Here is a 118,751-nt window from a genome sequence, read left to right as displayed (position 1 = left end):
AGGGAGGAGCGCCAGGTGGTCTCTCCTCTCGGGTCCTCTCCCCTCCGCAGGGAGGCGGTCCCGCCGGGCCTGCCACGCTCTCAGTTGCTGGACAGAGAGGAAGTGAAGGCATACAAGCCGCCAGGACAAAAGCCGATGTAAGGGAGCGTCACTGTTATTTTTAAATCTATTTTCATTGGTTTCAGGGAGGAAGGGAGAGGGAGAGAGAGAACATCAGTGATGAGAGAAATCATGGATCAGCTGCCTCCTGCACGCCCCCCACTGGGGATGGGGCTCACAACCCAGGCCTGTGCCCTGACCAGGAATCAAACCCTGACCTCCTGGTTCTTGGGTTGACGCTCAACCAGGGAGCCCTCGGGCCGGGCAGGACTATTATTATTATTGTTATTATTCAAAGGCAAGAGGACAGTGGGGTCCCTCAGGAGCTCACAGCCTCCTCCCGCCTGCCCCGCACGTGTACATGGGAGAGGCGTGTACACGGAGAGGCGTGTACACGGGAGAAGCGTGTACATGGAGAGGCGTGTACATGGGAGAGGCGTGTACACGGAGAGGCGTGTACACGAGAGGCCTCCTCAGGTAACCGGTGGCCTGAGGCTGCTCCCTAGCCCGGGTGACAGCGTCTCTCACACCTCAGCCAGGGGAGCCGGCACCCCCTCCCTCCTCCTCATAATCCTGTTTTCCGCCTGCAGCCTCTGTAGCTTACAAATCAGAGCTGCTTCCTGGGGAATTCGGGGGGTTGCTGGGAGCACCGGGGGCTGGGAGCACCGGGCGCGGGGAGCGGAGACACAAAGGGGGAGGAAGCAGCACCCACGTCACAGGCACCGGGAGAGGCTGGGCGGCGGCCGGTGCGCGGGGCTGCCTCTCCGCTCGGCGAGGGTTCCATGGCACCCGCGCCTCCTAACCCTCACCCCACCCTCTGCTCACCTCGTGTCACCCAGCTGGGGGGGGGCGACACAGGTGCACCTGTGTGTGTGTGTGTGTGTTGTGTGTGTGTGTGAGAGAGAGAGACACACACAGGGGGCAGAGCCAGGGTTTGCCTCCAGACTCAGTGCCGGCCCCTGCCTGGGCACTGATGGCATCCCTGGAGCCGGCTTCAGTCTGTGACTCAAGTCCCCACAGGGCGTGCAGGGACGGCGCCCCTCCCCTCCCTCCCCCTCCATCCCCTCCCCCTCCCCCCAGCCTCCCCCTCCATCCCCTCCCCCTCCCCCACACCATCCCTCCAGCCCTCCCCCCCCTCCTGCCCCTCTCCCCCTCCCCCAGCTCCTCCCCTTCCTCCCCCCTCCCCCCTCCCCCTCCATCCCTTCCCCCTCCCCCTCCATCCCCTCACCCCTCCCCTCCCCCTCCCCCACCCACCCCTCTCCCCCTCCCCCTCCCGCTCCTCTCCCCCTCCATCCCCTCCCCCCTCCCCCACACCATCCCTCCAGCCCTTCCCCCCCACCCCTCCTGCCCCTCTCCCCCTCCCCCCAGCTCCTCCCCTACCCACCCCTCCCACCCCTCTCCCCCTCCCCCAGGTCCTGCCATCCTCGAAGCCCAGCTCCCACTCCAAGGCGGCCTCAGGATGGCGGCCCTGCCACTGCCTGATGCCGACTCCTCAGCTGTTGCCATGGAGACCAGGCATCCCTCAGCTCGCACCTTCTGCTCAGAGGCGGGCAGCGCCAAGGTGTCCACCAGCCGTGCGCAGAGCCCTCCCCGGACGCCTGCTCTGGGCCGCCAGCCTGGGTGCGGAGGGCCCTCCCTCCACAGCAGCGGGGCTCGGGGAGTCAGTCACACACACACACACACACACACACACCCCGGGGAGTCACACACACCACACACCCGGGGAGTCACACACACACACACACACACCCCGGGGAGTCACACACACACACACCACCCGGGGAGTCAGACACACACACACACACACACACACACACACCCCGGGCCCGCGCCGCGGGACGAGGGCTGCAGGGCGGGCTCTCAGGCCGCCTCGGGCGCCGCCGCTGCCGGCCGGCCGGGCCTCCGTGTGCCGCCAGCCGCTGGGAGACAGGCCGCAGCCGCCAGGCACCCACTGTGGCCCGGCCCGGCCCGGCAGCTGCCCATAAACACTCGGCCTCCAACGGCCTCTCGCAGGCGGCGGTGACCCCGGGGGCCACCTCCTCCCCCGGGACGGCCCTCTGCCCCCGCCCTGACCCTCCGGGCCCTGACCCTCTGCCCACGCCCTGACCCTCCGGGCCCCTGACCCTCTGCCCCCGCCCTGACCCTCTGCCCGCGCCCTGACCCTCCGGCTGCGGGAGAGTTAGAGCGAGGAGGGGCGCTCGCTCTGACCAGCCCACCCGTCACCCCGGAGCCCAGGGCGCTGCCCAGGACAGAGGCGAGGAGGGGCGAGGCCGAGGAGCGAGCGTCTGTCCCACCGCCCCTCAGCCTGCCTCTGCTCTTCCCCCCAAAGGGGCAGCGGCCGGAGGGTCCGGGCTGCCTGGGACCGCGGGCTCTGCCCGAGCCTCCCTCCGAGGCGGCTAAGCTGGGGGGGGGGGGCACCCAGCACCCCTCCCCTCGCTCCCTCACTCTCAGCGAAGCCACTGAGCACCCTCCTCCTGCCGGCGCCAAGGAGGCAGGGAAGCAAGGCCGCCTGGCCGGCCTCACGGTCGGTGGGCGGGAGGCAGGCTCACAGGAACCCTCTGCGGAGCTCGGAGTCCAGTCTAGGGTGGGGTGGGGGTGAGGGGGTGGGCACCACGGAGCCTGAGAGGTGGAGACAGCACAGACGGCGGGAGGGGGCATTGGAGCTGGGTCTCCGGCACGGAGGGGTCCTCAGGCAGACAAAGGGAGCGTGGATGGAGCAGCGAGGACGTGGGCGGTGACGAGACACAGGCCAGGGCCAGGGTTCTAGGCAGCCCTGGAGGGTCAGCCACACAGAGGTGGGCACTGGGCACTGCCCCCAGACGCCCCTCCGTGCTGGCGGGGAGCTCAGGGCACCTTGTCCGTGCCCTCGCCCTCCCCGGCGGCCACAGCGGGGCCTGTGGGTGGAGGGTGCACGGGCCTGGCCGGCCCCACCCAGTGCAGGGCAGCTGGACGGTCCCCTCCCCCGGCCCTCCCCCCACGCCCGCTCCCTCCCTCCTTTCTCTCCTTTGTTCCATTTTGCTTGTTGAAGGCCGAGCAGCATTTCTCTGCAAAGGGTAAGAACGTGTGTGTAGGCAATTGACCTCTCCATCCCGGTGCCTTCCTGGGGTCGCCTGGACCCCTTTCTTTTTTAAGTGGAATTATTGGGTTGGCATCCCCCCCTTTTCATCCCGGGCCTCTGGGAACCTAACCTGCAAGACAGGCCCAGGGTGAGGGCGGCTGTGCTTCAGAAATACTCAGTCAACAAACCCCATCCGGGGACGAGCCCCCCGCCCCCCACCCCAGCCGCCGCACACCGGTTCCAGCTTCCCCGTCGGACTCCTCTGCTCCCCGCGCGCCTCCCAGCAGCCGGGGGAGCGGAAATTCAGGAGCAGCGCCCACACTCGCCCTCCACGCCCCCCTCTCCCCCGACCCCCACCCCGGACCCAGTCCAGGACGCGGCCCCAGGAGACGCTGGTCCCACCGCAGCCCTGGGCGCCACAGGGGGGAGCGGGGGGACGCCCGGACCTCCAGGGCGGCGGGGGCACGGGCAGGGGGTGCTCTGAGCACCTCCCAGCCGCCCCCGCAGCGGCCCAGCAGCCACAGATCTCCCTTAAGGGTCACCCCGAGCTCACCCTCGGGCTGCCCTCTGTGCTGCCAGCCATGGCCCCTGTGCCCGGGCCCCCAGGCAGCACCTGGCTCCGAGGCCGGTGATGGGGGCAGCCCGTGTGCTTATGACCAGGAGGCCGGTGACCAGGGATCTGCCAACTCAGATGCCGCAGCATGTGGTCCGCTTACCGGGACCCGCCCGCCGTGTCTGAGGCTCAGGGGGCGCCAGCGTGACAGCGGCCCACAGACGCCGGTCCCCAGGCCAGTCTGCAGGTGAGCATGTGTTCCCCTCCCCCTCCCCCACAGGCCTGGGGGGCCTGCGGCCCGGGTGTGGGTGCGGGAGGGGAAGGAGCCTGCGCTGGGGCCAGCTGAGAGCCAGCTGCAGAGGCCAGTCGGAGCAGTGACATCAGAGGTCAGGGTGGGCTTTGGGGTGCAGCTGGACAGCGGCCTGTGGGGGGGGGCAAGAACGAGCCGCTGGGGCAGCCCTGAGGCAGAGGGCTCCCGGGCGCGGAGTGGATCCTGTTGGGGTCTCAGCAGAGGCGGCTGAGGAGCGGGGAGCCCCTGAGCGGCTGGGGAGCCCCTGAGCGGCTGGGGAGCGCCAGCTGCAGGTGGGGGGGGGGGGCTGGGCAGCAGAGCACCTGAGGGCGGTGCGGGCGGACCTGCAGGTGAGGCCCTGCAGGTGCTGAGTGTCTGGACCAGCCGGCCAGGCCCGGGAGGAAGAGGGAGGAGGAGCAGGGAGGCCCCGGGGAGGAGCCCTGCAGCTGCCGCCATGGTGCCACACCGGGCTCCAGGGAGGCGGGCGCGTCTCCCCTGGAGCGGAACCACCGACCGGCTCAGCACAAAGACCCCTCTCCAGCCCCCCTCCCGAGACTCCAGGCGTGGGGTCTGTCCCGGTGACGCTCTGGGAACCAGTGGTGACCAGCAGGAGCTTCTGGGTCATGTCGGGGTTAAGTTTACCATCTGGCACTTCATACCGACCTGTCTATGAACTAACTGACCGGCGCCTCCTTTCCTCGGGTGCCGATGAGGAGTATAATCCGCCACAGCCACCCTGTGTCCCCGAAAATAGGACAGTGTCTTATATTAAGTTTTGCTCCCAAAGATGCCCTAGGTCTTATTTTCAGGGGATGTCTTATTTTCCCATGAAGAAGAATATGGCACACATTTATTGTTAAATGAAAATAAAGGAAATTTATTACCTGTGTACGGTACGGTAGTACGGTAGTTGTCAACACAAACCAGACAAACTGTGAATCCTACAGTATCAAGAATTTACTCATTTATTTAATGACAATCATGTCATCATCTTCTGGAACATCATCCTAACAATCCAATTCCTGAATTTCCTGGTGAATTTTTTTATGACTCCATTTCTTTCAGAATCAATGGACCAAATCTCTCATGTTTAGCCTGGGGGGGGCTTATTTTCGGGGGGATGCCTTATATTGATATTTCACTCAGAAGGAAACCTGTAAGTTGGTCTTGTTTTCGGGGGATGTCTTATTTTCGGGGAAACACGGTACCTCCTTCGATTGCTGTCATCCTATATGATAAAACCCTAACATACAGATGGACCCACCGGCCAACGAATGGTTGCTATGACGCGCACAGACCGCCAGGGAGCAGATTCTAGGGCTCAGCGGCAGAGGAGGGGATGGCGGCCCAGGTGGGCACCATCAGACCAGGCCTGGGGTCCCACACAACCAGAACATGGAACAGGGCCGGGCTCCAGAGCCTCTGGGGTGAGCTCCCTTCCTCAGCGGGCGGGTGGCTGGCGTGGCCCCACTGCCTCAGGGAGGAGCTCTGCAGCCCAGCCCCAGCCCAGCCCCAGCCCAGCCCCAGCCCCAGCCCAGCCCCAGCCCAGCCTCAGCCCCAGCCCAGCCCCAGCCCAGCCCCAGCCCCAGCACCAGCCCAGCCCCAGCCCCAGCCCCAGCCCAGCCCCAGCCCCAGCCCAGCCCCAGCCCAGCCCCAGCCCAGCCCCAGCCCCAGCCCAGCCCCAGCCCCAGCACCAGCCCAGCCCCAGCCCCAGCCCAGCCCCAGCCCAGCTCAGGAAGGGCCAGCTGAGCCTGGCTGTCCACAGGATGGGGTGAAGGAATTCCGTTCCCATCGCCCCCGGGGCCTCGGTGCTGCTGGCGCCGAAGAAAACCAAGTGACCAATGGAGGTTAGGCCACAAGGACACTGTGTTAGCACCTGGAGCTCTGACTGAGAGAAAGTGACCCCGGGGAAAGGACGGAGTGCTGCCTGGTGCCCTGACCCCGCCACCGCCGCCGCCGCCGCCGCCGCCACCGCGGCCTGCAGGGCCCTCCTGCGCTCACCCCCTCTCCACAGAGAGGGCGCCCACCCCCACGGAGGATGAATGATTGAGAGGTGCGGGCTCAGCCGCTCTTGTCCTATGCAAATGAGATGCAAAGTGGATGCAAATCGGCGCTGCTCTCCCTGAATCTCCAGTTGTCATCTGGTGGCGGAGCCGCCAGCCCTCCGGCTCTGAGGGCCGCCGTCTCCTTCAGCTCCGGTCCGCCAAGGGCAGGGGCTCTGCGACAGGGACAGGACGGACAGACGGGGAGCCGGCTTCTCAGAGGACAGGGCTGTCCTCGCACCGCAGCCTGACCGGCCCTCCGAGCGCCAGCTCACCTGGCTCGGCCCTAGCATGCCCTTCTCCACAGCCATCCTTCCCCCTCCAGAGCTGAGCCCACACACCTGCACCCCCAAGGCCCAGGGACCCCCGCCTGAAGGCACGGGGACTCCCCTCTCCCTTCCCTGCCCTGTGCACAGGCGGGAGAGTGTGGTGCAGTGGGAGGTGCGTCTCCACCAGGGTTTCTGAGACGGTTGCTGTCTGAGGCTGCTTCTGGCACCTGGAGAGCGGGGAGCCCCCTGCTGATCTGGGGCTACCCCTTAGAACTGCCCCTCAGAACTGCTCCCCAGAACTGCCCCCCAGTGTGGCCCAGGCCGCACGCTCAGTGCATTTGGCTCCTGGAAGCCGCGTTAAAAGCACTCCCGTCCGTCCGGGAGCGGCAGGCTCTGTGCCGGGGAAGCAGGCAGGGCCCAGGCCAGGTCCCGGGCAGAGGGAAAGGAGGCACCGGCTGCTCCCTGGGGGGCAGGATGGGAGGCGAGGCGCCGAGGCCAGGGCTCAGGAGCACAGGGCAGCAGCTGGGGGAGAAAACTTGAGAACTCCCCCGAGAGGGCGGAGATGGGTCAGCCCCGGAGACAGCTGCCTCCTAAATTCTTGGTATGGGCCTGCCCCGCCTCTGACCAGAACGGGCTCTGGGCAGTGTCCACAGCCTCTGACCAGAACGGGCCCTGGGCAGTGTCCACAGCCTCTGACCAGCATGGTCCCTGGGCAGTGTCCTCCGGTGCACAGGCAAAACGCAAATGAGGCGTTCTGGAATCAACAGCCGCTCAGATTGGAGCTCATTTTGCAAAGCAAATACCGCCCACGGGCTCGGCAGCCTCTCTCCCCGCAGGTGCCCATCGCCTCCATCGTGTCATTCCGGACAGCCGTGGTCGGCACACTCATTGGTCCACGGAGCCAAAGAGCAACAGCACAACGATTGGCATTCCTTTGGAGAGCCACACTTTTCAACCTTAAACCTCTTCCAACGCCACTTCTTCGAAATAGCCTCGCCCAGGCCGTGGTGTTTTGTGGAAGAGCCACACTCAAGCGGCCAAAGAGCCGCCTGTGGCTCACAAGCCGCAGTTTGCCGACCACGGCCTTGGGTGCTATGGCGGCAATGCTCGCTCTGCTCGGAATTATCAACCTGCCATCCCTGCCTGTCCTCAGCGGTCGCTGCAGAAGCAGGAGCAGCTCCGGAGACGCCTGAACTGGAGCCGCGGGGCCGGCGGGGGAGGCCGGCGGACATAAAAGGCAGAGACGCCGCGCTGAGGAGTAAGACAGCGTCCTAACCGAGCGAGGGGAGGCGCTAACGCACCCGGGTCCAAACACACGCTTTCTCTCGCGATGTTTCTTCCTTTTTGCAAATTGCGTTCCCGTGTGCTCGGTGTGACGGGGTGATGGATGCCGGCTCCGGGCGCAGGGGACGTCACCGGCTCCGTCTGTCACACGGTGCCGGTGGAGATACATCTCGGGGCTCCGGAGGAGGCGTCGGGGAGTCCCCGCGGCCCGGCAGGCGGCTGCGCTGTGCGGAGGGAGGGACGCGGAGTAGCTGCCCTTTGGCCTGATCGATCGAGGTGATTCTTCATTACCCCTGCGGGCCGCGGATCGGTAGGCAGGCCCCCGGAAACAGACCGATTTTTTCTTAGAAAAATCAATGACGTGGAATATTTTTTTTTTTACCGACTTGAGCTCGCATGGCCGTTGTCCTGGGTGTGCGGTTTCAAGTTTTTCACGTGGTTTCTCCACCGGGGATGCCTGTGTCAGAGTGACCCAGGGCCGGAGCCTCATCTAAAAGGTCGTATCTGGCCCGGCCAGTGTGGCTCAGTGGATAGAGCATTGGCCCTCGGACTGAAGGGTCCTGGGTTCTATTCTGGGCCAGGGCACCTACCTCGGTTACAGGCTCGATCCCCAGTCCTGGTCAGGGCCCGTGCAGGAGACAACCAATTGCTGTGTCTGTCTCTCCTCCTCCCTTCCACTCTCTCTAAATATATATTTTAAAAATCAATGGACATATATCCTCGGGTGAGGATTAACAACAACAACAACAAAAATTTAAAAGGTCGTATCTGGCTTGGCCGGTGTGGCTCAGTGGGTGAGCATCAACCTATGAACCAGGAGGTCGCAGTTCGATTCCTGGTCAGGGCACAGGCCTGGGTTGTGGGCTTGATGCCCAGTGTGGGGCGTGCAGGAGGCAGCTGATCCATGATGCTCATCACTGATGTTTCTCCCTCTCCCTTCCTCTCTCCCTCTCCTTCCCCCTTCCTCTCTGAAATCAGTAAAAATATATTTAAACACACACACACACACACACACACACCCAGAGGGAAAATCAGAAATGGCAGGCGGCACAGAGGCCAGACCCAGGAAGCTCTAGCTCCTTTGGGGACCTGGGCCCACAACTTGGGCCTGTGCCCTGATGGGATAATCAAACCTCAACCTCAGGTTTATTGGTCGATGTTCAACTACTGAGCCACACCAGCCGGGCTTCCCCTACACCTGACAGATTCTGAGTGGAAGAAGAATAGCTGGACCCTAGCAGGCTTGGCTGAGTGGATGGAGAATCAGCCTGCGGACTGAGGGGTCCCAGGTTTGATTCCCGGTCAGGGCACAGACCCCGGTTGTGGGTTCGATCCCCAGTAGGGGGGGGTGCAGGAGGCAGCCGATCCATGATTCTCTCTCATTGTCTCTCTCTTTCTCTCCTTCTCCCTTCCTCTCTAAAGTCAATAAAAAGAATTATATTTTAAAAAGAAGGAGGAGCCCTAACCGGTTTGGCTCAGTGGATAGAGCATCGGCCTGCAGACTGAAAGTTCCTGGGTTCGATTCCGGTCAAGGGCATGTACCTTGGTTGCGGGCACATCCCCAGTGGGGGGTGTGCAGGAGGCAGCTGGTCGATGTTTCTCTCTCATCGATGTTTCTAACTCTCTATCCCTCTCCCTTCCTCTCTGTAAAAAATCAATAATATATATATTAGAAGGAGGAGGAGGAGGACAGCTGGGGCGGAGTGCGAAGCCTGACCCTTCCTGCAGGACCAAGAGCACCTGGAGCCGAGGGCTGATGGCCCGGAGACAGACCAACGGCCTCCTGAGGATGGAGGTGCTGCCCCTTTGGGGCAGAGCCGGGAGGGGGCGGTAACCCAGGGTGTTGGAGCTCCACGCCTTGTTTGGCAGAAGAGGAGCATCAGGGGAGCACTGCAGAGACGGAGGGCCAATGGAGGTGTTCAGAGCCAGTGATTTGGGGGATTTCTCCTCTGAGACCGTGTTCGGGCCTGTTCGGTCCAGGCGCCTGGTCAGGTCTCGGCACATCGGCAAACAGGCCATCGAAGGACCCGCCGCGAGCCTTTCCCGTCGGGCGGCTCAGGACTCCCAGCCGGACCCGCCGTGGGCGGGATTCCTTCCACCTGGACCGAAGCGGACGGAGTCGGGTTCCCGGAATTCCCAGGCCTGAGGGAACACCGAAGGGAACGCAGCCTCTGGCCACCAGACAATGTGTGTGTGCCTCTTCCGTGGACGCCTGTGACTCCACATTCCGACTGCTCTCGCCCCGGCTGGTGTGCTCATTGGTTAGAGCACCAAAGGGTCACGGGTTCCATTCCCGGTCAAGGTTGGGTTGCAGGTTTGATCCTCGCCCCAGGCAGGGTGTGTGAGGGAGGCCACCGATGGATGGCCTCTCGGACATGAACGCCCTTCCTTTGCCCGCCCACCCGTGGCCCTGCCCTGCCCACCCTTGGTCAGTGCAGCCACCGGGGCCACAGCAGCTCAGCTCCGTTCAGGTCAATGGGACGACGAGAGAGAGAGAGAGAGAGAGGGAGAGAGAGAGAGAGAGGGAGAGAGAGAGAGAGAGAGGGAGTCATCGATCAGCTGCCTCCTGCATGCCCCCCACCGGGGATCAAGCCTGCAACCCGGGCAAGTGTGACCGGGAACCACACCGTGACCTCCCGGTTCATAGTTCAATGCTCAACTGCTGAGCCGCGCCGGCCGGGCAAGGCCATCGTCTGCTCTTCGCACGGAGGCCGTGGGGTCAGCCCAGAGCACGGTCTCCGCAGCCCGGGGCTGTGCCGGGGGGTCCCGGAGGGGCTTTCTCCCTTTGCTCACGATTCACTCCGCTGATACTCCCTGAACCCCCGCAGGGACCCGGCTCCGAGCCGGGGAGGGTGGAGCAGCAGCCAGCGTCCCCAGGGAGGCGGAGGGGAGGGGCACCAGCCGGGAGCCTGTCCACAGGGCGGGGCGTCGGACACCCCCGCTCCGGCCGCGTGGAGCCTGGCCCCCGGGAGGAGCACAGTCCTCTGCTCTCAGACAGGGCGCTCACGTGGACAAGGGGGGAGGCTTCAGGGTGAACTTCTGGCAAACTCGGAATCACCAGGAGCGGTTAGGACCGGCGCAGATTCCTGCTGGGACACAGCCGGCCCCACCCTCCGCCCGGGCCAGGCCGCTGGGCGCGTCGCGTGTGCTGGGCTCGGCGGGCGGCACGGAGGCTCAGCCGCCCGTGCCAGGACCTGTGCCTGTGCATACGCGGATCCCCAAGCCAGGTCCGCGGTTCCCACTGTCCTCCCTGTGCGCTTCCCAAGCCGTCCGCACCCACGCCCATAGGCGGGGGGTTGGGGGGGCGGCCGGCGCCCACGTCCACAGGCGGGGGGGGGCGCGTCCACAGGCGGGGGGGGGCGCGTCCACAGGCGGGGGGGGGTGCCCACATACACAGGCGGGGGGGGGCGGCCGGTGCCGTGCAGACGCGGGAGAGGGCGAGGGGAGGCCCCAGCACCGGTGGGTGCCCGGGAGCTGCCTGGGGGAGGGAGGGACGGGGGCTCAGGGAAAGGGGGGGGCAGGGGAGGGGATGGCTCACTCCTGGGGAGCAGGAATGACAAATGGCTCCCGCTGGGATTGCCTTCCAGATCATTCATCTCTGCGGTGATTTGCACAGTGACTGCGGAAACCGCCTCCCCTCCCCCTTCCCTCCCCCTCTCCCCCCCCCTCCCCATCAGGGACGTGCTGTGTGTGTGTGTGTGTGTGTGTGTGTGTGTGGCTCTGTGCGTGGGGCCTCTCTCTGGGGCCTGATTGGTTGGCGTGTGGAGGTGGTCGGGCTAGAGGTCTGGTCCTGCCCCCTCCAGGGTCAAGGACAGGTCACCGGGCCCTGCAGGACCCTGTTCCTCCTTAGGAGGCGTTCTCACGCAGACGCGTCCCTCATTCCCTCCTGACGGACGGACGGATGGACTGACAGGCCATCCAGAGCCTCCCGGGAGCCGCACTCTGGCGCCCGCGTGCAGGGCCCTCGGGGACCAGGAGCGGCAGTGGACACACGGGCAGTCCCTGCGCGTGGGGCCAGCGACCATCCGTGTGTGTTCAGCCTGCCCCGCCACAGAACGCGGGCTCCTGGGGGCGGCCTCCTGTCCGGTACCCCCCAGGCCTGCCTGGCACCCGCCGGACAGCCTGTGGGCCCGTCTCTGAGAGGTAGAAATTTTTTCCCATTGATTTTTATTTATTATTTTTTAAAAATATATTGTTATTGCTGTCAGAGAGGAAGGGAGAAGGAGAGAGAGAAACGTCAATGATGAGAATCACTGATGGGCCGCCTCCTGCATGCCCCCCACTGGGAATCGTGCCCTTGAGTGGAATCGAACCTGGGACCCTTCAGTCCGCAGGCCGATGCTCTATCCACTGAGCCAAACCAGCCAGGGCTTCCATTGAATTTTAGAGAATTGAAGGGTGGGAGGGAGATTGGTGGAGAGCCGAGCAAGGCAGGAGGAGGGAGGAGGGAGGCAGCCATTGCCCTGAAGGAAAGGGCAGAGGGGAGGCGGGAGGAAGCAGGCTCAGTAGGCGGTGAGCTGGGGAGGGGACTCCTGGCTGAGGGGCGTCCAGGCTGCCTTAGGTCCGGGGGAGGGGCGGACCCATGGCTGTGGACCTGGGGGCGGTATCCATTGCCCACAGGGGCTGTGCTGTTCGGCTGCCGCTCAGGAAACCTGGGGCGTCTCCTCACCGCCCCCCACGCCCAGCTTGGGGCCGGCCCCAGTGTCCGCTGAGCCTGGCCAGCGGGTGCAGAGGCCGGCGGACACCGGAACCCCCGGAGCACTCCGCCCAGGCCGAGCTTTGGATCGGAGTCACCTGGGGAGCGGCTCAGGGAAGGGGCTCCACCTGGGCAGAGGTGCGGCCACGGCCCTTCCCCCCCACTCCCTCCCTCCCCTCCCCGGAGGAGGCCAGGCCAGGGAGGGCCTCTCCTGGGAGCCGCGCCGCCATCCTCGGGCCTCCGGGAGGTAAGCGCTGCCGTCACACAGCGGCTGACCGCCTCCCGGTCCACTGTCCTCACACAGCGGCTGACCGCCTCCCGGTCCACTGTCCCTGGTCCACTGTCCTCACACAGCGGTCTGACCGCCTCCCGGTCCACTGTCCTCACACAGCGGGCTGACCGCCTCCCGGTCCACTGTCCCCGGTCCACTGTCCTCACACAGCGGGCTGACCGCCTCCCGGTCCGCTGTCCTCACACGGCGGGCTGACCGCCTCCCGGTCCGCTGTCCTCACACAGCGGCTGACCGCCTCCCGGTCCGCTGTCCTCACACGGCGGGCTGACCGCCTCCCGGTCCGCTGTCCTCACACAGCGGCTGACCGCCTCCCGGTCCACTGTCCTCACACAGCGGGCTGACCGCCTCCCGGTCCGCTGTCCTCACACAGCGGCTGACCGCCTCCCGGTCCACTGTCCTCACACGGCGGGCTGACCGCCTCCCGGTCCACTGTCCTCACACAGCGGCTGACCGCCTCCCGGTCCGCTGTCCTCACACAGCGGTCTGACCGCCTCCCGGTCCGCTGTCCTCACACAGCGGTCTGACCGCCTCCCGGTCCGCTGTCCTCACACAGCGGCTGACCGCCTCCCGGTCCACTGTCCCCGGTCCACTGTCCTCACACAGCGGGCTGACCGCCTCCCGGTCCACTGTCCTCACACAGCGGCTGACCGCCTCCCGGTCCACTGTCCTCACACAGCGGGCTGACCGCCTCCCGGTCCACTGTCCTCACACAGCGGGCTGACCGCCTCCCGGTCCACTGTCCTCACACAGCGGCTGACCGCCTCCCGGTCCACTGTCCTCACACAGCGGGCTGACCGCCTCCCGGTCCACTGTCCTCACACAGCGGGCTGACCGCCTCCCGGTCCGCTGTCCTCACACAGCGGCTGACCGCCTCCTGGTCCACTGTCCCCGGTCCACTGTCCTCACACAGCGGCTGACCGCCTCCCGGTCCGCTGTCCCCGGTCCACTGTCCTCACACAGCGGGCTGACCGCCTCCCGGTCCACTGTCCCCGGTCCACTGTCCTCACACAGCGGCTGACCGCCTCCCGGTCCACTGTCCTCACACGGCGGGCTGACCGCCTCCCGGTCCACTGTCCTCACACGGCGGGCTGACCGCCTCCCGGTCCACTGTCCTCACACAGCGGTCTGACCGCCTCCCGGTCCGCTGTCCTCACACAGCGGCTGACCGCCTCCCGGTCCACTGTCCCCGGTCCACTGTCCTCACACAGCGGGCTGACCGCCTCCCGGTCCACTGTCCTCACACAGCGGCTGACCGCCTCCCGGTCCACTGTCCTCACACAGCGGGCTGACTGCCTCCCGGTCCACTGTCCTCACACGGCGGGCTGACCGCCTCCCGGTCCACTGTCCCCGGTCCACTGTCCTCACACGGCGGGCTGACCGCCTCCCGGTCCGCTGTCCCCGGTCCACTGTCCTCACACAGCGGCTGACCGCCTCCCGGTCCACTGTCCTCACACAGCGGCTGACCGCCTCCCGGTCCACTGTCCTCACACGGCGGGCTGACCGCCTCCCGGTCCACTGTCCTCACACAGCGGCTGACCGCCTCCCGGTCCACTGTCCTCACACGGCGGGCTGACCGCCTCCCGGTCCACTGTCCTCACACGGCGGGCTGACCGCCTCCCGGTCCGCTGTCCTCACACAGCGGCTGACCGCCTCCCGGTCCACTGTCCTCACACAGCGGCTGACCGCCTCCCGGTCCACTGTCCTCACACAGCGGGCTGACCGCCTCCCGGTCCGCTGTCCCCGGTCCACTGTCCTCACACGGCGGCTGACCGCCTCCCGGTCCGCTGTCCTCACACAGCGGCTGACCGCCTCCCGGTCCGCTGTCCTCACACAGCGGCTGACCGCCTCCCGGTCCACCGCGGCCCCCGAGCCCCGAGCCCTCGGACAGGCCTCCCGCCGCCTCCCCGGCCTCTGCAGCTTTGGGGGCGGCGGGCTGGCCTCGGGGACCAGAGCCTCCCCGGATCTGTCCCCGTTTCTGAGACAGATTCAGGGAGGCGTCCTCCCCTCTGGCCAGAGGCAGAGACCAGGAGGGTGGACATTAGCCCTGGGGAGGCCCAGCCCCCCCAATCCCCACTTCCTGGTGCTGCCCCTCCCGCTGAACCCCTCTTGGGGGGCCTGGGCCTCTCGCTGGGAATGGGGCGCCTGTCACTCCCAGCACCCCAAAGCTGGCTCCCCCCGCCCCTCCGAGCCCAGCCCTCCCGGGCCCCGGTCTCCTCCTGGGCCTCGGGTTTGCCTCTTCACTGAAGTCATGGCCGCGTGCCGGGTGGTGGCCCGCCTCTCGGTGTGGAAGCCGGGGCGGGGAGCCGGTTCTGCTCTGGCGCGGTCCGCAGCTCCGGGCCGATCCCGGGCGGGGCCGGCCGGGCAGCCACCAGAGCCCTGCTGCTGCTGGCCTCTGGCTGGAGCTGGAAAACTCGCCACGGCGACGTGTGTGGGCACCATGGGGCCGCCTGGCGTCCCTGAGGAGCCCCGTGGCCAGAGCCAGGCCGGACCCCGAGCAGGCGCCGCAGACACCCCCCCGCCCCCGGGCAGCAGGGGGCCAGGGCCGGGCGCATGTTTGAGAACAGGAGGCTCCAGGCCCAGGCCGGGGCCAGTGCAGAGGCTACACACACACACACACACACTCACACACTCACACACTCACACTCACACATGCATTCACACACACTCACACACACACTTACACACTCACACACACACACACACTCACACACACTCACACACACACACTCACACATGCATTCACACTTACACACACACACTCACACACACACACATGCATTCACACACACTTACACACACACACACACTCACACACACACACACACATACACACACACACTCACACACACACACACTCACACACACACACACTCACACACACCCACCGCTGTTCTCGGGTCCTCCCTCTCCCTCCTTCCCAGCCTGCCCTGGACAGAGGGAGCCCCCAGAGGAGGCGGGGAGCCCCTGCTGGCCTGGCCTCCCCTTTGTCCAGTAAACAGCCTGAGGCCCCGAAGGTGGAAGAGCTTGGGCTGTGTCTGTGCTCTGGTCCCTGGGCTTGGCCGCCCCAGCCCCTGGGCCTCCGTGAAGGCCAAGGCCGGCCCTGCCTCCCCACCCAGCCGCTCCACCCCGGGCCCCTCTCCTTGCCCCGGGCCGCCTGCCGGCATGTGGGAGCACACACACACACACACTCACACACACACCCCTCCCACGCTCTCTGTGTCTCTCGTGGCACACACGGTGGCCTGCTGGGCCTGTGACGGCTGCGTTAGCCCGGGGCCTGAGGAAAGGTGGGGGTGGGAAGGGCAGGTTGGGGGCGGGGAGGGGAAGGCTCTTTATTAAGTGCAGATGTTTCTAAATCACTGTAATTAACGGGAATGGACACCAGGAGTCACAGGCAGAAAAGCTAAACGGGCTTCGCTGTGACGGTGCATTTCTGGAAAAGGGTCGGAGGACGCGGCTCACGGGGACGGGCCCGCGCTTCCTGCTCGCTTTTGCCTGGAAAGGCTTCCCTGAGCACATAGGTGTGCAGGCGTGTGCACACCCACACCCGGGCTCTCTCTTATGTGCACGTACACACACACACACACACCTCCCGTGCTCTCTCGTGTGCACGCGCACGCACACACACGCACACACACCTGCCATGCTCTGTGTCTCTCACGTGCACACACTGCCCTCCAGGCCGATCCCGGAAGGAAGCGTGGGCCCACAGCCCCGTGGTGGTTCGCACGCTCTGGTCTCGTGTATCTGTGTCCCATGGGTGCTCCCCGCACAGGAGGCGTGTGTTCCTGTGTTCTGCTCTCGCTTCTCGCAGCAGTGACTCCCCTAACAGCCCGCCGGGGGGCCCCCCGGCCTGGGAGAGCTGCACAGGAAACCTGCTTTGCATGTGGCTCCTCGCGCCCCCCACCGGGAGCCGCTCTCCACTGAACGGTGGGGTGGCTTCCAGCCGGGACCGGTAATTAGAGAGAAGAGGCCTCGGGGACTGCGGGGAAGGCTCCTCCGTTTGACCCTGCTGCCCACGGCCGTTTCCAGTAAGCCAGCACTCAGGCGGTCCCCCCGGAGATCCCGCGGAGGCTAATCCCTGGGCCTCCGCTCCGCGGTCCGGTCCCCGTGCCCTTTGCATCCACCCAGCCCCGCTTCTGCTCGGCCGGGAGGGAGGGTCCCTGACCCCTCTGCGCCCGAGGCAGCAGCGGGTCCTTCGCCTCCAGCGGGCCTCTCCCTCCGATCGCGGTGTCCAGGACCTCCCTGAACTCACCTTCCCATTGTCGGGAACCCACGTCACCACATTTGATGGTTTATTCATTGCTGATCTGTTTACTTAGGAGCGATATTTCTACTGCAAATACACTTTTACCAAACGCCGAAAGAGGCATAGATGCCAGCTCCCCTCCCAGCTCCCCTCCCAGCCCAGCTCTGACGGGCAGTGCACACTGGTGGCCAGGTTATTAGGACCCCCCTCCCCGGGGAGAAACCCATCTCCGGGCCGCGCCCGCCCTCCCAGGACCTCTTCCGGGAGCCATTGGCGGAGGCTCACGCGGCCTAATCGACAGCTCTCCTTAACGGGCTGGGACGACATTCTCTCTCGAAGCCACAAACGATGCTGGATGGAGCTCCGACGGCACAGGGTCCGCTTTATGCCCGCCTTCGTCACTGTAATCTCCCTCCGAAGCGCTGGCCAATGGTCCCTGATGCTGAGACACTCCACGTAGAGTGGGTGGGTGTCTATGAACCCCTGGCACAGGAGGGGCCTCAAGTGGGTGAGGAGGCCCGGACCGGCTCCTGTAAAGGCTGCCCACCCCTCGGACGTGGGGGGTGAGGGCCCGGAGGAGCCAGGGTGGACCTGACCAGGAGTGGCCGGGTGACGGCAGCTCAGAGTGAGACTGTGCTCGTTCCCTGTGGGGGGGAATAAGCAGCGACGGTGGAAACGGCCGTGTGGAGACCGGCAGGCGTGCAGGGCCCTGAGGAATTAATCATGGAGTGGCCGATGGGTCACTCGGTCACTCAGCATGTTGCTGAGCCCATTGCTCTGTGCCAGGCTCTGCGCCGGGCCCTGGGAAGTGGCGATGAGGGCAAAATCAATCCCACTGAGACCGGCCCCTGCCCATCACCACGCTGCAGGCACTTTGCGCCCCACTCCACACACACACGCGCGCGCGCGCACATAAACACACTCACACATACACACATATGCACACACACGTGCACGCATATACACACACGAACACACGTACACACACACACACACAAACACCTGCCCGAGGACGAGCCGGCAGCCCCTCGGAGGGCCTGTAACAGGCCTTCCACGACCAGGGCAGGACCCACGGGGTTTCTGCCGGAATGTCCCGTCCGCTCCCTCTTTGACCCTGGACGTGTGTCGCTGGCGGTCTCCTGGGAACAAACACAGGGCCGTTGTTGACACGGCCACTTAGAGCCCGAGTGACCCCGGCACAAAGGCCCCTTGTGCCCGGCGGCTGCGGACGTGCTGAACCTGAGCTCGGGTCTGTGGGCAGAGCGGCCTGGCTCCCCGTGCTCCGGGCTCGGGCAGCCACCTTCTCCGGCTCAGCTGCCGGCCACGCAGCGGGTCCCCGGGGCCCGGCTCCGCCCTGGGCAGCCACTGTCCGCAGTCATGCAGCCTCCCCCCCCCCCCCAGGAGCTGGAGGAGGAGGCTGGATTGTGAAGGGGCAGCGGGGAAACTGAGGCAGCCCAAGGCTTACTGGCTCGGTGGGGGGTAACGCTCCGGGCCGATGGAAATCTTCAGCTGCCGTGGGGCCGGGCCCAGGAGGCAGCGGGGCCATGGTGAGCGAGGCGCTCAGGGTCCTGGGCTTCGGAAGCTCTGCCGGGGACAGAGCCCGGGCAGCCACACCGCTCAGCCCGACCCTCTGGAGGAAGCCAGCGCCGCATCCCCGGCCCCACACACAGGCGAATGGCAGGGAGATTCTCCGCACAAATCAGTCCTGCCGACCTCAGTCCTTCGGAGTGACTGTCCGTCTGCAAACAGTGGAGGAAGGCACAGGAGACACCTTTTCCAAAACATATTGGCAGCTGGGATGGAAGGGTCTCGGTTCGATTCCGGTCAAGGGCATGCATCTGGGTTGCGGACTGGATCGCAGGCCCTGGTCAGGGCACATGCCGGAGGCAACCAACCGATCTCTCTCTCTCACATCCCTGTTTCTCCTCTCTGTCTCCCTCTCTCCCTTCCAAATTCTCAAAAAAATCAATGGAGCCCTAACCGGTTTGGCTCAGTGGATAGAGCGTCAGCCTGCGGACTCAATGGTCCCAAGTTCGATTTCGGTCAAGGGCATGTACCTTAGTTGCAGGAACATCCCCAGTGGGGAGTGTAGGAGGCAGCTGATCAATGTTTCTAACTCTCTATCTCTCTCCCTTCCTCTCTGTAAAAAAAAATCAATAAAACATTTTTTTTTTAATCAATGGAAAAATATCCTCCCGTAAGGAGTCACAAAAATAACAACAAAACATTGGCAGCGGAACAGCGCTGCCCCTCCAAGTGCATCCTGGCTCAGGACACCCGGGCTCCGGCCGGCCAGGAGGACTTGGCCGGGACCCTCTGGCCTCCTTCGCAGCCCCGAGGAGATCTGCTCTGCAAATGGCAGCAAACTTGTTTGCTAAGACAGTCTGTCTGCTGTCAGATGGGGTTTTTTAAATATATATATATTATTGATTTTTTTACAGAGAGGAAGAGAGAGCGATAGAGAGTTAGAAACATTGATGAGAGAGAATCATCAGCTGCTCCTGCACACCCCCCACTGGGGATGTGCCTGCAACCAAGGTACATGCCCTTGACCAGAATCGAACCCAGGACCCTTTAGTCCACAGGCCGACGCTCTATCCACTGAGCCCAACCAGCTAGGGCTGTAAGATGGTTTTGAAGAGTTGATGGTGATAACATGAAAAATTGTAATGTGAGCCCTGACCAGTTTGGCTCAGTGGATAGAGCATCAGCCTGCAAACTCAGGGGTCCCAGGTTTGATTCCGGTCAAGGGCATGTACTTTGTTTGTGGGCACATCCCCAGTGGGGAGTGTGCAGGAGGCAGCTGATCGATGTTTCTAACTCTCTATCCCTCTCCCTTCCTCCCTGTAAAAAAATCAATAAAATATATATTTTTAAAAAATTGTAACGTGACAAAGTTTCCCCCTCGGGGGCTGAGCAGGCACTTCTTCTCCCCGAGGGGGGCTCAGGAGCAGCCCGCGGGGCCGAACGTGTCTGTGGGTTTTCAAACGTTGCTGTGAGGCCGGAAGCACTTTTCAAATTGAGGTCGGCGTCTGTGAGGACTGGGACCACGTGAGATTCTTCTTTTCCTCTCTATAGTTCCGATGTGTTTTTTCCATAGCGAGCAGGCATTACTTGATCGTTGGAAAGACTAAAATAAACAAAAATAAACAAACAGGCGGTTGCTAGGGTGAGAGAATCGGGTGGGAACTCGTTATCTCTCTTCTCCCCGTCCCGGTACCACATTCTCCCTGAGCTCTGCTCCGACAACTGGCGGCTGGCCCCCCGCCCGGCCGCGGAGGAGGACACCCGGGACCTCCTGGCCGGCTCCGGGTCACAGCAGATGCCAAATGTGGAGGATTGGCAACCTCTGAGCTTCCCCGGGTTTGGCTTTTGCTTTTGCTTTTTTTTAAACCAGTTCTGGCCACACACACACACACACACACACACACACACACAGACCTCAGAACCTGTGCATTTTGGTTCCTGAGGTTCGATGGGGCTGGACCCCCTTCGAGAAGCAGGTCCCCAGATCCTACACGCACTCCTGTCAGTGTTGGGGCCCTAAGCCTGCTCTTCTCCGAGTGACACTGACCCTGGAGGCCTCGCTGGGGACGGCACGGCCTGTGTGCTCATTCCCAGAGCCACGCTGTCTAAGGCCAAGACGGGGCTCCAGAGGGGACTCCGAGAGTCAGCACCGGGCACCGCCCCACGCTCGCCCCCCTGCATCGAAGGGCAGGGCCTGCGCTGGCCCCGGGAGGAGGGAGCAGGCTCATGTCCCAGCAGCTCGGACGGACGCACCGTGACAGGCTCCGGGGAAACCTGCCCGGCTCCCACCACTCAGCTGATGGCAGTCTGCGGCGGCGGCTGCGGGGAGCGGGTGCGTGTCTCCCTGGCCGCGCTCCGCTCAGTATCCACCCTGTGATCGCAGCCCGGAGTCTGAGGTCAGAATTGTTTCCATCACCGAGGACTCTGCCCTGTTCCCCAAACCGGCTCCCCCGCGGTCACAGACATGGAACCCTGAGCCTAGGCCCGGCCCTCCCTGTCTCTCCCCCCCCCCCCCACCATGCTCCCCTGTGCCTCCTTGAAGCCCGTGTTTCCTAACGGACCCACGGCTCAGCTGTCTTCCCAAGAGCGTTTTTCTCCAAGTCCCTCTGAGGGCGCTGCAGAGGTCCCGGGTGTGTGCTGGGCTGTGGTAGCTCGCAGGGGCTTCACCGAATACCTGTCTCCTCCTCTGGCATTCCTGGTGAGGAGATTTTCCTTCCCTCCGTCTCAGGAATACAGGCCCTTTTCATTTGGAGGGTCCCCCTCTCCCTGCCCGCCCTACCCCCACCCCCAAGTCGTCCGCATCCAGGCAGGAAGAAGGAGGGAGAGGAGAAGGTACAAAGGCTTCTCAGTTGCCTAGGTACCTGAGTGCAGCCCATCGCTCCGGCTCACATTCCATTGGCCAAAGTCAGCCGTGCGGCTCTACCTAGGTGAGAAGGGGGTGCTGGGAAATGTAGTCCTGGGCTGGACTGCTCCGTGAAAACCAACAATGTGGAAGGGCGATATGGATTTGCATCTCTGCCACATTCACAACCTATGGAACCACACCCAAACTCACAGCCCAGCGGCTCACTTACTCATGCAAAGCCTGTGTCCCGGCTTCCCGGCAGGAACCTTCCGGAGTCCCGGCCACCAGACCTTGCCCCCGTCCCGCCCGCTGGGCCCTGCGCAGTCCACGGGGCACTTCCCATCCACTGCAATACAGGGGGCTTTTCAAGTAACAAATCCTGTCTTCTCTTTGGAGGCTTTTTCATTTCTACTGACTGAGCCACTGAAACCGTTCCTGAGCCTCAGAGTTGGGGGTCGGATGGGCCCTTCCCGATGTGGTCCCATTCCATCGATAGAAGAGGAGGGAGATGAGGCCCCCAAAGGCTCAGGGGTCATGGCCTTGCAGAAGATGTCCCTCCTCCACAGCAACAGCCCAGCGGGGGCCTCCAGGGCAGTGAGAGGGCAGGATCTGGAGTTTGCTGAGCCACAGACTGAGCCGTGTGCGCTGGGAATGGGCCTCCTGGGCTCTGGGGGTCCTCATCTCCGTGTGGCTCTGCGGGCCGGGGGCCAGCCTCCGAGGTGGCCCGGGAGCGCCGGGCGTGCAGTCCTCCCCGCTGAGCCGGGGCTGGTCTGGAGAGCAGAAGCCGTAGCACGCTGCTCCTGGAGGTAGATCAGAGAGGACTTGGGCTTCGTGTTTTTGTCACTTGGGCTGGGAATCCATTGAAAACGATCTAGCAAAGGGTGTGTTTTTGTTTTTGTTTAATATTTGGGTTCTATAAATGTCTCAGGAAATGTCTGTTATAAACATCAGACATTCTGGTGTTTCTTCTGAGTGTCGTCCTAGGTCCTCGCGTAAGGGGACACCGCTAGGAACAAGAGCCCAGCTGGTGTGGCTCAGTGGTTGAGCAGCAACCTCTGACCTAGGGGCTCACGGTGTGATTCCCGGTCAGGGCACAGGCCTGGGTTGCAGGCTCCATCCCAGTGTGGGGCGTGCAGGAGGCAGCTGACCGTGATTCTCTCTCATCATTGATGTTTCTCTCTCCCTCTCCTTTCCTCTCTGAAATCAATAAAATGAAATAAATAAAAGTAAAGAGAGCGCGGTGAAGTGCCCACATGTGCTGAGCAAGGCTCACCTCCAAGATATCCCAAATGTCACTTCTGCTCCGGGCCCGGAGGACAAAGGCAGGCGGAATGGCCTCCCGGGTGTGGGGATGAGGCCCTGCGTGGTGTGGGGTTGGCATGTGTTTCAATGGCAGGCAGAGACACAAGGAGTATGTTTTCCTACTCGGTTTAATGCACCTCAGATAATAGATTTAAATGCAACACTACTAATACAGAATAAAACAATAACTGGTATTCAAATGGCTATTGAGCGCCCAAAGGTCTAGAAACAGAACTTTAGACTTACAGGGAATCTTAGGACACAGCTTCATAAAAAAAATAAATAAAAAAAATAAAAAAAAATGGGGGGGGGGGGCCCTAACCGGTTTGGCTCAGAGGATAGGGTCCTGGGTTCAATTCCGATCAAGGGTATGTACCTTGGTTGCATACTCAGTCCCCAGTAGGGGGCATGCAGGAGACAGCTGGTCGATGTTTCTAACTATCACTCTCCCTTCCTCTCTGTAAAAATCAATAAAATACATATTTTTTTAAAAAGAACATTAAAAAAAGGGGGGGGGGTAATGTCCTCCATTTTTTGCAAACCTCTCTCCCCATCCCCCTTCATCCCACCATCTCTCTCTCTCTCTCTCTGTCTCTCTCTCTCTCTCATGCACACACACACACACCCATCACACCCATGCACAGACTCACTGCCTCTGCAGCTGTCTCCCTGCCTCCTCTGGTCTCTGTAACAGGAGTGACCCCTCACAGCCCTGAGCACAGAGTGCTGCGCCCCCGCCCCCCATCCCCATCGGCCTACAGGCCTGTTTCACTCCATATTCAACCCGTTCAAGCCAACCAACGCCTTCCTCTGTGCTGTGACTGGCTCTTCGCCGCCTATTAACACGCTCATGTCTCTCCCTCTAAAAAAGCAAAACCCGATTTCCTGTGGCTGCAGCAACCGAGTGCCATGCACCGGGCGGGCGCTGGGACAACAGGAATCCCGAATCCCAGTCCCACGTCAGAACCTGAGATCCAGGTGCGGGCAGGTCGGTTCCTTCCGAGGCCGGGACCAGCACCGGTCGGCGTCTTTTCCAGCTTCTGGTGCCTGGAGCTTGGGGACCGAGAGGCAGCAAAGCAGCCCGTGTGGTGGGAAGCGGCTGGATGGAGGGAAGCGAGTGTCCCTGGCAGAGCCCGGAGGAAAGGCGTGCTTTGTTTTATTTTCACATTTCGGCTTTGCTGGAAGCACCTGGCGGGCTCCTTAGGAGGCACGGACCTGGGCCCCACCCCTAGAGTCTCTGCTTCTGCACATCTGGCCCGTGGGTCCGAGAAGCTGTATTACTTTTATTTTTTTTTATTTTTTATCATATGGATTTATTAGAATATGAAAAAAAATGGTTTCTTCTGTAGAGGCAGCAGAGCAGCAGCTGTGGTGGCTTTGAACGTGGCTGTCACGTCACCCTTGCATGGTAACCTCCGCCCAAATCAGCACTGGCACGGAGGGGGACGGGTGAGCGCCCGCTGCCCAGTCCACCGGGAAGAGGGACTCTGACTATTACGCGGTCCTCGGGGAGTGCCCCGGGAAGGACAGACTCCACTCCCCCCGCCTGGCCATGGTAGCAGTGGGGATGGGACTGTGTGCCTGTGAGCAAAGGCTCCTGGGAGCCTGGGACTCTGCCCACCCACCAGCCCCGGCAGGGTGGGCAATGCTCAGGGGAGGTCTGCTCCCTGGGGACTGGGCCACAGCCAGCTGGGTGAGAAGCTGTCTTTCTAACAGGCCCCCGGGTGACGCCGAGCTGCTGCTGGTCCAGGGAACACACTTTGAGAACCGCTGCGCTGATGCAGCCTTTGTGTGCGATGCAATGAGCTAGTGTCCTGCCATAGCCATGCAGGCAGGGTGGTGATCGCGCCGTTTTCCTGCTTAAAGCAGACGTGGGCCTGTGACAGGAGGCACTGGAAGACCGTGCTGCAGAGCGGGCTGCGATCAGGGCCGCGGAGGAACACAGGGCACCGGGCTCCTGGGGCCCCCGAAGGGAAACCGGAGTGAGGGATCTGCTGTGTCTCCTCGTCACAGACGTTCCAGAGCATGACACTTGCGGTAACAAAATTGCAACGTGCAAGCAGCGTGCCCTCCTCTGCTCTCTTCACGGCAGGGACACGTAGGCAGCAATGGCTTCCTCCCGCACCAGCTCTCGAGTGGCGCCGCCGGGCCTCCTCCGCACCGAGGGGAAAGCTGGCCCGCCTCCACGACCCCTCGTGAACGCGGAGACATCTCTCGGGACTTGATCCGAACGTTAAAGGGGGACTCTGGAATTGCACATCGCTCCGGAGCCGCGGTTACTGTGACTGGTGTGTGCGGAGAGGGAGCGGCGGCACGGAGCACCACGGCCCGGTCCCGAGCGCTGGGAAGCAGCCGCGCGGTGCGGGAGCCGGAGGCCGGGGTTCGGCCCGGGCGTCCGTCGGCGCGGTGAGGCGGTGTTCGCGCTCCCGGGACAGGGCCGCGTCCCCGGGGGCTGTTCAGAGCCAGGCTTGTTTGGCTCGCAGCGGGCGCTCCCCGGGGATGCGCGGCGCGCGGGCTGAGCTGGGAGGCGCGCGGCCAGCAGGAGGCTCCCGGGCCGGGCAGGCGCGCGCGCGTGTGTGCGCACGGCGGGGAGAAGCGGGGCGTGTGCACGGCACGGGCGGGACGCGCGCCAGAGCCGGCGCCGCGGAGCGAAAATAACGCACAGAACCCAGGCCTGGGGAACCCAGCGGGTGCACAGGGAGGGCTATATCTGCGCCCCGCGGCTCAGCGCGCTAACACGGAGCGGCTGCACCAAAGGACAGGGAAGGGAGCGGCGCGGCTGCCCGCGGACCCCGGGCGGGCGCTGGCCCCCGAATCCCTCCACGCACCCGGGCGAGCAGAGCGCGCGCCCACTCATTCCCACCCGGGCGCGCTCCCCGAGCGATCTGGGGAACCACAGCGCGGGCGGGAATTAAGGGGGAAGGAGAGGGCGTGGCCTGGTCCAGGCCAACCAATGGGCCGGGGAGGGGCGCGGGGGGGCGGAGCTGAAGCAGAGCGCCTATTGGCCAGTATGCAGATGCGGTGGGGTCACGTGCCAGGGGCCGGGACGACTTCCTGTTGGAGGCCAACTCGGGGCGGGGAAGGGGGCGCGAGCGCCCCGTCTGGCTGGAGCGGGGGGAGGGGGGTTCTTGTCAGTTAGAGCAACAAGATGGCCGCGGTGGCAGCTCCGCACCTCAGCGCGACGGCCCGGGGAGCCGCAGCCGCCGCCGCCGGCCCCGCCGCTCCGCAGCCCTGAGCGCCGCCTCGGCCGCCGCCGCCGCTCCTGACAGGGCCGTCCGCGCCCCCGCCGCGCTCCTGCCGCCGCCGCCGCCGGCCCGCCCGAGCCGGAGGCGGTCGGAGCGCAGCCGGCCGAGCGCCGAGCGCCGAGCGCCGCCGCCGCCGCCGGGGATCCCGGGCCGCGCCGGAGCCGCCGTCCCGCCCGCGGGCGCGAGGAGGAGGGCGCGTCGCGGCGTCGCCGGGGCCGGACCTGGACCTGCCGGGACGCGCCGCCGCCCACCCGCCGCCGCCGCCGCCGCCCGCGCCGGGACCTGAGCCCGCGGCGCCGGCGCTGAGCGGGCCCCCGCCGCCCGAGCGCCCCGCAGGCCTCAGGGCGGCCGCCCGGGCCGCCGCCGCCGCCGCCGCCTGCAGGCCCGCGCCGCCGGAGCCCCGCCGAGGAGCCGCCGCCGCCGGGGACGGAGCCCAGGTGAGCGCGGGCCGAGCGCCGCGGGCCGCCGCGGGCCGAGCTGGCGGCGCCTTTGTTCGGCCCGGCCGGCCCGCAGCGGAGGGGCGGCGGGGCGGCGGGAAGGGTGCGCGGCGCGGGCGGCGGGAGTCGCTGCCGCCGCCGGGGTCGGGTGCGCGCGCGGCGGGAGCGGTTCGCTGCCCGGAGCGCGGGGCCGGCGGGCGGCGCGGTGACACCTCGGTTGCGGCGTTTTGAGCGGACGCGGGCGGCGGCGGCGGGCTCTCGGTCGCGCTGGTGGCACGCAGGGAGCCGAGTGTGTGCGGGGCAGGGCCCCGGCGGGAGGGGCTGGGGGAGAGCACCCGGCGAGCTCCGGGGAGGCGCGGGCCGCGGCCTGGAGCCGGCCTGCAGCCGGGGGGCTGGCGCGGCGCAGGCTGCCGGCGAGGCGCGGGAGGCAGGGAGCCGCGCCACCTCCCAGCTGCCGGCGATCGGATCGCGTAACCCGAGCGCCGGGCCGCCACCTCTGCCCCGCGCCCCGCGGATGAGATTTAACGGCTGGAGCCGGGGCCTCTGAACCGTGCGATGCGAGCGCAGGGGCTCCCCGCGCGGCGGCCCGGCGGAGGAGCCGCTCGCCCGCAGGCTCCGCGGGCGGGGAGGGGGCGGGGAGGGTCCCGCCGAGGATGCAGGATCGCCGCCGGGATGCGGCGGGCGGGGGAGCGGCAGCGCCGGTCCTGCTGCTCCGACGGCGGTTCGGGGCGCGCGGCGGCGGCGGGGGCTCCGCACCGGCGGGGCGCCGTGCCTGGAGCCGTTGCCTCCCAGCCTCGGTCAGAGCGAACCTCCATTTGGTGTGCTCGCTTATTTCTAGGCATGAGCTGCAGATTCTGAACTCAAAATGGTGCTCTGTAGCGGTCCATCCCCAGCGCCGTGAGGAGTTGCAAGCTGGAGGCGCCGGGGTGGTTACAGCCATTGTGTTGCCGGGGTTCGGGTTTTCTGTCCCCGGCGTTCAGGCCGGCGGCCGCGGCCGGCGTAGGGGTCAGGGTAGGGTGACCACTGTCAAGAGGCCGCCAGGTCTCTGGACGTAATGGACCCTGCACACGGCTTATTGCATGCACCCGGCTCCCTCCGTCCAGGATGGAGCAGCGGTGGGATGAGCTGGGACGCTGGGAATGAGGCTCCAGTGATCCCAGAGGACAGTGGTGGCCGGTCTGACATACGGAGGGGATGCTGACGATGGAAGGCCTGGGTTCCAGACTCCGCTCGGTTCTCTGAGAGAGTACAGGGTCAGACCCAGCCCGGGCCAGATGAGCTCGGTTGGCAGAGGGCACCTTGAGGAAATGCACATCATCTCCGAACCTCGGAGGCAGTGAGGGCTCGGAGCACCTTTCAGCCTGGCACCTCTAGGTGCTTTGTTGGGGAGATGATGCAAAATGAGGTTTTAAAATGACCAACCCAGTTATGGCATCCAAATTTACTTCATTGTCGCTGTTTACAGAAGACAATGGCCTGAATAATGGTTACTTTGTTTGCCTATGCTGAAAGTTTGTGTTCTTTCTACAGAAAGTTCTATTTCCATAGGATAGAGGGTCTTGGAAGCTGCTGTGTTTTATTTTTCACAGGTTGGGTCATGAGAAATGGACAGCCTGGAAAGTGGTAATAGTAAAATTATTAGTTATGTTAAGTCATACTTATGGTGGCACAATAATTTCTTTTACTTAGCACTTCCTTAGCCAGCGGAGCATCTACAGTCCCAGATAGAAGCATATGAGGCCTTTATTATGAGAATCTCGTTCTAGAGGCCTGATTCTGAGTCTTCCAAGCTTCTTGTCCAAGTCAGGGACAGCCCTGACCAGACCCTCTGGCTGTTATTGCGGTCTGACATTAAGAGGGGGGACACCAGGCTGCCGTAGGCTGGGTCCGCCCTCATTTGGGTTCTGGCAGTTAAATATGTTAGGAGTAGCCTGGGGTGTGTGTAAATGTTGATTTTAGATTTCATTCCTTAACAGTGTTTATTATTATCCTTTTCCAAGTGGCACATGTTTAACCACTTCCACAAAGATTATTTGTAACAGGTTTATATTTATACTTAGTTGGCTCGGGGAATTTTGGAACAAATAGTTGCATTATAGTGCTGATTGTGAGGGAAACCGGGCAAAGTGTTTCATTTAACACTCAGTGATTAAAAAATGTCCTGGAGGAATACAGGAAACTTTAAATTACAGTATTTCTCACCATCACCACCTTTGGTTAAGCAGCCAGCTTTCCTGAGATAAATTTGTGCTTTTCCAAGGCTGTCACCTGGCGCCCTTCCAAAGCCTGCTGGGGGGGGGGGGGCAGCAGCTGGGGGGCAGCTTGTCCTCAGTGAGGACACCTTTCCGGCGGAAGAGGCGGAAGTACATTCCCAGGGTTGGCTGCGATGGGGAGCTTGCATTTCTCCCCCTCCCAGGGAGGGTGCGAGGCCCTGAATGTAACTTACTCTTGCTGGACTCCAGAAAGTGATGCTCATTTTAAATTTAAAAAAAAATAGTGTATTTGTCCAGTATTTGATTTAAGAATATGGAATGTCTTTGGCATCATATAACTTCCCAGACAGCTTAGCATGTTAAGGCTGAAGAGCCATTTTGAGGCGCCTTTGGAGCTTCCCCTGCAGGGATTACCGCCCTGAGAGTGCACGCTTTCTCTTAGGCGACTGCTCTCCGCCCAGCAGGCTTACTGTGCAGAGGCGACATCCAAGGAGATTCTAAAGAAGGAGCATAGATGGCTGTGTGCATATCAGCGTAGCATATGAAATGCCTGAGATGTGGAGATGGAGCAGGGAGGCTGCTGAGCCCAGAGTAACTGACGCCGGTGGGAAAGGCGAGGAATGGAGGACCCGGCCGTAACCGGAGCCGGACCGAGGAGCGAGGGCGCGGGCAGGGGGCCTGAGCAGACACCGTAGACGGTTCTCGTGGGAGTGGGGAACCAGGGCACTTTTGTTTTGGTTTGTCGTCCTTCATTGAAATTGTCTTGGCTTCTCATCTCATGACTTGGAGACAATCGAGTGGGTTTTTAGCTGTATCCCAGCTTTATTTCTGAGGGCTTCTTAAGTTATAGAAATCCACGGGAGAGTACTGAGTTGTGTGCTGGGGTCATGACGGCTGATTTCACAGTGAAGGGCTTTAGTTGCTTAATTAAGACACTTAATACTTTCTTTTTGGTTGGAGATGTCACAGATTGAAGTGGGGAGAGCAGACCATCAAATGAGAGTGAGCCTTCTTTTTAAAGGCAGATTTCAGGTTTTCTTTCAGCCCGTCTAATTATGATTATCCAAAATTTTACAAATTAAATAATTGTTCAGTCATGAAGAGAGAATTCTTTACTTTGCAAAATAGCATAAATGATCTTTCTTTAAATAGACTTTAACTAAAGACGTTCTCAATTGACTAGTGTATTTGTCCATGTAAACATTCACTTTATGTACAGCTTTTCAGGAATACAATTACTTAAAGATATAAAGGTTACTTTTCAGAAATAACGATATAACCTTGTAGAATTTGTATGTCTGACATTGAAACGAAGAAATATGTCATCCTTGCCCTCTGAACTTGTTTGAACAAATGGATTAATATAATCCTATAAGTTTTCTGTTGTGTAAATCATGCACTTGAACTATAACTTATTTACTTTTTAAATTCTCCAACTGGGATGTGACAAGCTTTTGCACGTTAAAAACATGGTGAAAATGCATACCCTTCGTGCCAGTGTTTGGAGTTTCACCAAAAACTCTTTCCGTGGCCACAGCTGCTTTCAGAGGACGAGGGAGCTCAGCGCCTGCAGGGTGGAGAGCTGTGCTAGGCTTTCTCCTCCGGCCCAGACACGGCTGGGCTGGGAGAGCCTCGCGCTGGGCACCGGCCACGGGCATCACTGCTGCGGCCCAGAGAGCGCTCGCACCGGCCTGTGGCTGCGCGCCGCGGCAGGAGGGTGGCCTGGAGGCAGTGGCACGTGCTTTAAGCTCCCAGTGCTCCGTGCGGCTCTCGGCTCTCGGCATTCCTGCTGGGCACGGCCGCTGCTTTCTGGTTCAGCAGGATTGCGGGTGGGCAAGAATGGCGCTTGGGAAGTGCTTCTTCGCGGCGATGGCTACATACTCGCTCTAGGAATGGGCGTGGTGAGCTGTCCTCCACAGCCTCCCCACAGGGCCTCGGTGCTGAGACACTCCCGCTGGAGAGGGACAGCCCGGAGTCACCTGGCATCTCTCCCGGGTGGATGGATCTGGCCTGGCTGGTTCCCACCTTACTTCCTCATAAACCTTTTTTGACACCAAATAACTTTAATTTTTTACACAAAGTAAGAAAATAAAGAGTGCAAACATGCCAGCTCATCAGCACTGTGCAGTGTTTTCTGTGGCCAGTAAATGTTGTTAGCCCTCACCTGACGCTGCTTTTCCCATTGGCTTTTTGGAGAGTGGAAGGGAAGATTGAGACGCATCGATTGGCCACAGATGCACCCTACCTGGGATCAGGGATTGAACCTGCAACTCAGGTCATGACCAGGAATTGAACCCATGACCATTCGGTGAGCTGGCCAGTGCGCTAACCACTAAGCATACCAGTCAGAGCTGAATCGCTTTTTTTGTTTAGAGACTCTGTTTTCTTTTTTTAGAAATGAATGCTGTGCTATATCTTCATAATGCCCTTGCTCTGGAGGCCTGAACTGCAGGCCTGCAATACCACAGTATCCAGTTAGAGTGCTCCCAGCAGCGGACCCCTAAGGCTGAGTCCGTTCGAATGGGCAGCCAGGCCAGTGCAGGCGCAGCTGCGTGCCAGGTGATGACGGGATGTGTGCTTTGCTGGGTCTTGTGTGCACGGCCTCCCTTATTAAGACCAAGGCCTCCAGCTGACATCAATTGCTCAGGTTGAGCCTGCCGAAGGTATTGTTTACATTTTATTCCCAAAGATGATTTCGTTTTAATTACTCTTTTAATAAGCGGGAAATCTAAGCTAAAGTACCAATGGGGAATAACGTGAGGTCTGAGATGGGGAGATGGCAGCCGGGCCCAGCTCACCACTTCTCCCGTTCGCTGTGAAAGGTGCCAGCGGAGCTGCCCGGGCGGGGGCGGGCACGGGTCCCGCTGACCGCTGTTTTCTTACACTGGACGCAGTAGGAAGTGCTGCCGGGAGCGAGGGGGCGTGTGGGGAGGGCAGTGATAGGCTTTGTTCTGGAGGAGACTGGCGCTTTAAAGGAGACTTCCTGGGTGCGGAGAGGAGGGGAGGGCTGTGGGAGCGGGCACATTGAGTCACTGGGGCACCTGGGGGGGGGGCGGGGGGGTAGTCAGAAAGCACCTTCTCAGGTGCCCAGATGTCCACTTACACACACTCCGCCCTGGGCACAGCCAGGGTCTGAGCATCACTCTGTGGTAGTGGCCAGAGGCCTGGTGTCTGGTCCTCATATGCTCCCGGCAAAGGCTTGGTTTTATTTATTTCCTTTTCTGGATGAGCAGCGGGAGGACAGACAAGGGAAGTTACGGCTACAAGATCCTCCGGCGTGTAGGGGGGGGAGGCTGAATGTCAGCTCAGGCCCCTTCAGAGCCTTCCCCGTGGATAAGCACGAGGCGCACCGGTTAATGAGCGGATTTTCTCAATCGCTGGAGTTACATATAGGTTGACATAGATGCGATTTCATATGTATGCTATTTTGTTGTATTGACAGCAAGCTTCAAAATGTCATATGTCAAATTTGCTGAAGGTGTTGACATCATAGATATTTTTGCACTTAAAAATGCCAAATTTTGTGCCAAAAAAAAGAGCATTTGCGGGAAGTTTTAATTCATTACTTTATTTTGAAGAAAAGAGCTGCTGAATACTTCAGGAAGCTTTTGGTGAACATACTCCATACTTGTGAACGCTGGTTTAAACGCTTTAAAAGGGATGATTTCGATGTGAAAGACAAAGAACGTCCAGGTCAACCGAAGAAGTTTGAAGACCAACAATTACAAGCATTATTGGATGAAGATGCGTGTCAAACTCAAAACAACTTGCAGAAAGATTAAACATTGCTCAGCAAGTAAACAATTTCCGATGGTTTACAAGCAATGGGAAGGATTTTAAAGGAAGGAAAATGGGAGCCACATCAACTGAACGAAAGACAAAGGGAAAACGGAAAAGTCTTCAGTAAAATGTTGCTTCAACGGCACGAAAGAGTCTTTTTTGCATCGAATTGTGCCTGGCGATGAAAAGTGGATTTATTTTGAGAATCTCAAATGCACAGAATCATGGGTTGATCCAGGTCAACCATCAACATCGACTGCAAAGCCAAATCGCTTCGGAAAGAAGACAACGCTCTGCGTTTGGTGGGATCAGGAAGGTGTGGTGTGTTATGAGCTTCTAAACCCATGTGAAACGGTTAATACTGATCGCTACCAAGAACAAACATCAATTGGAAATCACTGTGATTGTGAGATGACGAGAATGGGCCAGAAGACACGGCAAAGTGATTTTTGCTTCGTGATCACACCATCACACACTTCAAAGCCAGCTAAAGACACGGGAAAAGATCTTGCCTGGGAAGTATGAACCCACCCGCCGTGGCCATCAGACCTGCTCCGTCAGGTGACCGCTTGTTCCGATTGAGGGCACACGCACTCTCTGAGCAGCACTTCAAAACGTAAAAGAAGTGGGAAATTGGGTCTCTGAATGGTCTGCCTCAAAACAAGAAAAGTTCTATTGGGACGGTACCCACAAATTACCTGGAAGATGGGGAAATGTGTAGCTAGCGATGGACACTACTTTGAATAAGGCACTTTTGATGTTTCTCTTGAATGTGGTGTTTTCTTTGATGACAAAATCCACATTAGCCGGTCCCCCTGGTAGCTGGAGGGTTTGAATGAGGCCTCTCCGCTCTGCCGTGTGCGGTGACAGTGGCTGTGCCCGCTGGACGCTGAGGAGCGTCTGCGGCTCCGCAGCACCGGGTCAGGGAGCACTCACTGTGGGCGGAGGGGGGCGGGGGCTGATGTTGAGTAATTTGCCTGAGGCCAGAGCCTTAGTGTGTGTGGGTCCTCTGCTGCCTCTGCTCTCCCCCCGCACCTCCCCTCCTGCCCCCGGGCTCCGCAGAGGGGCAGCAGCGCAGTGACGGGCAAACAGCAGGTGGAGCGGTTTCTGGGGGCGTGTGAGAGGATGAGATGCTCGGAGGAGTTCAGGAGCACAAGAAAGAGGTTTACCTCGATCGGCCTTGTCTTCCCAACCTTTGTGACCTCCCTTTTAAAAATCTGCTTTCCCCTTTCCAGGTGTTTTCTTCCTCGTTTGTTTTGGGAGGGTGTGTGTGTGTTTACATTGCCTTTCCTGCAACTTAGCACTCCGTAGGCGGTCTGAGACAGCAGGGCCTGCTTTCTTTCATTTCCGTGTGCTGTGTTCCGGAGCCTGTTGCTTTGAAGATACGAATTGGCAGCTGGAGAAAGGACCTGAGCTTTATAATCGCTGTAGCTTTTGGTTCTTGCCCAGTGCCATCTTCCCTCCCTCACTCAGCAGTCACCTGAGCTCTGCCGTCAGCTCGTTCAGACAGAGGAGGGTCCGCTCTGTGGGATCAGCTCTCGGGGGCCCAGATCTGGTCTGCGCATCTGATCTGCTTTAATTAAAACACTACCAAATGTTACACAAATTTCCTGTCTAATGGGGTCACAGCCCCAAAGAGTATAATTTTGGGCTTTAAAAACATGAAGCCCGCAACACTAACTTGGATGTGCTTATAAGAAGCGTTGTTTAATTTGAAATTCCCTCTTCCCCTGGCTGTCCGTCTGCGTACAGAAAGCAGCCTGGCTGGCGGGTCGGAGGCTCGGAGCGCTTACAGGCCTTACAGGCCGCAGCAGCTTTTCCTGAGCATTATCTGACAGTTAGCGCTCCCGACTCCGCCTTGGATCAAGTGGGAGAATTCTCTGGAAATGGTGTCCCCTGTGAGCTAACGGGGACGGCTGGAGGGAGCTGGTGTGGATGGGCGCTGGCGCCTTTCTTCCCTCCCGTCCAGCCGCTGCCTCTTCCATCCCGCCGCAGTGGGAAAGCAGTTTCCCTCCCTGGACCCGTTTCCTCCGCCTGATACCGCTCTCCTGGTTCCTCCCCACACGACGGGGCAGAACGGGCGGTGCCAGCCCCTCGCTCTCCTGTGCTCTGACGGTGCAGGGCCGCCCGTGGTGCTTCTGGCTTGGTTCACGGCTCCCAGGGGAGAGATGTTAGTGGTGGTTGGCGGAGAGACTTGTGGGTACAGAAAAAGTAGGCGTGGGGTATGGATCTTGTCTAGGAATTCGGACAGTGTGAGGATGTTAGCATTTTAGTAAACATGTGCTGTAGTCTGATATTAGTATGTCCACGTTTTTAAACGTCTAGCTGGACACCTAGGACTCCTGATATCATTATCTGCTCATTATTAACACCTCCATTAGTCACATGCTTTCATGTGATGACATGTACTTCACATCCATGCTTAAGGAGCTTAAATGGGCTTCTGTCCTTGCAGGTCGCACTCTAAATGGCCCACATTCCCAGCATAGCACCAGACTCCCATCTTTATGCATGTGAGTGTGCTCTCCACCATTGACACTCGCCTTTGACCTCGCTCAGTCCCGAGACTTTAAGTGCCACACATTCCCGACGGCTCCTGAGCTCTGTCACCCGCCGGGACTGCTCCATGATGCGGCCTCTGCCTGCCGCTCGTTGTTGGCCCCGGACCTGCTCCCATTCACCTGATTTATGTTACATAAACCTGCTGTGTCAATGGATTCACAGCCCAAACAGGATAATTTGGGGCTTTAAAAACATAAAGCCCACAACACTAACTTTGATGTGTTTATAAGAAGCATTATTTAAATTTGAAATTCCCTCTTCCCCCTGACTGTCCGCCCCAGTCAAACCTTTGGAGCCCTCTTCCTCCTCTTTCTCTCCATGCACAATCCATAAGAAATTAGACGGGTTTTTTTAATAACCAGGAACAAAGGAAAGATCACAAGGAAAGTTAGAAATATTTGAACTGAATTTAAAAACCCCCACAACATATCAAGATTTATGTGATACAGAAAAGTTTAAAACTGGGAGAATCCAAGATGGCTGCTCGGGTAGGCAACTAGCCGCAGCCGCACACAACAATTTTAATAAAATACAACTAAAATATAAAATGGACATTACCCAGAACTACAGGAAAGTCGACTGACTGGAAATCCTACAACAAGAAGCAAGGAGAAAACCAGAAGGAAGCGCGGAGGAGCTGTAAAAGCCTAAGGTACGGAGACACGCGGCGCACGGAGAGGACGGAGCCGGAGAGGAGGGAGGCCGAGTGCCTGGCGGGCGTTCCCAAGCGGAAAGGAGATAAACACTCCGACTGTGCTGGGCCCCCGACTGCTCTGAACCCCCGTTCTGGGCCAGACCCCGGGGACTCAGGCTCAGCCATAGGGAGCTGGGCTGTAAGTCGGAACCCTGGGGTAGCGGAGAAAGGAGGTCCCGGAGGCGCGCACACTGCCCCCAGAGAAGGGCCGGCCGGCTGTGCCGCGGGATTGCCCTGACGGGAAGGAGACTGGGGCTCCAGACTGCTCTGAACGCCACCTCCAACTCCACTTCCAACTGAACTGAACCCCAATACCGGGCTCATTGGGGGAGAGCATAGACTGTTTGGCAGCAGGCGAAAATCGAGGGCACCTTTCTCTCAGAGGCGCCGGCAGCGAGCACTGAAGGACCCGCATAGGGCGGGGCTGACGGAAGCCAAAGCTGCAGGCTCCACCCTGAAACCCCGTCCCATCTGTAACTGCGAAATGCGACAACAAAATAGATCACAAACGAAAGAAATGGAGGACAAAAAGCGTCTGGATATAGAGTTCAAATCTACGCTTATAAGGTTTTTCAAGAATTTCCTAGAAAAGATGGATAAGGCCTATGAGGATATGAAAAGAGACCAAGAAATGATAAGGGAACAACAAGAAATAAATAATACATTGTCTGAAATAAAAAATATTCTACAGAGTCCTAAAAACAGAAGGGAAGATCGCAAGAATCAAGTCAAAGATTTGGAACATAAAGAGCCAGAAGACACTCCTCCACAGAAGCTAGAAGGCAAGAGAATCCAGAAAATTGAAGATAATGTAAGAAACCTCTGGGACAACTTCAAGCGAACCAACATCAGAATTATGGGGGTTCCAGAAGATGAGAGAGAGCAAGATATCGAAAACATACTGAAAGAAATAGTGACAGAAAACTTCCCCCACCTGGTGAAAGAATTTGACTTACAAGTCCAGGAAGTGCACAGAACTCCAAACAAAAGGAATCCAAAGAGGACCACACCGAGACACATCATTATTAAAATTCCAAGAGCAAAAGATAAAGAGAGAATATTAAAAGAAGCAAGAGCAAAGAAGGTAGTAACTTATAAAGGAGCACTTATACGATTGTCAGCTGACTTCTCAACAGAAACCATGCAGGCCAGAAGGGAATGGCAAGAAATATACAAGGTGATGAATAGCAAGAACCTACAGCCAAAAATAAGCTACCCAGCGAAGCTATCACTCAGAATCGAAGGCCAGATAAAGAGCTTCACTAATAAAAAAAAGCTAAAGGAGTTCATCACCACCAAACCAGAATTATATGAATTGCTGAAGGGGGTTCTTTCAGAAGAGAAAGTAAACAAAGATAAAAATTATGAACAACAAATACGTAATTATCAACAAGTGAATCTAAAAACCAAGGAAATTAAAAAAATCTGATGAACAATATTAACTGTTGAATATAATAGAATCAGAGGTATGGAAGGGGAGTGAACTGACGATTCTTGGGGAAAAGGGGAGAGGGGGGCGTGGGAAGAGACTGAACATAAACTATGCACCTATGGATGAGGACAATGGGGAGAGGGGAAAGGGCAGAGGGTGGGGTGGGAACCTGGTGGAGGAGAGCAATGGTGGGGGGGGGGGGAAGGAACATTTTTAATAATATGAAAAATAAAAACTTATTATTAAAAAAAAAAAAAGTTTAAAAAAAAAAAAAAAGATTTATGTGATACAGCTAAACGGTCCTCAGAGGGAAATTCATAGCATTAATTGTCTGTGGCAGGAGCCTCTCAAGTGTGTCTTAGGAAGTATAACAAGAAAATATAAAATCCCTAGAAATGAGCTTAGCATATATAGGAAATGAATATGAAGGAAAGGACATTGTCACTGACAGGAGAGAATAAACAGATTTTTCTCAAGCAGGAAAATAAAATCCTACAGAGTCTTCAATTCAAATAATTTTCCGGTTTAAAGCAGTTCTAATTTTTAAAAAATACATTTTCACTTTGGGACATGACAGATGGTTGTACGTTTCACCTGGAAGGCTGCAGGTCCGGGGCCAGCGCTGCCGAGAACCCGCGGCGCAGAAGGCAGCCACACCGGCCCAGACACGGCCTGGGCGCCGGCTTCCTCTCCCTAGCATAGGGGTGTCGAACTCAATCAGAGAAGGGGCCAAAATCTAAAATCCAGCCTAAATCGCGGGCCGAATGGTTTACTGAACAGTCATAAACTGACAATGTCATAAACTGACAGCGGAGTGCAGTGATGACAGTGCGGTGCGGGCCACATTGCAAGGCCTGGCGGGCTGGATTTGGCCCGCGGGCCTTGTGTTTGACATATGTGCCCTAGCAGCTAGCCTCCGGAGCTGCTTCAGCCCGGCGCCACCGAACGTCTGTGAGACGTCTTCCCGAGCCTCGTCCCTGGGACCCTCCCAGAAGCCCTGGAGCAGGCAGATAGGGACTCGGGGGAATCCTGTTTGCTTTTCACTGGCCGGGAAACAGAGATTCAGAAAGCTTGGAAACTGGACCTGACTGAAAAGAAGTGAGAAACGGTGGGGTTGAAAATGACTTCAGGTTTTCTCACAGTGCAGAATATGGCCAAACACTGATACAGTTAAATATCTTACCCTTGGTTCTCCCTGTGTGATCTACAATAATGATTTGCTTCGTGTTGATATTTACTGCTGTGTTGCTGACAACTACCTGTAAGAGAAGTTGGGGTGCTTCACTGGGCTGAAAAAAATTTAGTTACATCAGAAAGCAGGTCTGATTAAGCAAGTTTATACATAAAAGCCCAAGTGACTGTTAAACGACGGAGCGACTGGTCACTATGACACACACTGACCACCAACAGGCAGACGCTCTACACAGGAGCTGCCCCCACCCGCAGGCCCCGGTGGCTCAGGGGCTGCCAGCCTCCTGGTACTGGAGATGCAGCCCTTTCCCCGGGCCACATCTATAAGAGGCATGTGCGATACATATAAAGCTCTTGCTGGCACCAATCGCGCCTGTGTGTTTTGATTTGTCACTGTTGATCGTGAATTTGATTGATACTTCCATTATAGAGAAAGGGCAAATAGTGATATTAAAATATTTCTTCTCATTAACTTCCTTTCAATGTGCACGAATCCATGCACCGGGACACTAGTACTTAAATAATTTTTTGACCGATGTTTCTCTCTCATTGATGTTTCTAACTTTCTATCCCTCTCTCTTCCTCTCTGTAAAAAAAAAAAAAAATCAATAAAATATATTTAAAATAATAAAAAATAATTTTTAAGAAACTAACAAATAACCACAAATTTTAAAAATGGAATAATTAGAATCGTGTGGTCCTGGCAGAAGCACAGTTATTGTGGAGCAGAATGGCCTGCAGGCCCATCTGTCATTGTGACTTTGATAGATGAAGAGTCAGTGTCCTCGTAAAGTGGTGCCCAGGCACGTTCTTCACTGTTTATTTCAAAAGAAACCAGAGCAAACCCAGTGTTACCATACACCTGTATGAATTGTACATAAAGTATCATCTGTGTATTAAAAAAAAGGAAATCTAGGAAATAAAAATAAGTTTAGGGAATATTTCTGCACCAAGTATTTCATAAAAATTTTTCGTGGGATTTATGGGAAATGAAAATATTTGAATGCCAAAAATAATTAAAGCAAATTAAAAATGGCAAAAAATTATAAACACCCTGGTTAACATTTAACATATAAGCTCTTATAAATTGATTTTAAAAAAATTCCCTACGAACCCAGTGGATCGGCCACAGATATAAACAGTCAATTCACAGAAAATGAATTCATTCAGGTTAACAAATAAGGGAAAATACGTTTTGTTTTTAAAAAATATATATATTTTATTGATTTTTTTTTTTTTTTTTTTAGAGGAAGGGAGAGACAGAGAGACAGAAACATCGATGAGAGAGAAACATTGATCAGCTGCCTCCTGCGTACTCCCCACTGGGGATGTGCCCACAACCAAGGTACGTGCCCTTGACTGGGATCAAACTTGGAACCCTTGAGTCCGCAAGCTGAGGCTCTATCCACTGAGCCAAACTGGTCTCGGCGGAAATATGTTTATTAATAATCAAAGAATTGCCAATTAAAGCCAGCGAGATACTTTTTCTATCTGATTAACCAAGATTACAAATTGTAATCTCAGTGCTTGGGGGGTGCTTTGAAATTAGCGCTCTGGTACTCAGCTAATAAAAGTCTAGATTATTAAAATGCTTTTGGATAACAGGCTATAGGTACTGGAACCCCTCTTATGTCCTTTGTTTTATGGGCTGCTGGGACTCTCACGATAATGGCCACAAGCACAGAACATAGGACACGGAAGGGGATTTGTGACGGAAAAGTGTGAAATGGAAGCCCCCAAATAAACAACATGGAATTAGTATTAAGAAAATGATGATCTGTCCACACAGTGACAGTATTGTGTTGTCATTAAAATTATATTGATGAAAATACGTTTGTTTAGTGTGAGAATATCTTGCTATAAATGAAAAAAAAAAGCAGAATATGAAATTTTGTATAAAGAGTGATTTCAACCATCTCTAAGTTTAGAAAATGCCCTGAGCTGAGCTGGGCATCATTGAGAGTGTAAGAAGGCGGTGGTCACGTGAGCTCAGCGGTGCGGTGTGGTTAGCAGTGTTTCCCCGCTCCTCCTCCTCCTCCCTCCCCCCCCCCCCCCCCCCCCCGCGTCTTCTTCCCAGACCAGCCCTCCCCGGAGCGCCCGGCTGTCCGGCTGCGCTCACCGAGGCCGCGCCGGGGAGGCTAGAAACGCGCCGCACCCCCTTTTCTCCTGTCTGAGCGCCTCGGACCCCAGAGGGCCGGTGGTAACGGGCCTCTTTCCAGTGGGCACTGCTGTCTGTCTGTCAGACTTCAGGGCTGCTCCCTCGGGATCTGACACGACACAGGTGCTTTGTCATGTTGGATGCTCTTGTTTGACGCCGAATGTCTACATCTCTCTGGTTAACGTGCCTACAAGTGGAGAACCAGTGGGAGAAGTAGCGTTAATTTCTCCAGGAAACTTCTGGGCTTTTATTGCGAGGGGAAGGCTGTATGGGTGGCTGTGTGCTTGCTGCAGTGTCCTGTGTGTGAGCTCCGTGCACCCTCCGTGCACACGGATCCCACCGGGGAGTGACCCCCGCCTCCTGGGCACATCTCCAACCAGAATGGGTTCGCTGCCGTCCTGACTCCCCCACCAGACTGGCCCCTCGTGGCGGGCGTTAGTGAATAATGGATGCCTCATCCCTCTGAGGCTGACCTTTACATGTTGATGTTCCTGAAGCCGCTTCCCTGTCATCCCCACGCCTCTTCCCTGCCTGTTCCTGTGAGCGCTTTGATTTCTCTCTGTGCGCCGACATCTCCGAGGGCTTCCTCCGCTGATGGGCTTCCTCCGGCCCAGGAGGAAGCGTCTGGCTGCCAGCGCCCTGCCCAGCTTCCTGCTCCGCGGCTATCGCCCCGTCCCCCGGGAGAAACCTCGGTGGGTCTGGATGCCCCCTCTCCCTGTGCCATAGCCGGCTCCCCACCACGGTCAGCTCCCCGCTATTTAACCCTGCTTTCTGTCCCCCAACCTAAACCGCCAAGTCTGCGCTCTTGGGTTGACAGCAGGAGCCCGTCACTGGTTTCCACCTGTCCACGCCCCGTAGTCCGTCCTCTGCGGAGAGGGGTCATGTAGAAGCTCAGTGTGATTGTTATTCTCTTGTTTAATTCTTCCGGGGCTTCTCATTGTTCTGAGGATAAAAACAAAACTTCACCTCAGTCTCCCCGAAGGACTTGCTCTGGCATTGATTCCTTCCTGCCCGTGCCTTAGGCCACTGCTCATCGCTCTCCCTCCCGCAGGCCGCACTCCTGCACTCCTGCCGGCCTGCTGTTCCCTGCGCTCAGCTCACTGCCCTGCCCAGCTAAGCTCACTGCCCCGGGAGCCGCCCTGTCCCACAGGAAGGCCGCTGTCTGTCCTGCCACGGAGTCCGGTTAGGTCTCTTAAGTTCCCGTGGTCTAGGCATGGCCTCCATGTGTTATCTGTGTCATCATGAAGAATGGCTCCATAGGGACTATGAAATTTGTCTTCTAAAATGTAATTGATCTTTGCTCAGTAATTTCACAAGGCAGAGAAGTTTGGTTTGTTATTTCAGGGGCAAACTGCGTTTTATTTGCTCTAAGAAACACATGTCCCGCCTTTCACATCTCTGGCAGACATGGGCACAGGTGGTGCTGCGGGCAGCGGTGTTCTCTCAGCGGTGCATACAGTGACGGTGGGCCTTCTCTTTGAAGGCATCTTAGATTAGATGGCATTTGGCTTTTTATAACACGTTCCTCTGGGGGGTTGCTGGGGCCTGGCAGTGCTCGCTCCCTCTCGGAGCGTTTCTGAGACTGTGTCTCCGGAGAAGGGGGGCAGCCAGCCCTGCTCCCCAGGTGGCATGGTCCCTGCATGCGTCTGCCCTCCTCCGGGTGGGAGCTGCTCGGGGCACATGCGGAGAGCTCTCCCGCGGCCTTCCTGTGGCCAGTGTGAGCACAGGGACAGCTCCGTTACTGGTGTGAGCAGACACGGGAACGTCCAGGGCGTGCTCCAAAGAGGATCTGCCCTCCTTCCCTCTGAGGGAGGGAGGAGGACGTGGTGACCTCGTGGAACAGAGATGCCCGCCAGCCTCCGCCCGGGTCTGTTTGTCTGTTTATAACCCACCGGAGGATATTTTCCACTGATGGTGAGAGAGAGTGGGAGAGCGAGGGAAAGACAGAGAGAAACTTCCATGTGAGAGAAGCACGTCCATCGGGTGCCTCCTGCACGCACTCTGACCAGGGTCTGGGCCAGGGAGGAGCCTGTAACCAAGGTGCGGGCCCTTGACTATAATCAAACCTGGGACCCCTCGGTGCGAGGCCAGGAGCCAAACCCAGCAGGGCGGGGCCTCTGTCAGAGCACTCTGCCTGCACTGGAACTGACGCGCCATCGCAGAGTGAGCTTGTTTGGCTGAACTCCCAGTGACGAGGCCATGCTGACCGCCTTTGGTCTGGAGCGGACGCTGGCTCTTGGGCTGCAGAGAAGAGCCCGGGATGGGCCCTTTGGGGGGCAGTGCGGTGTGATGAATGCGACCTCAGCTGGATGACAGCTCTGCCGGTGGCTGTTGCCTTTGGCAGCTTCCGAGTCCCTCCTCTAACGCGCAGGTGATGTCCGCTGCAGCAGAGTGTTTTGAGGAGTGAATGAGGCCATCTGTTTGAAGGACGTGCTAGCCCATGCTCAGGGGGTGACAGCCACTGCTATTCTTAGTTTTCCGACGACTGCGGCCTCAGACTCCGCTGCCGCGGCTTTCCGTCAGATTGCTCCCGGGAGGATGGCTGCCATGGCGCCCAGAATTGCTGGGGTTTAGAGATCCCTGATTCTCCTGTCGCCGGTGAGGGCCCTGCAGCCTGTGGTGGGACCCGCAGGTGGGGAAAGGTCCCTGTGGAGCCTGGTTCTCATGGCCAGTGAGAAGCCTAGGACAGGAACGGACCGTAAACAGTCACATAAAACAGTAACACGTCTGCTCAGTGCTCTCACTATGGGGCAGGCGTTAGCGCTGAGTGCCTGTGCGGATCTGTTACTAGGTGCAGTCCGTTAAAGTCCTTTCTAGACCTTTCTAAAAAAAAAAAAAACAAACAAAAAAAAACCCCGAAAGCCAGAATGGTGACGCTAGTAGTGAGTGGACTTTGGGGAGTAATGGGGACATTGGTTTTAAAGCCGCTTCATGGATATCGCACTGGAGACGCCGTGCTACACGTTCACGGGCTTTGAGCGGGAGCTGATGTCAGATGGCACCCCCAGGCAGCAGTGTGAGGTGCAGGACAAGTCTGTGACAGCCAATACTCATTAGGGACAGAGCATGGGACTGAGCAGGCCGGGTCCCAGACCGTCCAGCACGCCCCTGCTCTGTTTGCTGAAATAATGACTAAAGCTGAGCTGGCTGTGTACGAACAGTGCGGCAAAGGACAGACACTTGTTCTTCTTAATTAGCTAGTTCGCTAAGAGGTCTGGCCAGACTTTGTTTTTTTCGTATTAACCTGTTGTGGGTTTAAAAATGAAATAGAAAAGTAATATTTTTTTCTTCGGTTTCAGTATAGACACTGTCAGCAGGCATTTGGCTCTGGCACATACCCCTAACACCTTCTTTCTGACAGCCTCCACAGCCAACCCGCGCTTGGCAGCGATCCAGATGCGGGGCCTGGGGAGGCGGGCACATCTCTCTGAGTTGACTGTCCCCCTGTCCAGGTTGTCATGAAGCTGTCCTGCCGTCTGTACGTGGGCCTGCCCTGGCAGTCAGAACGGAACTGTGAGCACAGGGTAATGTCATGGCTGCCGAAACAGAACTACAGTTAGCAGACCTCTCGGTGCGCAGAATTGTAGAAGTGTTTCCGAGGACGCTACCTGCGCTCCCCCGCAGTCCAGACCTCACTGCTCACTGCTGGGCGGCGTTCACCGGCTGCCGGCCTGCGCTGTGCGGCCGGGATCGCCTTCTCTCCGGTAACCACGAAGGAGAGCCTTTTCCACCTCTACCCAGTGCGCCTCCAGGCTTAGAAAGGCTGTGGAGTTCACTAGCCAAATTCAGGCACACGGCTGAGGGAAAGGCAGCTTTAGAGAATGTGGAAAGCAGGAAAGGAGGAGCCGCTGCCCCCGCCCAGCCAGCCTTGCTGGCAGGAGGCACAGCTGTGAGCCCGGTGGCAGAGAAGCGCTGAGCAGGGGTGGCAGGGAAGTGTAGTTGGATTGGGAGGCCAGGGAGGGGGTGGGGCTGCAGCCTCTGCTCCCACTAGCTCTGTGGCGCCCTCTACCGGAAAAGCTTAGCATCGTGCCAGCTGGCAAAGAAGCCAGTGCTTCCGGGCCCAGATCTGTGAGCTGAGTGTGGAGTGAGCATCCTTCCCGCCCCCAGGTCCTAGCGGGGAAAGTGGACGCTTTGGGGGAAGCATGCTCACCACTGGCTTTACGTTTTTCTAGCAAACAGTGAAATCCCGCTCTTTGTCTATAACTCTCCAGCCTGCACCGCTGTCCCAGGCCGGGATGCGCTCCTCCGCTGTAAGCACATTCGCAGTGTCACACGCAGGCACATTCTGTACGCGGCGGGGACGGAGCGACACGAAGAAGTAGAGGCCATTTTCTGACTTAACTTGAGGTTTTCAAAAAATATTACTTATAACCCCTGTACTTATAATTGACACGTTAATATAGTGATACTAAAGCAGTTTTTATAGTCGTTAAAACTCTCTACTGAACCTGATTCATTTTGAGAAAATAGTGCTAACTCCAGTCAACGTTGCTGAGTAAGCCTAAATGACGATAGTTGAGACGCTGCATTTATCAGGGATCTCTGGGTCCAGAGCTGAACCCCAAATCACGTTTTCTCCTTACCTCGTTTCCACTGCTACTGAACAGACACAATCAAAGCAGCGCTGTTCTCTCCGGCAGGAGCTGCGGGAGAGCTGGAGCTGCCGGGGTGGTCACTGGGGAGGGAGTACGCGTGGACAGAGGAATGCGTGAATAGAAGGTGCCATTCACACCGCAGAATACTGCGGAGCTATTGGGAATCAGAGATTAAATCTATGGATTGGGGAAGGGATGAGGAAAGAGATTCTCACCCCCCCCACACCCCCTAAATAAGTAAAGCAAGATGCAAAAATGTTTATAACTTGATCCCAGTTTTACAAAACAGTCCTTCTATATAATGAAAGGCTAATATGCAAATTGTCCCCTCAGGAGTTTGACCAACTGGAGTTCAGCCACCTGCTATGACATGTGCTGATCGCTGGCCAGGCCTAGGGACTATACCCATGCACCCCTTTCGTGCACCCGGTCTCTAGTGACCGAGTAAAATGCATGGTAAAGATCTATCGGCTTTCATACATCTCGCTGTTGTAAGCATGAGTGTGAGCGTGGAGAAAGGCAGTGGATGGAGTAGGTGGTTAACATGGGTCCTCGAAGGGGGGTGCAGAGTGGACCTTCAGTGGGGAAGGGGGTGGATAAGGGGATGCCAAGTAAATGAGAAACAAGGAAAATTGAATGTAAATGTATATAAAATCCTGTGTGTTTAAAGTTGAAATTAAAATTTAAAAATGAAATTAACCCAACCTGATCATCGCTTTTCTTTATTCCCCTTGCAGTCTGACTACAAGCACAGCTCACAATTTCTCCACAGAGAAAAGTACCAATTGACTATGAGTTGATACCTATTAGTTTTTTCCTCTTTCTTTTTAATATATAATTTTGATTTTAGAGAGGAAGGGAGAGCGATAGAAACATCAATGATGAGAGAGAGTCATTGATTGGCTGCCTTCTGCACGCCCCCTACTGGGGACGCAAGAAGCCCACAGCCCAGGCCTGTTCCCTTGGCCAGAATCGAACCTGGGACCCTTTAGACCACAGGCCAACGCTCTATCCACTGAGCCAAACCGGCTAGATCTAGTGTTTTTCTCTCAATGGGGCAAGAAGGTTTCCAGGTCTAAGTTTTTACCAGCCCTGAAAAGGTAGAGAGAAACTTAATAAATATTACTGATCGTTTCAGAAAGGAACGGGTTTTCCAGGGTGAACCCAGCTGAGGGTGTGGGCCGGAAATCGGTGCTGACGGGCTTGTCTTGGTGCCATAGAGGCAGGAGACATCGCCGCCACGTGCCCGCTGCGCAGAGGGCAGACCGCGCTGCCGGGGCCTCGCTCCGCCTGCGTCCATCCGCACATCTCGCTGTGGTGATAGCAGCCTCGGTGTGACTCACCGATTATAGGAATATCCTTGAAAGCATATGAACTGCCATGCCCACTCCTGACCTGCAGAGCACTGACAGTGCCATTGTTCAGAAAACACTCGTTACGGATCGGCCCTCTTCCTGTCTCTGGTGCAAAAAGTGAAGAAAACGCTGCAGGGAAAGCATCAGCCAGATTCTAAGCACAAATGACGGAGCGGGTGGAGGCCACGCGCATCATGAAACGTCAGGCCTCCAGGGGGAGGGAGGCTGAGCACGCCACCAAAGGCCGGAAAGCCCAGTGGCCGGCCTCTCCGGGGAGGGGCTGCTATCCGGCTGCAGCCACGGGCCTCCGAGCTCACTCTCCGCCTGGAATTCGGGCTTCAGCCACGCCGTCTCTGAAGCCAAAAGGTAGCTGGAAGCCATTTTAGACGCCCATGGTCTCCAAAACTCACCTCCCATTCACACTTTCTAGAAAAGGCGCTTGAGGTTTACAGCACATAACAGGGCATAACTCAACAAGGGAGCCCCAGGCGAGAGCTGAGCGGGTGAAGCCAGCATCCTGGGCGGGCGGAATGTTTTGCTGTGGAGTTTGCATGTGTGGTTCCTTCCGCTCAGTCTGTAAGTTCCCTTCCCCCGGAGCAGTCTGGGTTGGTAGAAGTGGCACAGCGATACAAACAAGTTTATTTAAGGTAACAGCAGTACAGGCTCCAGAGAGGTGCACAGATGCCCACAGCCTGTGAAAAGATGCTCAGCATCACCAGTCCTCAGGGAGATGCAAACTAGGCCCGCCACGGCAGTAGTCCATCTGGTAAGAATAGAACGCGGCTGCCAGGGCCGGGAGGGGCAGCAGGCGGCGCTGGACCGGCCGGGGGTCTGGAACAGTGAGTGCACTCCTGAGCTGCAGCTTACGGAGGGCCGGATGTAAACTTTATGTGTATCTGATTGCAGTTGAAAACTAAAAGATAAACGAAGCAGAGGATATTGGAGAATGCTGGCGGGGCGCTCCCAGCCTGGAGTGAGCAGCCGAGGACGGGGAGGATGGGGATGCAGGGGGAAATGGGACTCGAGTCTCAGCTGGAGGAAGGTGGCGGCAAACAGAACTGTGCGAAGAAATCAGTCCAAGAGGAGGAGGCAGACAGTAGGGACTTAGAAACAGCCACACAGGAGTGAAATATAACGGCATATGCTCCCCCGCTCCCAGGGCGTTTGTGTTCTTCGGAGCGCGCACGGCGCCTGGACGTGCCTGGAGGTTGGGATGGGGTGGCACAGAGGGTGCTGTAAGGACCAGCTCCAGACCATCGCTGCAGATGGGGTTACATCGCTGTCTCCGGTCGGTAAGCCAGGAGAGCAAATCCAGCCATGATGTGGAAGTGCGGAGGGACGTGTCCCCGCATGGCGGGCTGGGCGGTGAGAGAAGGGAGGCAGAAAGCGGGCATCTGCTCCCGCGCGCTCTAAGGGCCAGGGCAGCGTGGGCAGCGGCAGGGGCCGGGAGAGGCCCGTCTTCTGTGTGTCTCACAGGGTGTGGTGGTTCCATGAGCGTGTGCTGCTCTCCAGAGGAGACTGATCCGATGTTGGTTTTAGTTATTGACGAAAGGGCAGAAGTGTGCACTGAGAGGGAGGAGGAGGAGGAGGAGGAGCTGTGCTCGCTGGGGGACATGAGATGGACGGGAGGCGCTTCCCTTGGACTGTGCTTTGTCATGTAAACGTGAGCTCAGGCGGGAAAGCGTAAGATACTCCCACTCCATGGGCCTGAGCTCCTTATTTACAGCCTTTCATTCACTGTGACAGTAAAACCCTAACTGTGCTGCTGGGGAATAGCTGGCTTTTTAATTAATTTAATTTCCAGAGTAATAGAATTAAGCAGAAACCATTTTCATTTTCTATTGAATACCTTTTAATAATGTAGCTATACTTGTCTACTGTAAGTTTAATATCCGGAGATAATTTAAGGCTTTCATTGTGCTGTATGTAGATTAAGACAATATAGCAATGGGACCCTGGCCGGTATTGCTAAGTGGTTAGAGCGTCTGCCCGAGCACTGAAGGGTGGAAGATTTAATTCCAGCCGAGGGCATGTACCTGGATTGCAGGTTCCACTCCCACCCTGGTCAGGGTGCGTGTGGGAGGCAGCCAGTTGTGTCCCTGTCTCTTCCCCACCCTTCCACTCTCTCTACAAATCAATGGTAAGGATTAATAAAGCAAAACAAAACAAAAAAGAACAATAGGGGGGTGACATTTGTTTACTTTTCCGGAGCAGCATGATGGCTGTAGGACCAGCCCATCACCAGGGCTGCGGGCCTGGTGAATGTCACAGGTGTCGGCCCGGCTGGTGGCGGTGGAGGGCATCCCGCACACACAGGCTCCAGGTTTGTCCCCAGGCGGGGCGCATGTGGCAGGTAACCAATCGGTGTTTCCCTCTCCCTTTTCCCCTCTCTCAGGTTAATACAGACCCAGCCTTGGGTGAGGATTTTTTAATGTTATGAATTCCGGTTTCTTAGTGTCTCCATACCTTTTAACTGGAAAATGTTCCTGGAAAGTATCACCTAAGACGGGGGTGGGGAACCTTTTTTTCTGCCAAAGGCCGTTAAGATACATCATCATCCGAGGGCCATACAAAATTACCAGCTTAACAAGTAGCCTGCTCGATTTGGCAAACATTTCATTAGCTCACCCGATGGCTTGGCAGGGCTGCGGGCCCTCTACGCCCTGGGGCTGGGTGTCCGCACCTGCCCTTGGCAGAGATCACAGCTTTTCCCAGGGGGTTCGCTCTGCCTGGAGAAGGTGCCCTGCAGCCCACCGGAGGGTTCACCCAGGCCCAGCTGTCCGCAGTCGCTGGGCAGCAGGAAGCGCTGCTGGGAGCACAGGCCAGCTCACCAGTGGCCTGGCTCACAGGACTGGGCCCTGGCGCAGCCCCCTGGTGGCCGCTGCCCCTGCATGGCTCAGCGTGCGGTGTGCAGAGGGGGGCAGTAAAGCAGCAGGCATGCACCACGGGTGTCCTGGTTGGGAGGCCATGGCACTGGAGAGGACCGTGAGGGATGAGTGTCGGGCACAAGCAGCAGGAGGCTGGAGTGCAGTCTGCGGGAAGGTCCCCTGCCAGTGATTCCCGTTTGGTTGGGCTGGGCACATTGACAGGTACCCCAGGATTCTGGTGACTGGTCCCTGCGAGGCCTGGGCTGGACTGTTCGGAACTGGTCTTACTCCGTCTGATACTCTGAGCCTGAGAGAGGCTGGTGCTAGGTGTGGGCGGATTGAATGGGCAGCTGAGCCGGCACAGCAGAGGGCGCTGCAGCAGTACGGAGGCATGCCACCTCCTCCAAGGCCCCAGACACGCGGACATTGTCTGGCTCCAGCTCTCCAAAGATGATGTGTGTGTTTTCTTCGACGAGGGGCCCAGCGCACGGATTCCTGCGCCTTGGGAGGAACTCTGGGCCTCAAGGCTGCGGTGGGCACAGGAGCAGGTCTCTGCCCATCCTCCATGCCACCGCCTGACCCCTCCCACCGCAGCCCCCGGTCCCCTCTCTGCCAGCAGCCCTGCTCCCACCACTCTGCTCCCACACACTGACAGTGCCAGCCCCACTCGTACCCACTGACGGCACAGAGCTATTGGGGCCGGCACCATCACAAGTGGTGGCTGCTGCCCTGATCACCCCTCAGGAGCAGCGGGAGGTGGAGAAGCCCTGAGGGGTGATCAGGGTAAGTGCAATCTGGGCCAGGGCTGTCACTGGCAGCATGTGCACGCTGGGTGGGACTGTGGTGCAGGGGAGCAAAGGATTTTCAGTAATCACCAGAGGCTCACCCCAATGACAGCGACTGGTGCCCGCTTTGGTCTGGCACTCCCATTCACCTGCTCCACCATCCCGCCGCGGCCGACACCTGCCATGTTTCGCGTCGCCCCCTGGTGGTCAGCACACCTCATACCGACTGGTTCCGTTGTTCCACTGTTCTATTTGCATATTAGGGTTTTATATAGATTTAAGATGGACATTGTGCTGATGCCACTTTTCTTTCTACTTAACAGGGAGAAAGAACAAGAAACACAAAAAGAGGAACGTTTGATGGAAGAAAAGAAAAAGAAAAAGCAGGAAGAAAAGAAAAAGAAGGAAGGTGCTCAGAAAAAGGTTTGGCTGGAGTCGCTGTTTCATTGTCTTTGCGATCATCCCATGTTGCATTTGCATTGCCATGGCCATCACGTCCCAGAATTGCATTTCCTTACTTTTAGCAGTTAAGGTGCTGAATCTGTAATTAACAAAAGACAGTTATTGCGCTATGAAATAAATACCGGTGGCCATCGTAGCATGGCTTTCTTAAAGACCCACAAGTGGTAGAGCTGTGTTTCAAAGAAGTTTGATTGCGGTTATCGTAAGTAAAGATTAATGTTCATGCTGTTCTCCTTGAAATAAACTGTCCAGAACACCATAGAGATGAGAAAAGGGCCATTCAACTGATTTTATTAGAAAAGTTACCAATAATTTTGGCAGCTTTGGCAAATGTTCCTTTACAAACCCTATTAGTAAACATTAAAAATGAAAAGCCCTGAGCCATGCTTGAGTGTATGGCATTTAACATACCACGTGATGCCATTCACTTTGGTTTGGCCTCGTTTATTCAGCTTGTGGTTTAAACTGTGCCTATAGGTGCGTTACAGTACCGAGCACCAGTGCGCTCCCAGGCTGCCGAGATCGGCACGTAGTCAGCAGCACGTAAACAGCGGGACATCCCAGTAATAACTTCCATAAAGGAGCAGGGAAACGCTGGTCAGAACCCCAGTATTAACGTGTTTGTGAGCTTTCATAGGCGTGTGCATCCTACACCTCATTCCTAAAGAGTTTCTGATTTTTTTTTCAGGCTGCTGATCAAAAAACCAAAGGTAAGTTTATTTTATTTGGGGGGAGGGGGCACGTTTTATGGCAGTACCAAACTTTTTTTGATGAAGATGACTTTTTCTTTAATTGATGTAAAAACAAAGGGATCGACCTTATATTATTCACCGGGAAAATCTTCCTGTATCGCTGGGCTTCCACCTGCATCTCATTGGCGTTTGTCTAATCTAAATGCCTAAAGAATGTCGTGTTAGTTTCTAAGAAATGCTTTATCCTTTTCCTTTGGTTTAATTTCCACCAGACAGGATTAAACTGGTCAGTGGCTTCCGTGTAAGCACTGAGGGGTACTGGACTCTTCGTTTGTCTTTGCCAGCTGTTTATAACAGGGAGATGTGCTTTTTATGTGTTCCCTTTTTGCTTAGGAATATACATGATTTCTTTTTATTCATTCTCCAAGTCCGGAATTTGCTTATAGCCGTCTTAGTGGGTGTTGGTGGAGCACGTGATGCTCACGTGACCAGGCGGCACTGTGGTTTGTTCACATGAGTGAATTGGAAGTGCTACTCCGAGCCCCCTCGTTTTGTAACGTTATTTTATGTTCACATAAAGGCAGTTTCCAAGTTAGAGGAAGTTACGGTTTTTGGCTCTAAAGGAAGCTGACCTTTCTGAGAAAAATTGATGGGATTACCTGCTCAATCCCAGTGGCGCTCGGGCAGGTTAGGCCTTGGCGAGGGGTCCTCTGCCGTTCTCACAGGGGACAGCCCAGCAGCACTGCCTGTCCCACGGCCATCCCCTCCTCCGGTTCTCGAGATGCTGCTGCGGGAAAGGACGCTGTTCCGGAGAGCGGGGAGCGGAGCCTGAGCTGGGCTGGGTGCGGGGCATCCTGAGGGTGCGTGAGAGGCTGCGGGGTGAGGAGGACACAGTGCAATGGCCTGGAGGGGCGGCTGAGGCTCCCCACACGGAGCAGCGCTGGCCCAGGCGCTGGCCGGAGCGGGCTCTTCAGGCCACGACCACCGCGGCGCGCAGTGTGAGCGGCGCGGGAGCGGCGCAGGGAAGGTGCCTTTCCAAGCGCAGGACGAGCGCTTGTCTGAGTTCCTCCCCAGCCCGCCTACTCTACTCGTGTTGGAGCGGCAGACTGGGCTCCCTCTCCTGGCAGGTGGTTGGAGTCCACACTTTTTCGGGGAAAATATCCCAGGATTATTGCTATTCCACGTTTTATTAAAGAACGCGCACACACACACACACACACACACACACACACACACACACGAGTCTTCTGCAGGGGCAGTGCACGCGTCCCCAGAGGACAGGCCCTGGGCTTGATTCCCCCTCGGCCAGCCTCGTTTCTGGAGAGCGGGTGTGCAGTTTGCAGAGCTCGGTCAGCGCCCTGGGCATGGAGAGTGGAGCCAGCTGGCCGGGGAGCTGCGGCTGTCACTCAGGGGGTTCCCTCATGGCTGTCCCCTGTGCTCCCTCATCCGGGCATCCCAGGCGATGTCACAGACTGAACGGTACAGAAGAGCCCCTACTGATGCTCTGGGTCACATGGCTTCACCACAGGCTGTTGCCGGATATTTCTGTTTTAATCTTAAATCAGCCGGCTGTTGTTCAGAAACATGGCTTTATGATGAGCGGCACGTTGCAATGCCGTTTGGAGAGGTAACTGTAACACAGTGGAGAGGAAATGTCTCTAAGCGCATTTCCCATTAGCAGCAGACACTGAGTTAATGTAGTTAGTAGGTAATGAGTCCGTGCTCATTTTGAGTTGTGCTCCAAAAGTTGCCATGGTGACAGATCAGCCAGAAGCTGTCAACAGAACAAACAGAAGGCCACTGCTGTGCCCCCTGGGACTGCAATAAGCACGCAGATGGACCCTTGTCACTCAGAGCTGTCCCTCCTGTGTCTCTGTAAGGGGATTTCTCCTCCAGCTTTCTGCGGCAGGACCCCTAGCTACTCCAGCGGGAGAGCAGACTCTCTGAAAGTCACATTTGCAGTCAGTCAGTCATGCATGTCTGAGTACATTTAAATATACAATTTTAAGAAACTCCGTATCTTTGGGTATATATTCTGAAATGGATGGAATTAATGCAATATTTTTAAACATTTTTTTTTTCTTTCACTGTCTTGTGTCTGCATAAGAGAAATTTCATGCTTTACATACAGAACTTATTAAGTTCTCAGATGCTATCAATTATAGGACATACATAATAAAAGGCTAATGTGCAGAATGGCGGAACAATGGTTTGCTATGATGTGCACTGACCACCAGGGGCAGATGCTCGACGCAGGAGCTGTTTCCTGATGGTCAGTGTGCTCCCACAGGGGGAGCACCACTCAGCCAGAAGCCGGGTGTAAGGCTGGCGAGCACAGTGGCAGTGGTGGGAGCCTCTCCTGTCTCCACAGTAGCCCCCAGACTGGGAGAGGGCGCAGGCCGGGCTGAGGGACCCACCCCCAGTGCACAAATTTCGTGCACCAGGCCTCTAGTTGATTTAATAATCTTCTGTTGATAGAGTTTGAAGGTAAATGAGGAAACTACATTAAGTTTATGTACCAATTGTAAGATGCATCCACATTTCAGAAATAAGACATGAAGATGTGTGGCCAAAATGTCCCTCTAGGTTAGCATTCACCAATAAACAGTTACTTTTAGAGTATCCTCTGACCCATTGCAGGCCTTCCTGCCAGCACACGTTAGGCTAACTGGTGGCCTCTGACATTCCAAGTGAGGGTGTCCCGGTATCGTCAACACCATTAGGAGGAAACCACGTGGAATGCCTAGCTCATACCACATACCCCAAGGTCTGGTGGTGGAAAGATTTAAACGGAAGAGTTGCTAAAAAAAACCTGTGCTCCTCACCACAGCTCAGTCAATGAGAATGGAAACCGCTGTCTCTGTTTTAAGCAGGAATGAGTTTTAAGTACAGAAACCTGGGTGCTTATAAAATCACAGGCCCGGTGCACAGATTCGTGCACTGTGCGGGCGTAGCCTGCGGGGAGCAGCCGCTCATCCTGGTCAGCCGATCGGTGCTCCCCCTGTGGAAGCACACTGACTGCCAGGGGGCAGCTCCTGCATTGAGCGTCTGCCCCCTGGTGGTCAGTGCTTGTCATAGAGACTGGACCGGTTGTTCTGGTCGCTCCTCTGTTCAGTCGCTGGGCTTCCATAGAGAGATTGTGAGGCCAGAGGAAGGACTCCCAAAGCCTCCTCCCAGAGAGCCACTCCGGGCAGGAATCAGCTGTGACCCCGAGGCGCAACCAGTTCTCTCACCGCCTCAGGCTGCGCTGCCCCGGCTGTGAGTCCCCCCGTCCCACTGGGCGGCCCGCAGTCCCCTGAGCGGCCCGCAGTCCCACTGGGCGGCCCGCAGTCCCACTGAGCGGCCCGCAGTCCCCTGAGCGGCCCGCAGTCCCCTGTGCAGCCAGCAGTCCCCTGAGCGGCCCGCAGTCCCACTGGGCGGCCCGCAGTCCCACTGGGCGGCCCGCAGTCCCCTGTGCGGCCCGCAGTCCCACTGAGCGGCCCGCAGTCCCCTGAGCGGCCCGCAGTTCCACTGAGCGGCCCGCAGCCCACTGAGCGGCCCGCAGTCCCCTGTACGGCCCGCAGTCCCACTGAGCGGCCCGCAGTCCCCTGAGTGGCCCGCAGTTCCACTGAGCGGCCCGCAGCCCACTGAGCGGCCCGCAGTCCCCTGTACGGCCCGCAGTCCCCTGAGCGGCCCGCAGTCCCACTGAGCGGCCCGCAGTTCCACTGAGCGGCCCGCAGCCCACTGAGCGGCCCGCAGTCCCCTGTACGGCCCGCAGTCCCACTGGGCGGCCCGCAGTCCCCTGTACGGCCCGCAGTCCCACTGAGCGGCCCGCAGTCCCCTGTGCGGCCCGCAGTCCCCTGTGCGGCCCGCAGTCCCCTGAGCGGCCCGCAGTCCCCTGAGCGGCCCGCAGTCCCCTGTGCGGCCCGCAGTCCCCTGTGCGGCCCGCAGTTCCACTGAGCGGCCCGCAGTCCCTGTGCAGCCTGCAGCCCACGGCCTCACTGTAACATGTCATTGGGCTTTTCCTTTCACATCATATAAACTCTGACAGTGCGCTGGGTGCCAGGCGCTGCTGTAAGTGGCTCTTTACGGGCATTAACATTTACTCCCCATAGGGCCCTCTCAGTAGGTATTGCTACCCCACTGGATCCCCGCTTACCCACACTCCACAGCTGGCGCCGCGGAGGGCGGGCGGTCCCCAGCCAGTGGGGGCAGAGCCTCCGCCTCAGGAGAGGAAGTGCATGGTGGCCTCCCAGAGCGGGGGCAGTGAGCTCGGGGGGGTGGGGCTGTGGTGGAAAGGACGGCATTTTCTCATTAAGCTGGAGACGGCACTTGAGGTTTGTTGGTGATTTCATCTTTATGTCTTTTTGTACATTTCAAATATTTCCACATAAAAAAAAGCAAAGAGTGTCTTGGCAGTGTGACCGTGTGACAGTGGGAAGGGCCCAGTGCACGGGCACCCCAGGCCCCTGGCTCTGTGGAGCCCGGGGAGGAGCGTCAGGTGGATCAGAGGAAACGTGCCCTGGCCAGTGTGTTCCCGCTGCGGGCCAGGTTACCATGGTTACTGTGCTTCCCGCACCTGGAAAGGGGATGTCAGACAGGGCCACCTGGCTCTCGAGCTCGCACAGACAGGGTCTGGATCAAGGTCACCGGCTTGTTTGTCACATCCGTACAGCTCTCCGTGAGTTTGTCGTCAGAGGAGCCTGCCCTTAGAGAGCCTGCCCATAGTGGCTCCAGACTTCCTGTTCCATAACTTATAACACCTTGTAGGATCGCTCTGAAGATCCCATCTTCCCTCACTAGACTGTAAACTACAGGGACGGGAACCCTAGCTCCTTATTTTTCTCCGTGCACCCAGTGCCTGGCACAAAGCGGGCGTCATTAGCTATTGCCCATGAGTAACGAGGAGAGGGTGAGTGGGGCGCCCACGCTGTGAGAGGAGAGTGACAGGCCGTGAGAAACGAGTGTCACCCCCTTCCCTGCTTCTCCCGCTCAGCACCTGCGGGGCTGCTGCTGCCACCGTTGTCATTTGTCTTCCCGGACTGGGGGCTCGGAGGGCAGGGGTTGGCCTTTTCTGTTCACTGCAGCGTCCCCCCTGCCCGGACGCGCTGGGGGGAGAGGGGGAGGGGGCCTGCGCAGGGTGAGGTCAAAGGGCAGGGAAGTGGTTCAGTCACATAAGGGGGTCTGGCGACCGCCCTGCACTGGGAGAGCACCAGGCAGCAGCGGTGGGGCCTGGAACAGCCCGGGCGGCAGGGGCCTTGTCACGGAGCTGCGCCCCCGGCCGTGTGGACAGCGGACTGAAGGGGCAGCGGCCGGAGGTGTGGGTGGCCCAGTGAAGGGATGGCTGCCTCAGCGTCTGGAGGGCCACTGGAACAGGGAGTGACCAGGCTGCTGGCAATTGGGCTGGTCAGCCAGGGGGACTCCTTCCATCTTGGTCTAGAGGTGACCAGGTGGCTAGAAGGCGCTCCTCCAGAGAGTCCTCCGCGCCCAGGGACAGCGGGGCCTCCTGCGGAGGGGCTGTGTGGACCGGCCACAGGATAAGCTGTGGGCCCTGCGGTGACAGCGCCCTCCCTGGAGAAGCTCCGCTGAAAGCAGAAAACTGTCTGAAAGGAAGTTGTGTGAGAAGACCGGCTTCCCTGACTAGTGACTTCACACCCCGTCACCGTTTAAAGACAAAAGACAGTGAGCGCATGTTAGGCCCAGGAGCCTGGCCCCGAGTTCCAGCTCACTGGAAGGGTGTTTGGTTGGTTGGTTGATTGTTGGTGTGTTTTTTTTTTAATGTATTTTATTGACTTCAGAGAGGAAGGGAGAGGAGAGAGAGAAACATTAGTGATGAGAGGGAATCCTGGATCTGCTGCCTCCTGCACACCCCACACTAGGGATCCAGCCCACAACCCGGGCTGTGCCTTGACCTCCCAGTTCATAGGTCACCGCTCAACCCCTGAGCCGCACCGCTGGGCATACTGGAAGGTTTTTGTTTTTAGTATGCAGTTACTAGCTGGTTGCTATTGTAATTTTTCTAAATAAAACCTAAGATTCACTGACGACTCAAAACCAAGCTAGCCCTGACCCGGTAGCTCGGTTGGTTAGAGTGTTGTCCTGGACACCAAAAGGTTGTGGGTTCAATACCCGGTCAGGGCACATACCAGTGTTGTGGGCTCCATCCCTGGTCGGAGCATGTGTGGAAGGCAACCAATTGATGTTTCTCTCTCCCTTTCTCTTTCTCTAAAAATCAACTAAAAACATATCCTCGGTGAGATTTTTAAAAAGAAGAAAATCAGCCAAACCTCCCCTTGCCCTCGCGTGGCGTGCTGTGTGTGGCGGGTGAGCCGGGCACTGCTCCGGCCCGAGAGCCGGGCTGTCTGGGACGGGGGTCAGGGTTGCTCTGATGCCCACGCCGTGCCTTGGGCAGCAGCTGATGGAGAAGTTGGGATCTGTGACTGTGTGGCTAACCAGCACCTGCCTGTTGGATCTGCTGATACGAAGAGGTCAGATTGCCAGATCTCCCACTTGTCCGGTGGAAGCTGTGCTAGTTGGCTGCTTATTTGAAAGATCTGGCTTTCCGTAAGCAGGTCTTTCTGTGGCGTTCCTTACACGTCTGAGATAGGCACAGAACTAGGAATATGTTCATTACTCAGTATAAAGCCAAGACATCCACAAATTAAGTAGAAAGGAATTTTTTCTAATGAGATACAGTAGCGTTTACTGGCTGTGACTGTTACAAATGCAAGGCGGGCGGCTGCGGGGCCCAGGCCACCTGTGCTCTGGCATGAGGTCATCGCTCACCTCTCCTGCCTGTGCTGCTGAGTGACCGAGCCTTGGCCCCCAGCTGCCTGGCAGCCTGGCTGTCACTGCAGTGTTCCCCCGCCTTCTCTCCCAGGGAGGGATGGGGGTGAGGTGGGCGTTTGCACCTCCAGTGCTCTCGTTACCCCAGGGATCCGGAGTGCATCCGACATGCTTTCAGACTGCCACCAGCTAAAACAAAACGTCCGCTCCTAACGGTGGACACCTGGCTCCCTTCGTTTGGAGAAATGCTGGCCCAGAGCTGCGGTTGTCTGAGTGCAGCCCGGGCCCAGCAGCTTCCCCGTCGCATGCGGCTTGTCAGAGGGGCGGTGCCCGGGTGGTGAGCATGCAGTGGCGCACGTAGATGATAATATAATGCGCAGCTGGCATTAGATGGTGTTATTACCCATAACATTCCGCTTAAACACAAAGCGCAGGCTTGTAGTCTGCCTTCCCTCCAACCCCGAGTTCCCTCGGTGGGGCCAGGAGTCGGGCCTTAGCCCTCGTGCTGACTCTGATGCAGCTGGAGTGAGACCTGCTCTGACTGATACCCATTTCCCAGGAGGAAACTGGGAAAGAGCCACAGGCAAGATAGCAGGTACTCATAGGAGACTGGCTCTCACCCGGTCTGTGCCCAAAGCACCTCATTGTCATCTCTCAGTTGTTTTGTTTTGTTTTGTTTTCTCCGGTTTGGGTTGGGTGTAGGAGGTGTTACTAAAGTGTTGGGGTCTTTTCCTTTTGTCCTTACAGTGCCAGAACCTACCAAGACCTGTTCCAGCCAGCCCCAGCCTGCCGGTACCGGGACCAGTACTTCCACCAGCACTCTCTCCAGCAGCAGCAATGGCAAGCGCGCACCTGCCGGCGGCCAGCAGCCAGCTGTGTCCCGCTACCTGCCTCGCGAGGTGCCTCCACGCTTCCGCCAGCAAGAACAGAAGCAGCTACTGAAGAGAGGCCAGCCATTGCCCCCGGGGGCTCTGACCAGTGCGAGCCCCACGCAGGGCGCTGGGCCCACAGCGGTGAGCCCTCCTCCCCTCCCTGGAGCCGGAGCGCAGCAGCCGTCACAGCCCAGCAAGCTCCAGCCAGGTGAGACCACGAAGGCGCGCATCCGGGCTCTGTGCTGCTGCCCAATTGACGGAATAGAAGTGGACACCTGTGGGTCCATCGGCAGTGTACATAGGATAGAGTTAGCTGGATAGATGTTAGATAGATGATACATAGATAGATAGATAGATAGATAGATAGATAGATAGATATGTAGATAATAGGCCGGTAGGGAGCTAATGGATAGATAATAGGTAGAATTCATTTCCGTTGGGTTTTGAAGTTTAATTCTCTTCCCCCTCCTATTCCTAGGACTCACTATTTCCCATGTTTTCGGGGCATTAGCTACTGTGTTGCTCACAGAAAGCGAAGGTCTGTAGGCGGCCAGTGACCTTGGCAGTGAGCCGAGCCCCTCAGGAGACTCTGCAGCAAGGCCTCGCCGGGTCACTAGGCGGGCGCAGGGCCGCACGCTCTTTGCAGGGAGGCGATGGTGTTGTGTGGGGATGGGGGTTCTGGCTGTAACGTCTGGCCCTTAAGCCAAACCTGCCGGCAGCCCGGCGTGCAGTCCTCGGGTTCTGACCCCCTGCTTCTGCTGGCGTCTGCCTGCAGCACCTCCAGCTGCTCTCGGCTCCGGAGAACTGCGCTTGCTCCTGGCTCTCCAGCTTCCAGGGGTCACGTCTCCTGTCTGTCGCCTGTTCTGGCTTCTGGGCCTTAGGGGTTTGGACTCTACAAGAGCTTGGCTGGAGTTTGGAGTGTTTGGAAGAGAGCAGGGTGCTGTGGGAACGGCCACACTTCCGTGGTGCCCTGAGCCTCTCCGCTTGAACGGTTGGCACTGGCCCGGCGTGGGCACCAGGTTGCTGATGGCAGTGAAATTCAGGTCTGCGGTCGGAGAAGCAAGGAGGCTTCTCGGATTAGATCGGAATTTAAAAGAAACATGTCACAGGTCATACTAATATGTTTTTCTTTCAGACGGTGACTTAATATGGGGAATAATTGCAATATGACACACAAGTATTTATAGTGTATTTCTCAAAACTGGGACTTTGTGGTATATTTGGAACAAATATTTTTAGACAGCTTTGCTATCTCTTCAAATAGTCTTGACTATCCTGCTAAGTTCCTGGGCAAGGGGATTGGCAGCCTTTGTGCTGTTTCTTTCTCCCCTGCTGGTGTAATGGAATGGGTCAGTGGTCTAAGCTGGCTTTAATGCCCCATAAGCCTGTGCTAACAGTGGCTCTGGGTTTCCTGGCCCCGGGAGAGGGGGTAGTGCGTACACGTGGTTCCAGAAGAGGGTCGTTCTATCCTGCTGTTTTCTGTCCAGACTGTGTCTGAGGCTGAGCCCCCAATTCCAGCACAGAGAGCTTTCCTCGGGTTGAAGACCCCCCCCTTCCTTTGTGCGACGGGAACAATGGGCTGTGTGGTGGCTGCCATGTGCGGGGTAAACAGCTTCGGTGGCTGTGTGAGATGGAGGCCGAAAGTAATTAAGGAGTTGGACACTTGCCAATTTGCATATGGCGCTCGTTTGGGATATGGAGCGAGTGTCGGTATGCCGCATGTTTGGGGGTTGGGGAGGAGAAGGAAGCTGGTGGAAACAAAGGCGGCGAGAGGATGGCGGTGTGTGCCCGCGGCCCCAGGGGGCGCCGCGCTCCTGGCTGGCTTTCAGCGAGCAGGCCGGCAGCGGCTGGGACCGGGGCCTGGATAAAATGTGACAATTGGAGAACTGACAGGAGGGACGATCGGTTTGGTGTCAGCTGCAATTAGATAATCAAAGCTTTCCAGTCCCTTTGTGGGCGCCTCCCCCGCTGCAGGAGAGGAAGGGCTGCCAAGCCTGCCGCCGTGGCCGAGGGCCCCGCAGGTGCCTGCATCCAGGTGACCCCATTGCAGGCGAACAAGCTGCTAGCTTGCAAGGTAGCATCTCCGGGGGGTGGAGGCCCCATTCTGCATGTATTTCTGCCCCATCGGCCCTGGCAGAGGAGATGAAAGGCACGGAGCAGAGTGTGTGTTTGTGCCATGTCAGCGTGTGACGTGCCATCCGGAAAGCAGCTCGGTCACACTGATAAAATGGAGTCTCAGGCAGCTGCTGCAAGCAGCCGGGCAGGGCAGCGCAGGGCCTTCCCATCAGCCTCCTCGGCGTCCTTGGCACCGGCCGGTCTCCCAAAGGAGCAGGCGGCTTGTTTGGCCCCCACTTCCACCGGCGGGACAGGCTGTCAGCGGAGGAAGCACTCCTGTGCTGCTCGTCTGCGGCTTCTCGGACGCCCCACTGTTGTTCAGTAAACCTTCCCCCCACGCCGGCACTCCGCTCAGCATTTCCTGGGTCTCCGCTGGGGAGGGGGGGTCAGCGTCCCTCTGTCAGCGGTGGCTTCTGGATTGAGCTCTCCCTGAGGCTTTGTTGTGGCTGTTGTTGCTAATCCTCACCGAGGTCTTTTCCCACGGACCCTCTTTCGAGAGTGGAAAGGAGGGGGAGACAGAGAAAGGAAAACGTCACTGTGAGAGAGACACACGGACTGGCTCCTCCCACACGTGGCCTGACCAGGCGGGGGATTGAGCCTGCTGCCAAGGCATGTGCTCTTGACCGGAATTGAACCCGGGACCCTTCAGTCCACAGGCCAGTGCTCTCCCCACTGAGGGCTCTGACTCTGAACTGGTGAGGTGGGTGTGAGTGCGCACACGTGAGGCAGGTTCCAGAAGAGTGTCTGTCCTGCTGCTTTCTGTCCGGACTGTCTGAAGCAGAGCCCACTTCCGGCCCTGAGAGCTCTCCGGGCCTCCTCAGGTTTCCACAGCAGATGCAGTGGAGGGTCAGGTGTGTGGCTTCCCGAAAGCTCCGAGCAGCTGATGTGAGCCCCGTCCCGAGGACTCTGTCCCCACTGCGCCTGGGTCAGCGCGCTCACAGCTGTGGAAGGCAGCTCCGGAGTTATTCTTTATAACGTATAGATATTACTCTGTAATTTCCGTTGGCAGGTGGTGGTGATAAAGAATGAATTATGTCCTATTTGTCAGTGTTACGACTAATTAAGCATTCTGCACACTTCTGAGGAAATCTTGTGCACGCTTCCCTATCTGATTAATGTGATACCTAATTACGATTTTGCTTACTGTAGCTTTTGTAAGCTCTTTGTTAAATACTTTTCCTTGAAAAAATAGATCTTAGTGTCATTAACATTTTAGAATTTGAAAATGAAAAAAAAAGTTCTCTCTTTAAATGATGGGATCCTTTTTCATTTAATCACTGAAGGCAGTCCGTTACTTAGATGGTTATGACACTATTTTTAGAACCTGTGAGCCATTGAAACAGCAGAGGAAAGGACGGTGTTATACACAAACGTCAGTCCTTTTCCTCTTTAAGGCTGCTTTTAGGGGAAATTATTTGGATAAAAGAGCAGTAGAGTGGAAAGAGCACAGAACTTTATTCTGGAAATGCAGGCTATTAGTTACACTCCTTTTCCTGCCCGCCCTGAGCCTGCCGCCACTGTGAGTGACGTGACTGGAGAGGCCCGGTCCTGCGCGGCGTGTTCTGGGGCCTGTGCCCCGCGGACGGGGCTCTTGCTCTGAGCGGGACTGCTGAGCTCACAGGTGGACGAGGCCTGGTCTCGTCTCAGGACAGTCCACGCTGCGGAGACACGGGATCGGAGACATGCCTGGCTTTTGCTTTTCCTCCTTGCACTTTGTCCCTTTATCAGTTTCCGTCTCACGAGGTTTAAAATGGGGATCCGTCTCACGAGGTTTAAAATGGGGATCCGCAGATCTGTCCTCTGCGGGCTGAGGCCGTGCTGGGTGCCTCCGGGCCTGCTGTGTTTTTGCTGCTGGACTGAGAAGACAGTGAATGGCTTTTGCAGATCACACTCAGTCTGTATTTGAAGACCATAAATACTGCATTAAAATGATAACTCTTCTTACTGGTTTTTAAGACCTTTCCAGCTCTTAAAAACATTTTATGTTCAAACTATAATTTTTTAAAAAGTCAATGGAAAAATATCCTCGGGTGACGATTAGCAAAAAATAATAATAATTTTAAAAACAAAGTAAAACGGTACGATTCCTCAGGAACTTACACATAGGACTGCCATGTGACCCAGCACCCACTTCCGGGTGTGGACCCAGAAGAACGGAAAGAGGGCCTGGGACAGATGTGCATGTGCTCGTGTTACCCAGCGTTAGCCACAGCTGCCACCGCGAGGAGACACCGGCGGGCCGTGGGGGGCGAGCAGATAAACCACCTGTGGTCTGGGCGCAGTGGCAGGTTACTCAGCATTCTGCCACACGCTGGAAAGGATGCACCTGAGGACATCATGCTCCGTGAAGTCAGCCGGTCACAAAAGGACGAACACTGCGGTTCCATGTAGAGAGGGCCGGACAGCAGAGCACGGGGGGGGGGGGGGGGGGGCGCGTGGTGGCCAGTGTTGGGCGGGCGGAGTTTCCGTTAGGTGATGGCGTGGCGGTGTCCGCACATGTGAATGCACGGAAGTCACTCAGAAGTGGTTAATTGGACAGTGTGGGGGGGATACTTTACCACAGTAAGAAGTGCAGTGGCGTAGTGGCGGGGCTGAGGGCAGGGTGCAGACACGTGCTGGTGTTTTGCTGACTCATGGTGAGGGGCAGCAGAGGGAGGCTCGGAGCCATTGGCTTAGAGCCCAGAACCTTTGGGATGTGCCGTTAGTTCCTCCGCATCTTTCCGAGCTGAGAACGGCCAGGCCGCTCCCCCGGCGGTTGCTGCAGCTGGAACTCCGATTCGGTTCTATATGTTTATCCTTTGGTTTGCCCTGGACACATTTATTGGTTGCCTGATGTGTGGCAAGCATTATGGATATGAAACTAAAGATACCATCACCTTCAGAAATTAGGCTCTTAATTCAGGGGTCATATTTTTTTAATCACACCAAATCTCTCCGTTCTTACCAAATTGTCACATTTTTTAACAACAAAGATGTGCTCTTTTAATTACATTCCTACGACCTCTGAACATGGGGCTCTCACTGTGGCTGCCGTTTGGGATTCTATCTGTTACCTCATTTGATATCCCATTTAAGCATTTTTCAGTTTTTTAAACTAGAAGAAAGTACACAGAAAATAAAGCTACCCTCACAGTAAGATTTGGCCTGCCCTGTTTCGTTCAGACCTCTGTGTCAGAGATGTTACAGATAGCGCCCCCCACCCCGTTCTGCCCCCCGGAAGGCACCAGCGGCATCCGAGCGTGTGCGGCGTCTCTTCCCCGTTGGGGTGCCTTTCGCTCGGAGACGGGCCGGGATCGTTTCCGATGGGTTTCCTGCCATTTCCCCCTCTCGCCGGGCTCTTGGCTTTTCTCTCGGTTTGTTCTTTGTTCTGTGGTCCTCTCCGTCCGTGCTCCCCCTTCCTGTCTGCGGCTGTTTTCAGCGTCCTGTGTGATGTGTGTCACCCGCGCTCTGATGTCACCGCTGACTCGGTGTGCCTGCCGTAGGAAGGCACAGGGAGCGTCCCAGGCCGTAGAGATGGTCTCCTGTGCTCCCTTAGTAAGAAGTTTTGCTTTTCATCATTCGGTCTTTATTCCATCTAGAGTTATTTTTGTGTATGAAATGAGATCGTGATCGAGAGGGGAAAGGGGAGAGAGAAACATCAATGATGAGAGAGAATTGTTAATTGGCTGCCTCCTGCGTGCCCCCCACTGGGGATCAAGCCCACAACTCAGGTATGTGCCCTGAAGTGGAATTTAACCGTGACCTCCTGGTTCATAGGTCAGTGCTCAACCACTGAGCCACACTGGCCAGGCAGTTACAATTCTTTTCTACTAATGAGCTGCCTAGCCTCTGCATAATGCTGGAGCCCGAGTCTCCAGAAAAACGATTATTCTCGGACACAGAGACCTTGTCGATGCCCAGTCTCGCAGAGAGCTGCTCCAGTGCTGCCAAGGGGCACGCCTTTTCACGAGGCTGGACTTCAGCGAAGCAGCCCTTCCGCCCAGAGGCTCTGCGTGCCGGTGTGCGTGTGGGCACGGGGCCTTCGCGGGGAAGGAGAGGACGGTGCGGTGGTAGGAACCAATTCAGTTGTAGCAACACAAACTCGTTTTTAAATGGGAGCTATTAAAAGACAAACAGCTTTTTTCTCTAAGTCCTATTTTTAGCATTTGTCATTCAGAACTGAAAACTTGAAATAATGAGCTTCCCCCAAAGACGAGCTAACAGTTGATTCATGACAAACGGGAGGAAAATTAATTGGGGTTCGTTCATCTCTTCCAGATCCCAGTCACGGCGGCTTGGCGGATCATTATGAGAGTTCCCCCTGGGCACAGCCGCCCGCGTTCCGGAGTGAAGCCGGCTGCAGCTGGGAGAAAGTGGTCATAGACAGGACCGACCCGGAGGCCTGGCCCTCCACCCCTGGGGCGGGGCCCGAGGCGGCCTCAGCATGCACTACGGACACTGACTGTGCCCCCCAGGGCGGCGCCCAGAGCAGCAGCATGGCGACGGCAAGCGCCCCGGGCTTCACGGGGCACGTCAAGAAGACCAATGGCAGTAACGGCACCAACGGCGCGCTGGTCCAGAGCCCTCCGAACGCCAGCGCCCTGGGCGCAGGGGGCGCCAGCGGCAGCGGGAGCGCGGCCCGAGCGTGGGGCGTGGGCGCGGGCTCCAGCTCCGGCCTCGCCCACTGCGCGCTGGGCGCCGGGGAGGGGAAGATGGACAGCCTGCTTGCTGAGGGAAGAAGTCAGAACTGCTGGGGCGCTTCCGGCCCCAGCGCTGGCATGAACCTCAACCTTAACCCCAACGCCAACCCAGCCGCCTGGCCTGTGCTCGGACATGAAGGAACAGTGGCCACGGGCACCCCTTCCAGTATTTGCAGTCCGGTCAGTGCCATAGGTCACAGCGTGGGCAGCCAGAACGGGGCCCCGCTGGGCGCCTGGGGGAGCTTGCTGCCGCCCGAGAGCACAGAGCCGCCAGCGCCCGCCTCTCAGAACGTGTCTTTCAGCGCACAACCTCAGAACCTTAACCCTGATGGACCAAGCAACACTACCGCCGCGAGCCCCTCGCCGAACCCCGCCAACGCCGTGCAGACCAACGGGCTGCCCCACTGGGGCCTGGCCGTCGGCATGGGGGCCGTCCTCCCGCCCCACCTGCAAGGCCTTCCTGGTGCTAACGGGTCGTCAGTCTCTCAAGTGGGCGGGGGTGGTGACGGGATCGGCAGTTCCGTGTGGGGACTGTCCCCCGGCACCCCCGCCGCCGGAAGCAGCACGTCTGGGTTCGGCCAGGGGAGTGGAGACACTGTGAGCTCAGCATTAAGTGCTAAACAAAACGGATCCAGCAGTGCCGCGCAGAAGGAAGGGAACGGGGGCACCGCCTGGGACTCGGGGCCTCCCGCCGGCCCCGGGATCCTCACCTGGGGGAGGGGCCGCGGCAATAACGGCGTCGGGGGTATCCATTCGGGAGCGTGGGGCCACCCCAGCCGCGGCACCGCCAACGGTGTGAACGGGGAGTGGGGGAAGCCCCCAAGCCAGCATTCCAGTGGTGACGCCGGCGGGAAAGGATCGACAGGGTGGGACAGCCCCGCGGCCAGCAGCCAGAACCCGGCCCTGCAGCCCGGCGGGGAGCACGGGAGCGCGTGGGCCAAGGCGGCTGCCCCGGGGGCCCCGGCCAGCGACGGCAGCAGCGAGGGCTCCGGCGGCCACGGTGAAGGAGGCGCCGGGAGGGAAGGGGCCGAAGGCCGGCGGCGAGACAAAGGGGCCCTGGACCAAGGGCACGTCCCACTGCCGAGGAACGATCTGGACCCCAGAGTCCTGTCCAACACCGGCTGGGGACAGACGCCCGTGAAGCAAAACACGGCCTGGGAGTTCGAAGAGTCCCCGCGGTCCGAGCGGAAGAACGACAACGGGACGGAGGCCTGGGGCTGTGCGGCGCCGCCGCCTCCACACTCAGGGGGGAAGAGCGATGGGTCCATCACGAACAGTACAAATACCTCTTCGGTGTCGGGCTGGGTCAGCTCGCCGCCTGCTGCTGGGCCGGCAAACACGGGCTGGGGGGACGGCGGCGCCAGAGCACCACCCGGCCCCGGGGTCTGGGGGGACTCCGTCGGCTCTGCTGCTGCTCCTAACGCTGCTGCTGCCAAGGGCGGCCACTCCTGGAGTGGGACCGCGAGGCAGGAGGACAAGTCACCCACCTGGGGTGAGCCTCTCAAGCCCAAGTCTCAGAACTGGGGGGACGGACAGAAGCCCACGCCGGCCTGGAGTGCCGGAGGCGGGGACTGGGCCGACCCCGCTTCCGTCCTCGGGCACCTGGGGGACGGGAAGAAGACGGGCTCCGGGTGGGACGCGGACGGCGGCCGGTCGGGCTCCGGCTGGAGTGACGCGCCCCGGCCTGGGCCCGGTGGCTGGGGCAACGGCACGAGCGCAAAGGCGAACACGGGGGCGAACTGGGGAGAGTCTCTGAAAGCCGGCCCCCAGCAGAACTGGGGGGGCAAGCCCCAGGACAGCAGCATGAGCAGCTGGGGCGGAGCCGCTTCCGTGAAACAGACGGGGACAGGGTGGATTGGGGGGCCCGTCCCTGTCAGACAGAAGGACAGCAGCGAGGCCACGGGCTGGGAAGAGCCTTCTCCCCCGTCCATTCGACGCAAAATGGAAATCGATGATGGTACCTCAGCTTGGGGCGACCCGAGCAGCTACAACAACAAAGCTGTCAACATGTGGGACAGGAACAACCCAGGCCTCCAGGGCAGCGCCAGCGCCGCCAGCGGCTCCAGCATGGGTGACCTGCCGGCGCCGCACCCTGCCAGCGCCCCGCTGACCCGCTCGCCGCTGCTCGGTCCAGGTACGGGAGGGACTTGGGCTCTTTAGAGTGAGAAACGCTCGTTCTCACCCGCTGTGCATGCGTCCTCCCACCAGTGCTAACAGCCAGCGTCAGTGAGCCCCTGCAGCTAGTGTGGCGGTTAAGTAGCTGCCCAAGACGAGGCACCAGCAGGCTCTGCCAGCTTCCTGCCGAGAGACAGGCCCGGCCCGGCGGTGGCCGGAGAGCCCGGAGGAAGCGGCCTCGGGGGAGCTGGCCGCTGCGCCCTCTGTCTGCATGCAGTCTCCGCGCTCATTCGGTTTCCTGGGAGCGGGGGCTGGGGAACCCACCCCAGATTCCTAGTGTGCAAGTGGAGGGCGCCCCCTCTCTGGTCGCTTCAGATTCCCACAGGGGCCCGATGTGTGCTCCGCACGGAAATGAAGGTCCCTGCGTCCTGAGCGGGGCGTTATCCAGTGCCCGTACGGAGAAGCATTCTGACACTTGCAATGAGTTTGCAGACGCAGGAGAACCCTGAATGTTACAAAGAATGTTTTTGTGAATAAACCCTCGGAGACTCTCGGTCTGACAGTGAGGTTCCAGGAGTCTCCAGAAATGGGTTCTTTTATCCCTGAACGCTCAGGTCTCCCCAAAACATGTAGATAATTTGAAAGGGATTGGGGGCTGGAGTAGAATCCAATATGAAGGCCTTTATGGACTTGATCTGAGCTGCCCCAGGGACCGTGGAGTGAGGGCATGAATTCTTGCTTGGGGTTGCCTCTTGCAACAGCAGGTAGAAGTGAAGCATCAGTGCACGTGCCGATCAGAACAGCAGCAGTGGCGGGTGCCACTCCAGGCCACGTGGCCGGCTTTGGGAAAGATCCTTCCCTCGGCCTTCAGTCCCCTGAGTGGGACGGAGGTCAGACAAGTGGCACAAACCAGGCGTCTGAAAAGCAGCGCCCTGTGCCGCCTGGCTGAGCAGACTCCTCTGGCTGAGCAACTCTCTGTCCCCGGCTGTCACCTGGGGAACGGCTCTGCGGCTGCCATTCTGCTCTGTCCTCCACGGCCAGTGCCGCTGCGCCTGTGATAACCCTGCGCCGCACTTCCCGGCCTGGTGTGAGCAGCCCCGTCTCACTAATAAGTGAGTCCCCGCGTGCCGAGCAGGGAGCAGGCGCTCAGAGGCTCCATCACAGAATTCAGCCTTTATCCTTCCTCCCTTAATTACAACTGGCCGCTTTAACGGGGCGTTCTCCCGGGAAGGACTGCCTGCCACACGGGTCCGATACCAGCAGCACCCAGCCGTGGGACAGCGAGAACCGGGTTTTCCTTTCACAGAAGAGAACGCATCTACCGCCTTAGCTGGCGGCCGCGACAGCAGCCTGTCAGGGACGGCCTCTGCTCTGGCTCCCGCCGGCTGGTGCCCTCCCCGGCGCTCTGTTTCCTCTGCGCTTCAGGAGGGTGGGAATGGGGTGTGAAGTGGAATACATGGCAGGCTCCCGTGCGTTTGGTTTCTGTTACTGTCTTATTGCCAGCATGTGTGGTGGTGTTCATTCCCGGCCCGTGTGTCCCCTGGGAGGAGGGCGGTCCCACTGCTGGAGCCCTCCGAGCAGGAGAGCTTTGCCCGGAGCGGTAGGACAGGGCAGGGCAGGAGGATGCAAACATCACTTATCTTTGTATTTATTATTTATTGTTTATTAATTATTGCATTTTCATACGAACTCCTGTGCACCTACTTTCGCCCTGCCCTGTATTTGAAGGACCATTTTTAAATTTTAATATTCATGTTCTAAAAATTTAAATATAAAGTAGAAATTTGTTCCACCTCATTAAGCCCAGCTTTAAACAGCCTCTATAAGATCATTAACGTAAAGGCACCAAGTCACCCACAATCGGCACCGAACAGCGGAGATTACATCTGTTTTAGCAGCATGTATTTAGGGTTATTTTCTGTCTACATGGCATCAAAATTACCTAGTCCGCCTGCTCTTAGCATTTCTCCTGAGCCGTTGGCACGTTCTGGCGGTGTTAGTTTGGCACTGAAGGTAAAATCTATTCTTTCCAGACCTCACCCTCAGGTGGAAGTACTGGGAGTTTTCACTTTTTAGTAGGCAATTATTTTTCCACTTATTTTTAAGATTCTGAAACATGCTGCTTTTGCAAATCATTTGCCTTCTATATAAAAATAGTCTGTAGACATTGCTGCTGCTTTAATAGGAATTAAAAACTCTTTGCAAAAATTAGTTAACTACAATTACCATAGTCTTAAATGTTTATGTGTAGTTTGGATTTGTAGTTTTGCCTTTCAAAGATATGGAAGTAGAAGGATGACAAGTTTTAGGCGAGTTCTTCATTTACTTGTAATTACCTATGATAAATCAGTATTTTTACAACAGATTGGCCATTAGCAACAGCTAAATTATTTTATCACTCCACAACACACATCATTTTTATCAGCTATGTTAATTTTCCTGATTTAATTTTGTCCCTTCAATTTGTAAAACTGCTTTTCCAAATATACATACACTATTGTTTTCTGTGTAATTACAGGTAATATGCTAGTTGACAACTGCCGACAATAACTGATTAGAGCTAGCTTCCCTGTTGTTGGTGATAATTTACATAATATATTGCTCAGCATAGAGCTTGTAATTTAAAATGACTCATAGTTGCATGTCCTTTGGTCATTAATCAATATTATTGTATTTTATTAGAATAAAGAGTGGCACAGGGAGTGATTCCATGCTATTTTAGTCAGAGAATTAATGTTTTCTAATTGAGATGGCAATATCCATGTTGCAACCAAATAATTGAAAATCTATGGTTAACTGCTTGCGTGCTATGCCTTCTGTTCTTCTATTCCAGTGTTGGCAAACCTCGGCTCGCGAGCCACATGCAACTCTTTGGCCTCTTGAGTGTGGCTCTTCCACAAAATACCACGGCCTGGGCGAGTCTGTTTTGAAGAAGTGGCATTAGAAGAAGTTTAAGTTTAAAAAATGTGGCTCTCAAAAGAAATGTCAAATCGTTGTACTGTTGGTATTTGGCTCTGTTGACTGATGAGTTTGCCGACCACTGGTCTATTCAGTTAGTATTTAAAACAGTCTATTTCCACCCGAGAACCCCTGTCTGTCTGAGAGCCTGGCTAGCACAGTGTCCAGTGAGCTCAGGGCAGCGCACAGTGACCAGATTCCTGTTGCTCCGGAGAGTGACGTCACGTGTGTAACGGAGGCTCTAGCCCAGGACTGAGCAGAGGGACGGGGAGGGATTCCCGGGAAACCCTTGCGATCAGTGTGCCTGCTGGGCCCCTGCCCCCAGTTCCCACTCTGTTCCCTCTGAGACAAGGGCCTGGCTCTAGCTCAGCCACCACGCGGGGCCTGGCAGCTGTCTGGTACCCAGTCCCTGCTGTATCTGTGCCTGTGTCCTCTGCCGTCTGCCGTCTCTGCCGGGATCGCTGTCTGATGGTTGGTCAAGAGATAAGCAAAAGTAACTTTTCAGTATGGGTTTGCAACTTGTAAACTTCCCTTATAAGAAAATAAGGTAACGAAGTTTTTTTTAGGTTGTTGTATAGAATACCAGAAGTAAACAGCTACTTCTTCCCCATTTGTTTAAACTGTTTGTTTAAACTGTTCTTTTAAATCCTGTTACGTTGCAAAAACTGTGAATGTGATGGTCCTCAATGTCTAACGGACTTGCAGTGTATGTTTTATTTACCTTTATTGTTGAAGGTATGGACTTAGCGTTCTAAGTGATAGGATCAGGATGAGGCAATTGCAACTTGAAGAAGCTGAGCAAACCTGATGAGATTTAATGTCTCCTTTTCATTTCTACTGAAACCTCTTTAAGAGAGATGACCTCGGGTTGTTGGGATTTGAAATCACTGTTTCCTTTCTCGGTTTCATTTTGTTCTTTCTCTCTCCCCATGGCACCCTGCGCAGTGTCCTCGGGCTGGGGAGAGATGCCCACCGTCCACTCCAAGGCGGAGAGCTCCTGGGGAGAGCCGGCCTCGCCGTCCACCCTGGTGGACAACGGCACCGCGGCCTGGGGCAAGCCCCCCAGCAGCGGCAGCGGCTGGGGAGACCAGCCCCCCGAGCCGGCCGTGGCGTTCGGGAGAGCCGGCGTGCCTGCCACCGCCCCGGCCCTGTGCAAACCAGGTACCGAGCCCCGCTCTGCGCCCGGTTTGGCAGCTTGGACATGGGTCCGCGGGCGGATTCAGAGGGGTGCTCCCATCGAGTGTGAGGCCCCTTTCCTCATTTCACTTACACATCACCATTAAATAGGCTGTAAAGGAATGCCTGCAGGTCTGGGACGTGAGCACCAGGCAGGAGCCCAGCTTTCCTTTTAAAAAAATAAGTAAATGCACAAAAGAACCAGAACAATATGGAGTACGTGGCTGCACACAGCTCAGGCAGCCACCTCCGCCGGTCCTGCAGCGGCTGCCGGGAGCCGGGACGGCACGGCCGGAGCCGGAGCCGGAAAGCGGCTCCCCTCCCGCCGAGTCCGCTCAGAGCCACGGGCTGCAGGCCGCCTCCCTGCCCGCCTCGCTGCCTGCCTCCCTGCCCGCCTCCCTGCCCGCCTCCTTGCCTGCCTCGCTGGGTCCGGGGAACAGAACCCTGCTGTGGTGCCCACAGATACGTTCTTTCTTTTTATGCTTTGTGTGTGTGTGTGTGTGTGTGTGTGTGAGTGTGAGTGTGAATGTGTGAGAGAGTGTGTGAGTGTGTGTATGAGTGTGAGTGTGAGTATGTGTGTGAGTATGTGTGTGAGTGTGAATGTGTGAGAGAGTGTGTGTATGAGTGTGAGTGTGAATGTGTGAGAGAGTGTGTGAGTGTGTATGAGTGTGAGTGTGTGTGTGTGTGTGTGTGTGTGAGGGTATGTGTGTGAGTGTGTGTGTGAGTGAATGTGTGAGAGTGTGTGTGAATGTGTGTATGAGAGTGTGTGTGTGTGAGTGTGTGTGTGAGGGTGACTGTGTGTGAGTATGTGTGTGTGTGTGAGGGTGACTGTGAGTATGTGTGTGTGTGTGAGGGTGACTGTGTGTATGTGTGTGAGGGTGAGGGTGAGTGTGTGTGTAGTTTCTTGGGTTTTTGTGTGTGGTGTTTTTTAAAGGGGAGAAAAAATGTGCTGCCTGCTCCTCGCGCTGTGTGAGTGTGAGAACGCCGGTGGAGCACTGCGTTGCGGTGCTCGGAGCACGGCCCCAGGGCGCTCGGGGCGGGTGGGAGGTGACACTCAGCATTAGGGGGCGGCTGCTGCTTCATCTGATGCTCACGGTAACTGCGCACGGCTGCAGAGGCTGCACATCGCTGGACGTCGTGTGTGTCTGAGCTCTTCACTGGCCTAAAGCACGCAGCTCGGCCAGCTCCGGGTCTGCTCCTCTGCGGGCACTGGGCCGGCGCCACCCTGCTGGGCTCTTCAGGGCGCTCACGCTCCTGGCTCCGAATCTGAGGGGCAGGCAGCTTCTGGGGTTCCGGGTCCCAGGCCGGTGCGCAGCAGTGTGCTGGTTAGGTGCCTGTCTACATGTCAGCATCACGTCTCCTGCCTGGCAGCCTCCAGGGAAGGGAGAGGGAGAGTCTCCAGGCCGGTGAGGATGTCGCATAAACTTCACACAAAGTCACTGCGTTTTAAGTGAGAAGACAGTGCCCTGAAGTGGGGGCGGTGCTCGGCCTGGCGCCCCTGCCTGAGGCCTGGCTGCCTCCACCCAGTCAATCGGGGAGCTAGTCGGGACTGGGACCGGGCACTGCTGGGGCGCCGCGGGTGGGGCAGGTGGGTGAGCCCCCCCCCCCCCGGAGGACAGTGGGGCGCCGCGGGTGGGGCAGGTGGCCCTTCCTGCCACGTGGAGGTCGCCCCCTCTGGGCCCAGTTTCAGCGTAGCAGCTCCTGCTCCAGCGGGGTCTGTGGTCAGTGGCCAGTTCGGGAGCAGGCCGCACAGGTCGCTCAGAGCCACGTGGACGTGAAGCCGGTGTGGGGAGGGTGGTGGCATTCAGGTGTGGGGAGGGCAGTGGGGAGGGTGGTGGCGCTGCCGAGAGCACTGTCTGCTGGTTGCGGGAACCGTGAGTCTGACAGGTTCCTGTTCGCTCTCTTTCCAGCTTCAAAATCTATGCAAGAAGGCTGGGGCGGCGGCGGGGACGACGTGAGCCTGGGCCCCAGCCAGTGGGACGACGACGACGGGGGCATGTGGAACAGCGCTGCCTCCCAGGACAGCTCCTCCTCCTGCAGCTCCTGGGGGAACGCCCCCAAGAAGGGGCTCCAGAAGGTGTGCGCGCCCGCAGGGAGGGGGGCCGACCATCCCTGCACTTCCGTCCCAGCGGGGAGGGGGGTTCCTGAGCCGGGGTGTCTGCGGACACGCGGGCCCTCTCCCCGCGGGGCAGGCCCGGGCGGAGGCGGAGGCGGAGGGCTCGGGAGGGCAGTGCCTCCCCGGCCGCCCCCGCGGGCAGCCTCTGGAAAAGCCGCAGCACTGCGCGCACCAGAGACTGCAGGAGATCACAGGTGTAAACGCAGAAATGAGAGCGGGGAAGTCTGGGAGGGGCAGCCTTTCTAGCAGCCAGACGGCGAGGGTTGGCAAACGCCGTCGGTAAAGATAAAAACTGCTGACATAAACTGCCATAGTCAGAGCCGAAAACAACCACTGGAAAAATTATCTGTGACTCATGGCACAGACCTGTATCTAAAAGGTCCTCTCGCGTCTCGGCCTTTTGGCTAAGATCGAATGTAAAAAAGGCCCTAGACACTGATTATATATATATATTTTTTTATTGATTTCAGAGAGGAAGAGAGAGACGGAAATGTCAATGATGAGAGAGAATCATGGATCAGCTGCCTCCTGCACGTCCCTGACTGGGGATAAGCCTGCACCCCAGGCACGTGCCCTGACCAGAATCGAACCTGGGACCCTTCCAGCCAATGCTCTATCTACTGAGCCAAACCAATAGAGCTGATTTTTTTTAAGTCATCCAGGAACCCAATAGAAAAACGAGCCTAGAATGCGAACAGATAATTTCTAGAAAAGGATGCCAATAGCCATAAACAGATGGGAGGGCGGCAGCCTGGCCTGCGGGAAGTTCAGTAAAAGGCGGAGAGAGGTGCCATTTTCACTCCGCAGCAGCGATGCGGAAATGGAGCAGACACCTCTGCTAGCCGGGCCCTGAGCCGCCGCCACCGCCTGCTGTGGGTGTGGACTAGCGCCCCCCAGTGGAGGGCCGTGGTTCTGTGTCCACGCGCAGGCCAGGTGCAGCACTTCCGTGGTCATGGGCTAGCGAATGGCATTTGTATAGTCTTCCATGTGGCGTTTCTGTAGTTAAACAAGAAAAGACATAGCTTAGGTGTACATTGTTGGGGTAACTAGTTAAGTTATGCCACATCCATATTATAGAAAGCTAAATATATTTTAAAAGAAATTCTATATAAATTGATATGAAAAGATCACCAAAATATATTTAGTAAAAAACGGTAAGATGCAGGAAAGGGAGTATAATGCCTTTGTGTATAGTACTATAGGCTCATATACTTCAGGGTGGGGAGGGGAAGAGAAGAGAAAGGCTCGCGCGCATGCGCGTGCGCACGTGTGTGTGTGTGTGTGTGTGTGTGTGTGTGTGCGCGCGCGCGCGCATGCATGCGTGCGTGCGGGCACGAGCACTGCAGCTTCTATGGAGTTGGAAGGTCTCCGAGGGGGTGGGTAAGGTCCTTGGAGAGAACAAGAACAAGAACTGGCAGAGGGGATGCAAGAAGGTGCTTTCGTGTGTCCCTTTTTTCTCCTTTCAAAGCTATCGATGTAGTAACTGTTCAAAAAGTTTAAGAGCATTCAGTGGTCAGCAAGGCAAGTAGTGGGACTGCAGGCATCACAGAGCCGTCTTTTCAAAGCATCCCGTCTGGGCGCCAGGAGTGCCACCCTGGTCAGCGAGCCTGGGCCCCAGCGAGCCTGGCGGCACTGCGAGGGCAGAGCAGCTCCCCCCGGTGGGCTGCTCCGTGAGGAGAGACCCTTAGCTCCCTGCCTCCTGGGGAGACGGCGTGCCGGGTGCGGAGGCATCGGCAGTGTGCCGTCTCCCGGTGAGGGAACTGAGTTGGCCTCCCTCCTCCCTCCTCCCTCCTCTCTCCTCCCTCCTCCCTCCTTCGGGGCTGTAAGCAGTGATAGCCCCTAGAGTCAGCAGGCATTTGTTCTGTGGGGAGGAACCCCTGAGCTGAGCTGCCCGTTAGGGTGAAGCTTATAAAAGGCGGGGCTCTGTGGCTTTAGTGACTTGCAGGGTCGGCGCTGGGTCCTCTGTGGTGGCAGTGACCGGATGTGCTGCACTGAGTCCCTCGGGAAGAGATGGACTCTCTGAGTCCATGCCTGCACTCCTGCCCCCTCATGCACCCACAGCTCAGCATGAACACAGGGGTCTTGTGGCGTTAGACCCCCGAGTGCAGGGCTCACGGCTCCCCTCGCCCTCGCTTCCTTCCAGGGCACGAAAGCATCCGGCAAGCAGGACGAGGCCTGGATCCTGACCCGGCTCATCAAGCAACTCACCGACATGGGCTTCCCGGTGACTGCACCCCCTGCCCCTGGTCCCCCTGCATGGCTCTGTCCACCCCCCCCCCGCCCCCCTGCATGGCTCTGTCCTGCCCCCCCCTGGCCCCCGGTCCCCCTGCATGGCTCTGTCCTGCCCGGCCCCCCTGCATGGCCTCTGTCCGGCCCTCGCTTGTCGTGTAGCCAGGATGGGAGGAGATGGTGTCATGGCCGCCTCACAGGCCCCTCACCTGGGCCCTGTGTGCGGAGCGCCACTCTGAGCCACGGCGAAGAGCCGGTCCTTCTGGGAAGAAGGGTGTGAGGCCCTTCCCTGAGTTACAATCCTGTGGTTTACACAGTCTTACATTTTCACTTACAATTAAAAGGGAGTCTTTATTAGCGTATGCAATAGACTGGCAGAGCTCCCAAGAAGACTTCATAAAAAGGGGGCTGCAGGCACAGCCCTAACCACCTGCTCGTTCCCATGAAGGGGAGGGAGCTCCCAGCCGCAGGCTGTTCCTCTGGACACTGTCCTGTCTGCTGGTGCCTCAGCTGGCACGGCGGGAGCTCAGCTGGCCAGGCTGCCCCTCTGCCAGCACTCCGCCAGGGTCTCCACAGCCTCAGGGAGACGGCGCTTCCCTCGCCATCACCGTGCACGTCCCGCCCTGAGCTGTGAGCTGCTCCGTGTTCTCACGCTCTGCTCCCGCAAGTCCCTTCTGAGGCATCTCCCCAGGCAGGTGTCTGATTTGGACACATTTCCCTAACCGACAAGGAAGGGAGGTGCGCCCCGTGCCCACTGGTAACGCTAGGTTAGCCTGTCCCGCCCGGAGCCGGCTCTGGAGCTCCATCAGCATTCCTCTGCCAACACCAGTCCTAATGCCGCCGTGTCCCCGCAGAGAGAGCCAGCTGAAGAGGCCTTGAAGAGTAACAACATGAACCTCGACCAGGCCATGAGTAAGTCACACCCTGGCAGGCGGTTTGAAGGCTGGAGTGGGGTGTTGATGTCCAGAGCGTTCGTGTAGGTGTGGGGGAGGGTGGCTGTGTTGGGCGGGCGGGCCAGGCAGAGGAGGCGGTGGGCTCAGTGGACTGCATGGTGTGGCGTCCCCAACAGCAAGGAGGGTCCTGGCAACAAGGAGGGGCCCAGCCAGTCAGATCCATGGCTGTGGGTGGGAAAGAGAATGGCCACCAAAGGAGGGATGGTCTCCAGGGAGAGGACCGCTGAGCCCCGAGGGGCTGTGGCCGGACGGAGCGGGTGAGGCAATCAGAGCGAGGGCCGGGAGCAGACCGGCAGAGCGAGGGCGGGAAGCAGGCAGTCGGAGTGAGGGCCAGGAGCAGGGCCTCCCTGTGCAGGCCGAGGGCCCCATGCTCGAGTCAGGACAGCCGGGCAGTGCCGCGGTAATGCCGTGTCTGCCACAGGTGCTCTGCTGGAAAAGAAGGTGGACATGGACAAGCGTGGACTGGGGGTGACCGACTACAATGGGATGGTCACCAAGCCCCTTGGCTGCCGCCCACCGATCTCCAAAGAGTCTTCCGTGGACCGCCCCGCCTTTCTCGACAAGGTATGAGGGAGTGGCTTCGTCTGTCTGTGAGGCATTCCACTGTACCTGTGTCCTTACGGGGAACCAGGTTAAAGCTGGCTGGACAGTGACATGTAAGGGACTCTGCCCACTGGCTCTGGTGTATGTAACTGTTCACCCAAGAGAGGGAGCGTTGTGTGTTCTGTGATGTGACGAGGGATAAAAACACTGGTTTTGAAAACCCATTCCATGTAGGGGGTGAACTTGCTGGCTTCCCTGCCTCCATTTATCCAGCAGCCAGGGGCCATCCAACCTGGTGGCCGTGCACACTGCTTCCCAGGGGAGGTGCTGTGTGTGGGTCTGAGGAAGGGCCGAGGGGGCGGGCCCAGGCCACCGGCCCTCGCTGGGTCAGGGTGCACCCGTGTGTGCGGCGTCCCCGGGCGTGGAACACGTGCAGTCACTGTCAGTCCTTCCCGCGTTGTCCGGGAGCCACGTCCTGGCTCCGAGGTGTGACCACAAAGCTCCCCTCTGGTTCAGGCCAGTGGGAGGCTGGGAGAGGAGCTGGGAGCCAGAAAGGACACTTAGGAGGGGCTCACAGAAGGGAGGGGCCCTCTGTTCTCAGGCCCCCGTGGAGAGCTGGGGTGGGCCGGGCTCCGCTCCAGTCCCAGTGGCGCTGGGATTTCAGACAGACAGCTCTGGGAGCGTACTGTCCAAACCACGTGACGTGTTCTCTGTCTGGCACCCCAAGTTAGCTTAGCGTTCTGTGTCTCACTGGCTAATGGGAGCCTGGCGGCTTCCTCACCTTTCCGTTGTGTAGTGCCGCTCAGGCCTGCTGGGATGTCAGATGGTTAGCTTGCACAGGTCTGACACACAGCATCACCTCATGACCGTACATCCGCAGGGCTCTGTGTGGTCTGACTCGCCGCTCACTAGGTTGAACCGCCGAGGCTGCTGTGCGGTCGGCCTAAAACGGCGGTGAGCAGTGCGCCCGCTCGCCGGCCACAGCCTCCGAAGGGAGCTGCGGGGGGAAATGGCTGCGGGGTTTCCCGGTCAGTCTCCGCTGCCCCTGGCTCCCGCAGGCTCGGGGAAGTGATGCTCTGATGTGTGTGCTTGTGAATAACTGTCTACATGAAAACGGCACCTTAACCCCGTTCTCTCTTCTCTTCCCTCCTCCTGCCCCTGCTCTCCACCCTGCCCCCTCTCCTCTCCCATTCTTTCTGCATCGCACGCCCGTGTGTCCGGGACGCTGCCCTGTGCTGTGTGCCGGGCCGCACAGCTCACCCTTTCTCTCTCCAATCAGGACGGCGGCCTCGTGGAAGAGCCCACGACTTCACCATTTTTGCCTTCGCCAAGCCTGAAGCCCCCCCTTTCAAACAGTGCACTCCCCAGTCAGGCCCTGGGTGGCATCGCCTCAGGGCTGGGCATGCAAAACTTGAATTCTTCTCGACAGGTAAGGCGGCGGGGGCTGCGCTGGTCCCCCTGCCTGTGGCGCTTGGGGCTCTGTGTTCTTTTATTAGTGCCCATTCTCAGGCGTGAGCGGGCGGCGCCCTTAGGAGTCCCTTCAGGGATCCAGGCCTCGGGGCGGCCGTGTGGGACGGCGATGCGGGGGCTCAGCCCTCGGGGCTCGCTGGCTGCTCTCCCAGCGGAGCACGTAGCCGAGCAGCCTCCGCTGCGACCTGGGCGCCCGGGCTCAGCCAGCTGTTCTGTTCCCACCCCCTGTCTCCGAGCCGGAGGTCAGCCCGGGAGGCGATCGCTGTCACCGGCACTGGAGGGAGGACCTGCGCCCTGTCCCGTCTGGAGGGTGCCCCCTGGTGCCTGTCCTCCCGATGGGTGCCGCACTCACGCTATGGAGACGACTCTCGGGGGGCGCTGGGACATTCAGGGGCCGAGCAGCCGCTGCCGCCTGTGGTCGGGCTGAGTATCAGCAGCGTCCCCCGCTGTCTGCTGGCCCTCAGGGTCTGCACAGCCAGCCGGGCTAAGCGCAGTGTCCCTGGGAACTGCCTGCCGGTGCCGTTCAGCCAGTCCATCCTGTGGGAATGGTAGTCCCTCCGCTGTGACCCCGCTCCTCCGTGTGGTCAGCTCACCCAGAGCCGTGTTACCGGCTGCTGCGGTGACAGCCTCGGCTCGGGGCCCTGCACCCGGCACCTCTGGGTGCAAACATGGGCCTGCGCCCTGGGCTGGTTCCCGCCGCCCATGACCCGGGCACAGCACTCCCAGCCCCTGCTCAGTCGCAGGAGGGAGGGGAGCGCTGCGTTGTGGTAAGAAAGCAGTCATCACTCGCCAGGCGGCGGCGGCGGCGGCGGCGCTGACCCGTCCCTCTCCCCACAGATACCGAGCGGCAATCTGGGCGTGTTCGGCAGCAGCGGAGCAGCACAAGCCAGGACCTTGCAGCCGCAGCCGCCGCCCGGGCCGCCGCTGAACCCCTCCCAGCCCAGTTTCCGTGCGCAAGTGCCTCAGTTTCTATCCCCTCAGGTCAGCCCGGCGTAGCCTCCGCACCCCGGGTCTCAGAGCCCCTGGCCCTGCCCAGCAGCATGCTGCGAGCCCTGCCCGGCACGGCCACTGCGGCCTGCAGGGCGGGAGGCTGGGGAGCGGGCAGCAGACGCCCCCGCCCGCACACAGTTGCCCACACCGGCTCCCAGTGTCTCCTGCCAGTCAGCTGGCCGCCTGCCCTCAGCAGGTCTGTTCCTCAGGAGGACGGCACGTCCACATCAATGGGGGTGCGCACGCTTCTCGTGCACGTGCAGCAGCCAGGGGCGTAGAAGCCGCTCACCCACATGGTGCCTAAGACCGCCCTGCCCCCGTGCTCGGTGTGGCAGGGCACCCCGTGGGGAGCATGGCAGCAGCCAGTGCCAGCCCCCATCTGTCAGGGCGGCAGTTAAGGTGGAGAGGCGCCCTTGGCAGTCAAGGTCAGGCTGGTAGAGTCACAGGTGCAGGTGCCAGAGGGGAGGCTGAGGGACGTGTGCCCACCTAGGGGTGTCTGCTCCCGTGAGCAGGGGCACCACTTCCCAAGTACGCCAACTGAGAAGGGGCTGCTGCCCGCCCCGGGACAAGACCGTGGCGGGGCGGGGATGGTGCTGTGGGGCAGGAAGCCGCCTCCCTCCCTCACCTCCCTGCGCCGTCTGCATTCCCTCCATTGGCCCGAAGACTCCTGCAGGCACCTAGAGCCGCTCCTAGGAGAGAGATGAGGAAGCTAGTTCATGGCAGAATATCTGAAGGGGGAACTTTTCCCTTTTCCCTCCCTCCCATCCTTCCTCCTTCCTTGCTCTTCACAAAGGCCTGTTAGCCAATGTGAAGGGCCCTCGGCTGTTCCGGCGGCTGTGGCAGTCCCTCGGGAGACCAGCGTCATTGAATGGGCGGGTCGGATCTGGGAGCCGCACGGACACGGAATGCTCTGAAAGTAACACGGCGCCTCGGTGTGTGTTTGCACAGGTTCAAGCACAGCTTTTGCAGTTTGCAGCAAAAAACATTGGTCTCAACCCTGCACTATTAACCTCGCCAATTAACCCTCAGCATATGACGATGTTGAACCAGCTCTATCAGCTGCAGCTGGTGAGTGACAGCCGCCGGCCCTGCGCTGGGGCGAGGGGAGCGCCCCCTGGTGCTCATGAAGGTGACAGCGCAGGGGGCCACAGGGGGGCCTGACTAAGTAGTCAGTGGGATGCTGATGGTCACGGAGGCAGCTCCGTAAAGAGAATGAGGAAGGCGTTCCTTACGGGTGGTGTACGAGTGTCCCCTCGGGCCCTTCCTGGGCACAGCACCTCCCTGACCTCCAGCATGGGTGGTCTGAGCTTTCACCCCTCCCCGGCTCAGCACAGAACGCCAGGTCACTTCAGTGACTGTCTATCCTCCTAAGGGGGAACACACAGACTCTAGAAGCACAGGGAGGTTACAGCTGCTTTGTTAGGACTTGAGCAGTCAGGACTTGGTTCTCTCTCAGAATCCCGGTGGATTTAATTTCATTGTTTTTTCCATCCTCGCCGGGACGTGTTTTCACTGATGTTAGAGGGACAGAGGGAGTAGCAGGTGTGAGGGGAGGAGCCTGGGCCGTCCGCTCTGCTCTGTAGCCGGTGCACAGGACCCGCGGCAGCTCCTCACGCCGCTCTGGCCTCTGTTGCAGGCGTACCAACGTTTACAAATCCAGCAGCAGATGCTACAGGCCCAGCGGAACGTGTCCGGACCCATGAGACAGCAGGAGCAGCAAGTGGGTGTCGCCGGCTCAGGGTCCCTACGCTCTCCCCCTGCTCCCGGGGGTGCTGATGGACGGGCTGCTCTGTTATCGCTGGGTTTCTCCCATAACGCTCCCTGCCCCAGCTTGGGGTCCCCTAGATTTGGGAGGAGGCTGACCCGGGTGCCGGACATCACCGCCCTCCTAACGGGCGTGTCCGTCGCCAGGTCGCGCGTACAATCACTAACCTGCAGCAGCAGATCCAGCAGCAGCAGCGCCAGCTGGCCCAGGCCCTGCTCGTGAAGCCCCCGCCGCCCCCGCCGCACCTGTCTCTGCACCCCTCTGCAGGCAAACCGGCCGTGGACAGCTTCCCCCCGCACCCCCAGGCCCCCGGCCTGCCCGACCTGCAGACCAAAGAGCAGCAGTCTTCGCCCAACACCTTTGCTCCTTACCCTCTCGGTGAGTCTCCGGGCCTGGGGCACCACGGAGGGGTCTCGGGGACACACCGTTTGGCAGCTGAGAGCGGCCTCGGCTTCCTGCCTCTGAGGGAGCGGCGCTCTGTAAATCCTTCCGGGTGAAACCTCTGAAGGCGGCACCACGAAAGCCGGCGGCCTCTGTGCAGGAAGTCCCTCCTCCACTACCGACAGGCGCACCACTCACTTGCACAGCTTCCTTGGCAGCTCTTTGCCTGCCTCAGTTTCCCCATCTGTAAAGTTCTTTAAGAGCTGATAGGGAGCGTTCCTAGGATAGCACGCAGCGCATAGCAAGTCCTTGGTGAAGCGTTGGCTGTTGGTGGCAGCGCTGCCTCTTTAAGAAGAGTTGTTTTCAGAACAGATTCGGTTCCATCATGGTCCTAGGATGCCCTGGCGTCACATCCTAGTGCCGGCCTGTCCTCTCGGCCTCGGTCTGGGAGCCGGAGGAAGCGGGCTCTCACAGCGTTCTCCTCCTCAGCTGGACTGAACCCCCCCATGAGCGTCAGCAGCATGGACATGACGGGCGGTCTGGCGGTGAAGGACCCGTCTCCGTCCCAGTCGCGCCTCCCTCAGTGGACACACCCCAACCCGATGGATAACGTTCCCGGTGCTGCTTCTCCTCTGGACCAGAACCCCGGCAAGCACGGTAGGCCTCGGTGCTGAGAGCGATAGAAGCCCGCTGCCCTCGCAGAGCGCCACGCCCGCAGTCAGGGTCAGACTCCTTGACACCTCCAGCCCCAGATCTTAGCTGCCACCCTGGAAGGAGCTGGAAACCCCAGGGCCGCCCCACAAGGTGCCAGCCTGCGTGCTCTTGTCACGTCTATTCCACAGCGCTGCCTCCAGTGAAGTGAGAAAGCAGTAGGAAATGCAGGCTGAGGAAGGGGCAAGAGGCAAGCGTGCTGATAACCACAGGCGGGGCACACTAGTCAGCTTTCCTTTAGCTCTAAGTCTCCCGGAAGCAGAAACGGCAGAGAAGATGTGAGAGGGCACAGGCTGCCCTCTTGGTGGAAACATCCGCAGAGAAAAGGAAGATGCCGTACGATGGCTGACCTCCAGGAAGAGCGTCACGTGCTCTCCGGGCGCTTTCCCGGGCACGAGAGCCGAGGGCCGCGCAAGGCGGTGTGTGCGCGCTTGGGGCTGAGCTCACAGTCAGTTTGTCCTGCAGTGAGGGCAGCACCTGGAGGGAGCGAGGACAGACGCAGACGTGGTCCCTGAGAGGCTTGCAGGCCAGCCTCTGGGGTTCGGGTGTATTTTATCAGGCTGTCCAGCCAGACACGGGTGCAGATCCTGAAGAGTCTCCTCCAGGACGAAGTCCCGCCCTGCAGCTCGCACCCCGGGAGGACAGGAGCGGGCCGGGCGGGCCGGGCGGGGCCGGGGTCCCCCTCACACTGTCCGCTGGGCCGCAGGTGCTATCCCTGGAGGTCTGAGCATCGGGCCGCCAGCCAAGTCCCCCATGGACGACTCCTACGGCCGGTACGATCTGATCCAGAGCAGCGAGTCACCCGCCAGTCCTCCAGTGGCTGTCCCCCAGAGCTGGTCACGTGCCAAACCCGACAGCGATAAAATCTCCAACGGCTCCAGCATCAACTGGCCCCCCGGTAGGAGCGGCAGACAGGCCTGCACTGGCCCGCGGCCTCGGCTGTCCCTGGAAGCCCGGGCCACGTCAGCGTGGGGGGCGGGGGTGTGGAGTGCGGGGCGGGGGCCTCTCAGTTCGGTGAGAGGAGTTCCAGCAGCCAGCGTGGGGCTAGCTCCCCGCTGAGCCAGCCAACAAGGCTTCCCGCCTGCTCAGGGGGATTGACAAGTTACTGAAAGTCTGAAGCTGTCCCCTTGGTTTAGTCAGCGAACTATTCGAACTCCCACAAATGCCCGCAGCATGCGGAGGCGCCTAATCCTCGCGTTTTGACCTTCGTTTTGCTCGAACCTTCCCAGAGTTCCACCCTGGAGTTCCGTGGAAAGGACTTCAGAACATAGACCCCGAGAACGATCCTGACGTCACGCCTGGAAGCGTCCCCACCGGGCCGACCATCAACACCACCATCCAGGACGTCAACCGCTACCTCCTCAAGAGCGGCGGTGAGGCCTGTGCCGGCGGTGTGGGCTCTGAGGGGCGTGGTGGCGGGAGAGCAGTCAGGTCTGCTCAGTGAGACCAGGCGCCGGAGCTGGTGTTGGCTGGATCGCATTGCACTGCACTGTGTGTGCTGGGAGCGCTGGTATAGAGTCAGTGTCACCACTAAGCTGGCCAGTGACGAGATCGCCACCTGAAATCTTTTTAAATGAAAATGAGCCACCGCCCCTTTACTCCTTCCTCCCAGCCTAGCTGTCCCCCCAGAACGTCAGGTAAAGCCTGACCCCGCCCCGGCCTCTTCCTGGGGAGCCCGGATGCCAGGGGCGGGCATGCCTGTCGGACTCGGCTCCAGTGGAAGGCGGAGGGCAGGCTGTGAGGACGGAACATCCGTGTGGACTTCAGGGCAGCGGAGGGCAGAGCCTTAAAGCATGTGTCCTCCACCAGGTTCCACATGAGACACGAGGGCGGGCTCGGCGGGGCCCTGGGCGGGGCCGGCACAGGGAGCCCTGGAAGATGTCTGCAGTGGGGCTCTGGCCTCTGTCACGTGTGTGCCCAGCAGATAGTGTCCGTGGGTTAGCTGAGCATCAGCTACAAGAACGCTGCTTTCTCGACGGCGGGCTTGTGTTTGTCACATTTGGCTGCGGCTTAAGTCTCAGACGCTGGTCAGAGGCACCGCGTCCAGTGGACGTGGCGGGAGCAGGGCAGGGTGGCGTGGGTGTTCCTCGGCGCCAGAGCCCTTTGCGGGTCTCTGCGCGCACTGACCTCTCTCACGTGCCGTCCTGCTGTCCTTCCAGGTAAACTGTCCGACATGAAGTCGACGTGGTCCTCCGGCCCCGCCTCCCACACGCAGGCCTCCCTGTCCCACGAGCTGTGGAAGGTGCCCAGAAACACGACTGCACCCACCAGGCCACCCCCGGGGCTGACCAATCCCAAGCCTTCCTCCACCTGGGGAGCCAGCCCCCTCGGCTGGACCAGCTCCTACTCCTCGGGTACGCATGGGTTCCCGCTCCAGGGGCTCCCGCCTGCTCTGCTCACCTCCGGGGGACAGCCTGCAGCTCCTCTGAGGACCCGGGACCCCCACCCCCCCCGGACCTGAGAGGGCTTACAGGGGTCAAGGTGCCCGTGACTCTGCAGACATTGTCTGGGCCCAGTGTTGTCAGCATGGCCCTGGAGTCACGCACATCCAGGGCCACACAGGGCCCGGACATGTCTGTCAACCAGCTCAGGGTCTCAGTTCCACCCTGACACGTGCTGCCCCTCCATCACTGCCCTGGCGTCCCCGCTTTCCGGCCACACAGGCCCGTGTGAGACCCTCCGAGCCACAGCGCCGTGGCTCCCGCAGGCGCCCTCTCCACCGGCCGGGCAGGAGAGCGGGAAAGGAGGGCGCGGGAGGGCCGGCATGAGGCAGGCTGTCTGCCCTCCCGGGCAGCCTGTGCCGCCCGGTGAGCAGCAGGTGCCGGAGCGCCGTGGGCCTGCGCTGTGGGTGGTGTCAGCAGCGGCGCTGGTGCTCCGTCCTCGGGGTGAGCAGCGGTCGGGGCGGAGGGGCCGCCGCACAGGGAGCTGACAGTTCTCCCGGTCTGCAGGCTCTGCTTGGAGCACCGACACCTCAGGCAGGACCAGCAGCTGGCTCGTTCTTCGCAACCTCACGCCCCAGGTACTGTGGGGGCTCGATGACCCGTGGCACAGTCTTGGCGCTGGGCGCCCTCCCTCAGGGCCCGGGGGGACGTGGGCAGCAAGGACTGGACAGGCCAGGAGCCTGAGAGCGTGGTCCTGGAAGTGTCCACTCTCTGCTCTGTAAGCTCGCCCTCACTGGTCACTGTTCCCCACGAGGGTGGTGGCTTCCGGGCCACAGGCTTCCGGGAGCCGTGGGCCTGCGGGTGCGCTCTGCTTGTTGCCGTCCAACAACCGGAAGGCCCGGGCAGCAGAGGGCACACCAAAGGGGAGGCAGAGGCCCCGTGAAGAGAGCCATGTTCCCGGCACTCTGCGCCGGACTGCACGCACGTCTCCTCGGGAAAGTGGTGGGAGAGCCCCAGAGCGCGTTACCGTCCCTCTGCTTCCCCCTCAGATCGACGGCTCCACCCTCCGGACGCTGTGCCTGCAGCACGGGCCGCTCATCACATTCCACCTGAACCTGACCCAGGGCAACGCCGTGGTCCGGTACAGCTCCAAGGAGGAGGCCGCCAAGGCGCAGAAGTCCCTGCACATGTACGTCCCACCCGCGCCCCGGCCGCGCAGGCACAGGCGCTGGTGGGCTCGTGGTTCTGGAGGCCGGAAGTCGGGTCACGGCATCGGCAGGGCTGTTCCCTCCCAGGCTGCTCTCCCTGTCCTCACAGGGTTGTCTGAGGTGCCTGTGTCCGAACCACCTCCTCTGAGGAAGACACAGCCACAGCGGGCTAGGGCCACCCTGATGCCTCTTTCCACCTCAGCTGTCCTCCAGGGACCCTTCCCAAACACAGGGACACCCCCGGGATTGAGGCTCGGTCTTGGGCAGATGCGTGGAGGAGACAATTCGCCCTGAACAGGTGTCTTGTGATGTGTCCGTGTCCCCTCTCTGAGCTGTTGGGCCATGCCCTCCACGGGGAAAAGGCCCCAGGAGGGTGTGCAGCCCCGGGAGCTCCCTCACCAGCTGGCTAGCAAGTTCTCCTCGCTCCAGGGCTGTCTTCTCCCTGTCCTGCTGGCTTCCTTCACTGTGAGAAGCTCTTAGGTTTACTCGTCCAACTTTTGATTTTTGCCTTTGTTGCTAGTGTTTTGGTTGTCACATCCAAAAAAATCCATTGCCAAGATCAATGTCAAGGTGTTTTCTTGGAGGAGTTTTGGCTTCATGTCTTATTTTTAAGCCTTTCACTCAGTTAATTTTATGGGTGATCTGAACTAAAGGTCCAGTTTCATTTTCCTACATGTGGTTATCCAGTTTTCCCAGCACCACTTCCTGAAGAGACTCCTTGGTACCTTGTCAAATGTCAGTTGACTGTATACATGGGGTCTGTTTCTGGGCTTGTATTCTGTTGCATTGGTCTGTCTGTTGCTATGACAGCAGCATACTGTTTTCGTTACTAGAGTTTTGGAGTGTGGTTTGAATCAGGAGATGTGATGCCTCCAGATTGGTTTTTCTTTATTTGTGTTGTTTTGGCTATCAGCGTCTTTTGTAGTTCCATACAAATTTTAGGATTGTTTTTACCATCTCTGTGCAGAATACCATTGGTATTTTGATGGGGGTCTCATTGAATCCATAGATGGCTTTGGATTGTATAGACATTTTAACTATTTTAATTCTTCCGATCCATGAACATGGGATATCTTTCCATTTGTATCTTCTTCAATTTTATTCATCTAAGTCTTGTAGTTTTCTTTTTCTTTTCTTTTCTTTTTTTTTATAATATATTTTATTGATTTTTAACAGAGAGGAAGGAAGAGGGATAGAGAGCTAAAAACGTCGATGAGAGAGAAACATCAGCCAGCTGCCTCCTGCACACCCCCCACCGGGGATGTGCCCGCAACCAATGCACATGGCCCCCACCGGAATCGAACCTGGGACCTTTCAGTCCACAGACCGACGCTCTACCACTGAGCCAAACCTGCTTCGGCAAGTCTTGTAGTTTTCATTGTACAGATATAGTACTTCCTTGGTTAAATTTATTCCTAAATGTTTTTATTGTTTTTAGCTATTGTAAATGGAGTGAGTTTTTGTTTATTTGTTCGTTTGTTTATTTTTATTTATCAGAATTTCATTGTTAGGATATAGAAATGAAACTGTTTTCTGTTTGTTGTTTTTATATCCTACAACTTTAATAAATTCATTGGTTAGTTCCAGCAGACTTTTGGTTGAGTCTTTAGGATTTCCTATGTATAAGGTCATGTCATCTGCAAACAATGATAGTCTTTCTTCATCCTTTCCAACTTGGATGCCTTTTCTTTCTTTCTCTTGCCTGAATGCTCTAAGACTTCCAGGACTGTGTTGAATAGAAGTGGTGAGAGTGGGCACCCTGTCTGTTCCTGATCTTAGAGGAAAGTTTAACCTCTCCTGGTTGAGTGTCCTGGGGCCTTTGTTATGTCCGTCTGTACCCTGTTTGGTGTTGAGGACGCTCATCATGAAAGAAGGGTGTGTTTTGTCAAATGCTGTTTCTAAATCGTCTTAGAGACTTAGCCTTGACCTTAGTCTGACCTTGACCTTTCACTCTGTCGTGAGGTGTCTGTCCATCTGTTGACTTGCAGCTGTTGAACCATCCTTGCATCATCCCAGGGGTGAGTCGCACTGGCCATGGGGTTTGACCCTCTCATTGTCATGTGCTGCTGGGGTGGTGTGCTAAACTGGAAGGATTTCTGCGTGTATGTCCAGTAACCGGGTAGTTTTCTTCTGGGGTCAGTCTGCCTTTGGCATCAGGACAATACTGGCCTCATAAATGAGTTTGGGAACATCGCCTCCTCTTCAGTTCGGGAAGAGCTGAAGGGGATGGGCATTCATTCTCTGAATTCACCGGTGGGACGCTGTGGTCCTGGGCCCCTCAGCACCAGTGCTTGTTACTGGTCTGCTCAGGGGCCTGTTCCCTCACGATTTAGTCCCGGTAGGCCGTGTGTTTCTCAGATGTATCCATTTCTTCTAGTTATCAGTTAGTTGGCATACCGTGTCCACGGTCGTCTCTCAGATCCGGTACATTTCTGTGGTGTCAGCTGTAATGTCTCCTCTTTCATGTCTGGTTGTATTTATTGGAGTCCTTGCGCTTTGGAAAGGTTTGTAGGTTTTGTTTATCTTTGCAGAACACCAGGTCTCAGCTGTGCTGTTCTCTCTCCAGGTGTGTGCTGGGAAACACTACCATCCTGGCCGAGTTTGCCGGCGAAGAGGAAGTGAACCGCTTCCTGGCACAGGGCCAGGCGCTGCCGCCCACCTCCAGCTGGCAGTCCAGCAGCGGGACCAGCCAGGCGCGGCTCGGGGCCTCGGGCAGCCACGGCCTGGTGCGCAGCGACGCCGGCCACTGGAACGCCCCGTGCCTGGCCAGCAAGGGCAGCAGCGACCTGCTGTGGGGCGGGGTGCCCCAGTACTCCAGCAGCCTGTGGGGCCCGCCCAGCGGCGACGACGGCAGGGTGATCGGGAGCCCCACCCCGCTGAACACGCTGCTCCCCGGCGACCTCCTGAGCGGGGAGTCCATCTAGGCCGAGAGCCGGCCCCGCGTCAGGCCAGGAGAGCGGGCCTCCAGCCGGGCGGCCGCTGGCCTCCAGCCCGCGCCCTTCCACGTACCTCTGTCCGTACTGAAGCGAACCTGCGGCCCTTGCGAACTGTTCCCGAGACAGTGCGGGCCGCCAGCGTCACACGCTAACGACAGGATGTTCTCATAGCTTTTATTTCGTGTTGTCTTTGTTTGTGCGGTGTGTTGTCATTTTGATTTTTTAAGTATAAAAGCTGCTTAGAATAGTTCTATCATGAAGGGCACTTTTCAGACTGTGGGCTGGAAAGGGTTATTTTATCGAGGGGGCGGGAGGGGGGAGACGAGAAAGCCTATTTAAGAGCCTGTGACGATTATGCACATTACCAGAGGCGGACCCCGTAATCAGGGGGCTGGCGTTCACGGGCGAGCGGCCTCCGGCGGCCACGGCGAGCCGGGCGGGAGGCCGGTCTGCGAAGTCCTCTGTCCGCACGGATCCGCCTATGCACATTACCCTTGTTTCATTACTTTTTCATGTCATTTTTTTTATCCCAAAAAATATTTTTTAAAAGTTGAAAAAAAAAAAAAAAAGACATATCAAACATGCAAATACTTGAATCCAGCAGGCCAATACGCAACGTGAACACTCTCAGTCCGACCCACAGCCAGGCCGGCGGCGGGCACAGCTCCGGAGCCGCCAGGGCCCGGGCACAGCCGGCGCGGCGGAACCAGCATCGTGTGCACGGGGTGTGCGCACGCCCTGTGCCCGCGCCCCGAGAGGGACTTCACTGTGGGTCTCCCTTTTATTCAGTATATGCTTTTTGTTGGCGCATTGGTCAAACGTTCGTTATTAGCTTCTAACTTTGCACTGAGTGTCCCCGCCTGTCCTCAGCTCATCCTACACGTTAAAGAGAACTCGTGGGACAGGGCCGGCGACAATTCACGTGTAAATGTTTACTCAAGGACTCTGTTACCGCGTTTGAAGTTACCGTGTGTATCTCTGGAGAAATAATATGTATACCTACCTTTAGCAGCTTCTTGTCGTGGACGAATAATGCGAGAGTTATTGCCAGAGTATTGCACCATTTCCATGGGGAAGAGAGCGTTGCCGAGAGAACGTGGGGACTGCGGCCACGGGTCCTCGTCGGGGGTTCCCGCAGGAGCGGAGACAGCACTTGGACAGTGGCGACTGCTTCGGAGGGGCCCGCGCAGGGCTCCCGCCTGTTTACAGACCTTTTCTCCTTCAGACTTTAACGTAAAAAAATTTTAAAAAGGAATATAAAAAAAAAAGACAAAAAAAAAAAGACTTCCGTCGTCAGACGCCTATTTTCCGATGCGGACGCGCTGCTCAGAGCTCTGGGGTCGGCAGTGTCCTCCCTCCGCATCGCCGCGGACTCGCGTCCGGCCGGGCGCTGCGGCCACTGTCTTGCACATGCGGAAGCGCTCTCAGGAAGCCAGGGTTCCGAGGGGCAGCTCCACACCGTTCCATGTATTTTGTAACCCAACTCCTAGCACTGAAGATGTTATAAAAAACAAAAAAATACGAAAAAAAAGAAAAAAGAGGAAAAAAAAAACTCAAAGAAGAAAAATACTTAATCTCTAATGTGTAGCAGTTACATATTTACCAAATAATGGACTCCGAAGACATAGGTGTTTGAAGAGTGCTTTATATATTAAACCGCTTTATGTTTAAAAATGATCAATGTTCTCATTGTTTTGCAAGAAAGAAAGACAATGGAGTAACATGCCCTCAGTATGTTCAAAACATACGAACATTGTGCTCCCTGCCTGCTCGGTCAGGAAACGTGCATTACATTTTTTTTAATTCGCTTTTTAATGGTTTTATCAAAACAACAAAAAAAGAAGGAAAAAAAAAAAAAAGGAAGCAGCAGCAGCCGCAGGTCCTGCGGAGCGCGGGCCACGGAGCTGGTTTGTGGCGGGTCAGAACTATGCACAGACTGGGCCAGCCCGCCGGTCCGGGTTCGCTGAGCAGCTCCTCCGTGCGTGTGTCCCCGCATCCGTGTGTCCCGTCCGCGGCCGAGGCGTGAGAGCGCGGACGGAAGTGGAGTCTCTGTCTGTTTTCCGTTGGGGGGGGGGGGGTGTTTTGCCCTTTCATTTTGAAGATGTCTGTAACTGAGATTAAGAAACAAGTTTGTGGCTTTTCATGTTTTTCCTCATAGAATGTGATTGTTGAAGAATACGCACCGAAAGTTGCTTTCAAAAGTACAAGCTTTGTTGAATCTTAATAAACTGCAGTTTTTTCTTGGATGTTGAAATCGGTGTGTGTTTCCTTTCTAAGACGGTGTCCCTGGGTTCACTCCGATTGTACTGGGAGATGGCCCACAGCGGGCACGCCGGGCGTGGGCACGGTCCTGAGCCCTGTGGTTCCGCCAGCGGCGCTGAGCCTCCTGCAGGACCCGTGCCCGTCACCCGCCCGCCCTCCAGGTGACGCCCTGGGCTGCCCTGAGCAGCAGCCCGGGCAGCAGGCTGGCCTGGAGTCGGCCGTCACCTGGGACCCAATCGGGATCAGGAATGGGGAGAAATGGCCGCCTGTGTTCCCGGGACGTTTGCTTGCTTCTCGCACATCCTGTTCTCAGCGCCTGGCGGCCCGAACCTGCGACCACAGCCCAGCGGCCCTCAGGCCCGCTGGCGGAGCACCCGTCGGGGCCAGTCCTCCTTTTGTCAGGAGCATGGCCCGTGGCCCCTCAGGGAAGGCGGCGAGCTCCTGGCTTGAAGCGGAGGAGGAAGCACCAAGGGGGCCGCATCAGGAGGAGAGGAAAGGCCAGAGGAAGAGGAACGCCCGACCATGCACTTGACCTTCTCCCCGGGATGAGCCTGGGCAGCCACGCCAGTGCCACCAGCCTGCCCTGCCGAGAGCGTGTGCGGTTCCCGCGGAGCCAGCAGCCATGCCCGGCTCTGGGAGGAGCCGCGGCCTCGGGAACCAGTGCACACGGCGGGCTTCCCGGAGGAGGCATTCACCGCGGCCGGGGGAGCGAGGGGCGGGTGGGAGACACGGAGAAGGCTGAGGTCCGAAGTGCCCACGCTGTGCCCGGAGGGCCTGGCAGCCCCAGTGACAAGAACGCCTGCGGCCTGGGACCAGGAGGACGGGCTCGGAGCGGCCCGTTCTGACCGCAGCACCACGGAGGCCGGCAGGCTGATCGGCGGCGGCCCGATGGCTCCGGAGGGACGTCCCCGAGACGGAGCAGGCGCCACACTCACAGCGGCCCGGCCCTGCCCGGGCACAGCGGCCCCCGGGCCCTGGATGCCCAGAGCCTCCCGCCTCACGCTGCTCGCCCCCCTCAGAGTGGATGTGAGGCCGGTGGGCCCGGCTCGCTCAGTCTCCGGTGGTGAGGCCGGCAGTGGTCAGTGTCCACCCGCCACAGCCAGGAAGGCGTCTGGGGTGACGCCGGGTAGGCCTCGGCCCCCTGGACATCTGCAAGCACAGAGCTCCCCGGGGACACGCTGGGGAGGGGCCAGCCGGTCCTGCTGATGTTGGTGCCGTCACCATCCGTCCGACTGGCCCCCCTCTCCCAGGCCCGAGCATCGCTCTTCGGGTCCCTGAGATGTGGGACGGTGGGCCCCAGTGCCATCCGCCCGGTTCCCCTCCCAGGGCCTGGCCAGCTCCTGCAGTCCCGCAGGCTCTGCCAACGGCCTGGCAGGACCTGTCACTCCCTCCTGCCTCGGGCCTGGGCTCCGGCTGCCCCTGGGCCTGGCTGGTTCCTCTACCCAATGTCATCCCAGCCCCTCCCTAAATCTGCCCCCACTCCTTCACCACGAAAGCACCCAGCTGCTGGCCGTGTCACCCTGGCTCGCCTGCCCTGCCCGCCTGGTGCACCCCTGGCTCAGGCTGATCCCAGTATCCCTCAAGCTGGACCGCATCTGGCCTGCCGCCTGGCGCTTGGCCACCAGAGGGCGCCCACGCTGATCGCTGGAGCCCAGGTTGTCAGTATTGAAACGGCCTGGGCACCTGGGGACGGCCATGCAGCCCCCGGGCACCTGGTGAGGCAGTGAGGACCCTGGGTGGCAAGGAGAGGAGCCTCAGCGAGCCAGGAGGAGAGCTGAGGGGCACATGCAGGCCTGCAGGTCCTCCCCGGGGCAGGGGGTCAGGAGGCCTAGAGGTGACCCTGGGGAAGCGGGGCAGGAGGCCCCACACACCTGGGCAGTGAGTGGGGCTTGAGCTTTACCAACCATATATTTTTTTAAATATATTTTATTGATTTTTTTACAGAGAGGAAGGGAGAGGGAGAGAGAGTTGGAAACATCGATGAGAGAGAAACATCAACCAGCTGCCTCCTGCACATCCCCCACTGGGGATGTGCCCGCAACCAAGGTACATGCCCTTGACTGGAATCAAACCTGGGACCCTTCAGTCCACAGGCCAACGCTCTATCCACTGAGCCACACCGGTTTCGGCGCCAACCATATATAATGAGAATAAACAGAGTCCCAGGCAGCCAGGTCCATGGGGGTGCCGCTCCAGCTGCCGTTCGAACAGCCGGGGGTGAGCATTCAGTGCTACCAGGCCGTCCTGGTCCTGCTAGGCTTCCCGGTAGTCTGCAGGCCCGGCCGGGGGCACCGCTGCCTCCTGGGTCCTGCCAGCCCTGGGGGCGGGGGGGGGGGGGACGGTTAGCCAGGGGCTCTGCACTCTGCACCCGCGGAGGCAGCGCCCAGCGGCCCGGCGCCCAGAGTCCAGAGGCTCCGGAGACAGGAAGGGCTGGAGCAGGCGAGAGGAGCCAGGGTCCTCCGCCCTGAGGGCTAGCCTGCCCCGCCTAGGCGTCCCTCTGTCTGTCTGTCTGTCTGAACTCGGCTCCCTTCCCTGGGCTCAACCACAAGTAACTGTGAGGAGGACGAGGGGGCTGGCCCCCGGGGAGAAGGGGCAGGGAAAGGCGGCCCCCAACCTACAGAGGGCGTGGCGGGGAGGAAGGAGGGAGAGGGCGTGAGGCCGCTCCACCGGCCCGCAGGCAGCACTTCCCTTCCCCCAGTGTAACCGCCTGCTCTGCCCCAATGCCCGCGGGGGAGGGAGGGGGAGGCCCCCCAGGGAGCACCAGCCTCCTCCTCCCACCCACTCCACTCACAGCCCCGTCCTCCCCAGAGCCCTCACCCGCTCCTCTCCTTCCTCTCGCAGACCGAGTGAAGCTTGTTGATTAGGAAGATTTTGTCTTCCCCCTCCTAGAACACAAAGGCAAGAGAACAAACACGTCCGTCTGTCCAGACCGCCCTGGGGAAGCTCCCAGGTGAGCAAAGTGTGGAGAAGGGGAAAGAGGGACCACGACAAGGACAACAGACCCAGAGCCAAACCCAGAGCCGGGCAGTGGGCGTGTTCACAGGCCTGAGCTTCCCAGCGGCCAAGGGGAAAAGGGAAAGGGCCCCAGGCCAGCCTCGGTGACTGTCACCGGGGTCAGACTGCCTGTGTCATGGGGCTTGTGTTTGCTCCCATCGTTGCTCTAACCCAGTGGCCGGCAAACCTCGAGCCACATGTGGCTCTTTGGCCCCTTGAATGTGGCTCTTCCACAAAATACCACGTGCTGGTGCGCATGTACAGTGCGACTGAAACTGTGTGGCCCCTGGGCAGAAGCCGGTTTTCGGCCTGGGCGAGTCTATTTTGAAGCGGTTCTAAGGCCCGAGCCACGCGCAAGGGGCCAAAGGGCCGCATGTGGCTCGGGAGCTGCAGTTTGCTGACCACTGCTCTAACCAATCACCACAAACCCAGTGGCTTAAACCACACGAAGCATTATCCCTCCGCTCTGGGGAGCAGAGGGCGGGCAGGAGGCCCCAGGGGAGGACCTGGGCACAGGCTGAGCTCAGACCTGCAGCCCCCAGCCGGGGAGGGGGGAGAGGGCGCGGGGCTCAGCCCGGCAGGCGGCCAGCAGGAGGGCCTGGCCTGGCCCAGGGTCGCAGCCCCCAGGGAATTGGGGCAGAGCTGGGCTGCTTCCTGGCTGCTCTGCACCCCCACCCTCCGCTCGCCCACATGGCCCAGGCCCAGAAGCACCCACCACCAGGGGCAGGGGCCCCAGGGAGCGGCCGCCCACACCCGCCACCAGGGGGCGAGGCGGGCACTCACGTTGCTGATCTGCTCCTTGAGGAGGCTGATGACCTCCCGCTGGCCCTTCACCACCTGGATGTTGAGGTAGATGATGGCCCTGGGGGCGGGGCGGGGGCGCCAGGCGTCAGGCCGGCCCCCAGGAGCCCGGAGAGGTGGGAGGAGGGCGGGGCCGGTATGAGGGGCGGGGTCAGATGGGCGGGGCGGGAGGAGAGGCCCGGAGGAGGGCTGGGGCCGAGAGGGACGGGACCAGGAGGCGGCGGTGGGGCGTGGTCGGAGGAGGGGCGGGGCCTGGGGCGGGGCCTGAGGGCGGGGCCGGCACTCACAGCAGCAGCGCCGACAGCAGGTAGACGGGGAAGGTGTTCTCCACCAGGTGGCGGTGCACCCAGGGCAGCCAGGAGACCCGGGGCCCGGCCCGCTCCAGGCGGCGCACCCACACCTTGCCCGCCTCGTACATGCTGTCCAGGCCCCGGAAGGGCCCGCACAGGCTGGAGGGCTTCACCCTGCGGGAGAGGGGAGGGAGAGGGAGGAATGGAGAGAGGGAAGGGGCAGTGAGAGGGAGAAAGGGGGAGGGAGAGGGAGGGAGATGCAGACGGGGGAGAGGAAGAAAGGGGAAGGGGAGGGAAGAGAGGAGGGGGGTCGGGTGGAGGATGGGACAGAGGCCAGAGAACCAGGACACCGGCTTTGTTAGAGGAGACCCTGCCCGGCCGCCTTCCAAGGGGGAGGAGCCTGGCGGGCCCGGCTGCCTCCCGTGCCCCAGCCCGGCCCCCAGCAACACCTCCCGAACCCGGTGGCCCCCAGGGCCGTGCCCACTCACTGCCAGACGGCGTAGCAGAGGAAGACGGCCGCGCCCAGGAAGGAGGGGAAGCAGAGCAGCGAGATGAAGACGGTGCTCATGTGCGAGGCCAGCCAGGGCCTGCGGGGCGCCTGGCAGTTGGCCAGCAGGCTGGTCTGGGGACAAAGGCTGTGCTCGGCCTCTGCCCCCTCAGGCCCCCACTGCCCCCCCCAGGCCTCCACTGCCCCCTCAGGCCCCCACTGCCCCCCCCAGGCCTCCACTGCCCCCCCCAGGCCTCCACTGCCCCCTCAGGCCTCCACTGCCCCCCTCAGGCCCCCACTGCCCCCCTCAGGCCCCCACTGCCCCCCTCAGGCCTCCACTGCCCCCCTCAGGCCTCCACTGCCCCCTCAGGCCTCCACTGCCCTCCCCAGGCCTCCACTGCCCCCTCAGGCCTCCACTGCCCCCTCAGGCCTCCACTGCCCCCCCCAGGCCTCCACTGCCCCCTCAGGCCTCCACGGGCCCCAGGACGGGACCATGGGCAGGCGAGAGGCAGACACTCAGGGCCTGAGCCCAGGGGAGGCCGCGATGGCGGGGACCCTGGTGCAGAGGGGGCCCCGGGGAGGGGAGGGCTGAGGTCACTCACTGCACACGGGCTGCTGCTGCCAGCCACCTCCGCTGACTCAGTCCCGCTGTCCCCGGGCACTGCCCGGGGCGGCCAGGGCTGGTCCTCACCCCACCGAGCAGCCCTCCGGCTTCCCACGGCCGTGGCCCTCTCCCGGCGCCCTGCCCTGAGCCATGGACGGCGGGTGCTCGCAGCCTGCAGAGGCGGCAGTGCCGGAGGGGCGTGGCACAGGCCAGAGGGCGGCCCTGGGCGGCCAGCGCTGCCCCTTGGGTCAGGGGATGTTCCCAGTCAGGCACCATGCCTGCCAGCTGAGCGGCCCCCGGCCGCCCCCGCCCCCGCCCCCGCCTCTACCTTCTTCACGTAGAAGAGCAGCAGCAGCTTGACCATCTGCACGGCGGGCAGCAGGGGCGAGAAGAGGACGCCCAGCCTGGGGGGGGTGCAGACCGGAGCTGGGTCCCGGCCCCGTGCTGCCCCGGCACCAGCGCTGCCCAGCCCCCCGGCCGGACGGGAGCCCCTGCCGCCCCCCCCGCCACGGCCGGCGGCGCCGCTCACCAGGCCAGGGTCTGCCCGTGGATGAGCTCCAGCACGTTGCGGGCGATGTCGAACTCGGGCTTGCCCCGCCCCAGCCGCTCCGAGATGAGCCTGCAGAGCAGCCGGCTCAGCGGGGCCCCGGACACCGCCCCGAGGGCAACCCCACACCCGGCTCCATCCTGCCCGCCCCACCGGTCCCTGCTCCCCCACCCGCCCCTGCCGCCCACCTCGGGCTCCCCCGGGTGCCGAGGGGGAGGACCTGGGAGCCCGCCTGAGCGGCCCTGCCTCAGTCCTTCCTGCCCGCACGCCCGGTGCGGCCCCGCCTCTGCCCCTGTGCGCCCGGAGCCCACGGCCTGGACGGGAACAGGCCGAGAGCGCCCTCCTCGGGCCCTGCCCCTCCCTCTGCGCTGCCCTGCGACAGGCCGTCCAGATCGGGGCGAACCCCTCTCCTTTCCACCCGCTCGGGCTCCCCCGTCCGGCTCTTACAGGAGCGGCTGTGGGCGGGGACGTGGCCCCGGGGGCCGGCGGCCTGAGAGCCTGCGGCCGCAGGGAAGAACCCTCAGCCTTCGGGGTCACCGGCCTCACCTCCAGCCCAGCTCCCCGCACAGCGTGTCCAGCAGCGCGAAGAGGAAGTCCAGCACCGTGAGGCGGTACAGCTCCTGGCCCACGAAGTCCTCCCAGCACTGCAGGGGGGCGGGGTCAGCCCGGCCGCCCAGGCCCCCACCCCCATCCACCCCCCCTCACCCAGCCGCCCGCCCACCCAGGTCCTCCCCCTCACCCACAACCCCCCACCCAGCCGCCCGCCCCACAGACCGGCCCGCCCAGGCCCCCCACCCTCACCCACAACCTCCCCCCACCCAGCCGCCCGCCCCGCAGACCGGCCGCACCTGGCCCTGCAGCGCGGCCACCCTGCGGCCCAGCCAGTGGTAGCACAGGATCCCCAGGGTGACCATCTTGAGGATGAGGTTCCTGCGGAGGGAGGGCGGGGAGGCTGAGGGGGCGCCTGGGGCAGAGGCCGCCCCGGGGCCCCCCAGGCCGGCCGCCTACCTGCAGACGGCCACGTACACCTCCAGCACCGGCGAGTTGTGCCGCTCCAGGGCGGCCAGGCCGCGGAACAGGTAGGGCGCCCCCAGGTTGAGGAGGCAGACCACCAGGGGCAGGGCCAGCAGCGCCGCCTCCCGGTCCGCACGCACCGGGCTCTGCGGGGAGGGGCGGTGGTCACCTGGGGCCCCGGCCATGGGGGGCGGGTCCACCGCGGGCCTGGGGGGCGGGTCTCCAGGAGGGGAGGAGCTGGCCGGGAGCACCGCCCAGGTACGCCCCCCCCAGGCCTCAGTTCAAACCCCACAGGAGGAGACAGGAGAGAAAAGGGAGAGTGTGAGGGGGTGGGGGAGGGGGCCAGGCCGGAGGGAGGGGCTCCGGGCTCCGGCCCAGGGGCAGAGGGCAGGCAGTGCAGTCAGCGGGACCCTTCCCCCGCGGGGATGTCTGGCTCTGAGGGCGCCCCAGCCCCTCACCTCGATCATGTGCTCCGAGAAGGTGTAGACGGCCACGGTGCAGCCCAGCGTGACGCCCAGACACAGCAGCCACACGAGCGCCAGCACGGCCGCCCGGCGCAGCCGCCCGCACAGGCTCGGGCGGCCGCGCTGCAGCTGCCACTCGGCCAGCAGCTCCTGCGGGCAGCGGGCCTCAGTCCCCACAGCCTCCCGGCCGCGCACACGGGGCCTGGCACACGGGGCCCGGCACACGGGGCACAGCACACCGGGCCCGGCACACCAGGCACCGGCAGGCACCGGGCCCGACACACCGGGCACCAGCAGGCACCGGGCACCGGCACACCGGGCACCGGCAGGCACCGGGGGCCGAGCGGACCGAGGGGCGCCACCCCCAATGCCGCCACCTGTGGGCGCCCCCCCCCCCCCCCCGCCCAGCTCCGGCCCGTCTCCCTGCAGACAGCACAGCACGTGGGCCCAAGGCTGCGTGTGTCAGCCTGCTCCCACCCAGGCTCCCCAACCTCTCCCACCCTCCTGAGCGGTCCTGCGGGTGGGTGGGGCCCCCAGGGAGCTCCTGAGGGCAGCGAAGCCCCACCCTGCAGCACAAACCCCGGAAGGCGGAGGGGTCTCCGTGAGGCCCAGCCCAGCCGCCCTCGCCCTCTGGCCGGGACAGGGCTGAGCCCCGTGGCCGGGGAGACAGCCTCCCACCCTGGGCGGTGGGCGAGCGGGCGCCTCCCAGCAGGAGCCGCTGGGCCGGGACCAGAGGACATACGGACCCGGAGAGGCCCCAGAGCCAACCTAGCCCTCGCCCTCTGCAGCCCGGCCGTGGCCCTGCATGGGGGGGGGGGGGGGGGGGGCGGTAGACACAGGGAGGCCCAACAGGACGGGTCAGGACCCATCAGAGCCCAGACGCACCCGCTGTGAGGGGAGTCTGCTGCTGACATGGCTCCCCCACGGCCGAGGGCCAGGGCTAACAGACGGGCTGCCCCAGGGGGACGCGGACAGGAGACTGGACCGGGGGGAGCTGACCACTCTCGGCCTGGGGGCACTGAGACCCCCCCCATCCAGGTCTAGGAGAGCTGAGTGGCTGGGGTTGCAGGGGCTCAGGTGGGGTGGCCCCAGGCGGGGGGAGGGGATGGACACGCACCTTCAGCTGGGTCCGGATGTTGTCATGCTGGAGGCGGGAGGCCCATTTCTGAGTCACCTTGTGGTCCCAGGAGCAGAAAACGGTGATGGCGTGGACCCCCAAGGTGCTGCCCACCCGGTAGCTCTCCCCGAAAGAGTGGGACATGCTGTGAGGACGGGGGAGGGAGAGGAGGGGAGGGTGAGGGGAGGAGAGGAGGACCTGGCGCCTGGTGTGGGCCTGTGGCCGCTCCGGGCCAGCCCTGTGCAAGCACGGAGCCCACCAGGGCCTCCTGGCTAGAAGGGTCAGACAGGGCCGGCCGCTCCGGCTGGGACAGGGCCGCAGGTCAGCTCACCTCCGGGCCTTTGCACTGACCCTCCCAAAACCAAACTCCTTCCTCTCCTTCCCTGAACCTGCCTCTGAGGCCGGGGCCCCTCCCCTGGAAGCCAGCCTGACCCCTCCCCAGTGCTCCATGAGTCCTGGGCACACACCCAGCCTCCCCTGGTCTGTCTCCTCCCCTGACAGCAAGCGCCTCACTTACCTTCCTGCCCCACGCACAGTGAGTGTTTCTGGGAGGGAGGGACGGGTGGGTGGTGGATGGGTGGGTGGGTGGAGGGATGGATGAATGGGTGGGTATAAGGGGGGCTGGAGGGATGGGTAGAAGGGTGGAAGAGTGGAAGGATGGATGATGGATGGATGAATGGAAATATGGATGGATGGATGGATGGATGGATGATGGATGGGTGGGTGGATGGATGGATGAATGGAGGATGGATGGATGGATGGATGGATGGGTGGGTGGATGGATGGATGGATAAATGGATGGGTGAGTGGATGGATGGATGAATGGGTGGGTGGATGGGTGGATAGATGGATGGATGGATGGGTAGAAGGGTGGAAGAATGGATGATAGATGGGTGGATGGATAAATGGATGGGTGGGTGGATGGATGGATGGGGGGGGTGGGTGGATGGATGGACAGATGGATGGATGGATGAATGATGGATGGGTGGGTGGGTGGATGGGTGGATGGATGGATGGGTGGGTGGATGATGGGTGGGTATATGGGTGGCTGGACGGATCAGTGGTGCCGGAGGCCATTACCTGTAGACCAGGATGAGGCAGGTGATGAAGAAGGCGGTGCCTGTGGTGAAGAGGTAGGCCAGGGGCATGTTGTAGGGCAGGCTGGCTGCCTCGGGGGCGCACTGGCCGCCATCCGGCGGGCCGGCGCACGGCTGGTTCAGGGTGCCATTGCTGTAGTAGCCGTAGTACATGACGGTGTCCGTGAAGCGGCCCTGCGGGCGGAGGCCCAGCCGGGTCAGGGACTCTCCTCCCCACGCCGGACCACCCGCGGCCTCGGGGGCAGAGGGGGACTCAGGACGCTCGGAGGTAGACAACAGGCCTCGGCCGTCCCCGGCCCCACAGGCGTCGGGACAGGAGAGCTGCCTAGGCCCCCCGGGAGGCACAGCGGGGGGGGTCTCCCCAGGGGAGACCAGGAGGTGCCCACGGCCCCATGCCCCTAGCCCTCACCCCTCCGGTGAGGAGCTCCAGGCCGGTGAAGGCAGGGCGCGGGCCCCGGGGCGCAGGCGGGAAGGCGGTCTGCACGCCCACCAGGAAGGCCAGCAGGGGGAGCAGCAGCAGCGCGTTGAAGGCCAGCAGGGTCTTGAGGAACAGGAAGTAGGACAGCACGCTGGAGCCGAACTGGCCGCCGATGTGCTTCAGGGCGTAGTGCCAGGGCGCCAGTGCCTGCAGGCCCGCCAGCAGCGCCAGCCCCAGGTCGTGCAGGGCCTGCGGGCACAGCACGGGGTCCTGAGGCGGGTCCCCGGAGGCGGTCCCGGCCCAGCTGCCCCCGCCCCCGGGCCCGGCGGAGGCCTACCAGCCCGCAGGCGTAGCGGAGGCGGCTGCAGCAGGCCAGGGGCCCGGGGCGGCCGCGGCTCCTCCTCGGGGCCCGCGTCTCCTCTCTGCGGCAGAGGCGGGCGTCAGGGCCGGCCCAGGGGCCCACGCCCCCCCGGACGCCCTGGGCCCAGGGGGCACTGACCGCAGGCAGCGCTTCTCGGCCAGGCTGAGGGGCATCCCCCGGAGCATGTGGCCGCGCTGGGCCAGCGGCAGGCCCTGCAGCTCCTTCACCAGCAGCACCCGCTTTTCTGCAGGAAAGAGCCGGCGCCCGTGGGTGCCGAGCACCCCTCCCGCCCGCCCTCCCCCCGCTGTGGCCTTGCCCCTGGACAGGCCGGCCCGCTGCCCACCCCAGACCCCTGCCCACCGACCCAGGCCTGGATGGTCTCTGTCTCGGCCATGTCCCCCACACACACCCTGAGCCTCCCCTAAGTTCCCGCCTCCACCCAGTGCCCGGCTCCTGGACCCCCTCTCCTCCCGGCCCCCACCACCTCGGCCTGGTCCCCAGTGTGCCCCCCCACCCCCCGCCGGCCAGCCGGCCCCGCCCCCGAGCCGGCCGCTCACCCTCCTCGGCGAGGGCCGTGGCGTCCAGCTCCAGGTCGTACAGGCGGAGGCTGGGCCGGGCCGAGCGCCCCAGGCCCCGGAGCGCCGGCCGGCTGTCCCGGCGCCGCAGCCGCACCGTGCGGTTGTAGAACTGCGAGATGATGGCGCCGCGGCTGCGGCCTGCGGGCACCGGCACCGGGCGTCAGCGGCCTGGGGCCTCCCTGCCCGCCCGCCCGGGCCGCCCGCCCCGCCCCGCCCTCGCTGCCCGGTTCCCAGGCGCCTATTTTTATCCCGGTGACGCTGGGAGCTGCCGGCCGGCCGGGCTCTGGGCAGCGGGCGGGAGTGGGAGTGGGGGGCGGCTCTGTGGACACAGGTGCCCTGACAGCCCAGGCCAGGGGCTGCGGCCAGGCCGGGCGCAGGCAGAGGGGTGGCCGCTCACCGATGGTGCGGCTGGGCATGCTGGCCAGGATGCGGAGCGTGGCCGTGCTGTGGGCGGCGGCCTCGGGCGCCTGCAGGGCCTGGTGGTGGCTGGCTGTGGGGCAGAGAGCCGCGTCCAGAGCACGGCCACCTCCCACCAACCCCCAGCCCCCCGCCCCCGGCCCGGCCCGCCGGCTCACCCGCGGTGCCCACGGCTCCGGGCCCCGGCGCCCGGGGCTGCAGCTCCAGCCCGTCCCCCCCGGGCCCCCGGCTCTGCTCCTGGATGAGCTGGTGGAAGGAGAGGTGCAGCTCGCTCTCCTCGCAGGGGCCGGGCTCGCGGCTGCTGGGGAGAGGGGAGGGGGGAGGGGGGCAGGGGGGAGGGGTGGCTGAGCAGGTCTCCCCGGGCGGCCCCCCCCAGCCCACGGCCCAGAGCACTTACCCCTGGTCCTCGGGGGCCTGGGGGACATGGAGGACGAAGGCCATGCCTGCCGCCCACGCCTGCCCCGCTCAGCCTCCGGAGCCGCTCAGAGCCGCCTGCTGCCCATCTGCTGGGGAGGGAGCCGGTCCCACACAGCCCTCCAGGCCTGGCCCCCGCCAGCCGGCCGCCCCCCGGCCCCGGCCACAGCCAAGCACGTGGTCAGGCGAGTGGCCCCAAACAAGCCCAGAGTGGACGGAGGGACCCCCCTCCGCGGCCGGGAAGGAGGGCAGGAGGGAGGTGCTGTGGGCGCGGACCTCGCGGGGTGAGAAGTTCAGGCAGCTCCGAGGCCTTTGCTGTGCCCGCTCGTAACCCGGCTGCTTCCTCTCACAGGAAACCCTCCCTCCCCGCCCGCCTCAGCCCCCACACCACCCTGCCTCAGCCCCCACCCTGCCTCAGCCCGCGCAAAAACAGCCTGAGCCACCTCCTCCCCACCCACCCAGCCAGCAGCCCCCACACACAGCGGGGACCCCCACCCCGCCTGCAGGGCTGCAGGCGCAGCTCAGGAGGCGCAGGCGGCCGGGCAGCAGGCGGGGGCGGGCCGGGCGGTGGACAGGCTGCCTTTGTCCTACCCGCCGGGCGGAGGAACCAGGAGGCCTTGTCTGGGCCCCGTCCCCGTGGGCGGAGGGCGGGCACAGCGCTCGGCAGCTGCCTCTGCAGGGTCTGCCCGCCTCGTCCCCCTGTCCCCGCCCCCGCCCCTCCCCCGGAACACTGCCTGGGACGGGGCGGGTGCCCAGGCAGAGCAGGTCCTGCGGGCACTGTGCCCACACAGGGTCCTCACTCCGGGTGCCAGGCACCCACACAGTCCCGGCCCCTCCCCCTCTCAGCAGAGGGTGGGAGGGGTCCCCAGCCCAGCTCCGCGGGCCTCCCCACCCCCCCTCCCCACAGGACTGCGCGGGCGTGCGGGGGGTGCAGGGGGGGAGGTGGAGAAGCTAAGGCCTGGGCCCAGCAGCCTCCCTGGGGGATGGGGCTCACCGGGCCCCCTGGGCACTGCCCGGGACTGACTGGCTGGCACGCGGCGGGCGGGCGCCCTGGCACCCCACTTCAGGCCGGGCAGGTCCGGGGAGTTTCCGGGTGCACCATTCCTGAGCCCTGAGCCAGGCAGGGAGGGGCGGGTGGGGCCCGTCAGGCAGGGAGTCCACGGAGGGCAGCCCATACCTGACGCCCGATGCCCAGGACCAGCCGCAGCCGGGCCTCTGCCAAGGGACCCGCCTGCCGCCCGGCCATTCTCACCCTCCGGGGCTGCAGTCCGGCCCCCACCCCTCCCACGTCAAACCGGGACATGGGGGAGGGAATCCGCCCGGCGCCCAGGGGCCCAGAGGCTGGCGGGGCGGGGCCCAGCCACCGGGAACGGGGCCTAGGGCTGGAGGAGGCCACCACCCCCAAGCCCGGACCTGGGCTCTTACCTGGAGGCGGCTGGAGGCGCCGAACCGGGGAGCCGCTGGGCACGGAGGGTGGGGCTCAGCCACCTGGGGGCGGGCCTAGTCAGGGGGCGGGAGAGGCCGGGGCGGGCCCAGGGCCAGAGGCCAGAGCTGCACTGCCCACGTGGAGGCAGCCCCTGGCTACGGGCCGGGCTGGGCCTGGGGCGCCCCCACCCCACTGCACACTCCTCCCCGCCCAGCTCGCCCCCACCCCGAGGTCTGGGCCGGGAAAGGCCAGTGTCCGCACCAAACCCCACCTCGGGCTCACGGCTGCGTTCGTTTGGGGACGATAAGGGCCCGCCGCCCGGCAGGCTGGTTATCAGAACGAACAACAGGCCCTGGAGCCGCACCCCCGGCCTCAGAACGAACAACAGGTCCTGGAGCCGTACCCCGGGCCTCAGAACGAACAACAGGCCCTGGAGCCGCACACGCCTCGGCCTTGCCACACGGGGTTGGGCAAGTCCTTCCTTTAAAACTCAGGCCCCGGGACCGTTAGCTCCCTCGGGCCCCTCTGGGCGTGGCCCCGGGGATCGGCCAGACCAGACGGCGGCGCTTCCTGTTGCTGCCGGGGAGGGGGCCCGTCCCCGTGGCTTCCGGCTCCTCCGCGCGAGCCAGGCCCCGGCACAGGCCGCCCAGTTCGCAGATGAGAAAACTGAGGCGGAGGGGCTCAGCGGCCCCCGGGTGTCGCCCCCCAGGCCGGGGTCCTGCCCGCCGGGGGCGCTGCCCAGCAGCCTGGCCTTAGGCCGCCCGGCAGGAGGCCAGAGGAGGGGTGAGCGGGGTCTGGGGGGCGGGAGGGGGGCGGTCCTTAGGTCTGAGAACCCTGAGGGCGGCGGGAGGAAGGGAGCCGAGGAGGACACGGGGCGCCCCCCGGAGGGAGGGACAGGTGGAGAAGGCCAGGCCCGGAGAGGAAACACGGGCTGTCAGCAGCCGTCAGCGGGGCCTCAGGCGGCGGTCTAGGCGGGATCTAGGCACCGGGCAGCCCAGCATGGAGCCCAGTCTCTCCTCCCACTGCTCCCCTCCCCTGCGGGCCGAGCCCCTGCCTTCTGGGACGTGCAGGACCTCAGGCCCACCTAGAAGGCCGCCGCCTCCGGGGAGCCCTCCTGGGCTGGGGCCGGTGGAACCCCTGCCTGTCCGTCTGCACGCTCCCTACTCCCTGTCCCACTGGGTGCCCAGCACCTGCCCCGCCGGGACGGGCACTGGCCGGGGCCAGGGCCGGGGGAGCGGGCTCTGACCTGTCTCTTGCCCCTGGGGCTGGGGCCGGGGGAGCGGGCTGGGGCTGGGGGAGTGGGCTGGGGCAGGGGCCGGGGGAGCGGCTCTGACCTCTCGCCCCTGGGGGCCGGGAAGGCGCAGCCGGGGAGCGGGGCCCGGAGTCGGGGGCTGCGGGCACCACGCGGGAGGGGAGACCCGGCCGCAGGAAGCCGCCCGCCCGGGGGAGCGGAGGAAACGGAGGTAGGGCGGGCGGGCGGGGGGACGGCGGAGAGCGGGGTTCCTGTCATGTGACCGCCCTCTGCGGGCCGTGGGCCAGGGGGAGAGGGTCCGGTCCCGGATCCGGGCTCAGGTGTTGGGGACGTGCGGGGGAAGGGGAGAGCGGGGAGGGAGGGCTAAGGGCTGAGGCCCGGGGGCTGCTGGGCGGGGGTCCGAGTAGGGGCCACAGCGCCGGCCTGGCGGGGTCCCTCTGCCCCATGGGGCACCCACCGATGGGCGGTAGCCACGCCTCCTCCTTGGGGGGCGGGTCCCTGCACGCTCAGAGGGGGACTGCGGGCCGGGTCTGGGGACCAGGATGGCTCCCCAGGGAGTCAGCTGTGCAGGCCAGGGGCCCGGAGCTGGGATGGTGGCCGGGGGCTGGGGGCTGAGATGGGGGTCGGGATGGGGGCCGGGATGGGGCCGGGATAGGGACTGGGGGCCGGGCTGGGGCCAGGCTGGGGACTGGGGGCCGGGGTGGGGCCGGGATGGGGACTGGGGGCCGGGATGGGGCCGGGATGGGGACTGGGGGCCGGGGTGAGGGCCGGGATGGGGGCCGGGGGCCGGGATGAAGGCCGGGGGGGCGGGATGGGGGCTGGGATGGGGGCCGGGTGAGATGGCCTGCAGCCATGGAGGGAGGGGCGGGCCTGGCCCACCCGGCTTCAGGTCCCCATGGGGTCAGCTGTCGGGGACGGAGCGGGTGGTCGGGCTGTTGGGGACGGGGCGGGGGGGGACCAGGCTCTCCCGCGGGGTCGGCCGTGGGGACGGGGACGGGGACGGGGACGGGGAGGGGTGGGACCCGGTGCTCCCCCAGCACGTCCTGCCTTCCCCTGCAGACGGCGAGATGCAGCGGCCGGGGTCCGGGCAGCAGGAGCCGGAGCCGGGGGCGGAGGAGCTGTGGGAGCCGGAGATGGAGTGGCTGTGCTCCTCCTGGGCGCCCCTGCGCTCACTGCCCTACGCCATGGCCGACCGGCGCTTCCTCCGGTGGGTGCCCGGGAGCCCGAGGGTGCGGGTCAGGCACAGCCCGGTGGGTGCCCGGGAGCCCGAGGGTGCGGGTCGGGCACAGCCCGGTGGGTGCCTGGTGGGTGCGGGTCAGACACAGCCCGGTGGGTGCGGGTCGGGCACAGCCCGGGGGGTGCCCGTGGGTGCAGGTCAGACACAGCCCGGTGGGTGCGGGTCGGGCACAGCCCGGGGGGTGCCCGTGGGTGCGGGGTCAGGCACAGCCTGGTGGGTGCGGGTCGGGCACAGCCCGGTGGGTGCGGGGTCGGGCACAGCCCGGTGGGTGCGGGGTCGGGCACAGCCCGGTGGGTGCCCGTGGGTGCGGGTCAGGCACAGCCCGGTGGGTGCGGGTCGGGCACAGCCCGGTGGGTGCGGGTCGGGCACAGCCCGGTGGGTGCCCGTGGGTGCGGGTCGGGCACAGCCCGGTGGGTGCGGGTCGGGCACAGCCCGGTGGGTGCGGGGTCGGGCACAGCCCGGTGGGTGCGGGTCGGGCACAGCCCGGTGGGTGCGGGTCGGGCACAGCCCGGTGGGTGCCCGTGGGTGCGGGGTCGGGCACAGCCCGGTGGGTGCGGGTCGGGCACAGCCCGGTGGGTGTGGGTCGGGCACAGCCCGGGCTGAGGTGGGGTGGAGGGTGGGGTGGGAGTCACCCAGTTCTGCCCCCGGGTGGGCACGGTGGACTCAGGGTGCCCCGTCACCCCCTTCCAGGCAGCTGTGGGAGCCCGAAGGGGCCGAGGCCTCCTGCTGGCAGCGGTGGCGGCGGCGGCGGGCGGCCGCGGGGCGGCGCCTGCGGGGGGCAGCGCGGCGGCTGGCCCAGGGCTTCGGGCTCTGGGAGGGGGCGCTCTACGAGATCGGGGGTGAGAGCTGCCCGCCCCCTCCACCTCCCCACCTGGAGTCTGTGTCCACTGCTCCCCTCGGCCCTCTCCAGCCAGCCCGCTGTCCTCACCCCTCCTCACCCCCCTCACCCTCCTCACCCTCCTCACCCTCCTCACCCTCCTCACCCCTCCTCACCCTTCCCCACCCTCCTCACCCCTCCTCACCCCTCCTCACCCTCCTCACCCCTCCTCACCCCCCTCACCCTCCTCACCCTCCTCACCCTCCTCACCCTCCTCACCCTCCCCACCCCTCCTCACCCCTCCCCACCCCTCCTCACCCTCTTCACCCCCCTCAACCCTCCTCACCCCTCCTCACCCTCCTCACCCCTCCTCACCCTTCCCCACCCCTCCTCACCCCCCTCACCCCTCCTCACCCCTCCTCACCCCTCCCCAACCCTCCTCACCCTCCTCACCCTCCTCACCCCTCCTCACCCTTCCCCACCCCTCCTCACCCTCCTCACCCCCCTCACCCCTCCTCACCCCTCCTCACCCCTCCCCACCCCTCCTCACCCTCCTCACCCCTCCTCACCCTTCCCCACCCCTCCTCACCCTCCTCACCCCCCTCACCCCTCCTCACCCCTCCTCACCCCTCCCCACCCCTCCTCACCCCTCCTCACCCCTCCTCACCCCTCCCCACCCCTCCTCACCCTCCTCACCCCTCCTGAGCTGGGGCCCAACCCTGGTGGGCGGTAGCACCCCCTGGTGGACATCAGAGGGACTGCCGGTTGCAGGGCGCTGGGCCCCACTGAGCCTGGCTCAGTGCCCCTGCCCGCCCGCTGCCCTCCCAGGCCTGTTCGGCACCGGGATCCAGTCCTACTTCACCTTCCTCCGCTTCCTGCTGATGCTCAACCTGCTGACCGCACTCCTGACCGCCGGCTTCGTGCTGCTGCCCCTGGTCTGGCTCCGCCCGCCGGGCCCAGGCCCTGCCCTCAACCTCAGTGAGTGCCGGGTGCACCCTGGGGCCCACACCCCGGGGCCCGCACCCTGGGGACCGCACCCCGGGGCCCGCACCCTGGAGACCGCACCCCGGGGGCCAGGCACTGGGCTGGTCCCGGACTCGGAGTGTTGGGACAGCCCCACCCTCGGGGTCTCTGGGGGTCCTCTCACTGGGGTCCACAAGGACTCCTCCTGACCAGCCTGTTGCACGGCAAGGCCCCCCCATCCCGGGGGCTGAGGGCCAGGAGTGGGCGGGGCACACCCTCCCTTACGCCTTGGGGACCCCTTGCCGTTGGCCCTCTCCCTCCTCAGCAGCCCTCCAGTGCCCTGGTGGCCCCCAGCCCCCGCCTGCCGCTCCCAACTTCCACTCCCGACTCTGGAATGTGCTAACCGGCAGGGTGAGTGCTCCTCTGGTGGGAGGGGACCCTCTGAGGGACCCTCACTCTCCAGGCGCCTTGTGGCTTTTCCTTCTTTGTTTATTTGCTCGTTGATTTCAGAGAGGAAGGCAGAGGGAGAGAGAGAAACGTCAATGATGAGAATCATGGGTCGGCGGCCTCCTGCCCGCCCCACCCTGGGGATCGAGCCCGCAACCCGGGCCTGTGCCCTGACCGGGAACTGAACCGTGACCTCCTGGTTCACAGGCGGAGGCTCAGCCGCTGAGCCACGCCGGCTGTGCGGCATTTTGGCTCTTGGGGGGATGGCCTTACGTAGACAGACTGGCCAGGCCAGGGGTGGGGGCAGAGAGAGCTGAGGCCGCCGGGCACCAGCCAGGCCGGGAAGAGTGCCCACAGCGCTGGGCCCAGCTGCATGGAGTGGGAGGGACACGAGGGGACGCGCGGGCAGGCTTCTGAGATGAGCACCCCCGGCCCTCGTCCCCGGAGCCACACGGCCTTTCTCTGCCTCAGCGCCGAGCGGCCTCGGCCGCTGCCTGAGCCTCGGAGCCTCGGGAAGGGAGGTGTCGGTCCCCACCGCCCTGCCCCGCCCCCCGATCCCCCTCCCTGACGGGGTGACTGTGAGTCAGCGAGCACTCAGCGCCCAGCCACGGGGACTGATGCTCACGGTCCTCCCCACGGTCCTCCCACGTCCCAGGCCTTCAGCAACACCTACCTCTTCTACGGCGCCTACCGGGCGGAGCCGGAGGGCAGCTCCGCCTACAGCATCCGCCTGGCCTACCTGCTGAGCCCGCTGGCCTGCCTGCTGCTCTGCTTCTGCGGGACCCTGCAGCGGTGAGCGCCCTGCTCGCACCCCACAGACAGGCCGGTCCCCGCCCCCACCCTGGGCACAGCCCCCCCCCCCGCCCTGGGCACAGCCCCCCGCCGCCCTGGGCACAACCCCCCCTGCCCTGGGCACAGCCCCCCCCCACCCTGGGCACAGCCCCCCCGCCCTGGGCACAGCTCCCCCCGCCCTGGGCACAGCCCCTCCCCGCCCTGGGCACAGCCCCCCCCCGCCCTGGGCACAACCCCCCCCGCCCTGGGCACAGCCCCCCCCCGCCCTGGGCACAGCCCCCCCGTCCTGGGCACAGCCCCCACCCGCCCTGGGCACAGCCCCCCCCCGCCCTGGGCACAGCCCCCCCCGCCCTGGGCACAGCCCCCCCCCGCCCTGGGCACAGCACCCCCAACCCCCCGCCCTGGGCACAGCCCCCCCCGCCCTGGGCACAGCACCCCCCGCCCTGGGCACAGCACCCCCCCGCCCTGGGCACAGCCCCCGCCCCCGCCCTGGGCACAGCCCCTCCCCACCCCCCGCCCTGGGCACAGCCCCCCCCCGCCCTGGGCACAGGCCCGCCCACCGCCCTGGGCACAGCCCCCCCCGCCCTGGGCACAGCCCCCCGCCGCCCTGAGCACAGCCCCCCCCAGCCCTGGGCACAGCCCGCCCACCGCCCTGGGCACAGCCCCCCCCCCGCCCTGGGCACAGCCCCCCCCACCCCCCGCTCTGGGCACAGGCCCGCCCACCGCCCTGGGCACAGCCCCCCCCGCCCTGGGCACAGCCCCCCGCCGCCCTGAGCACAGCCCCCCCCGCCCTGGGCACAGCCCCCCCCCGCCCTGGGCACAGCCTCCCCCCCCCGCCCTGGGCACAGCCTCCCCCCCCCCGCCCTGGGCACAGCCCCCCCGCCCTGGGCACAGCTCCCCCCGCCCTGGGCACAGCTCCCCCCGCCCTGGGCACAGCCCCCCCCGCCCTGGGCACAGCCCCCCCCAGCCCTGGGCACAGCCCGCCCACCGCCCTGGGCACAGCCCCCCCCCGCCCTGGTCACAGCCCCCCTCCCCCCACCCTGGGCACAGGCCCGCCCACCGCCCTGGGCACAGCCCCCCCCCCCGCCCCCGCCCTGGGCACAGGCCCACCCAAGCTGGCAGCAGGGTCCTGGCTCTCGCCCAGTAAGGCGCATAGGTGCTTCTGGGGACAATCTCCGGTCTGGCTGCAGCCCCCAGGGCCCCGGCCACTGCCTCTGGGCCCCCTCCCCACCCAGGCCGAGGCCAGGCCTGGCCCCGGGGCCGCCGGGGCCTCCCTCCCACCCCCAGACCCAGAGCTGGGCCCAGGCTGGCAGGCGGAGGCGCCCTCCCACAGGCCCGGCCTCCTGCCCTCCAGGATGGTGAGGGGGCTGCCCCAGAAGCTGTTCCTGGGCCAGGAGTACCGGGCGCCGCTCAGCGCCAAGGTCTTCTCCTCCTGGGACTTCTGCATCCGGGGCCTGGAGGCGGCCACCATCAAGCAGCATGAGATCAGCAACGAGCTCAAGGTGCGTGTGTGTGTGTGTGTGTGTGTGTGTGGGCGTGTGTGTGTATGTGGGGGGGGGATGTGTGTGTGTGGGGGGGGGCGTGTGTTTGGGGGGGTGTGGGAGGGCATGTATGTGTTGGGAGGTGTTTGGGGGCATGTGTGTGGGGGGCATGTGTGTGTGAGGATGTAGGGGCATGTGTGGGGGGCATTGTGCACGCACGTGTGAATATGTGTGTGAGAGAGAGCATGTGATATGTATAGGCGTGCATGTATGTGTGTCGAGTGTGTACATGCGTACACATGGTGTCGCACCAGGAGGCAGAGGCTGGGCGGGTGTAGGTGTGCTAGCTCACCGGCTCGCCTGCAGTGCAGGAGGGGAGGTGAAAGCAGCTGCCACTCCTGGGCCTGTCCCTGCCCAGGGTCACCCAGCCTGCCGCGACCCTGGCGCCACCCCTGCTTCGCCCCCAGGTGGAGCTGGAGGAGGGGCACCGCTTCCAGCTGGCACAGCAGCGGACACGGGCCCAGCGCGCCTGCCACCTGCTCTCCCACCTGCGGGTCAACGTCCTCTTCGGGCTGCTGGTGGTCGGAGCCATCAGCGCCATCTTCTGGGCCACCAAGTACTCGCAGGACAACAAGGAGGTGCCGGGCGCTGGCCAGGCTGGGAGGTGGCACAGGAGGAAGCTGAGGCTCAGGGTGGTTAAAGCAGTGTGCCCAGTCAGGGCCCATCAGCCTGGCTCTCCCTGGGGGCAGCCCTCGCCCGGGCCTTCCAGACGCGGGGGCCTGCCTGCCCCAGAGTTACCCTGCAGGGGTGTCGGGGAGGGGAGCTGCCGGGCACCCAGCCCATGGCACCCCCTCCGTTTCCCCGCAGGAGACCCTGTTTGTGCTGCTCCAGTACCTGCCCCCCGGGGTCATCGCCCTGGTCAACTTCCTGGGCCCCCTGCTGTTCGTGTTCCTGGTGCAGCTGGAGAGCTACCCGCCCAGCACCGAGGTCAACCTCATCCTGGTCTGGTGAGCCCCGCCCTGGTGCCAGCGGGACCCAGGGGCAGGCGGGGCGCTGAGGCCCAGGAGCAGCTGCCCCACCTGGTGGTCTCCTGGCACCAGGGCCCCAAGCAGGGCAGGCAGAAAGGTGCTTCCAGAACACTCCGTCCCCGGGGCCCTGCTGGGACACCCCCTCTGCCCAGAGCCGGACAGCGGCCTGGACCGGGCGCCGGCCATGCCGAGGGTTCCGCGGCCGGTTAGCCAGCGGGAGTTGGGAATGAACCAGCGTCACACACGTAGGGAAACCAGGAACATGGGGCGCACACAGTTCTGGGCGCCCGGGGGCCTACAAACCTTCCCTCGGCAACCCCCACATGACCTGGGAAGCCAGAGCCTCCTCATCCCCTCTGGACGAGGAGGACACGCGGTTCACAGGGAACAAGTGCGTGGGCCAAGGGCAAGCTCGCCGTAGCACGCACGTGTGTGGACGCCGCAGGCAGTGAGGGGGCGGGTGTTAGCCGGCCGAGGGCCGCCTCCCCTGCCATCAGTGAGGATGGAAAGGCCCATCTGGGCCGGTGCGTCTCCCAGCCGGGTGTCGGGGAAGGACAGCGGGCCGTGCAGTGTTTCCCAAACTGATGGACAAACAGAACCCTTCTCCTGTGAACCATCCGGAGGCCAGCGTGCCGGGGAACACACTTTGGGGACCGTGGCCGCGGCCCGGGCGGCTGGGAAGGAGGCTGGGCTCGGAGGGTAGCAGCCACACCCACACCGGGCCCCGGCCCGCCCGCCCGCCCGCAGGTGCGTGGTGCTGAAGCTGGCCAGCCTGGGCATGTTCTCCTTCTCGCTGGGCCAGACCGTGCTGTGCCTCGGCCGCAACAGGACCAGCTGTGAGTCCCACGGCTACAACGCCTGTGACTACCAGGTGGCTGTCCCTGTGGGCGTCCCCACCTCTGACCTCCCGCCCCTCGGACCTCCTGGCTCCTCCAGGTCTCCCCTTTGCCAGAGGCTGGGGGTAGAGCTCCCATACCTGGGCCCACCTCCAGGGGGTGCTGTTTGCACCGCACGGCACAGTGCAGGGTGGCAGCCCGGGGGGTGGGTTTCCCTGCGTGCCTTACCCTGGAGGCGGGGGCTCTGACGGCAGTCCCACCAGCCTCCGGGCAAGGCTCCCGTCCACAGGATGCCCCCAGGGGGGTGGGTGAGTGGGGGCTGCCCCGGGGGGTGACCAGAACCCCTCTGCCCAGTGCTGGGAGAACTCGGTGGGCGAGGAGCTGTACAAGCTGATCACCTTCAACTTCCTGCTCACCGTGGCCTTCGCCTTCCTGGTCACCCTACCCAGGCGGTGAGCCGCGTGGGGACCCCATCGGGGGAGGGACCGGGCGTGTCTGGGGTGGCCGGTGGCTGCAGCCGGGCCAGCAGTTCTGCATGTGTGTGTCCGTGTGGCTGCAGTTCTGCGTGTGTGTGTCCCTGTGGCTGCAGTTCTGCATGTGTGTGTCCATGTGGCGGCAGTTCTGCATGTGCGTGTCCGTGTGGCGGCAGTTCTGCGTGTGTGTGTCCGTGTGGCGGCAGTTCTGCATGTGCGTGTCCGTGTGGCGGCAGTTCTGCGTGTGTGTGTCCGTGTGGCTGCAGTTCTGCGTGTGTGTGTGTGTCCGTGTGGCGGCGTGTGGGATGGTCCGTGGCCGCTCGCTCCCGGTGGTGAGCGGACCCCTGTGCCCAGGGTGCTGGTGGAGCGGCTCTCGGGCCGGTTCTGGGCCTGGCTGGGCCGGGAGCAGTTCCTCGTGCCCACGAACGTGCTGAACATGGTGGCGGGGCAGACGGTCGTCTGGATGGGCCTCTTCTACTGCCCGCTGCTGCCCCTGCTCCACAGCGTCTTCCTGGCGCTCACCTTCCACATCAAGAAGGTGCGCCGCGGGGCGGGGCGGGGCGGGGGGACAGGGAGCCCGGGAGGCACCCTCTGCCTCTGCCTCACCCGTCCCCGCCCGCCCCCCGCCACCCCCCCCCCCCCCCCGGCCCGATCCCCCGCCCGCTCCCCCGCCCCGATCCGAGGCTTCCGCCCAGGGGAGCTGACGCCCCCGGCCGCTTGCCCCCCAGTACACGCTCCTGAGGAACTGCAAGGCGTCCCTGCGGAGGTTCCGAGCCTCCAGCTCCACCTTCTTCTTCCAGCTGGTGCTGGTGCTGGGCCTGCTGCTGGCCGCCGTGCCGCTGGCCTACGTGGTCAGCAGGTGCGGGCCGCGGGGCGGGGGAGGCTGGGGGTGGGCGGAGGCTGAGGCGGAGGCTACGGGGCGGGGGAGGCAGGGGGGAGGGGAGGCTGGGGGCGGGCGGAGGTTGCGGGGTGGACGGCAGCTCGGGGTGGGGGGGCCCTGACGCCGGTCTCTCCGCAGCATCCACTCCTCCCGGGGCTGCGGCCTCTTCGCCAACTACTCGGCGCCCTGGCAGGTGGTGCTGGAGCTGGTGGCGCTCCGGCTGCCGCCCCCCGGCCAGCAGGCCCTCGGCTACCTGGGCTCCCAGGCGTTCAGCTTCCCCCTCCTCATCCTGCTCAGGTACCCTGGGGAGCGGGGTCCGAGAGAGGCCCCGGGAGGGGGGTCCTTCCATGGACCCCAGCCAGCCCCACGGGAGCCGGACACGGAGAGCCGGGAGGCCGGGGCGGGGTTCCTCCTGTGCCGAGGTCAGCCTGGCAGCCCTGGGGCCTCACCTGCACCGGCCCCTCCCCGACCCAGAGGCCAGTGCCGGGCGCAGGTGCTGGACACGGGCGAGGCTACGGCCGTTATCCCGGGCGAGGCCTGAGGGCCGGTGGGAGGAGGGGAAGCCGGGTCTGCAGACCCAGGCAGAGCAGACCCGGGAGGGGAGGAGGAGGTATGGGGGTGACTGACCTGGACCCCCTCCATCCAAAGCCTCGTCCTGACCGTGTGCGTCTCCCAGTCCCAGGCCAACGCCAGGGCCATCCAGGGGCTGCGGAAGCAGCTGGTGTGGGTGAGTGAGAGCGGAGACCCTGTGGAGGCCCTAGGGAGACCCTGTGGAGGAGTGCGGTCCGGGCTGGGAGTGGGACCGTGGAGGCGGGGAACGTGGCTTTGGCCTTGGAGACCGGGGTCTGACAGGAGGGCGGCCGAGGGCGGGGCCGGGGCGCTACTGGGGGCGTGGTCTCGGATCGGACCGGGGCATTAGGGGCGGGGCCTCTCTTGGGGAGGCGTGGCTTGTGTTGGGGGGCGGGGCCTCCGGCGGGCCGTGCCGCGGGGAGGCTGGCTGGCGGCTCCGGCCTGGACTGCTGGGGGGGCGGCTCCGGGGGGCTGGGGGGCGGGGTGGGGAGGCCTGGGGGGCTGGGGGGCTGGGGGGGAGTTGGGGGGCGCCTTTGTAACCGCCGGCGCTCCGCAGCAGGTGCAGGAGAAGTGGCACCTGGTGGAGGACCTGTCCCGGCTGCTGCCAGAGCCGGGCCTCGCTGACTCCCCGGGGCCCACATCCCCTCGCTCTCCGTCTTCTCGCCCGCGGTCCTTGTGCCCCGGATTCCCCTGCCCGGGCTCCCCGGGGCCCAGGTCCCCCCAGGCCCTCAGGCCCCCCAGGCCCGCCCCCTCCCCCGCGGATCCCGCCTGTAGGTTCCGCTTCCCCAGCAGCTCGGAGCTGTAGCACCGACCCCCACACCCACACCCACCCCCAAATCCCACCCCCACCCCTAACCCCCCACTCTCACCCCATCCCAAACCCCCCACCCCCACCCCACTCTGTGTGGAGCCTCCCCGCCGCCCAGAGTCCCCCGGACCCCACGCCCTGCTCCCCGGTGACGCCCCAAAGCGGGTTCACACACCCCAGGGGGCAGGAAGAAAAATGGAAGCTTGTGTTTATGGTCTATTTTTTTTATTTCTTTGTATAGCTTGTGTTTTTCTTATTTCTTTAAGTTTTGTATTTTGTTGGCTGTTTTGTAATTAAAACATAATATGTTGGTATAATAACCATGAATACAGTTATAAATACCCACGGGGAGGGCTTGGGAGCTGTCTGCTCGGGAAGCACTGTGGTAAAATGTGAGGCCCCTCGCCCGTGGGGGTCAGCCTGGCAGTCAGAGCACCCCGCAGGGCACCAGCCCCCGAACCCGGCACCGGCTTCCTGAGCCAGACCCCCAGCGAGCGACCCAGCGGTCATTCCCCCTCCCCCCTCCCCAAGGCTCCCAGGGCTTACCGCCTGAGGGCGGCCTCTCCCTCGCGGTCCCCACCGCCTGCCTCCTCGGTGGGCGACCCCTCAGTGACGGGGTCCTCAGGACCCTGCCTGTCCGGGCGCACCTGCTCCCCCCGCGCCCCGTGGAGCTGACCTACGGAGATGGCGGGTGAAGAGGGCCCTCCAGGGCCCGCCCGGCATTGGGATGCGGGTTTGTGACTCCTGAGTCTCTGGAAGCTTCTTTTTCAAAGCCGGGGGCTGTCACAGCTCTAAGTCCACGACTCAGCCGCCAGAACGCCCGAGAGGCCAGCCTGTGCGGTGACCTGGGCCCAGGCGCAGCCGGCAGCCCGATGACCTCCCCAGGCAGGGCACTTCCCCCAGGGGGACACCACTGGCCCCAGGCCCCCAGGAGGGGAGGTCGGAGAGACCCAGGACCTGCTTACAAAGCCCCCTCCACCAGGGGCCCCGCCGGCCGGGTTCCAGGGTGCCTCAAGGGCAGGCTTCCGGCAGGCATTAAGGCGCTGGCTCTGCCCTCTGGCCTCCACCCCCTCCTCACCCAGCCTCAGGGGACCGTGGCTGTGGGCACGTCCGGGCAGAGAGCGTGCCAGGGAACAATGCGGCTCAGTTCGCGAGGCCCGGCCTGGCCCCCGTGACTGTGACACAAGCTCCCGAGCATCTCGGGGCCCGGCTGTGGCTCCCAGCCGCAGCCTCAGCATCGCTGGGGACTGGCTAGAAATGCAAATTCTCAGGCTCTGCGCTGGAGCGTTGACCTGTGAGCCAGGAAGTCATGGTTGGATCCCAGTGAGGGCACAGGCCCAGGTTACAGGCTCTGGCCCCAGTGGGGCACATGCAGGAGGCAGCCCATCATGGTTCTCTCTCATCATGGGTGTTTTTCTCTCTCCCCCTACCTTTCTCTCTAAGATCAATAAATAAATAGAGAGAGAGAGAGAGAGAGAGAGAGAGAGCGAGAGCGCTGTAAGGGCGGGGCCCAGTGGGTGAGCCCCTGGGTGGTGGTGGTGCTGAGGGAGCTCAGCATGGAGCCATGGAGGCCCCGTACTTACCACCACTGTCCCTGCGGGAGGCCCGCTCCCTGAGAGCCAGCCAGGCGGGAGGAGGCTCCGGAGCCGGGATCTGGGGGAGCCGGGAGTCTGGGGGAGCCGGGAGCCTGGGCCTGGCCACCCTGGGAGGGCCTGTGAGGTTCAGTGTCCGTTACTCAGTGTCCCAGGGCGCCTGCCCTTCTTGGGAGTGCGCCCCCTCTCCCCCGCCGCCCCAGCTCAGGGGGGGGCTCCAGCCCAGCTCCTGCGGGGTTGGGGGGTTCACCCAGCCTGAGGCCATGTTTCAGGGCTGAGCCCAGCACTGACACCTAGCAGGCACCTGAAGGTGCTCCTGAGGGAACCAGGCGCCATGGTGGCAGCGCCCCTCCTGCCTGCCTCTCTGGTGGGTGCAGCCTGTGTCAGACCCGAGGGGCCTGGGGGCCCTCAGGGTCACACCAGGCCCCCAGTAATCCAGGGTGACCCCCACCTCCACTCCTCAGAGGAAGCGCCTGAAGCCTCATTCTGGGAACAGCTGAGGCCCATCCGGGCTCAGGCAGCACCTGCCCGCCCAGCCACAGCCGGCGGCGGCCGTGCCTGCGGGGTGGGGTGGAGGCTGCTGCAGGGCCCCAGGGCCTCGGGTTATCTCCCCAACGCAGGTACCTCCCAGCGAGCATCCTGGGAGTCCGGGTGGCGGAGGGCCCCGGGAGCCTGAGCCGGGCAGAGGCCCCGCACCCACAGGCGGCATGGGGCTCCCGCTGCTGCTCTGCGTGGCCGCGCTGGGTGAGCCTGGGGCCGTCGGGGAGGGCCCCGCGCTGAGGGGGTTGCTGGGGCACCGAGAGGGGGACCGCAGGGATGGCCCCCGGGAGCACAGGGCACAGAGGCAGAGACCTGGGCTCGAGCCTCAGGCCAGCCCGGCAGGGCGTGTGCGGCTTCTCCGCTCCGGCCGCGGTCTGCACGTCTGGGAAATGGGCTGACGAGCCAGCC

The 118,751-nt window shown here is 61.2% G+C and overlaps 3 protein-coding genes across 14 annotated transcripts; 2 read left to right on the top strand and 1 right to left on the bottom strand.

Moving 5' to 3' along the window:
* The first annotated feature begins 26,069 nt into the window (after nucleotides 1-26,069).
* TNRC6C (trinucleotide repeat containing adaptor 6C) lies at nucleotides 26,070-89,889 on the top strand. The gene is made up of 22 exons (XM_084907402.1): nucleotides 26,070-26,187; nucleotides 50,143-50,242; nucleotides 50,970-50,991; nucleotides 58,486-58,818; nucleotides 64,983-67,538; nucleotides 71,423-71,638; nucleotides 73,564-73,730; nucleotides 75,913-75,993; nucleotides 76,853-76,910; nucleotides 77,373-77,515; nucleotides 78,774-78,923; nucleotides 79,802-79,945; nucleotides 80,903-81,022; nucleotides 81,591-81,674; nucleotides 81,866-82,097; nucleotides 82,590-82,757; nucleotides 83,518-83,709; nucleotides 84,041-84,184; nucleotides 84,971-85,165; nucleotides 85,760-85,830; nucleotides 86,242-86,381; nucleotides 88,967-89,889. The coding sequence occupies exons 2-22, from the start codon at nucleotides 50,180-50,182 to the stop codon at nucleotides 89,322-89,324; spliced, it is 5,637 nt and encodes a 1,878-aa protein (XP_084763528.1). The 5' UTR covers nucleotides 26,070-26,187; nucleotides 50,143-50,179; the 3' UTR covers nucleotides 89,325-89,889.
* A 3,626-nt stretch (nucleotides 89,890-93,515) lies between these two features.
* On the bottom strand, nucleotides 93,516-104,797 carry TMC6 (transmembrane channel like 6). Of its 2 annotated transcripts, XM_084907403.1 has the most exons (22): nucleotides 104,627-104,797; nucleotides 104,196-104,312; nucleotides 103,185-103,290; nucleotides 102,946-103,088; nucleotides 102,768-102,860; nucleotides 102,350-102,508; nucleotides 101,931-102,036; nucleotides 101,769-101,853; nucleotides 101,423-101,680; nucleotides 100,997-101,187; nucleotides 99,917-100,061; nucleotides 98,794-98,949; nucleotides 98,330-98,481; nucleotides 98,170-98,251; nucleotides 97,868-97,965; nucleotides 97,304-97,393; nucleotides 97,103-97,178; nucleotides 96,172-96,305; nucleotides 95,681-95,857; nucleotides 95,376-95,454; nucleotides 94,416-94,483; nucleotides 93,516-93,915 (listed from the first exon to the last, which is right to left on the bottom strand). In XM_084907403.1, the coding sequence occupies exons 3-22, from the start codon at nucleotides 103,226-103,228 to the stop codon at nucleotides 93,852-93,854; spliced, it is 2,400 nt and encodes a 799-aa protein (XP_084763529.1). In that variant the 5' UTR covers nucleotides 103,229-103,290; nucleotides 104,196-104,312; nucleotides 104,627-104,797; the 3' UTR covers nucleotides 93,516-93,851. The 2 variants fall into 2 exon arrangements, with proteins under 2 accessions (XP_084763529.1, XP_084763530.1); XM_084907404.1 differs by lacking the exon at nucleotides 93,516-93,915 and having other exon boundaries at nucleotides 94,440-94,483; nucleotides 95,376-95,429; nucleotides 104,627-104,795.
* Nucleotides 104,798-104,899: 102 nt separating this feature from the next.
* Nucleotides 104,900-116,553, top strand: TMC8 (transmembrane channel like 8). Of its 11 annotated transcripts, XM_084907408.1 has the most exons (17): nucleotides 104,901-105,015; nucleotides 105,055-105,410; nucleotides 106,939-107,086; nucleotides 107,807-107,955; nucleotides 108,762-108,911; nucleotides 109,222-109,307; nucleotides 109,999-110,135; nucleotides 111,490-111,637; nucleotides 112,084-112,254; nucleotides 112,484-112,623; nucleotides 113,392-113,515; nucleotides 113,835-113,932; nucleotides 114,308-114,491; nucleotides 114,682-114,812; nucleotides 114,972-115,130; nucleotides 115,482-115,560; nucleotides 115,960-116,550. In XM_084907408.1, exons 3-17 carry the CDS (start codon nucleotides 106,947-106,949, stop codon nucleotides 116,206-116,208), a joined length of 2,145 nt encoding a protein of 714 aa, XP_084763534.1. In that variant the 5' UTR covers nucleotides 104,901-105,015; nucleotides 105,055-105,410; nucleotides 106,939-106,946; the 3' UTR covers nucleotides 116,209-116,550. The 11 variants fall into 11 exon arrangements, with proteins under 11 accessions (XP_084763538.1, XP_084763536.1, XP_084763537.1 ...); XM_084907412.1 differs by having other exon boundaries at nucleotides 104,900-105,410; nucleotides 114,754-114,812; nucleotides 115,960-116,552; XM_084907410.1 differs by having other exon boundaries at nucleotides 104,900-105,410; nucleotides 109,225-109,307; nucleotides 115,960-116,551.
* Nucleotides 116,554-118,751: the final 2,198 nt, after the last annotated feature.

The sequence above is a fragment of the Pipistrellus hanaki genome, assembly GCF_964339955.1.
Source record: "Pipistrellus hanaki genome assembly, contig: scaffold_74, whole genome shotgun sequence".
Lineage (NCBI taxonomy): Eukaryota > Metazoa > Chordata > Mammalia > Chiroptera > Vespertilionidae > Pipistrellus > Pipistrellus hanaki.
Note: the sequence above shows the minus strand (reverse complement) of the source record. Positions and strands in the feature narration are given on the sequence as shown.

What these genes read in the sequence shown, in the direction of transcription:
- TNRC6C (XM_084907402.1), top strand. Translation starts at nt 50,180, where the DNA reads ATGGAAGAAAAGAAAAAGAAAAAGCAGGAAGAAAAGAAAAAGAAGGAA. An exon ending in CTTTGCTCCTTACCCTCTCG is followed by an intron (nt 82,098 to 82,589) that starts GTGAGTCTCCGG and finishes TCTCCTCCTCAG; the next exon opens with CTGGACTGAACCCCCCCATG. An exon ending in TTCGCAACCTCACGCCCCAG is followed by an intron (nt 85,831 to 86,241) that starts GTACTGTGGGGG and finishes CTTCCCCCTCAG; the next exon opens with ATCGACGGCTCCACCCTCCG.
- TMC6 (XM_084907403.1), bottom strand. Translation starts at nt 103,228, where the DNA reads ATGGCCTTCGTCCTCCATGTCCCCCAGGCCCCCGAGGACCAGGG. An exon ending in CACGGGCAGACCCTGGCCTG is followed by an intron (nt 97,179 to 97,303) that starts GTGAGCGGCGCC and finishes CACCCCCCCCAG; the next exon opens with GCTGGGCGTCCTCTTCTCGC. An exon ending in GAGAGGAAGGAGAGGAGCGG is followed by an intron (nt 93,916 to 94,415) that starts GTGAGGGCTCTG and finishes CCCCGCCCCCAG; the next exon opens with GGCTGGCAGGACCCAGGAGG.
- TMC8 (XM_084907409.1), top strand. Translation starts at nt 106,947, where the DNA reads ATGCAGCGGCCGGGGTCCGGGCAGCAGGAGCCGGAGCCGGGGGCGGAG. An exon ending in ACAACGCCTGTGACTACCAG is followed by an intron (nt 113,516 to 113,834) that starts GTGGCTGTCCCT and finishes CCCTCTGCCCAG; the next exon opens with TGCTGGGAGAACTCGGTGGG. An exon ending in TGCGGAAGCAGCTGGTGTGG is followed by an intron (nt 115,561 to 115,959) that starts GTGAGTGAGAGC and finishes GGCGCTCCGCAG; the next exon opens with CAGGTGCAGGAGAAGTGGCA.